This window comes from Eulemur rufifrons, chromosome 14 (genome assembly GCF_041146395.1).
Source record: "Eulemur rufifrons isolate Redbay chromosome 14, OSU_ERuf_1, whole genome shotgun sequence".
Taxonomy (NCBI): domain Eukaryota; kingdom Metazoa; phylum Chordata; class Mammalia; order Primates; family Lemuridae; genus Eulemur; species Eulemur rufifrons.
In genome coordinates, this window is record NC_090996.1 from 7,256,644 (window position 1) to 7,375,027 (window position 118,384).

A 118,384-nucleotide genomic window follows, 5' to 3' on the forward strand; every position below is an offset into this window, starting at 1 on the left:
GACACAGGCGTGAGCAGCTCTGCGCAGGGGCCTGGTAAGACCGGGAGGGGCTGTTGGAATGTGCGTGTTCTGATGCGTGTGCGAGGCACACACACCCCTGACAGCTTGGCTGCGTGTCCCTGGGCGCGTCTGTGCACGTCCAGGTTGCGGGAATGTTTGTAGCGTCTGTGGGCACAGCCCTCCCGGGCCTGGGCCTTAGTCCTGGAACTCGCGTGTAGGGGCGTGGCCTCAGTGTGGTTAACTGCAAATGCCACCACCCACACGGCCACGTGTGCACACGTGGTCCCTCTGAGAGAGTGTGTGTGTATGTGAGAACGGGGTGTGTACTCCAGGGCCTGCGGCGGTGTATCTGCAGGTGGGAGGCCCAATTTGGGAACACCAGCCAGCCCCGAGGACACCATATCACTGACGGTTGTCAAAACATGCTGGAGCCCGCACTCTGGGCCCACTGTGGCTGCCCCCGCCCCTCTGCAAGGTGGGGGTGAGGGAGGGGCTTCCAGACTTCCCGTGACTGTGGCTCCTGGCGTCTGAACACCTCTGCCAGCAGCCTGGAGGTGTGAGTGTGTTGGTGTCGGGGTGGGGGAAGAAACACCCCGTCCCCCTGCCCCCGACAGCTTGAACCTGGGGGCCTGGCTGGGCAGACTGGCTGAGGGGAACTGGTACCACTGTTTGAAAAGGCTCAGTATGTGGGGACAAGAAGCCCTGGGGACTGCCTTGGCCAGGAAGGGGCCGCAGAGAAGGGGCCCCACCTGGCTCCCAAAGACGGGACTTCCCCTCTCGGGGCCTGCAGGGAAGCTGGGCCTCCCCTGGCCCCTCTGGGGTCTGAAGGGAACCTGGGGGAGCGGGGGAGGAAGGGGAGGGCAGAGAAGTGCCCAGGGCACCAAGACGGTCCTCAGGGCAGCTGCTTCTGGGCAGAGGGGCCTGCCTGGATCACCTCCGCCTCCCCATACAGACTCCGGAAGCTACCGAGTGTCCGGGCTGAAGGCCCCGGGCCGGGCCAGGGCTTTGGTGCTTCAGGAAGCTTCCTGGTCCAGCAGAGGGTTTGGGGCGGGGGATTTTCCGAGGTGGCGAGTACGTCATTGTTACAAACACTGTCTTGTCTCCAAAGTGACAGTCCTGGCCCCTGCCTGGACGGGGCATCGCCGGGCAGCTGGCTGGGGCTCTGGTGTGGACTGGGCCGATCCACGATGTCCTGTGGGGTCAGTGCTTGTCCTAGAGAGAGCAAGGGCTTGGTCAGCAAGCGTCCCCAAGAGCCTTGGGAAACAGTCGCAGGGCTGCCAGGGCTCAGGCCGTGGCACCTGCCCCCAGGGTCATGCCAGCCCCTGGGGGTGGGGGCTCAAGGCTGACCCCCCCACAGCTTTCTCCCTCCCCGGGTCAAACATTCCAGCCCCAGAAGATGGGGAACTGCCTCACATCCCCACCTTGGATGGCATCTCCCTGGTTCACGGAGTCTCGGGCCCACCCAGCTAGCACTGGCGAGGGATGGGGCTGGACCGGGAGCCACCGCCCCCGTCAGATAGGGGAGGGCGTGGGTTGGGGACACAGTACAAGGAGTACAGGTGGCTCTGGCTGAGACTGAGGGGGCTTCTGAGGGGGCTTTGGGGCTGTCTCCGATCCGGGCCTCAGTAAGGCCTGACCTCAGGGGGCGGCGCAGACCCCCTTAGGGCTGCGTCTTGGGGCACTTGCTTCGCAGTCCCAGAACAGGGGTGATTCTTCACCTGCCCCTGCACCGTGTGGGAACCATACTCTGTCCTTGAGCTCCGGGATCAGAGTATGTGGTCATACCCCCTTGGCCAGCGTCTGTGGTTCACTTGTGCAGTTTGGGAGTGACATTGTTTTCCTCCTTTACGTCTGAATCATATGGCTTCCTCATCGCCAACTGCATTATGGGTTCTGGATAGGTGACCGTCCACCCCCACCCCCCAGGCCCATTTATATTGTCACGAGTGGTCACCCACTCCCCCACCCCCGGCCGAGTTAATTGGATCTGGTAGGTGTTCATGTCCCCCGGCACTTGAGACAGGTCTGCAAGCGGTGATTTCGGTCCTGGTGACATCCAGAGGTACTTGTTTCTATATGTATGTATTTTAACGCCTCTGTCTTTGTCTCCACCCCATGACACACCTTTTAAATGTGCTGACCTAATAAAACTTGATTATCCTGGACAAAAAAGTCAGTGTCATAAAAATCAAAGAGAAGTGGAGGAAACGTTCCAGACCAAACAAGACTAAAGAGACACAAGGACTCGATGCGACAAGATGACTCAACGTTAGACTGGATCCTGCGCGCGGAAAAAAGGGCCCCGGAGACACGGCTGGGCAAACCGAAGACACTGGCGTTTGGAGAGTCGATTAGATACAAACCCCGTACGGACGTTACACTTACTGAGGGTGCTAACTCCTATGGTTCTGTGGAAGCCTGTCCCTCCCTCAGGAAACAGGGACTGAAGTGTTTAGGGCCATGACACGTGCAGTTATACTCAAACGGTTCAGAAAAATTGTGTTACACACACAGCCACACAGAGAGAGCAAAGGGTAACGACAACATATTAACAATATGGTACGCGGTCAATGGTACACACACTACACACTGTTCTACGCGCTCCTTTCATTCCAGTTTGTACGTTTGAAATGATTTTTAAATAAAAAGTTAATATATATGCCCAGATACGTACATATACACAGCTATACTAATGATTCTTGTCATCTGCAGTGGTTATATTCTAGAAAGTCACCACGAGCACCGCATCACGGAACACTGACCCGTTGCTTCCAGTGACAATACAGGGTCAGGGGCTCGCAAGCCTCTAGTCACACGTTCGCCAACCGATCAACACGCAGCCTTGTGTTACGCGTACTTCTGTTCAAAGCCGCCGCGTCTGGTCTCTCTAGTGGGTTCATCAACACTGGACTCGGGGCCAGCGGCACTGCGGCCCAGGCCCGCGCGGAGCTTAGCTAGCGCCCGCGTTTCCTCTGGGCCACATTCAACAGCGAGATCCCCCACGAAAGGCACAGAAACGTGAAAACGTGGCACCGCACACACTGTGAAGGGGACACTTGTTCACAGCGTGAGAGCCGAAACAGGGCGGCAGAGCGCGCACCGGGCAGCTCAAACTCTGCCGCCCTGTGCCTGGGCGCGAATGACCAAGTGCTGACAGTGCCGCCGTGGGCGCCACGAATACATTTTAGTGAGTGCAGACACCCCCCCACGCCCACACACGCATGCTTGGGGAAGTTCAGGAAGCCGACTGCTTGGGGGACACTTGGAGGACACCAGGGTTCCCAGGCCAGGTCATTTCTGAGCAGAAGGGCCACTGGGGAGCATTTCTTCTTCACACGCTTTTGGATTTTTTCCAGAAGTTTCCACGTTGGCGTTGCTACAGTCTGGCTGGCTGAGTGAGTCCTTGCTCTGATTAGTCACCTCGAGAGCTGGTTGTTAAAAAGAGCCTGGCACCTCCCCCCCTTCCTCTCTCACCACGTGATCTCTGCACGTGGCTGACCCCCTTTGCCTTCTGCCGTGGTGGAAGCTTCTGGAGGCCCTCGCCGGGTGCCCAACCTTGAACCTTACAGCCAGCACAACCAAGAGCTAAATAAACTTCTTTTCTTTTAAATTACCCAGCCCCAGGTATTCCTTTATAGCAGCCCCAAGCGGACTAGAGCACGTCATGCTCTACGATAAGCAGGTTTTCTAAGAAGGGGGGTACCGAGGCCCCCAGAGCGGACGGAAGCTGGATCGGGTCTGACCGCCCAGCCCCCTCCTCCGCAGCCCCACTGTAAAGCTTCTCACGCAATACAGCTTTGCCTGCGGTTTCAGTGACTTTTCAGGGTTTTCCCCAGAGGGGTGCCTGCACGGGAGGGCCTGGGGAGGCCAGGGCGCCCCTTACCGCCGGTTTGTGAGCTTCCTCTTGCTGGTGGATGCCGTTTGCAGAACCGGAATTGCCGACGGTCTGGAAAAGCCGGCAGGAAGACGCTGAGCGAGGTGCACCAGGCAGCAGTTCCTGGTTCGCCCACTAGATGGCGAGGTCTCCCCAGTGGGACCGGCTTGGGCTCCCGGGACCCCCCAGGGCCACGCCTCTCGGTCTGAGCTCCTCAGGGTACAGCCGTGACCCCCTGGCCTGGCCTCCCAGAAGGCAGGGCCTCCTCCCCGCTCCCGTCAGCCCGGGGCTCTCCGGGGTCACGGCCCCATGGCTGCCTCCTGGTCACCCGGCCTGGCCGATGGCTCACCTGGGCCTTGTCGGGGCAGCTCCTCATGGCCTCCATGAGCTTCTCCACCTGCTGGGCCTGGTCCAGCGCGTCCCGCAGCGTGTCCTCCGTGCTCATCAGCTGGTGCTGCAGCCGCAGGAGCTCGGGCGCCGAGGACGGGTCGATGAGGGAGTAGCGCCTCTGATCCGACAGGGACTTCTCTCTGTCCTGCAGGCGGCAGGCGAGGGGAAGATGAGTGTGCACACACGCATGCGCACATGTGTGTCTGAGAACATGCCGTGTGATGTGTATGCTGGGGGGTCTTACCGCTAGGCAGGAAAGCCCGGCCCCACCGCATCTCTGGGGCCAGACACCGGATGTCCCCCGGCCTCTCTCCCTCCCTGCAGGTCCCCTGCCCTGAACTCCCAGGCTCTGCCAGACGCTACGAAATCTCCAGGTCCCAAAACCCGGGCCCCTCCCCTCTTTCCTTCTTACATCGCCCCCCACTGTCCTACAGGGGGTCTTCCCTCCTTCCCTTTGCCCACCAGGGCACCCAGAGCTGCACCTGCCCAGGCGGCCGCCTCCTCCGCGCTCCACACGAACACAGCCCCCCCACCCACCCCAGTGCTGCCGGGTCCTGCCCGCCTGACCCTCTAGCCAAGCCCCTCCTCACACAGCCTTCCTCCCCTTGGGTGGTTCGACACTCCCACCATGCCCTCCCGGTTCCCGTGGCTCTGGGCACAGCGCAGGGAGATGGGAGGCTGCCCTGGGGGTGCGGGATGAGCACATAAACTTGACCAACCTGTGCCCCGTGGGGAGGAGGCTGAGCCCAGAACTGCCCGCCTCCCCTGTGGCTCTGGAAAGCCCCGGGCGGGTTCAGAACTCCCAGTCCCCGCCAGCCCCAAGGCCAAGTCTTCTCCTGAGTCATTCTCAGATCACGGAGCCATGAGGACCACGGAGGGTGCCGGAACCAAACCCCTGTGGCCAGACTTGCCGGGACTTGAAGGCCGGCAGGGCGGCTGGGCCCAGTGACACCACACCTACAGTCTGCGTGAGCAGCCAGTCATGCCCCTTAGCCCCGAACCCTGACGGCTGGGGGCCTGCCCCCAGCTGCACCCCACAGACTGCCACACAGCTGGCCACGACATCTGCAAAAGGGGCTGCCCAGGGGCCTTCCACCTGCCACACTGCTGACCTTGGCTGTCCCTGGGGTCACCCCAGGAGGTCACCAGTCTCCATGGCCTGACAAGAGGACAGCCCCAGCCCTGCCCTGGCACCTCCACCCCAGGCCGCCCCGTCCCCTGCGTACCAGCCCTGTCAGCTTTTCTCGCAGGCCCCGGATGTCGTCCTTGAGCTTCTGCTCCTTGATCCGCCACTCAGCCTTGTGCACCTCACGGCTCAGGTCCCTCTCGGGCCCTGGGGAGTGCCGATTGGCTTCCAGCAGCAAGACTCGCAGCTCGTTCAGGCTCCTGGGGGGTGGGGGGACAGGAGAACAGGACAGCCACCGTCAGCCCTGCCCCAGCTCCCACACCCCAGCAGCGTGCCACGGACCTGGAGACTGACCCCCCTGGGGGGGGGACACTGGCATTAGCACCTGTGCCACGAGGGCCACCGTGCAAACAATCCGACCACAGCCCAAGAGAGGCCAGGATTTGGGAATGGGACAGTCCAGAAGACTTGGCGTTTCCTAAAAGTTTTTCAAGTTTTTTTTTTTTTAAAAGAGAATACATTTAATTAAAAATTTAAAAACCAAACAAATCAAAATATTCACCTAAGAGGTGCCTGCATTCGCTACCATGGAGGAGAAAACTCCCTTACTAAGTGGCCATGGGTAGTTGCCAGCAGGAGAAATCTGCTGGCACCGTCCCCTTCCCTTTCCTCTTCCTTCCTGTTAGGAATGTGATGGCTGGAGCTTCAGCAGCCACCTTGCAACCACGAGGGACTGGTGTTGGCACTGAGACCTTGAGCCACTGAACCAAGTGCCAATCACAGCTTCCTCCAGATTTCTTGTCACCTGAGGAAAGGAAGTCTCTACTAGTTTAATCTGCTATTTGATGGATGTGACGTTACTGTAGCCAAAGCATTCCCAGCTGAGCTCCAACCCCCATCCTAAGCACCTCAGGAAAGTGGAGGAGCCCCCTGTGGCCTACATCAATCAAGAAAGGCTTCAAGGGAGAGGTGGACTATGAGCTAAGCCTGGAAGAATGGACTGAACTTAATGAAATGACCAAAAAGAGGAAGGTATTCCAGAAGGGGGGAATCACACAGTGGCAGAGCTGGAAGAAGGAATGAGCCTGCTGACAGCAGGGAGACGGCCTGAGGCCAGGCGCTAGGAGAGAGGAAATGGAAATGTCGCTGAGGATAAGGAGAAAAATCCAGACAGCCGATGGAAGACCAAAACCTCCAGTGAGTCCTACTGGGACCCAGGGGAAGGGGCATCGCCATGGCCAGGACCGAGCACAGAGATTCCTGGGGAAAGGCGAGACCAGCTTGGGCACTGAGAATAAAATTTCCACTTAGGACGGGAGACTGGAGGGGAGTGAGAAGGCAGAGGAGCCCTGTTGTGCTGGAGAAGGCAGCGTCTGCAGAGGGCGCTGTTGCTCTGGAATGTTCCCAAGTTGCCTCGTCACATCTGTTTAACCCCTTCCTGGACAGGGCGGCATTTTCTAGAGAGGCGCTAGAGTAGAAGCAAATCTGGCAGGGACATTCCCAACCTGGACAGGAGGGCAGGAGAGGAGGCAGCGTTTCCTTCACAGACGCATGTCTGTGCTTCAGATTCCTCTAAGGCAGGGGCTGCAGCAGGAAGCTCACAGGGCTGGGAACACGCCCATAAAGTGCGCATGAGAAAAACAACAACGAAGGGGGTGGGGAACTGGGGAGACCTCGAGGGGGCAGGGGTGGCCCAGCAATGGCTGGTGGCTGCCTCACCAGAAGTCAGCCCAGTGTTGTCAGATCTTCCAATTTTTTATAGGAATCTGGATTTTATGGGACATTTTCTGGTTTTTAAACACTAGTCTCATTTTTTAAGCCTCCTATGGATCACACAAGCCACGTCCATGGGCCATACATAGCCTAGTGGTTCTCAAAGTGTGGTCTGGGGAACCCCCCACAGGTCCCCATGACTCTTTTTTTTTTTTTTGAGACAGAGTCTCGCTCTGTTGCCCAGGCTAGAGTGCTGTGGTGTCAGCCTAGCTCACAGCAATCTCAAACTCCTGGGCTCAAGCAATCCTCCTGCCTCAGCCTCCTGAGTAGCTGTGACTATAGGCATGTGCCACCATGCCCGGCTAATTTTTTTCTATATATTTTTAGTTGTCCAGCTAATTTCTTTCTATTTTTAGTAGAGACGGGGGTCTCGCTCTTGGTCAGGCTGGTCTCGAACTCCTGACCTTGAGCGATCCTCCCACCTCAGCCTCCCAGAGTGCTAGGATTACAGGTGTGAGCCACCGAGCCCAGCCCCCATGACCTTTTCAGGGGTCCATGGGTCAAAACTATTTTCACAATAATAATAAAAAAACTATTTTCACTGTCATTTCTCTTGAGCGTACCATGGGTTTTTCCTGGGGCGTGACATACTAACAATTATCTGAAAAGGATATTAATATACTCCTCCCTTTCCCAACTACATATCCACGTAAGGTCACATTTTCATAACACACTTCAACCAGAACGACAACTCGAAAACGCTGAACGCAGAAGACACAATAACCCAGCTATCTTCTATTAAGCCCAACATTCAAGGAATTTGCAAAAATGTAAAACAATGCCGCTCTTTGGGGTAAATAGTTTTTGTTCTGGAAAATAGTTACTTTTTATTACATTATTATTTACATTACGTGTGACTGGCTTATTATTTTTAAATGGATTAATAAATAGCTTAAAATTTCTCAATTTCTTTCTTTCTTTTTTTTTTTTTTTTTGAGTCATTTGAGTCACTCTGTGGAGCCGGTTAGAGTGCAGCGCAATTCAAACTCCTGGGCCCAAGCGATCCTCCTGCCTCAGCATCCCAAGTAGCTGGGACTGTAGGCATGTTCCACGACACTCGGCTAATTTTTCTATTTTTAGTAGAGACGGGGTCTCGCTCTTGCTCAGGCTGGTCTCGAACTCCTGAGCTCAAGCGATCCTCCTGCCTTGGCCTCCCAGAGTGCTGGTTTTAACTTCTAATATGGCAAATGTAGAATAAACAAATGCAAGCTCTTTGGGGACCCTCAGTAATTTTTAAGAGTTTGAAGGGGACCCTGAGACCAAAAAGTTCGGGGAGCATTAATCTTTCCCGTGGGCTTGGCCGGGAGACCCGTGCCGAGGCTTCAGACGCTTCCTTGGAGGTTGGCAGAGGACAGCATGGCGACCACTGGTGACCAGCCACCTGTGCCACCAGTGCGTCCCTCTGCCCCGGGAGACCGCGGGCTACGGTCAGGCACAGCAGGGCCCCGCAGCGACTCACCGCTCCTTCTGCAGCAGCTCCTGGCTGAGGAGGACCAGCTGGCCCGAGGCGTCGTGGGTCTTCCGGGACACGGCCTCCAGCTCGGCCTCCAGGCGCCGCTTCTCCTTGAGGAGGGCGTCCACCTTCTTCTCCCCCGACTTGCACTTGCTCTCCAGCGCTGGGGTGGGCGGGCAGGGGCGGGAGGAAGAGGGTTGGGAACATTTGGGCATCTGTTTCTCTGATTCTCCCGGGGGATGACAGCGACCTCTTCTGCTGCGTAGTGTTGAAAGCTTGACGGGCCTCTGTCCCTCCCAGAGGCAGCAGCAGGGGCCTGAGAGAACAGCTACAAGAGCAGAGCAAGCCCCCCGCACGGCAGCGAGGCCCTCTGTGTGGGGAGCCGCCCCCTTCCTGGAGGACGCGATGTTTACGCCGTTGTCCCGACAACGGAAAGCTACGTCTTCTCCCTGGCCTCAGAGGAGCGTGAGGTCCACTGACCTCTGTCGGGACCGATTATGCCAAGCGAATGTAGAGGGGCTGGACAGAGGGGGTGGGGGCACGTCCCAGGAGGGGCCGTCTCAGGGACGCCACTGCTGGCCTTCTTGTCACGGTGTCACAAGTCCAGACCCCTGCCTCTCCCCCGGCTCCCTTCCTCGTGTCTTGCCCTCGGCTGGGGCCAGCGTCTTCCCCCCCCCCCATTCTGAAATCAGCCCTGGGGCAGAGGGACTGTACCAAGGTGGCCTACGAGAAACCAGGAGGTCGTCAAGACCAGAAAGAGGGCGCCCGTGATGGAATTTCAGGACACGGGGCACACACAGCTGGCCCTGGGACAGAAGCCGGCTGGGGCCCCGACTATACAATGGGCTGCGTGGGGCGGCTACTCTCCCACTCACGGCCACCAGCCGCATGTCCCGTGCAGGTGACCTGGCCCAGGCGCCGACCCACTCACTCCACGCTGGCCTGGCAGGCTGGACCGGCTCGGCCCCCACGAAAGCCCCCGCATCTGCCCTGCGGGAGGGAGACTTACCACTTACTTGGGCCCTGAGCATCTCGGTCTGGGACGTCAAGGCTGACACCTCTTTGTCCCTCTTGTTCAGCTTGTCCTGCAGGCCTAGGGGAGAAGGGAGAGGTGAGACCGCAGGAACCCTGAGACGGGGCCACACGTGGCCTCCATGGTCCAAGTTCTCCCTCACACCAGCCGTCTCTCGGGGCGACCCACTCTAAGAAGACGATCCGACACTGTGGTCTTGGTACCTTGTCATGGCTTTAGTTTCCTCAAGTGAAAACCGGGGACAATAATGGTGCCAAGGTCACCAGTCACGTGTACACAACCCTGAGCCCTCCCAGTGGCCATGAAGGAGAGAACATATGCAAAGTGCCTGGTAATTTTATTTTATTATTATTATTTTTCATTAAAAATTTTAAAATGTTTCTTTAGAGACAAGGTCTCACTCTGTCACCCAGACTGGAGCACAGTAGTGTCATCACAGTTCACTGCAACCTCTAACTCCTGGGCTCAAGGATCCTCCTGCCTCAGCCTCCCCAGTAGCTGGGACTATAGGCGTGCACCACCATGCCCGGCTAATTTTTTAAATTTTTTGTAAAGACAGTATCTTGCTCTGTTGACCAGGCTGGTCTCAAACTGCAAGTTAACTTGTAAATGTAATACTAATAAATATAGCAACAAGGTTTTAATTTTTGTGGAATTGCATAAGCCGATTCTAAAATCATTCAGAAAAATAAGAATAGCCAAGAGAGCTCGGCAGTTCCTCAAAAAATGAGACACAGAATTACCACATGGCCCAGCGCTCCACTCCTGGGTACGTCCCCAAAGAACTGAGAACAGGTGTGACAGGTCCGTGCACACCCATGCGCACGGCAGCATCGCTCACTACAGCCAAAAAGGCAGGAAACAACCCACACGTCCACCAGCAGATGAGCGATCAGGAAAACGCGGTCCATCCACACAATGGAGCATTATTTGTCCATAAAAAGGAACACAGTGCTGATACCTACGACACTGGATGGGCCGTGAAAACATTACGCTAAGTGAGAGACGCTAGACATAAAAGGTTGCATATTGTGTCATTCCATTTGCATTAAATGTCCAGAACAGGCAAAGCTGGGGAGATGGAAAGTAAATGAGTGGTTGTCCTGGGCTCGGGGGAGGGGAGGACACAGAAGCACTGCTAATGGGCACGGGGTCTCCTGGGGTCATGGGGACCTTTTGGAGCTAGACAGGTGGTGGCCGCACGACTCGGTGCATGTACTAAATGCCACTGAGTTGTTCACTTTAACATGGTGGATTTTGTTGTGTTAATTTCATCTTAATTTTAAAACAGAGTAGCTGAGGCTGGGCGCAGTGGCTCACGCCTGTAATCCTAGCACTTTGGGAGGCCAAGGTGGGAGGATCACTTGAGCCCAGGAGTTCAAGACCAGCCTGAGCAACATAGTGAGACCTCAGCTCTACAAAAAGTAAAAACATTAGCCAGGCATGACGGTGTGTGCCTGTAGTCTCAGCCACTCGGGAGGCTGAGGCAGGAGGATCGCTTGAGCCCAGGAGTTTGAGGTTGCTGTGAGCCAGGCTGACACCATGGCACTCTAGCCCCGGCAACATAGCGAGACCCCATCTCTGGGGGGGAAAAAAAAGTCAAAAGACAAACCAGAAAAGGAAAAAATGTTTGCAGTGTCATATATAAAGAGCTAAAAATCAGCAGAAAGATCAAAAACGGGCAAAGGACACAGCAGAAATGGCAATAGAAATACCTCTCAACTTCATTCACGTAAGAGAAAGGTGAGCCGAAGTTCCATCAGTGACACCTTTTACATCTCACAAAGTCTGACGAGACACTTTGTTAGTGAGGTTTGCGGGACACGTGCTTGCAACCCCAGATGGCCCGAGTCCAGCCGGCGGAGCTGGGCCGCAGCCGTGATTCTACCGTACCAGGGCTGGGGACGACCGTCGGTGGGAAACTGGCCAACCACAGGACAGTCCCTCCACAGGATGGGACGGCCTGCACCACATAAAACACGTGCTGCTGACGGGCGACAGTGTCCAGCATCCCTCGTTCAGTGTTTAAGTGTGGGCGGCAGAGCATCATTTGTGTCACCTCGTTGCTCGCATGTACATAGAATGTTTCTGGAAAGGGGGCTATGAAATGGCTAACACTGCGCCTTCCGGGAGGGATAGGGAGCACTTAGCCACATGCCCTTAGGACCTCCTGAAGTTGACATCTGTCTTTTTTTTTCTTTGAGACAAAATCTCACTCTGTTGCCCGGGCTACAGTGCCGTGGTGTCAGCCTAGCTCACAGCAACCTCAAACTCCTGGGCTCAAGTGATCCTCCTGCCTCAGCCTCCCGAGTAGCTTTCTGCTTTTAGAAATAAAGTTTGAACCATATGAATAATAAAGTACTTAGCACGATGCCCAGCACCTGCCACGCCGAGCTGCCGCCTCCTCACCCGCAGGTGCACGCACACAGGAGGCCACCAAATGGCAGGGGATGCAGAACACAATGTGAGCAGCTGGAAGGTAGAACCGGCCAGCCTCTCCCCAAAGCCCAGGGCCCACCTGGCCCGGTGGCCACTCACCCTCCAGAGTCTCCTTCGTCCTGATCTTCTCCTCGGAGATGTCGTTCGACTCAATCACCTGGAACAAGAGCCCGGTAAGGGGGACGCCTGCCCTGCTCGGCCCCGGCCAGCCCAGCAAGCGCACCTGCAGTTTCCACACCTCCCCCCGACAAAAAGGGGCCTGGGTGACAGACTCAGGGACTCGATGCCGCGGCAGGGAGTGCAACATCCTTGGCCTGACCCCTGAGGACAGAGCAGCCCCGCTCTGCTCCCGGCTCCCCTGAAGGCTGCCTGTGCAGCTTCCGGGTGAATAAATACCTCCCGCCCCTTCCTTTGCTGAAAACACTTACTAGGTTGAGCAGATGTCTCCTTCCCTGGGACACCTACAGAGATTCGTCCTGGGAATCTCTTTCCCTGTCTCCCAGGGACAAGACTCCTGGCCTCGGTTTCCCATCCATAAAAAGAGTATGGGCTGCCGAGGGCCAGTGTGTGCACAGCGTGCCTGGGGCCACCTCCTGGGGGGGACTTCAATACATGCTAGTTTCTTTTTCTCCGACACTTCTTTTTAACAATAAACCCAGAAGCCAAAGAAGAAAGGACTGATTTAAAAAAGGGAAAACTCAGCCTGGCAAGCAGCACCATGAGAAAAGTCAAAAGAACCAACAGGCTCCCCGCCGCTGCTTGGCTAAAGTTTCCAGTCTCCTGTCCCAGCTGGTTGTCCTCCGAGCCTGTGGTCTGCTAGAGTCTAACACTTCGGCTCGAGGCGGCACAGGGCTGAGCAGGCACCTCCTTCATTCTGCCCCTCATACTTCTGTTCATACGTCCCAGGCAGCTCCGTTTTAGTCTCAATTAGTTGTGATTAACTAAGGCCCCTGGATCGTGACTTATACATGTTGCAGTGAGGATGAAGCATGCACTAAAAAAAAAAAAAAAAAAAAAAAATGTATTTTTTTATACCTATATTTACTACATGAGATAAAAAATCCAGTTGTCCCTGGAACTAAACTTCTGAATCTGGGGGGACACAGTGGGTCAGACTGAGGCCCCAGTGTGTGTGGAAAAATCGAGAGATGGGGCTTCCTGAGGCCACCACCACTCCCTGGCTTCAGAGCCCCTGCAAGTGAGGGGCAGGGGGCCATCCAGGCCTCTTGTCCCCCCGGCTCTCTGGAACCACAGCAGCCAAAACCTCCCTTGCTGTGGGGACCCGGCCATTTCCACCTGCCCTGAGCAGGGAGGCCGTACGCACCAGCTCATTTGGGTTTCTTCCTTTTCCTGCAGCCGGGGACCCGGGAAGGCACTTGCTACCAAACGTCCCTTCCTGGGAGAGCGGGGCGGGAAGGCTGCCGCAGGGGACCCAAGGCCCGATGCAGGCAGATCTCCTCTTACACAAAAGGGCCCCCGGACTCAGACTCCCGAAAACGCATTACCCACATGCTAAATTCTGGTTTAAATATACATGGGGGAACTGGAACCTCAAAACCCCCTGGGGGTGCCTTGCACACAGGAAGCCATTGCGCTTCAAGCTGTCCTGCTTGTAAGAGGAGGTTGCTGTCATCCTGAGCAGCCTCCATCGGCCCCGCCGGCAGTGGGGCTGGACGCCTCTGCTGCTGACAGGCTGGGGACCGGGGAAAGTTACTCCATCTCGGTGACTGGGTTTGCTCACCTGTGAAATGGAGCCAATACTGACCTCAGGGGATTGCGGTGAAACTGAGTAGCGCAGGGCCTGGCACGAGACGTGGTGCCCAGAGCCACTCCAAGGCCCGTCTGGCCCCACTGGAGCAGACACAGCCCAGGCTACCCCGGCGCCGGCTACCTTGAAGGGGCTTGAGGGGGAAGTGTGCTCAGATGCAGGGAAACGGGCTAGAAAGACGCCTCAGGGATTTCTAAACTTGAAGCAAAACTGATATTGGTGGCAGGGGCCTCTCTAAGGTCACCCTCCTCCAGCCTTCCTGACCCCACTCCAGGCACCCCTCACTCTGGGAAAGGGCTGTTCCACTGTTGCTAGGCCTCCTTGGGGCTGGCAGAAGGGGGCCACCCACGGCTCAGCGCCCGTGCTGGAGATGGGAGGCCTGAGGGACGGGCAGGGCTCCCCTCCACATCCGGGCCAGCCCCAGGCTGCAGGGCCTGCGGTCCCAGGTACTGGGAGGAAGACGGATGCCACAGGAGGCCCAGGAGCCAGCACGGCAGGACATGTGCAGGCGTGTTGGGCTGGGGGACAGCAAGGAAGCCTGTCCTCTGCCCTGAGGCCACATCTCTCCAGGCCTGCTCTGTGGGGGACCCAGCCAGGTCATCTCAGACCTTCTTGGGTCCGCATAGCCACCTGGGCTCACTGCGTTTCTGACAGAGGTCTGGGAGGCTCCTCCTCTGAGCCAGGGGCCCGCTCCCTGGTCACAAAGGGCACACTCCTGGGGGACAGGAAAGGGGATGTCGGCAAACACCAAGGCCCTCCCCAGCCGGGTCCCCATCCCCGGCAGGAGGGCGGCTGCCTACGTGGGTGTGCTGGGACGAGCACAGGGACTCGACCGCCTGCAGTCTGTTCTCGGCGACCAGCAGCTTCTCCCGCAGCCTCTCCACCTCCTGCTTGCTCTGGGCTTCCGCCCGCTGCAGCAGCTCGTAGTCCAGCATCTTCTTCTCGGCCAGCGAGATCTGCTCCTTGAGGAACTCGATGGCCTGCGCCTGGCCCCGGTACTCCACGTCCAGCTTCTCCAGCTCGTGCACGCGCAGCTCGGCGTCGCGGCGCTGGTCCTGGGCCTCCTGCAGCTCCAGCCGGTGCTGGCTGGCCTGCACCTCCAGCTGGGCCCGCCAGTGCTGCCGCAGCCCGGCCAGCTCCTCCTGGGCCTCCTGCAGCTTCTGCCGCAGGGCCTCCTTCTCCTTCACGTGCACGGCCGTCTCCAGGTCGTGCTTGGCCCGCAGGTTGCCCAGCTCCAGCTGGTGCTCCATCTTGATCCCCTCCATCACCGCCTTCAGCTCGCCGATCTCCTTCTGCTGGGCGCCCGGGCCCGAGCTCAGGGTGGCCTTGAGGTCCTCCAGGGACTTCTGGTGGTCTGAGGCCAGCGAGTCCAGCTTGGACTTCCAGTTGTCCATGAGCCCCATGTTCTCGCTGGTGGCCTGCTGGACCCTGTCCTTGAGGTCCGCCACCTCCTGCGCGTACTTCTCGTTGGCCGCCCGGAGCTTCTCCACCTCCGCCTGGTAGGCCTTCAGGGCCTTCTCGTACTTGTCCCGCAGCAGCCCGCTCTCCCTCTGGTGCTCCTTGCTGGCCGACAGCAGCCGCTCCCGCAGCCGCAGGATCTCGGCGGCGTCGGGGTGGTCCGGGGGCGGCGGGCCCGAGTGCAGCAGGCACTGCTGCAGCTCCTCGATCTCACTGTGGCGCAGGGTCAGCTCCTCTTCCAGCTGGAGCACCCGCGACTTCTCAGCCACTGTGGTCAGCTGCCAGGACAGAGGGAGACAGGGGTCAGCGGGCCAGCTGGAGGGCGAGGAGGACGCCATGGTGTGTGGGGGGGGTCTCACCACTCAAGGGTGCCCGCCCCACCACAGCTTCCAGAAAGACTCCCCTGGCTCGTACCCCAATGATTCAGGGAGCCAGATGTTCCCGCTGCCCTAGGTGGCTTGGGACATACCAGTGGTTAAAAGAAACCACCCATTTGAGGTTACAGCTTTCTTTAAGTTAACGTTACTTTTTAAACAGCAGAGGCTGCAGGGTGAATTCTGCAGTACCTGCCCTAGAAAGGTCTCCAGCCAAGGGGCTGGCCAAAGAAACGTCCAGTTTAATGTCTAAAGAGGGAGAGAATGAATGCTCCCGGATTTTCAAAGGAAAATCCTGAGATCAGAGGCTCCATCCCCCCAACACCCACCTTGATCACGCCGATGGTCATAGACCTGAAACCAATATATTTTCAAGCTTTAAATTTTTTATGAGCTTAAAAATTTTTGTTTCTGAAGGTAACCTTTAGTCCAGTAAACCTGTTTCTGTTTCTTAATGAGGGTGAGCCCTGGGTCAAGACCTGTAACCTCTCTGTCTGGAGGGCTCCAGCCCCATCCACAGGGACGGGGTGGGTTTCTGCACGCAGCCTTCGTGCACACGAGCTGTGTACCGCATGAGCACACATGGACACCGGGCAATGGCCAGTGTGTGCCAACGGAGCCCTGTGTGTCTCCAGGCACCTGCATGCATGCACACGCCCACTCGCATGCCGAAGCCAATATGCAGAAACTGACCGCTGCCCACTCCACACCCACGTGTTGTTTACAGGGTGTTTTTCCCAATCACTGCTCACTGCCCGTTTAGCTCCCGGGACAGGAGAACCGCCACCAGGCTGGTCACTGGGCTGACCAGCTGTTTGCGAGCGAGTGCCGGCACATGCACGGTGGGCCTGGAGGGGCTGGTTGGGCCTGGAGCAAGGGACTCGGAACCACACCCGGGGACTCGGGAAATCGCACCCCAAGCAGAGCTGTCCCTTGGCTCCCTGACCACCTTATTACCACAGCCAGACCCTGGGGCTGACAGAGGCCCATCCCTGGGGACACCCTTGCTCCCTGAAAGCCCCCCAGCCACCTCCTCAGCCTCAGATCATTCAGGCTGGCCCCTCCTGCCCCCACGCTTCAGACGCCCTGGCCTAGAAAAGCCAGGATCTGCAGATCCTCAGCTGGGGAGACGGGAGGCGGGAACAGGCTGTCTCTGCGCCTGCCCACGTAAGGGGCAGAATGTTCCCGAGTGACCCAAAGCCTTGTCGTGGCAATGCATGAGGCGGGGGGCGGGGTCTCACAGGACATCCTCAGCTAAGGGGGCCATGAGCCAGGGAGCAAAGTCCCAGAGAACAAAGACCCCCCCACAAGCATCCCTCAGCAATGGAGCATCAGCACATGTGTATATCTCGACTTCCCTCCTAGAGCGGGTGCAAAAGAAAAACCGTGAGGACAGCAGCCAAAGACAGAGTAAATAATAAAAGCGAGAAGCCGAGGGGCGGCAGTGGGCACGGGCTGGCGGCCGGGCGTTACCCTGTTGTCCGCTAATTCTCTGAGCAGCCGCTCGGCCTGCGCCTTCTCCAGTAGCAGGCTCTGCTCCAGCTCCCCAATGCGCGCGTGCTCCAGCTGCGTCTGGGTCTGCTCCACCCAGGCGGACGCGGTGGGGGAGGTGGGGACACGGGCAGGGGCACAGGGAGAGGAAGCCGGAGAAAGAGAGAGAGAGGGAGAGAGAAAGAGAGAGGAGGCGTCATCTTCGGTGAACAAGGCGAGGACAGCGGGTCGGTGAGCTGGAGTCACTCAGGAGAGAGGAGGCCTGGGGAGGGCGCAGTGGGGCCTGACGCCTACCCTCGCCATGTCCTGGTGGGTGTGTGCAGGGCAGAGGTGAGGCTGCAGCAACCCTCCCTCACTGGCCCCTGCTGGGGATGGCAATGGGCACCCTGGTTCCCTTCTGTCACCCCCGGCAGCCTCTGCCCTTGCAGGTACCGCTGCCTGCTTTTCGGAAGGGGCCCCAGCCTGTTCCTGCCACCCCCAGCACAGGAGCCCGTATACAGGAGGTCCTCAGGGTGATGAATGAGTAGGTGACCCCAGGATTCCTGGCCCCTCAGGCCCGTGCTGAAGGTGGAAGAAGCAAGGGAACAGAAAGTTTTCAAAACTGTACCCACACCGTAATGATTCTCTTGGCCTGGCCTCCTCGGTGGAGGCTGGGCTGTGCCTCCCACCGCCCGGCCCTGTCGGTGCCCACCCCCTGGGCCCCGCAGAGCACGCCTGGTCTCCAGAAAGCACAAGGGCACTTTTGTCCCAGCTTCACAATATCCACTTCATATGCTGTCAAAGCCCAACATTCTCAGGGTGTCAGGACTGGCATTTGGGTTTCCCGTAACAGATCAGAGCGAAGCGGGCAGGGTGAGGACACTCACTCCAGGGCACCCGGGGAAGTTTGGAAACCAGGGTCATCTTAGGGAGAAGCAAGGGGCTCCTCCTCAACCTCCAGGAGAGACAGGGGTCAAGCAGACCCGCACGGCAGTCCGGAAGGGGCAGGACTTAGCAAAGGAGCACATATGTGTAAAAACAATAATAAAAGCCTGGAAGCCGGTGCATTGGTGGTGGTAGAAACTGATACCACCTGCTAGAAATACTCCTCCTGCAGTTCAGAACTACGGAGATGATTATGACTTTTGGCCTATTTTTTAAATTTTCCTAAAAGAGCAACAAAAACAGGTTCCCTCTCTCTCTCCTAGGAGGGTAGCTCCAGTGCGGACAAGAGCAGTCAGACTCTGTCTCTTCCAGAAAATCACAGGCTGACGATGGTGGCTCAGTGCCAGCCTCACAAGGGCCAACCCCACCGTCCCCACCCCCGATGGTGGGCCTTCACAGATGAGGCATGACCCTAAATACCAAACTGGTGGCCCCACGGGCAAGAAAAGCCTCTAGCTTTGAAATTTCAAGGGCAACTTTCTTTGGTACCCGGCCCAGAGAACCCCTCCCCATCACTTCCAGAACTTCCAGCCTCCTGGCCCAGGGTCTCTGTGGGGCACACGGGGGCCCAGTGGAACTGCTTCAGGTGCTTGCTTCATTTACATAAATCCAACCACAGGAGCTGAGAGGCAGAAACAGCCTCTGAAGGCTAGATCCTAGGTGGGACTGGTTTCCATTCTACTCCAGGGGACTGCTGAGGGCTTGGGGAGTGGGGGCCACCATGCTCGCTCCTGGTTTCCATCACTCTGGGGTCCTAGGGAGTCACGGACAAGGTGCTTGGGGGCAGTGTAAGGGCCAACGTTATTCATCTCTTGTACTGACTCTGGAACTCAACCCCCACCTAAGGGGTCTCTCCCGGAGCACAGCAGAGGGGCCACTGGTGTGCGGGGGGGCGGGGGGGGGGGAGCCTGGGGCTTGGAATGAGGCCTGGAACGTGAACCTCCAACTGGCACTTTTCTCCCTGAATCGGTGTGACTCCGTGGAGGGGAGGCACGGGTCTCCCGTAGCAACACAGCGGTGAGGGAGGCCCCTGGAGGTTGGGGGCTCCTATTTCCCTACCCCAATCCCAGTCCTGGAAGTGCAGTCAAGCCTTGCCTAAGCCCTGGGCCTGTGGCTCCTGCCTTCTCACACACACCGTGTCTACCCCACTCCTGAAGCACAGAGCAGCCACCTTGGGACATCTTCCAGGCATCTAAGGGCTTGTTTTATTAATAAATTGGGGGCGGGTTTCCCCAAGGACGCCAGGGGCTCCTGAGGGTGGGAGCATCACACCACTCCTCTTGGTTGACCTCAGAGAGATCTCAACAAATGGTTGGTTCTAGGTTCATAAAACTGGTTCTTCCTGTCAAAATGGGTATTTCTATGCAAATGAAAAATAACATTGAAACACTATTTAGTTAACAAAATAACAACACAAAACCCCTGGATGATTAAACAATAAGAAAACCCCAATCCTGTCAAGTCTAAGGTGGCTATAGATGTCCCCACCCAGGTGGTGGCAGGGAGTGGACAGATGTTTTCAGGATGCTAAACAACAATACCTATTGGAGAACCATGGAACATGTTCCCAGCCTGTGACCCAGGAAGCCCACTCCTGGAAAAGCACTTGGCCACGTCTGGCCTTGGGGGTGTAGAGGTGAACCAAACAGACAGGGCCCCCACCCGCAAGGGGCTCATATGCACTGGCGAGAGAGTAGCCAGGACAGAGATCAGATAGAGAAGAAATACAATTTGTGGTTAGACCTGAAGGATAAGAATGGAGCCCCTGTGCAAGGCAGGGGGTGGGGGAAGAGGCAAGCGTTTCAGGCAGGGCAACCCATATGTGCAAGAGCTCAGAGGCAGGACACAGCCTGGGGTGGTCTGGGAACAGTGAGGACTCCAGTGTGCTTGGATAAACCAGGGCCAGACAGGAGGAGGGACCGGGTCCTGAGGGTCTCCTCTGGGACACTCTGCAAAGCCTGGATGGTATCTGGTGTCCACGGTACGGGCTGTGTGAGCAGGAGAGGGGAAGGACCTGATTTATGTTTTTAAAAGATGTGGTCACAGGATGTCTGGGCTGTGGGGTCAGGGCGTAGCTGAAATGAGATTGGCCATGAGTTGATAACTGTTGGAGCTGAGTGATCGGTAAATGGAAGTTCATTATACCGTCTTCTCTATTTCTGTACAGGTTTAAAAACTGCCAACGTCAAAAATGAAAAAGATATTTTTAAAAAGACTATGCTGGCTTCAGCCTGGAGAAAGGACATTGGAAGAACAAAAGAGGAAGGAGAGAGGCTGTCCTTGGCCAGCTGCTGGGCCTGGCCCAGGGAGGCGGCTGTAGGGACGTGGATTATTTTGGAGACAAGGTCAAGAGGATTTCCGGCAGTGGGATGAGGTGAGAAGGTTCAAGATGAGCTCTAGCTGTGAGGCCAATTCCTGAGCTGGGAACGGTAAGAGGATGATATCAGCAGGGTAGAGGGCAAGTTCTGGGTTGACTAGTGTCCCCCTAAATTTCACGCCCACTCAAAGCCTCAGAACTGGCCTTGTTCTGAATAGGGTCTTGGAACACGTAATCAGTTACGATGAGGTCACACTGGATTAGGGTGGGCCCCAAACCCAATGACTGGTGTCTTTATAAGGAGGCCATGTGAAGAGACACACACGGAAAGCTGCCAAGTGACGACTGGGCAGAGACTGGCCTGGTACAGCTACAAGCTGGGGAACACCAGCGGGGCCAGCAGTCCCACGGGAAGCTGGGAGAAAGGCATGGGACAGATTCTCGGATACCCTGGATCTGCACTTCTGGCCTCCGGAACTGTGAGAGCATAAATGTGTGTAGTCTTAAACCACATGTTTGTGGCAATGTGTTCCTGAAGCCCCAGGAAACGATACAGATGTCTATTCCTGACTCATCTGGGTGGCCACGTCAAGTGGGCACGCCGGTGCGGCTGGGAGAAGGCGTGGGAGTCACGAGGGCTTATCCGGGCTCTGAGGCCACACACTGGCAGCTCTCAGGCGAGCGTGGACCAGAGGCCAGGGGGGAGCCGGCACCAGCAGGGGAGGCTGCGAAGTTGGAACGGGGGCACCTAGCACAGCTGGGGGAGTGCGGACCGCAGGGGACCCCACAAGCCCAAGCCGCTCTTGGGGCGTTTTGCAATAAGAACACAGCAGAGAGGGAACCAGGGAGCCAAGGAATGGTTCTGGTTTTTATTTTTTACTTTTGAAATGGTGGGGCTGGGCAGGGCTTTGGGTCATTTTGCCTTCTGGCTGCCATAAATACCGTCACGATTCGGTGACCGTACAATAAAAAGCAGTCACCATGGCACTCCACTGCCCTTCCGACTCAACTAGCTGTCTGTCCCGCCCCCTGCCTCCCCCAGCCAGGACTGATTGGGTGTGGGGTGGACACCTGACCCAGAGCTACCCAGCCCATTGGCTAAACTGGGGCCAATCAGAGACTGTTGTGGGGACAGTGGGAGGGGCTATGAGAAGGGCGTGGCTGTGCCAGGAGGCGGGAGACACACGGAGAGACAGACCGACAGACACCGCCTGACCTGAGATGCGGAGAGCAGGGAGCCACACAAGCCACACAAGCCACACGAGCCGGCTTCTGATGCCCCACTGTGGCCTCGTGAGCCCTGCAGTCTCTGCATGGTTTGGAAAGGAGGGACTGTCGGGGCCGGGGGGCAGGAGGGGGGGGTGGCGCAGGGCCTTAGGTGCTTTACTAACTGCTCTGAGCACCCCTAATCCCTTGGCTCAAAATGGGGGAATCAGATTGGAGGGCGAAAGTTCCAACCTCTGTCCAGACCAACGTGTCCAGGTGTCACAGTGAGGAGGGACGCACAACCCTCACCACCTTATGGGCAGCTCAGGAGTTGAGTGCTGGTCCCTGGTCCTACGGCTCCTGACTTGGGTGAGTCCTTTTGCCTTTCTGAGCCTGTGTTCCCATCTATGAATTCTGCGACTCAGGGTCCAAGGGACACCATTAGGGCTACTGCCCAGCAAGACAGGGCAGGGGAGTCCAGCCTCTACGTCGTCAGGCCCAGCCCTGCACCTTCCCTGCCCTCAGTCTGTCCTGCCCACCCCAGCCAGCTGCCAAAGCGGACGCATGGTCCCTCTGGGGCTCCTGGAGCTGAGCTGCATGTCCCTGACACGAGAGTCTCTCTTGGCCTGGACCTGCCCCCTTCTCCCAGAGTGTGACCTCTGACCCTTCCCCATGTCTCCCTTGTGATCCCTCCAGTCCCCTCCCAAAGGTGGGGCCAGAGGTGCTGCCTGGACCTCATGGCCATTTGCTATGGCAAGAGCTGGGCCTGGGGAGCTGAGCGAGCCCAGGGGAGGGGCACTTGCCGGTTACCTCGAGGTCTCCCTTGGTGATGGACTCCTCCTCCACGCGGAACTGCAGGTCCTCCACTTTCCTGCAGGGGAAAGGGGGAGTTGACCGGGCTTTGCCCAGAGCAGTGGGCTTCACCAAACCAACAGTGGCAGAGAGAGGCGAGGCCCTCAAAGTGGCCCGGAGTCCACACTCGGGCCATGCAGAGGGGACTGTCCCAGAACAGGGACATGCCCACAATCCTGTGACGGAGAGGGGGCAGAGCCACCTGGAAACCTCCAGACCTCCCACCTTGCCAACCTGCACTCTAAGCAGAACCAGCAATGACTCTAAGATGGGAGTGTTTAATTAACAGCCTTCCTCCCCGGGCAGGGGGGGAACAAGGACGGCGTGGACTGTAGATGGAAGCACAGTGGCGTTAGTGACGATGCTGTGTTCATCGCTGCAGGGAACAGACACTGCCACAGGGAACAATCTGTGAGAAGGCGGAAGAAGGGAAGGGAGGAAAGTGGGCCTCCTTCCCTGCTGACCCTGCTCTCATCCACAGGCCCCAAATCAGGGGTCAAGGTCCCAATCCACATTCCCTGGGCTGCTCCTGGGTGTGGAGGGCCCTCAACGCCTGCTGCTCAGGGTGACATTCTCACCCACACATGCGCCAAGACGGCACAGGGGAGAGACACAGGCCCACCTCATGTTACAGCCACACCTAAGAGTTCCAACAGGGCCTCTTGACAGCTCCCAACATACCAGTGATGAAACTGAGGCCCAGAGAGAGCAAGCAACCTGCTTAAGGTCACACAGCAAGTACAAGGCACTGCTGGAACTGGCACCCAAACTCCTCCTGAACACCACTCCCACGATGCCTTAAAGATGTTTGTTTGTCACCATGGGAACCAGATGTGTGGGCCCCGACGACTGTCTTAGGCAGATATAAATAAACCCTCATCTCCCCGAGTCAGACAGTAACAACAGCCTGTGGAGCACATGGCTTGGCTGGGAGCCCGAGAAGCAGACCCAAGTGGGCTGCCGAGCACGGGGCGGCTACTGTGTGGGGGCGGGGAGGGCGATGCAGAGGGAAAGGGAGCTCCCGAAAGGAGACAAACCCCCGTCCACTGTCGGCTCTGCGTCCCACCAGGTGACCCTGGACCGAGTCAGGCCAGAGTTCCCAGCTGGCAGGTTTCTTAGGTGTCATTAAAGCCCTCCGGCTCCTGCCCTTGGCCAGATCCTTACCTAGGTGAGTAAGCATCTCCCCACATCCCCGGAGCAGCCTCAGAAACACACAGAAGGAACCACAATCCCCACATGCCGCCGTGGCAGGGCACGAGGAATCAGTGTCCCCACTATGTCCCTTCCCTGTGCTGGGCCTCGGTTTCCTCATCTGTGACACAGGGCAGTACCTGCCTCCCGGGCTAATTGTAAGACTGAGAGAAATGACGCCCGTAAAGCACGCAGCACAGGGCTGGCACCCGGATGCCGGCATTTCGGGAGTCCTTTCGCTGCTGCTTCCCTGAGCCTCCCTCTCCTGGCCCGTGAAACGGGAACACAGCCTCAGCACAGGCCCTCCGAGCTCCCCTTGCAAAACTCGGCCCGGGGGCACCGTGTGCATGTGAACTGCCTCACAGTGTGTGGCGGGGCACTGGGCCTTTCCCTGGTGCATGGCTCCCAGGGACACCTGCTGTGACAGGACCCCCACCCTGCCACCCTGGTGTTCTCAGGGTACATCACTGGACGGGGCAGGAACAGGGAACTCCACGCAGTGAGCAAACGTGGTGTCCCCGTGTGCCCAGCACTGTGCTGGGTGCTTCACTAAAGTGATCTTGGGAGTCTGTCTAACGCCCTGCAGAAGAGGGGACTGGCACCTCGTTTTACAGATGCCAATACTGAGGCCCACAGAGCTCCTGTCACTAGTCCAGGGTGACAGAACCAGGAAGTGGCAGGGATGGAACCTCGGTCTGTTATTTCTGAGCCTGTGCTCTTCCTCGTCCTCCCTAGCGGGGCTCCGGGAGAGCACCCCCCGGGTCAGCAGGGCAGTGCGTACCTCCTCTCCTCCTCCAGCTGGTTGGACAGGTCCACCTTCTCTTTCCGCACGCTGTCCACCAGCAGCCGGGCCCGCTGCAGCTTCTCTTCTGCTTCTGCAACATACTGGGCCCCGAGCAAGGGCCAGGACAGGGTCAGCCTCCTCCTGGACAGGGGGTCCAGGTAGGGGGCGGGGTAGGGGTGGGGAGAGGCAGGAAGCCAGGCCTGGACAGTGGGCCTAGGTGTGAGGAGAGAGGGCCCAGCAGAACACCAGGGAGGCAGAGCCAGGCCTCACCCCGTGGGCCCCTCAGGCCCACACACCCTAATACCTGCCTCTCACCCCCAGCCCACAAGGGCCCAAGTCTGAGGTCCTAAGACTGGCTGTCTTGTGCAGGCCCCGTCACAGCACACACATCAATCCGGCCTCCTTAGTCCTGGCACCCGAGAAGGGGCGAGCCGGGCCTCCAATGGGGACAGGAGGCCCAGGAGGAAACTCACATGGGAAACAAACTTCAGAGAAAAGAGCAGACGTGACAGCAACTGCCCCGAGGCTTGGGGCAAGGGGTCACTTCCCTGAAATCCAACCCCCAAATCTGCTCAAAAACATGATCTGAAATGTGGACAGCTGTGTACAAAAATGTCTCCTGCAGCACTATGTAGAAAAAGTGAAAAATCGTAAATCATCTCAACAGCAGCAGGAGACTGGCCACGTCAGGGAGGACAGGGCCCGGATGGACAGCAACAGGGCCTTAGGGTGGAGAAGACTTTTCCAGGGCTAGGAAATGCTAGCACTACAGTAAGTAGGGAACAGAGCAGGATACGAGAGTTTCCAGCCAGGCTCTGAAAGCAAATGGACTTGTCCCTATTCTCAGAGAGAAAAGACTGGAAGGAAATTCACCAGGCCACTGAGGCTCATCTCTGGCAAGGAGGGCACAGGGGCTTCTCACGTGCATCTTGGCATCTCTCTGCACCCCCGGCGCTCCACTCTAGTGTGCGTGACCTCACAGGACTGCGTGGAGAAGGTGCGCCCCCTGCCCCACCTGCCACCCACCTGCTCGTGCTGTGCCTTGAGCAGGGCGATCTCCTTCTCCACCTCGCAGATGTGGCTTGTGGCCTTGGCCACCTCGGCCCGCTCCAGGTCCCGTTCGGCCAGCAGCTGCTCAATGTGCTGCTGCTTCTCCTTCAGCGCCTCCTGCAAGGCCGTCGTGCCCGAGATCTTGCGGGCATAGCGCGAAGAGGTCTCCGTGAGCTGCAGGAAGGCGTGGGTGCAGGTGGGGCTCAGGAATCTGGGGCACCGTGGGCCAGCTGGCTCGATCCGGCCTAACCCTCAGCAACCCAGCAGGGGGGCGGATCAAGTGCCTCAACCCCCAGGGTCCTGCTCTTCCCCCACCGGTACCCTGGACACCCTGGCCCTTGTCAACTCACACAGGAATTCTGATGTTGGAGATTCAGGAAACTCCCCCTCCCAGGACAGTCAGCTCCTGATGGTCAGAGCCCAGAGGGCTCTGCTCACAATGGGCTCACCTCGGCCACCTTCTCCTGGGCCAGGGGAGCCTCCCACCCTAGACTGCGCTTGGACAAAAGGCCCTTGGCCCATACCCACTAAGCAGCCTCCTCTTCTCCCCTCACCCAGGGTCCCTGTGCCAGCCTTTCTGGACCCTCTGCCCTGCATCTATATGACCCTCCTTCACTCCCAGAGGAGGGCTTAAGCCACCAAATCAGTAATATAAAAATAACAATAAATGTAAGTGGACCAATCTTCTATATTAAAAGATATGCACTTTCTTCTTTGTTCAAAACCCCCAAACTGAGAGATGACTGAAACCAGAGCCAGTTGGGGACAGGCTGGGATACCTGGATCCCCCCATCTCCACCCCCGCCATAGAGTACCCCCCTCCCCAGCCCCACCCTCACCAGGCCGCTGCGGCTGGGCCGGCCCCCCACGGAGGAGGCCACGGAGCTGACGGAGCTGATGGAGGAACTGCTGGGACTGTGGGTCAGTGCTGAGACACCCATGGCCATACGCTTGGTCTTCTTGGCCTTGGCTGGGCTGGTGGACGGGAAGCCGATGCGGATCACCTTGTGGATGGGTGCAAAGAGACCAAACTTGGGTGGGCACTGGAAGTACCTGGGGAGGCAGGAGAGATCCACGCTGCTGTCATGGCCCCACAGCCTGGAGCCTCACCTGCCTCCCCACTTCTTCGGAGCCCAGCAGAGAGAGAGGCACCTCCCTGGGGCCCCGACACCCACACCCAAATCCTCCAGGCCGATAGACAGGATTCTTAAAAAGGGAACAGAGGTGAGTGTGGCCTGAGAGTCTTGGCAGTTGGGAATGGGGGGAGGGGGAACAGCAGTTACTGGGACGCCTTTTGTGCCAGTCCCTTTATATGAACGCTCGTCTCAATCCCTCAATGGCACCTACACTCATCGATGAGGAAATCTAGGCTCAGCGGGGTTAAGTAACTTGCTCACAGTCATACAACCAGTTAAGTGGCAAAGGTGGCCCTGGACCCCCCCAAGTCTGCTGGGCTCCAAAGCCCACTATGCTCGGCCCTCCCAGCTCTCAGAGGCCCCCAGCCATAGCCGCAGCCCCACTCTCAGCTGCCCTCAGACCACCCCCACAACCAAGGAATCCCACCAGCTGTCTGCCCATGGAGCCCCAGTGTGGAAAAGTGAATGCCTGACGGAGACATCTTGGGGTGGTGTGGGGGCTGCTGCCCAGCCCACCTTGAATTCTCAAAGCAAGAGGGAGCCGAGAGAACATTTATCCTGAAAACAGGGAGGTGAAATGTTGTCATGGAAACCTCAGATTCTCATGTTCTCTCAAAACCTCTCTGGTCATGGATTCCACATTGGACCACGAGAACTGGGCCTGTCCGGTTTCTGGTTCACCACGGATCTGCGACCCTATTCCAGCTCCTCTCACCTCCAGGTCTTTGCTCAGACGGTCCCCCAGCCCCAGCCTAGCGTACCTTCTCCAAGCCTCTTCCAAAGCGAACCCTACATTCCTGCAAGGCCTGGGCGTCGCCGGGCTCCTCCCACTGGCTCGGCCTATTGCAGCCTCATCTGGGTCACAGAACGCAGCCCAGGGACAGCCAGCGACGACACTCACGCTGCCTCACTTCAGTCCACACCCATGAAAGACACTGCCCACTGCCCACTGCCCACATCGCTCCCCCAGCCCCGGTGGACCCAGACACAGCCTTAGACCCTGCTGGACCAGCAACCCAGCAGTCAATTCCCTTTCACTGGAGATGGCGTGAGACCTGGGCCCATCTGTGAGGCCCGGCCCTGGCCACACGGCGCTGGGCACTGTCTTGTTATTTCACATGTCATTGGGGAACTCCCAGAAGGCAGGGACTGCTGCCTCTCCTTTTCAAGGGCTCCTGCTCCACTTAGCTGTGTGTGGCACGAAGAAGGGAACACAGGGACAACAGATTCTCCTAGTGCTTGCCTGCGACTGTGTGACCTCGAGAAAAACCTCTCTGGCCTCTATTTTCTCATCTGTAAAATGGGACAATAAACCCACCGCCTGCCTTAGTGGGCTGCTGTGAGGGAGGGGAGGAGAAAGCACCTCTGTCATGGTGCCTGGCACAACATCCTCAATGCTGGTGTCCTCAGACACCCCGTCCCCGTACTCTGTGCCCACCCCAGACACAGAGGAGCCCCTCCCACACTCCTCAGGGGAGGCCCACCGTACCTGGTGCCCGCCACCGCCCCATCGTTCTTCCCAAGGGGCTCGTCCAGCTCCACGCCACACCACTCGCCCTTGGCAAAGTCGGTCTCCCCCACATACCGCACCACGCCAGTCTTCGTCCCGCCAACCTGTTGACACAGGGAGAGACTCGGGTCCGGAAATGCAGTGGGCACAGGCAGAGGTGGCTCGGGCACCCAGGGGCACAGGCTTCTCCCATCCCTCCCTTCCAGTATACAGGGGACAAGGGAGGAGCTGAGAGGTGAAGAGGGGGAGATGCCCAAGGACAGGTGGGAGGGACACAGGTCAACCAGCACCTCCAGGGCTGTCCTGTGCAAGAGCATGGGCTTTGCAGGCAGACACACACACCTGTATTCAAACGCTGCCATGTGCAAGCTGTGTGAGCTTAGACAAGTTACCTAACCTCTCTGAGCCTCAGCATCTTTATCTGTAAAAAGGGGTTTTGTAAGAATTAAGTATCATACATACAGTGTCTGGTACAAACCAGAGCCTCAGTGAATGTTATTCTTAAAATGGTTTTAACAGTGGTAGTCAGTGGCTGGCAGAGAGTGGGAAATGGGATTTATTGGTAAATGAGTACAGTTTCAGTTTTGCAAGATGAAAAGTTCTAGAGATCTGTTACACAGCAATGTTAATATACTTGCTGCTATTGAACTGCATACCTAAAAATGGTTAAAATGGTAAATTTTATGTTATTTTAATATGTTTTTTACCACAATTAAAAATAACTCATAAGGAGTCCACTTGCTCAACGCTTCTTGGGTGTGGCTCTAGGCCATGGTCCTCAAATGTGGCTCAGAATAAACTCTTTAAATTGTTTTACAAAGGGAGGAAGGGAGGAAGGGAGGACGGAAGGAAGGAAAGAAAGAAGGAAGGAGAAAAAGTGGTTTTGTGAACAAGTTTAGAAAAATGTACACTAGATCCCCTTCTACGAAATTTATGATGCATATTAACATATTAAAAGCTTTAATTCCTGCAATAAAAAATAAAAAAAAATTCCTCATAGAACAGACAATAAAAAGTGTGGATATTACTGTAAAAACTAGTTTAACCCCATAAATTTATATAAATAACATAAATAGGCAGTTTAAAATGTCTAAAATCCAAGTTATACATATGCATAGATAAAAGAATCAAATACATCCAAAGCTTTAAAACGCCCCAGAAGTTTCTCCCCAGAAACACTTTTAACTTTCTAAGTGGGATCTTCTGGAGTTTACCTTAATATCTCTCATAACATATTTGAATTGCTATTTCTTAATTTTTCAATTTTTGGTGACATCCATCAACTTCCCACCAAGGATGGTGAGGCTCGAGCTCCCGGTCACTGCGGGGGCCACTCCAAACTTCCTGGCTGTCCACCCTCTGTGCGGCCACGTGTCAGCTCTGACTCCACTCGGGGCTGACAGTACCACGACTACGTAAACAGCACTCACAGATGAGGAAGGTGCGTCCCAGCTACTTTTCCTTTCCCGCACAATTGTTTTCCCCTGCAGATAACTGTGTTTTATGATTGTTTGCCTCGTTTTCATGGTCTCAACGCCAATGCAACCCCAAACTCTTTCAATGGTGTATATCTCCTGCCAAGAGGTTCAGGGGCATTGGGAATCTAGCAAGTTCTTTCTGAAGGCGTCTCTCCAGGAGCCAGGGGGCCCACTCCAGACTGGCCTGGTGCTGGCCCCCTGCAGCCCGGCCACCGGTCTGGGACCTCCTGTCACCATTACCCTGAGACACCCTTCTCTTCTCCCCTGGGCTCAATCGCCTGTTTCCTGGATCCCAATTCTTCTTCTTCTTTCTTGGTTTACTCCTTATTTTGGTAGAGCGCATCCACCCACAGCTTTCTAAGAAAACGTAAGGAAGAAATAAAGTATTTGAGCCTTTTCACATCTCAAAATATTTTTTATTCTACCTTGCTTTTTTTAATGGAGGTAAAAATTCACATAACACAGAATTCGCCATTTTAACCATTTTAAAACATACAATTCATCAGCTCTTAGTACATTCACAACCATCACCGCTACCTAATTCCAGAACCCATCATCGAATTCCAGAATTCCATCCCCCAAAAAGAAACCCCAGACCCAGGAGCAGTCACTGCCCACTCTCTCCTCCGCCCAGCCCCCGACAACCACAAATCCACTTTCTGTCTCTACAGATTGGCCCCTTCTGGACATTTTATAGAGATGGAATCACAATATGCGGCCATTGTGTGTGGCTTCTTTCTCTGAGCACAATGTTCCCAAGGTTCATCCATCTCAACGATCAGCACCCGTTCCTTTTCATGGCCAAATGACAGGCCACCGTATGGAAAGGACAGAGGACGTTCTGGTCATCCATCCATCTGCTGAGGGACACGGGGTCGTTTCCACTTTTTGGCTGTTATGAATAATGTTGCCATGAACATGCGCGTGCGAGTTTTTGTGTGAACACCTGTTTTCAATTCTCTTGCTACTCTTGAATAATAAATAGGTTGGTTCCCTCAGAATTTCAAGGGCTCCTCCTGTGAAGCAAGCGTCCAGTGTTGCTGTTGAGAAGTTCAAAGTCATTCGGAGTCCCAATCCCTCATGTGAGACCCGTTCTTTCCTTTCTGGAAACCCACAGCACCTCTCTGCCCAGGGCTCAGTTCCACAGGGAGGCTCCTCAATGCGGGCCTCTGCCCACCTACTGCCCTGGGCTCCCACGGCCCTTCCAACCAAAACCCTGTCACTCCTGGGGACCTCTTTTTTTTTTTTTTTTTGAGACAGAGTCTCGCTCTGTTGCCTGAGCTAGAGTGCCGTGGTGTCAGCCTAGCTCACAGCAACCTCAAACTCCTGGGCTCAAGCAATCCTCCTGCCTCGGCCTCCCGAGTAGCTAGGACTACAGGCATGTGCCACCATGCCTGGCTAATTTTTTGTATATATATTTTTAGTTGTCCAGCTACTTTCCTTCTATTTTTAGTAGAGACGGGGTCTTGCTCTTGCTGAGGCTGGTCTCGAACTCCTGACCTCGAGCGATCCTCCTGCCTCGGCCTCCCAGAGTGCTAGGATTACAGGCGTGAGCCACCGCGTCCGGCCAGGACCTTTCTTGAATGACTTATCTGATTCCCTCTGTTCTCTCTTCCTACAACGACAGTCATTTAGAAGCTGGATCTACTGGACAAGTTCCCTGATGCTCTCTCTTCTCTCCTGTTTTCCCTCTGTCTTTCTGGTCTACTTTTTGAGAGATTTTCTTAACTTTATCTTCTCACACGTCTGTGGAGTTTCTTATTTCTGGGATCGTATTTTTCATTTCCCAGAGCTTTGCTGTTCACTGAATATTTATGTTGGTATGAATATTCATGTTCATGAATATTCATGCCACATATCCAGTGGCGTTTTGTTCATATTTAATGCCTGTATTATCTTCTCTTATTTCTCAGAGGACCGGCCGTCTTCCCCAGAGAAGATTCTCGTAATCTCCACGGTGGAAGGCGGAGGCTTGGCCGCCAGCATTGGGGAGCTGAGTGAGGCAGAGGCAGGCGGTGGGGGGTATCTGGGCTTCGGAACAGAAACGTTCATTTCATCCTCCTTTTCCAGTCCAGCCTGCCCGGGATCCCTCATCCAGAGTCTCTGTGACCCTCTCAGGGGACTCAGCATCCGTCCCAGGCATCGGCTGGAGGGAGCCACCAAGCAAAGGAGCACAGGGGCCTAAAGGGGATTTGGTAGGGGAGGGGCACTAAAGATCTGTTAACCAATTCTCCTGCTTCCGGCCCGACGGCAGCCCCATTTCCAGAGGCCGCCATGTGCTGATTCCTGAGCCTCCAGGGTTTCTGAGATGAACATCGATCACGTCTCTGCTGTCCCCGGTGCTGGAGCATCCCCGGCTTTGCTGTTGCAGTCTCCTCTCCTGTTCTTTCTGTCCTTGAGGGCTTAAAACCTTTTTTTAATTAAAAAAAAAAAATCTCTTCACTGTCATTCTAGTGTGGGTTCAGGGGACACTGAAAATAAATGTGCATGTTTATTTACCACGTTTATCTGAACCTTAAATATGACTTTCTAAATGTTACTTTCCTGACACCACCAAGCATGCCTCAGGTGTGCCTGCAAGGGACCTGCTCCCACCATCTATTAGGGACCAACTATGTGCCAGGCACATTAAAGACACGAATTCCAAACCCACGAGGCAGGCACTCTTACCCCATTCATGGAAGAAGAGACTGAGGTTCAGAGTAGTCAATGAGTGGAAGAGCCAGCTGGGCCTCTCATTACACCCTGCTGCCTGCTCAATCCCAGTGGGGCTCCATTCCAGACAGGGCCTCACCGTCCTGGGTCCCCTCCTGATCAGGGGCCAGGGGTCTCTGCCACAGCAGGCCTGTCTGAGAGCCTGGGTCAGTTCCCTCTGGTCTCTGGCTTCAGGGGGAGCCGCCTTCCCAGCCCGTACCTTCTGCACCAGGTCTCAACCCCCTGTGTCTACACAGTCAGTCTTGGTTTCTGCTGCTCTGTACTAACTCCAACCTAGAATGTGCTTTCTCTTCCACAACCTAAATCCTAAACTGGTGGCTGCCTGGTTGGCTCCGGAGGCTGCCACACCAGGTCACACTGCTTCTGAGGCCAACTTCTCCAAAACACATGCAGATTGACCCAGCTCCTGGGATGGGCTTTCTGGACCACACCTTGGGGTTCCTGCAAGCCCCAGGACGGACACACGTACCCCTCTCCACGGCTCGGGGCAACCAGGCAGCCGAGTGCCCTGACATGCTCCCTGGGCCTCGAAGGTGCCCAGGACCAAAGTGGGTGGTGGTGGGCCTCCCCAGGCAGAAGGACACGGAGAGGGGACCTGGGTGCCAGGGCCCCACCAGGCTGGGGGCCGCTGGGCCTGAGTCCTGTCTCAGCTCTGCCAAGTGTGATCCAAAACAGTGTGTGACCCTGGATGAGTCACTTCACGTGTTTGCTCCAAATACTCAGGTGCTCATCCGGAGCAAGAGCCCAAAGCACCCAGGCCAAGCCTGGGGAGAGCCAGGGTGGGGTGGGGGGTTAGAGAGGACACGGGGCGGAACAGAGCGATCCCTGCAGGAGGAACTGCAGCAGCAGCAGAAAGGTTCTCTGTATGTGCCGGGGCGGGGGTTGTGGCGGGGACAGAAGGGCCAGGAAGGACAGAGGCAGAACAACAGGCCGTGGGCCCAGCTCAGCCCCTTCCACCGCGGGTGCCGTGGGAGGCGCAGGTCTCGGCCCTCAGCCTGTAAAGCGGAACAAGGATGACACCGGCTCTGCAGGCGACTATGAGAATCCGCGGAGAATCCGCACAGCCCAGAGCAGCTAACTCCAAACTGCACTCTGGACGCTGACCCGGAACTCTGCCCATTTGCTCAGACACGTGTGACACAACTCCCGATATTTAGGAAGAACCACTCCAGGAGGGCGAGTCGCGTCTGTAGTCTGTGGTCTCCATCTCCCTCCTGCCCGCCCAGAGCTGCCTCTCGGGGCTGCTGTGAGGAGGACACAGGAATCCGAATGTAAAGTTTCTGGCACAGGACGTGGCAGGCGCTCATCCAAGGGAAGCTGAGGATGCCAAGGCCACCGAGAGTGGCCGTGGGACCCCAGGGAGGCTGCCTGGGCTCTGGGCCCCTCCCTGTGCCTGGGAACCCTGGGGCCGAAGAGAACACCTGTGCTTCACTGACTAGAGCTGACAGCAGCCAGAGCGTGCTCAGAGCCACACACCTTCTGAGCACACTACGCACGAGGCAGGTGCACTAGCACTTTGCAGACGGAAACCCCGCGGCACACGGAAGATCGATAACCTGCCCGCGGTGCCTCAGCAAGCGCGTGGACCTCAGGGGGTGGTCTGGAGGTGTCTCTGCAGACCAGCTAAAGGCGTGCTCACCTAAATGCTATTCGTGCCCCCACCTTTTTTTGAGATAGGGTCTCGTTGTGTCGCCCAGGCTGGAGTGCAGTGATGTGATCGTATCTGACTGCAGCCTCAAACTCCTGGGCTCGAGCGATCCTCCCGCCTCTGCCTCCCAGAGTGCTGGGATTACAGGCGCGAGTATTCATGCCTTGGACCCGGGTCGGAAGCAAGTTAATGGAGCTTAGACATCAGGCCCCCTCCCCATCCCTGCGAGGGGCCCTAGCAATGCATCCAGGGGACTCTGTGCTTCGTAAATCTGCACTGAGTTTTTTGGTATTGTTTTTCCTAAAGAGTCCCCCATCCTCAAATTGTGTAAGTTCAGGCCTGGATCCTGATGTAATTTTTTAAATTTTTTAAACATTCACCTGGATCCAGGATGTAATTTTTTAAAAGGGTGTGGTGGGGACAGGAAGGTGACACATCACCTTCCTGGTGATGGGTGGGCCGAACCAGCTGGAGTGCAGGGCGAGGCCTGCGGGCTCCATCCTCGCAGGATGGACAAATCCCTCGTTCGCATCCCTCTCCACTCCTGCCCCCTGAATCCAAGGGTCGCCCGTGTCCAGGGTAGTCACCGTCCATGAGGAATAAAGGAACGAAGGGCCCATCGCCTCCCTGCCACGTGACGCTGGGCAGGCCGTTTTCCAGGGCTGAGCGCAGCTTCCTCATCGTAAAACGGGGGACACCACCCACTTCATAAAGTGGTGGGGAGGACACAAAGGGACAAGGTACAGAAGTTCTGGGTACAGGCCCAGCCGGGGGGGCACCCCAAGAAAACAGCATTTCAACCATGGGACGGGACCCAGCGGTGGGCCGGGAAGTCAGGGTGGCCCGTTCCCATCGCTGCTGCCACCCTGCTGACGGGCCCGGGCCCGGCGGATGCTCCCAGAGCAGCGGCAGTGCCTGCCTCGTGCCAGCAGGAGTGCGTCCTCCCCTGGACGCCCAGCTTCTGGGCTCTGGTCACCCCGAGAGGGGCAGCAGTTCCCACCCCCTGCAGGAGGAGCAGGTGCAGGGGGAGTTCCAGGCAGGACCAGGCTGCGGTCAAACCTCCTCCTCCCCAACCTGGGCAGCAAGTGGGCCCGTCAGTGACACCCAGAGCCGCCACTTCCCACTCCAACGGGGTCGCAGACCCACGCCCAGGACACCCACACGACACTGGCCAGGCCTTGCACAGCCACAGCCTCGTGGACTACGATGCATTCACACGCCCACCAGCTTTCTCAATGCCCAACTAAAGCATGAAACATACAACGAGGGTGTGTGCCACGGCCCTTCTGCTGGATGGACACATGGTGAATGAAGGAAGGAAGGAGGACGAGGCTCAGTGACATGCCCACTGTCACACAGCTGGGGGTAGCAGAGAAGGGCACAGACCTGGGCCCAATTTCCCTGCAGTGCCCGTGGCCAGCAGGCGCCCTCAGACCCTAGACACCCCAAAGGACAGCGCAGTGAGACTCTAGGCCATTTGCCTGGGTCCTGTTGGCTTCCCTGGGAGCCACAGTAAGAAGAGTGACAGCCTCAAAACAAGGTCCTTGGACAGGAAGTTGGTGCAAGGAACCAGGTGTCCGGCCTCCTTCCTGGCACTGTCCTGCCTCCTGCCCCATTCTTGCCCCTCCGATCCTGTCCCCGGCCACCCACTGGCCTCCCTGCTCTTCTCGCAGGCTCTCTAGTGTCTCTGGCCACAGGTCTGCCTGGCGCAGGGCTTCGGCCCCACGTCCCCAGGTCAACGCCAGGCCATTCCCTAGGCTCAGCCCTAACGCCGTTCCTCGGGGCAGCCCCCAACCAGGCCAGGCCTCCAGGACAGGCTCTCAGAGCCCCGCGGCACCCGGCAGAGTCTGTAGGAGCCACTGACGTCTGCTCCCTGCCGCTGGAGGGCAGGGGCCAAGTCTGGCCACATCCACCACCAGAACACCCAGGGGGCAGCTGTGCCCGGGAAGCCAGGCCCTGGGGTGGGCAGGGCCCCCACCCTCGCCAGGCAGCGAGGACATGGCACGGCGCCAGAGGGGCAGGCTGTGGGGGCCGGCTGGAACCCAGCCCTGCTGTCACCTCAGACAAGCTACTGAACTTCTCTGAGCCTCAGTTTCTCACCCATAAAGTGGGGATGAAAACGACATTAGAGCACGGGTTTGAGGATCCGGCGGGGCAGCGGGGGTACACATTTCCCCTGGCCCCCCACCCTTACCCCAAACGCTCTTCCCAGAAACCTCCAGGAGAAACCCTGGCCCTGCGGGAAGGGGTCCCAGAGTAGGGAGGGAGGACCTCAGGCAGCAGTGCCCACTGGGGCCCCTGCTCTGGGACCCCAGACCTCCCCCGCTCCCCACCTGGCCGTGTGGCTGCAGCATGTGCTCCCCACCTCGGGGAGGACACCCCCGCTGTCCCCAGGAAGCCCGGCTGACAGGACGCAGGGACCCCTGCCTCCCCCGACCGACTGCGTCCCACGCTCCTCACGCCCCAGCCCAGCAGACGCGGTGAGGGACGTCCCCGTGGGCTGTGCCGCCCTCCCCAGTGCTGCAGTCAGCCCAGGGCCACCTCAGCCACAGGTGTGGCACAGCGGGATACAACCCTGCGCCATCCCCCTGGGCACCGCAGCCCAGGTCACTGCCGTGTTCAGACTCTGAGGGACTTGAGAGTGACTGTCCTCCTTCCAACCTGGCCCCAGCAGCTGGGACCACCAGAGAAGGGGGCCCCTGGCAGGAAGCCTTCAGCTCCAGGGACCCGGATCTCTTGGCTCCGACAGCACTGACCGCTCAGGGCACCGCTGAGCAGCGGCTGCGCACCTGACCCTGGGCAGGGGTCTTCTTTGTTGTTAATTTTCTTAACTAGGTATTCATCTATCCATACGGTAAAACAGATTAAAGCAAATTTTTCTTAAAACACGTGAGACGAACTTGGACTGGGTGCTCTGGAAGGCTGTTTCCTGTGGGGCTTGTCCCTCTGTCACGCCCACAGGACTCGGCAGCTGCAGGAACCTGCAGGCGCAGACTCCAGGCCCACTTCACCTCCACGGCGTGGAAAGGGGACGTACACCATGCGGCAGAGCCCTGTGCTCCCCGATGGCACTCGGACAGGGCCCGGGAGAGTGACCACCTGAGTATACCCACATCGGATGGCCCAGAGATCTTGAGAGCTCCAGTCCCCAGCCTTTTCCAGTACATTCCTAGCACATGCATGCTGGCAGGCTGGATCAATGGATAATATCAATAATAACTAATATTTACAGGGCACTTGCTAAGTATCAGGCGCTGTCTAAACACACATGTATTAATGCATTTCAAACTATGAGTGAGGAACTATTAAAATTCCCATTTTATAGATGGGACAACTGAGGCCCAGAAAGGTTAAGACACTTGCCCAGAGTCACACAGCAACAGCCTCTACAGCCCACATTACCTGTGTCCCTTGTCACTTCTGATGAGGAACGTGTGCCCCAGCCTGGACCCTGCCCCACGTGGGGTGAAGCGGTGGAGGGGAGGGAGGCCGGCCCGGAGCCGCCCACACTCACCAGCACGCGGTCTCCCAGGCGCAGGTCCTTGTCGCCTCGCTTCACAGAGCCGCTGTCCGAGAGGTTGGAGCCCGACTCGTTGCCCGTCTTGACCGAGCTGTTGAGGACGCTCTCCCGCAGCGGGATGACGCGGCTGGTCAGCGGGGGCGTGGCCGTGCCCGAATGCAGCGACAGGTTCTGGGCGGTCAGCGACTCCACCGAGTGGGCGTCGCTGCCCGAGCCCTCGGCCGTGGGCTGCCGTGTGAGCTTGGAGGGCCGCGTGAAGATGCCCTGCAGGGCTGGGCACTCGAAGTAGCGCACGCCGCCCACCGCGCCGTCATTCTTGCCCACCGGGTCGTCCAGCACCACGCCTGCCCACTGGCCTGGCGCGAACTGCGTCTCGCCCAGGTACTGCACCACGCCCGGCTTCACGCCGTTCACCCACACCCGCTCGCCCAGCACGAAGTCCCCCAGGAAGTCATCGCCCACCTCGGCCACCTTCGGGCCCGGCTTCTCGGGGGCAGCAGCTGCGGCCGGGGAGGAGGAGGGGCCCGACGCCTGCTTGTGCAGGGGGGAGCCTGCGGACAGGGAGAGGGAGAGGCAGCGGTTAGGCTGGTGTGGGACCTGGATCCCCAGCATGGAGCAGAGTCGGGGCCAGAAGGCGCCTGATGGGGAAACTGAGGCAGACATGGCTGGCACTGTGGCCTTGGGCAGGTCATCCCCAGGTCTCTCCCTCCTCTTCCAGCCCCTCTGGAAGGTTCTCAGGAAAGCACTTCCTCAGAAGTAACAGCTGCTTCCCACTGCACAAGGCCACTCCAAGTCCAGGGCCAGGATGAAGCCACTCCCAAAGAGTACAAGCCACTACTCCCCGCCCTGGTGGGCTCAGGCCCTCCACTGTTAACAACCAAGACCACCTGTGGCTCCTATGTGGGACCCAGATGGTATGCAAGTGGTCTCTGTCCCCTCCTCGTCCCCAGACAGCTCCAGGCCTTGCAAAAGGCTCCCAACCTGTTCCCTGACAGCCCGGAATGGTCACAGCCACAGACATCTTGGACAAGGAAGGAGCCAGGAAACTCTCTCATTCCCTCCCGAGCCTCCCCCGCTCCCCACCCAGAGGCCTCAGGGGGCTGCCCCAGGGCTCCACGGACCCAGGAAAGTGGGAGGGAGGGGCGGGAGGTGGAAGCGGTCATGTAACCCTCACCGCTGCTGGGACTGCACGCTGGGCTCTCTGGCCTCACCTGGGCTTACGGGTCCCCTCACCCAGGCCCTCCTTGTAAGAAGAATGACCCTGAGGCCCAGAGAGGCAAGGGGCTTGCCCAAGGCCACACAGCACAAATGGGACTCAGACCCACGGAGGGGCTGCCTCCCAGGCCTGGGCCCTACTGTGCTACCGATGCAGAAGGAAGGGAGGCAACTTGCTCAAGGTCACTCATGAAACCACAAAGCAGGCCTTGCACCCTTGTGAACGCGAGTGTCGGGCTCCCGGCTTGGGTCCTGGTCCCCACACAGGGCCTGCTGAACCCACCAACTTGGCCTCCCTGTCCCGGGCTGCCCACCCCCCTGCACCTCTAGCTGCCGGAGCTGCCCCCACTTCCTGCCAGACCCAGCGTCAGGCAGAGAATCCTCCACTCCCAGAGGTTGTCAGGCCTGTGACACACCACAGTGACCACAGGCAAGCAGAGGCCACCACGCCTCGCTTCTGCTCCTTTCCCAGGAGGCCAGTGGAGGGGCTGCAGGGCAGCGGCCCCCACCAGCAGTCTCTGAGCCCCAGGCCTGGCGGATGCTCTCGAAGGGGCCCCATCCAGCCACTGCCCCCAGGGCTGGAAGCCCACTCTCGAGCACAGAGCCTCAGGGGTACAAGCACAGAGCCTTCCCCCGGGGGAGCACTGGCAGCAGTGGAGGAAGCATGTGGCCACCCAGGGCCTGGGTGGCCAGTACGCCCCGACTGTGGGTGGGGCTCCCTCCCGCTGGGGAGCTTCGCTGCTGCGCTTTATTAACACAGCAATCACACCCCTTCCCTCTGCGCTAGGAGCGCCACACACAGCAGCTCACCCAATCCCCGGGCGTGTCAGGCGCTTGACCTGGGCTCCCAGACAGCAGGCAGCGAAGCCACGCTCTGGCCAAAGGCCTCTGGCGCTGGGTGCAGGACACTTCATCTGACAGACGCGTACCAAGCACTTGCCGTGACGAGCCCATTCTACGGTCACCCCAAATCTCACACTCCCCTGAAGGCACCAGTTTCCCAGAATCTGACCAAATCCTACAGCCCCCTACGAGCAGGGAACGATCTTGTCTTCACCCCTGCCTGCACGAGGATGCCCGTCTCTCCTGTTTAGAGAGGAGTCCTGGGGGTACCGGGGCTGGGTGGGCTCCAGGGCTCTTCTCTTCCTCTGCGATCTCGGGAGGCGGGGGCCGCAGCAGACCAAGCTCGGACCCATCTCCCCCCGGGCCGTCCCCATTCCGTCCCCGCCACATGCACCTGGGGAGGTTCGTCAAAGCCTCCGTTTCCTTCCGGACTTTTGTCATAGGGTTGCTCTACGACGACAGACAAGTGCTTGGAACAGTGCCTGGCCCATACAAATGAACAAAAAAACCATTATTACTGCTATTTTGATGAGAATGATTTATATTCAAACTAAGGGATTTAAGAAAATTTAAAAACACAACGCCCAGGAGTGGGACAAAGGATTGCCAGCAGGTTCTGCTAAACCTCAGGCAAGCCCCCTGCCCCTCACTAAAAGAGGGGGGTGGATGGGCCCCCGCAGCTGTAAAACCCCAAGTGGGAGCGCTTGGCTCCCGCAGACCTCGTCATGCTGGTTCCCTGCACCCGGGCTGAGCTCCCAGGAGTCCACGGCTCTGATCTAGGACAATCCTGTATTCCAAGCAGCTTCTGCTGGGACCGTGCCAGTAACGGAACTGGGAAGCCACACACAGACACACACAGACACACACACACACATACACGCGCACACGCGTCCCCTGGCCCACGGTGGCTGTCTGCCTCAATTCCTCCCGCCAAGTCAGCTGGCACCTTCCTTAGGAAGCTGCTCTGAAAAGCACCGAAAGGGGAGGAAGCTACAGATGAGTTGGTGCCCGGGCCCAGGCCCTCGTCACACTGCCCAAGGAGCCAGTGGGTCCTGTCACCACCAACACAGGTTAACGTAATTATTAAAACAGGGGCTGCATGTACTAAGTGCCAACTGCATGCCCCCTAATGGTATAGGCACTTTTGATATCCTATATTCTTACCTTGCAGATTAGGACACTCGCCCAGGTCACCCAGGTGAGTGGGGCCCAGCTGGTCTGGCTCTGAGCCCTCCCTCTCGGCCAAGCACAGGAGGTGACCAGACATGGGCTCCCCGCCCATGCCCGTTTCTAGAACACTTGCCCACACAGGGAGGCTCCGGGACCTCTGCCAACGGTAGCCCAGGTCAGAGCCTGTTTCTACCTGTCCTCTGTGCTCAGAGCACAGATGAGGGTTCCCAGGTTGAAGGGGACCCCGCGTGGCTATTCTTGGCAGGAAGCTGCCCGCTCAGCTGTCCTCCTCCCCAGCTGTCCCAGCCCAGGCAGACCCTCAGGTAATCTCTCCCCGACCCCTGCCCCTTCCAGGGGTCACAGGCCCAGGGACCAGTTGTTTCAACAGCTGCTAAAATCCAGGTCGCAAGCCCGTGGCAACTGCACACGGGGCTTTGCCTCATTTTCCGTCTTTGTAGTGGTAACTCCGGCCGCCCCAGCACCCCTGGGATAAAACCCGCAGCAAATTCCACACTCACACTAGGAAGTTTTCAGCTGCCCAAGGCTGGGAGGACACAGAAAACCCCCTCGCTCCAGGGAGTCGACAGCAGCACACTGGTTAGGCCTGGCCAGGCCCCTTCCCATATCTGTGCCTCAGTTTCCCCATGAGACAACAAAGGCCTAGGTCACCAGCCTGAGCAAGAGCGAGACCCTGTCTCTACTAAAACTAGAAAGAAATTATCTGGCCAACTAAAAATATATAGAAAAAATTAGCTGGGCATGGTGATGCATGCCTGTAGTCCCAGCTACTTGGGAGACTGAGGCAGGAGGATCGCTTAAGCCCAGGAGTTTGAGGTTGCTGTGAGCTAGGCTGACGCCATGGCACTCTAGCCAGGGCAACAGAGCAAGACTCTGTCTCAAAAAAAAAAAAAAAAAAAAAAAAGGGCTAGGTCAGAAACAGCTATGTCTTGTCCGGCACTGACATTCTACATGCCCTGACTCTTCTCCCGGGGGGCCGGTGTGCATGCATCAGAGTTTTCCAGACCTGGCTGATGGGCTGCCCCCAGCCCACACCTCACAGGCCAGTCTAAGGTTGGCTGTCTGGGAGCTCCCTGCGGGCAGGGCCCGGGCCCTACCTCCATCCAAGCTCCTCAGCAAACCCCCACAACTCCCAGCCAGACTCAGTGATGCAGACTTCAGCCTCACACAGGCAGTTGATCCCTTCCCTAGACAGTGGCTCCTGCTGAGATGAGAGGCATGGAGGAATCTACTATGGGTTTCAAGTTCAAAGAGGAACCTTTAATGAAAAGGGCCTAAGGCCGGGCATGGTGGCTCACGCCTGTAATCCCAGCACTTCGGAAGGCCAAGGTACGAGGATCACTTGAGCCCAGGAGTCTGAGACCAATCTGGGCAATGTATCAAGACCCCGTCTCTACAGAAAAATTTGAAAATTAGCCAGGCGTGGTGGTACACGCCTGTAGTCCTAGCTACTCTGGAGGCTGAGGCAGGAGGAACGCTTGAGCCCAGGAGTTGGAGGCTGCAGTGAGCTATGATCTGGGCCACTGCACTCCAGCATGGGGGACAGAGCAAGACCTCACCTCTTAAAACAAGAAAAGGAGGCTGGGCGCAGTGGCTCACGCCTGTAATCCTAGCACTCTGGGAAGCCGAGGCAGGAGGCTCGTTTGAGCTCAGGAGTTGGAGACCAGCCTGAGCAAAAGCAAGACCCCGTCTCTACTAAAAATAGAAAAATTAGCCAGGCGGAGTGGCGTGCACCTATGGTCCTAGCTACTCGGGAGGCTGAGGCAGGAGGATGGCTTGAGCCCTGAGTCTGAGGTTGGAGTGAGCTACAATGATGCCACTGCACTCTACCTGGGGCGACAGAGCAAGATTCTGTCACCAAAAAAAAAAAAAAAAAAAAAAAGTTCGGTACATAGATCATTCATGTCCACTACAGAAAAATTAGAAAACACAGATTATCTGTTTTATAAAAGAAAAGCGCTATCATACAAACACAATCATGGCTAGCACCTTAGAGTACGCTTCTCCAGGTTTCATTCTGTGTGTGCACATGCAAATACACGCTGCGTACTTGAAAAACAAAAACACAAGTAGGACTGTGTTTAGGTATCACTGGGTCCCCTCTCTTCTCACAGTGGGGACTGTGTGATTAGGCGGGTCTAGAAGGAAGGGGCTCCACCTGCTAAGAGAATCTGCTTCCCAGACCCTCCCTGCCCCTCCCACTGCAGAAGCTGCTCCTGCTGGAGACACCAGGGCCCCCGCTGCCCCGCAGTGACCCTACCTGGCCCTGTGGTGCCCAACCCCGCTGACTCCCCTCCTCGCAAGGCTCCCTGCTCCACGGTGTCGGGACGGGGCCTCTCTGCCTCCCCCACCCCCACCCCTGCAACAGGGCAGTCTCCGTCTGCTTTTCTCCCTACTGTGTGTTCCAGACGGTGCGCTGATAAAAGTTTAACTAGTTCTCCAGAAGAAAAAAGCAAAACCCTGATTTGTAGCATTTGCAAATTTCTATGGTGTAAATTCTCCCACCACAGCCAACTTGAAAGTGCCAACGTGATGACACTGAGCCTGGAGTCGGGAAGAGATGATACGGTATAGTGTTTCCACCAGAGCAAATAACCTTATAAACACAGATACTACAGAAATCCTACTAGTATAATAGTAAATAGCTGCATTTTACTAGTACTGTACCAGTAGTAAAACAGAAGTATTGGTAGTACTACTACTACTCATAGTCATGAGTCTGAATATTTATTACCTATTTTTTGGGGGGATGGGTCTTGCTCTGTCACCCAGGCTGGAACCTCCAACTCCTGGGCTCAAGAGGTCCTCCCACCTCACTCTCCCAAAGCGCTGGGATTACAGGTGTGAACCACTGTGCCTGGCCTATTACCTATGGTTTTGATATAATTTACTTAATTATAAATTCATATAATCTGATTTTTTAAAATTATGATTATGTGTCACAAGTGGCTTGCAAAATTCCTGACAATTTCACAATTAGTTCTTGTGAGCTGGCCTGGGCCGGCTCCAACTGGCCACCGCAGCCCACACCCTGGAAAGGTGGCCCAGCTACGACCATCTACATTCTCTACAGACCCCGCAAACGAGAGGTGGGAAGAGGAGGCAGAGAAGGACCAAGCCCCCAGCCCGTCTCCAGCACAGGGAGTGGGCGGAGAGTAGGCCACAAGGTAGGAAAAATGTTCTTCTCTGAGCAGTAGCTGGGGAGCCCCGATCTACACTGCACCCCCACAATCTAACACATTCCTGCAGCTTTCGCTACTGCCTACATGCTACTACATTTCTCCTTTAAGACACTCTGGCCAGGTGCAGTGGCTCACACCTGTGATCCTAGCACTCTGGGAGGCCGAGGCAGGAGGATCGCTAGAGCTCAGGAGCTTGAGACCAGCCTGAGCAAGAGCAAGACCCCTGTCTCTACTAAAAAACATACATATATACACATTAGCCAGGCATGGTGGTGTGCGCCTGTAGTCCCTGCTACTCAGGAGGCTGAGGCAGGAGGATCGCTTAAGCCCAGGAGTTTGAGGTTGCTGTGAGCGAGGCTGACACCACGGCACTCTACTCAGGGAAACGAAATAAGACTCTGTCTCAAAAGAAAAAAAGACACTAATAAATTCTCCGTGTAGAAGACCCACATGGTGCAGGAAGAAGAATAATGAAGCTGGTCCCCGCTGCTCCCTCCAGGACAGATCACTGCCTTGGCAGCGAGACCTGCCATCCCGCATCCCGGATGGACCCCAGGACCTCACAGGCAACATCCTGAGCCCAAGGGACCCCCTTCCTCAGCTCCCCCAGAAGCCCCGCCACCGTCCTGCCCACCCACCCCATGCCCCCAAGCCACAGACCCTCGCTGCTCCTCCCTCCCCGCCAACCCCGTTACTCAACAGGGTCTGACAGCCGCAGAGGAAACCCCTCCTGGACCCACGCCTCCCTCTCGGGTCTCAGAGCCCCCACCGGGGATTTCATGCCCTGCTGGCATAGCAGCTTCCAGAAGGGTCTCCCAGCCCCACCGCAGCTTCTCCTGCACAGCCATCAGAACAGCAACCCCAGTCACACCGTGTCCCCCAGTGCATTTTAACTCTCGACACAGAGATCACTTTTTATGTAACCTTTGACCTTTATAATGAGCCCATGTCATAAAAGTAATACAATGAATAAAGTATAATAAAGATGAAATATAATATTTTTTAAAAGGAAAAACTAAAGGGAATGCACTCTTTGGCCCATTTCCCAAGGAAATAATGCAGGAAGAAAAAACTGACTCATTGTCTTGTCCTTCACAGCAATAAAAAACTAAATCTAAGTGCCCCAAATAGGGGAGCAGTTACATAAATTATGGTCAAGTCATTTAGATTATTAAGGAATCTTTAAAATTTCTCTCTCCAGGTTCTGTGGGAAAGCGTCTGTGAGAAATCAGAGCTCAGGCTGTCCCCACGCCCAGCACAGGACACGGATGTCTGGGCGCAGAGGCGTGGGGATGGGAACAGGATAAGAAGGGATCAATCAAGAAAAACCAAGAGGGACCCCGCAGGGACCCACAACGATGACATGCCATACACTGAGGAGTGTGACGAACTCAGTCCTCTGCTTCGATGGCCTCAGAGGGAAAAAAGCATCCCATGCTAGGACCTGGTCCCTCAAGGAGGCAGTCACCTCCCTAAATGTTCCACAGAACATAGTACTGTAGGATGGCACTAGGCATTATGAAAAAAATTTAACTTCCAAGTTCAAATAAGCCTGAGAAACAGCAGCGCAAACAAAGTTAAGGGCACTTTCCTGCAGGACTTTTCAGAGCCTTTACTGTACCAATGAGCACTGTGAGCACTAGGGAGGGGCTATAAATAAGGTGACCACATGATTCAACATCCAAACCCGGACACCTCCAGGAGTAAGAGGTGCTCTTAACATAGCATCATGCCAAGACCACAGGCGTCATCTGGGGCTGTCCCAGGCAAGGCACGGTCCCCCTGCCATAAGCACAGCACTTTCCTCACTTTCCTCTTGGCATCACCTAAGGAAACCCGCCTGCCCGTCTGGACCAGCTCCAGACCAGCTCCAACACGGCTCACCTGCAGCCACCCCAGACGGTCCTCTTGCATCTCTCTCCCCCTCAACCCCATGGGGCTCAGCTGCCCCTTGATCTGCACAGCCACCTCCCATGCTGCTGGGGTGCGTGTCTGTGCCCCTCCCCAGAACATGAGCCCCGGGAGGTGGACCCGTGCCAACTCCCCGCTCCATCCGCCGGAGTGCCTGGGCTGAAATGCAGACTGGCCACCATCCCGACGACCCCTCCTTGGCAACCCCCAAGGAACATGCACAAATGCCCCGCAAACCCCAAGCTCCTCCCCCTCCCCAGAAGGAGCTCAAAGGCAGAGGTCACGCAGGAAGGGATGAGGTCTCCACAGCGTTGCCACCGGGAGCCCCCACCCAGGTCCACCTGCCGTCAGTCGCTCCAACAGTGCCTGCCGACATGGCCTCCAGGGAAGACTGAGTCGACATCTCCCAGCCCACCCCGACCAAGGAGAGGCCCCTCTGGAGCTCACTCACCCCCATGGCCACACCAGGCTGGGCATCCCCCTGCAATGCTGTGGCTGCAACATCTTTCCCTGGAGAAGGGACCCTCCACCAGCCCGCACCGCCCCGAGTCCTGGGGACTGCACGGAACTCAGAAGCCCCCTTCCGTTCCCCCTCCTCCCGAGCAAGGAGAGCAGAGCTCCCGCCCAGCACGCTCGGCAGGGATCCCAGGGCGGGAGCCACGCAGGAGCCTTACCCTGGAAAGAGCAGAGCCAGCTCCCCATGGAGAAGCCCCGCAGCCAGGCCACCGGGCGGGCAGGCGCTGGCAGCCGGGCCCCCACCCTGGCCAGAGCGGCCAGATCGATCCCGGACGACGTCAGGAGCATTAGGAGGCAGCCCTGCCCCCACCGCCCAGCCATAGCACCGGGCTTGGCTTCCCCGTCCTGACGCCATTAAAAAGTTTAGGATGTGGTTAGTGGAGGACGGCCGAGACGCTGACCTTGAAGGGATGAGTGCTGCCTGGGGCCGCGAGAGTCCTGGCTCTGCCCAGGTTGGCCCAGCATCTCGGACAAGTCACTTAAAATGGGTCAATCCCCCCTGCCCTCCCAGGGCCAGGGAGGCTCGGAAGGCGCATGGGTACGAAGAAGAAAGACGTCACCCTCTGGGGGATAAGGGCGGATACCCGTCTGTGGGCCCCCGCGGACACTCAGGCTGGCTCCCAGGTCTGGAGCACCGGTGGGGTACCAGGGTGTCCGACCTCAGGGACCCAGACTGGACCCCTCAAGGCCCAGCCCTGTGTGAGCCCTGGGGGCCAGGGACCACATACGGGAGGTGGACCCTGCTCCAAGGTGGGCAGCGGGTGCCAGTGGCCCGAGCCAGCTAGACCAGCCCTGCCACTCCCTCCCTGGCCCTGTAACTCATCCTTAACACGAACAGGAGAGCAGCTACCTCCCTGGGCCGCTAACAAGGAAGAAACCTGCTTGCGACACCGTGGGTGTCAAATCCGGCCGTCTCAGATGCGACAGCTCTGGGCTTCGGCCACAGTGCGAGGGGCAGGACAGAGGGGCTCGGCAGAGGCGCGTGGTGCTCCCTGCACGCAGCGCCCCGCGGGTCCTCACCCAAGTCGCTGCAGTACAGGCCTTCTCGTGGGGGCCAAGGGGAGCACATCCCCGGCACCTGCCCCAGGCTGCAGCTCAGAACCAGACCCAGGAAGGGCTGAGCCTGCCGCCCACAGCCTGCGAGGTCCCTTCCTTCCCACGATTCAAGGCACTGTGGGACCCTGCCCGAGCCAGAGGGCAGGCGCAGCCCAGCAGCACCTGAGGCCGCCTGCCTGGACGCCGGACGCCCTGCTCCTGCTCAGGCCACGATGAGCTATAAGCTATAAGCGTCCAGCCTGCCAGAGTCGCAGCTCCCTGCAGGGGCCCAGCATCACCCTGGCCCATGGCGTCCCTCCCCGTACCCCCTCGAGTCCTTTGCGGCCACTCTCCCCTCTGCCGGGATGGTCTTCCCCTAACTGCAGCTCGAGGCTCCCACCTGTCACTCAGATCTTTGCCCCAACGTCACCACCTGAACGAGGCCTTCCCTGACCACCCCACCTGCAGCAGCCTCCAGGTGCGCTCTATCACACGCGGCCGGGCTGTCCCCAGCCGGCTGCATCGTCCGGGCCCTTGCACCCAGGTGGGTCCCGGACCACCCTCCTGCTCACCTGCTCTGACCACCTCTCCCTTCCAGCCCTGGACCACCTCCTGGTGAGAACCCCCCTCAAAAGTCCCCTCAACTGCTGCTGCCTGTGTCATAGCTCTGGGGACACATCCCTCCCATCTCCACCAGGCGGGCAGTGGGGGCACCAGTCCAGGCCCTGTCCCTCGGCCAGACCCTCCGCCGGAGGCTGAGCTCATGCTTGGGAGGCAGCCACGGCCCCGTTCCCAGGGCAGAGGCACCTACCCCCCCACCCCAAACCACGGCCAGGCTGTGGCCTCCGCCAGACCCATCCCGAGGTACCCTGTGCCCCACACGTGGTCCGGCCCCTCAGAGAGCAGACGGCCAGGTGCATGGGTAGATGAGGGAGCCTGGGGGGCCCACAGCACTGAGGGGACTGTCCTCCCCTGGTGCTTGCTCCTGCCCCTCCTCCCCAGAGGCTCTTGTTGCTTAAGAGCCTGGAACAGGAACAAAAGCAGCCCCTTTCCCTCCCATAGGGTTTTGCTGCCTTGGCCAACTGCTCCTGGCTGGCCCCCCCTCGCCCGGCCTGGGTGTCTGGCTCTGCCCTGCAAAGGCAGCATGGGGGCCAGAGTGGGGAGGGACGGCACCGCCAGGCCCAGCGGGAGCCTCTGCTGCCATCGTCCCCAAGGTCAGGCGTGGGGCGTGGCTGTCCAATCAATCGCCTCCGTGGAGAGACACCTCCACCCTCCGAGCAGCCCCGCAGGCTGGGGCCCCAGACAGGCAGGCCAGCCCTCCCCGCCCTCAGGGGCTCCCAGACCACCGGGCAGTGCAGCCAGCTAGCAGCCTGCTCGCCACATGGCCACACTGCCCTCCCTTCCCTGGAGGGACTGTCATGCGGCCACTCAAAAGGACACCAGGTGACACTGTGGCAGCGCAGGGAGTTGCCGTCCACACAATGCAATAAAACATGAAAAAGCAGAATGCAAAATTGGGTACAACCCATGATTTAACTGTTTAAAACAACAAATTACATAAGAGGAAAAAAGACCGGAAGGAAATACAGTCACACACCACTGAACAACAGTGATGCGTGCTGAGAAACGCGTCATCGGCTGATTTCGTCACTGTGCGAACACCACGGAGCGTCCCAGATGCTACAGCCTCCCGCCCACGAGGCCGGGTGCCTCGCAGCCCCCGTTCCTGGGCTGGGGACCCGTACAGAACGCGACCGTATGAATCCTGGAGGCGGCCGTGACACAGTGGTAAGCATTCGTGTATCTGAACATAGAGAAGCGACGGTAAAAACGCAGCACAGAAGACAAAAATCGGTGCGCCTGATTAGGGCACTTACCGCGAATGGAGCCTGCAGGCCTGGCAGCGTCCCTGGGTGAGTCCGTGAGTGCTGCGTGAACCTGAAGGCCGAGGACGTTACTGTTCGCGACAAACACTGTACTCTGAGGCTCCACTAAGTTTACTTTAAAAATAAAGTAATTGCACCGTGACGTCACTGGGTGACAGGAATTTTTCAGCTCCATGATAATCTTATGGGCCCACAGCATACCAAAATGTGTTGATCCGGTGCATGACTGCGTATCACGGGGCAGTCTGCACTTAGGTTACGTGGGTAAGGGGCAGGGGATAGGTCAAGGTGCAGCGGACATTGCTGCTTTTATCACTTTCAAATTTTTTCTGTAATGAGATTATGGATGGTGAAAGGAAAAGAAATTAATCCTTAATGAGTTTTGCACCTGCAGGCACTTCACATTCATTAACTCACTTGATCCCATCAGGGAGATGCTATCATCCCATTTGTGGCTCAGAGAGGTTAAGGAACTCTCCCAGGATCACAGCAGAGGCAGAGCTAGGAGGGGCAGGATCACATCAGAATTTGGGCCTCTCTTCATCAGGGAAGAGCACTGTGGGAAGAGCCCAGAAGGTGCAGCACGGCTCACTCACTGAACGTCATGCCCCAGCCACAGTTGGGCGAGGCTCGTGCCCTTCTCCGGCCATTGGGCTGTACAACCCCATCCCCCACTGGACCAAGCTCAGCCTACTTGGTGCCTTTACTCATGTCCTTCCCCTAGTGCCTGCAGGTCCCTCTTCCCCTCCTTCACAATCCCCACCCCCAACCCCACCCTCAAGGCTGAGCTTATTCGGGCTTCTTCCAGGAAGCCCTCCCTGATTACTCATTCATGTCAGTGAGCCCCTTGGCCTCCCGTAGCCCGGAAGTGAGTGCAGACGTCCTTGCCTGTATGGCCACAGGCCTTCTCACCCCGTCTCCCCACTCCTGCTCTTAACCCCACACCCCATTCTCACATGCTGGCACAAGGGACGGAAACAAGGTCCGGTCACTCGTCTGCTAACATCTTCAGCAGCTCCCACCACATCTCGCCCTTCACGACCTGCCTCTGAGCCCTCTCCAACTTCTTTCCACCTCCCCTCCACCCCAGACTTGTCTTCTTTCTCTTTCTTAACAAATCAAATTCATCCCTGCCACAGGGCCTTTATATCACCCATTATCCTCTGCCCCCACCGTTTTCACTTGCCTGGCTTCTCCTCATTGCTCAGGAATGCCTCCCACAGGTACAGGAGGATTTGCCACCTTGGAGGGACAGCCAGGCCTTCCAACGAGACTGTACTGAGCAGGGCCTGCCTGAGTGGGCCTGCCCATAGCTTCCTCACCCTTTCATGCTGCCTGTCTGGCCCTGCCAGGGACCTGGTCCTGCCAATTGCCCCTGCCTTTGGCTCAAACTTTCCTTGACCCCCACCCCAGGACCCGGAGAGTCCAGTCTGGCCTCTGGTTGTTTTTGTCTATCTAAACTTCTGTGCCAAGCAGATGAGATGGGCAGCAGCATTCACACCCCCCGCTGGCTGGGTGTAATCAAAGCAAGGACCATGCCCAAAGATGTTGATCACAGCAGTATTTATCAAAGTGAGAAATAAGAAACAGTACAATTTTCAACTGCAGAGAATGGGTAAGAAAATGTTTCCAATTCCTTCAATCACACTCTTCTTGGTTTAAACCTCCCGTGGCTTCCCAGTTATGAGAATGAAAGTGAAACTCCCTGCACACCCCACGCTGTCCCGCCCTGGTCCCCGCGCATCACACCAGGCTGCCCCCTCCACTCCGGCCACACTCGCTGTCTCTCCCTCCCTTGTACCCACGAGGCTCCCTTCTGCCATGGAGCCCTGGCACGTGCTGTTCCCTCTGCCTGGAATGGCCTCTCCTCTTAACTAGAGAATGGTCGCCCTGCAGACCTTGGCTCCCACGTTCCCCCCAGGGAAGCCTCTGCTGACCTCCCGGACCTGGTCAGACCCCCGTCACAGGGTCTGGTGACGCTCAGCCTCCCCCACCAGACTGGGAGCCCCATAAGAGCTGGGAGTGCAGCCAGTTTTGCTCAGAGCGAGAGCGCCAGTGGCTAGGACTGTGCAGACAAAGCCGGCCCTTGAGTTCTATTCATTGAATGAAGAGGGTGTTTTACAGCCAGTCAAAATGATGTACATGTGAGGTTTTTAATGACATAAAAAAATGCACTTGAGGGTATTCAATAAAAAGCAAAAAGCAGGTTTTCAAGTTGTATATGCAACAGGATTGCAAATGGGTAAGAAAAAGGTGGAATGAGGTATAGCACCATAATAATAGTTGCCTTTAGGGGATAGGATTTGTCTGATTCTGTCCCTGAGTCAAACTTTGCAGATATTCCACAGTGGGCTAGCTTAGATTTACCATCAGAAACAGCAAATAAATAACGGCTGCCTCTGCCCATTGCCCTTGGGGCTGGAGCTTCCCGCCAGGACACCTGGACCCGTGCCAGGGAGACCAGGGGTCAGACGAAGAAAGGCTAAAGGGCGCAGGTCTGTGTGGGCAGAAGGCTGGTGGGAAGATGGGGCAGGCCCCCGGAGGACAGTCTCGGACCCTGGAAGGGGATGCACTGGGAGGAGGGGCTGGAGTGTGAGCCCTGGCTGTATTCCACTGGCCGAGTGACGTTGGGCAAGGTGCCAGAGCTCCCCGAACCCCCATTTCTTCCTAAGAGGGTCCAGCAGTGGTGCCACCTCCCCAGGTCAAAGGAGCCCAAAGAGGGACGATTCGTATAAAGCCTGCGTCAGAGCCTACCCCACGGCTCATGTTTACAGGGTGCACAGCCAGACACACAGTTCCAGTGAACCCCTGACCTCCAGGCTGGGCACAGCGGCCTGTGTTCCCGGGGCTGTCCCAGGAGATCCCTCTCCCCCAGGAAGCCCCCTAAAACCACCACCCTCAGCCCCACGCACCTTCCTTGGAGCCAGTGGCCGCCGCTGCTGCCGAGGCCGAGGCCGACCCAGTGGACGTGCGGCCCACGGGGCTGGAGTGCTTCCCCCCGCGCCCGGGGGGCTTCAGGCCGCTGGGCTTCTGCATGGCGGCGCCACTCGGTGGGCGGAGGAGGGCTAGTGCAGGTCACGTCCTCTCCGCCATCTTCACTCGCCTGTGGGCAGAGACAGGAGAGATCACGTCACAAGGTCACCAGACGCCGCCGGGGCACTGGGGGGCCCCCAGCGCACCCCGACACTGACGCAGTGCCTCCACAGGATTCCTGCACCCCTCTCCTGTAAGGCAGAAACCATCATCCCCCCCCAATTTCTAGATAGGGAAACCGAGGCACAGAGCAACAGCAAGCGTGGGCCCAGGTCACAGAGCGTGGCAGTGGGCGTCCCAGGACACGGGTCCCGTCTGCTGGTCTCTGAGGTCGGGCGCGCTGTCCCTGGAATCCAGATCCAACAGGCCTGAGGGGCTGCAGCGAGCGCTGCATGAACCCCAAGAGCCCGGCACCAGGACCACGCAGGTCAGCCCGGCCACCAACGCGCTGAGCGTGGCTGTCCCCACAAAGCACGGGCCACCACAGGTGCTGACACACACGGGCAACCCTGTGGGTCACTTTCCAATGGACCTCGAGGACCAGCTGGCAACACACATCCGGCCTGACGTGGGCTGGACGCAGCCAACCCTATTTCACCGGCCGGCTCCCTGCTTCCCTGTGCCACACGGCCACGTGCCGGCTCTCGGGCTCACCAGCCCAGCTCCTGCCCGCTCCACCCGACGCGTGGGGACGAATACTGAGAGCAGCTTAACCTCACTCCCCTCCCTTGACCCGTGGGCCACCTGCCTTTCCACCTTAAAGCAGAGAAGGGGTGGTGCACACAGCTCCGAGAGGCACCAGCGCCCTACAAAGGGGATTCTTGAGGGGGACAAAGTCTCCAGGTTCCATGGCAATTGGTTTAGGGGACAGCCCACCCTCCCCTGCCCTCTGCTCCCACTGGCTGTGCTCACACCCCCCTCCCCTGCACCAAATATTTGCAGAGGGCTCACCATGGGCCAGGCCTGTCCTGCCCCAGAGCGGCAGGCAGGGCTCAGCCTCTGCCCCAGGGAGCACCTGTCCAGGGGGGAGAGGGAGCACCACAGTCAGATGGAGGATTCTGGGCCTCGGGCCCTTGGGAACACAGCAAACAGTGTCCCGGGCACTCGGCTTTGAAGCAGCAGAGGACGCCACACACCTCGCCTGTGCAGCCATACCCTTGGTCACAGAATTTTACTCCGTTTCAGAGAAGCCTTGTCTTCATTCTCGACCCGTCCGACTTCTGCGGGCTGAGCTTACTCCCACTCCTGGAGGGGACACACAACCCAGGCCTGGTCGTCAGGACTCCCCGTGGTTGGCTGAGGGAAGATCACCTCTCCCAAGGACCACCAGGCCAGGGCTGTGGCTGGAACCTTTAGGAAGAGCTGCCCTCCTTGCTCTGGGGCTGCCTGGGTGTGGGATGGAAGCCAGACGCTGCAGGGCCACCCTGGTTACCGCAAGGTAGAGCCTACCAGGGAACAGGGCCAGCACCGAGGCAGCAGAGGGGGCCTGGATCCAGCTGAGCCTGAAGCTGGCACCTTGGGCTCTTCACTTCCATCAGCCAACAAATCCCCACAGTTTTCTTTTTTTTTGCCTAAACCTATGCGAAGAACGCTGTCACTTGTACCCAAAAAAGTTCTGACTAACGCAGAAGCCAACCCATAATGCTCATGGCAGGAATGTGCAAAGTGCTCTCGGGCCAGCAGGATGAGTCAGCGATGCTATTACCTGTCCCGGCACAGCCCCGGGAAGGACCAGCTCCTCCTGCGGACTGTCAGCTACCAGAGCAGAGAAAAATGAGCTCCCCAAGGCACACTGCAGGTGGCCACACGCCCGGGGAGCTGGCGGGAGCACCGGACATGCCTGCCCGCCTGGCCTGGCCCCAGAGCCTGCCAAATCCAGCATTCCAGCTCCCTGGTACCCCAGGATTCTGGGCACCAGGAGTCACTTAGGGTGGGGTATGAGGTTGCTCCCTTGCTCCCCGGGATCCTGGCCCTCACGAAGGAACTGGCCTGTGGCTTTGGACGGGGCTCTGTGGACGCCCAGTTAAGCTGAGTCAGCAGCTCCGAGCCTGGGGAACTCACTGAGCCAGCAAGTGGGGGTGGTCTCTGGTGACAGCAAATGTCCCACCCTGAGGGTGACCAAAGGGACCTCCCGCTCCAGGGGCTCAGCCAGGGGACCACTGACCTAGGAAATCCTGACGCAGCGCTCACGCACGCACGCGAGGCAGAGGAGGTGTGTAGCTGGCATCGAGGCAGGTGCAAGGAACTCCCTCCCCGCCCCTCCCCACCCCGGGGCCTCTTCTCTGCCCAAAACCCTCCCACAGAGAGAACAGCTGCACATCACACAAAGGACTTGTATTCAGAATGCACAGTAAACCTTACAACTCACTAGTAAGACAACCCAATAAAAAAATGAGCAAAATATCTGAATACACATTTCACCAAAGAAGAGACACAGTCAATAAGCACGTGAGAAGATGACTGATGTCATTAGCCATCAGGGCGATGCAGACCAAAACCACAGTGAGACACCACCTCACACCACCGGGATGGCTAAAACTTTACCAACGGACGACACCAAGTGCTGATGAGGACGCAGAACCGCACACTCTCGGTGCTGGTGGAAACGAAAAACGGTACAGCCACTTTGGAAAACAGTTGGACCGTTGTTAAAAAGTTAAATATATACCTACCAGATGACCCAGCCTCCCAAGAGACATAAACACACATGTCCACACACAGTTCTATAAGCAGATGTTCATAGCAGGTTTATCTGTGAGAGCCCAAAAGTGGAGGGTCCGTCAACTGGCAGACGCACAAACAAAAGTGTTGTCTCCGTCCGATAACAGGCTCCTCAGCCGCAATAAGGAACTACTGATACGTGCAACAACGTGGATGAACCTTAAAAACATTATGCTACGGGGAAGAAACCAGACACAGAGGACCACACACCGTATCATTCCATTCACGTGGAATTTCCAAACTACAGACCCAGGACACAGATCAGCAGTTGCCTGGGCCTGGGAACAGGAACTGAGTGCAAACAGCACACAGGACTTTCTGGGTGGTAGAAATGCTCTAAAACTGGACTGTGGTGTTGGCTGCACAACTGTGTGTTTATTACTCTAAGTCACCAAACTGCACACTTAAGATGGGTGAATTTTATGGTTTGTAAATTAAAACCCAATTTTTAAAAAAAATTATATTAAAAAAGATCCTTAAAGGCTCCAACGAAAGCGCAATGGTCTGCAATGTCCTCCTCAGCTCTCTTCCCTTCCTCCACCACGGCAACCCTCCCTGACCCACTCCACTCCAGCCACACTGGCCTTCGGCCGCTCCTGAATTACATTAAGAATCCTCCAAGGCCGGGCACGGTGGCTCACGCCTGTAATCCTAGCACTCTGGGAGGCCGAGGCGGGTAGATCATTTGAGCTCAGGAGTTTGAGACCAGCCTGAGCAAGAGCGAGACCCCGTCTCTACTAAAAAATAGAAATAAATTATATGGACAACTAAAAATATATAAAGAATTAGCCAGGCATGGTGGCACACGCCTGTAGTCCCAGCTACCCGGGAGGCTGAGGCAGAAGGATCGCTTGAGCCCAGGAGTTTGAGGTTGCTGTGAGCTAGGCTGATGCCACTGCACTCTAGCCGGGGCAACAGAGTGAGACTCTGTCTCAAAAAAAAAAAAAAAAAAGAACCCTCCAACCTTAGGGCCTTTGCACATGCTGTTCCTCTGCCTGGAATGCTTTTCCCTCCAACAGTCCAGGATTGTTGTTCACCTCCCTCAAGTATCTGCTCAAATGTGCCCTTCTAAGATTGAAAGCCCTACCTCCTCCCCCCCCTTTGTTTTTCTCTATTGCATGAAGATGGGGACTTGGGTCTGTTTTGTTTACTGGGGTATCCTTAGTCCTGAACAAGGATGCCTGGTGTGTACGGGTGCTCAACAGATCACTGTCGAATAAATGAATGAATAAATGACACTGGCCCATGGGGCGAGAGGCCCAGGATACCCTTCCCACCTCCTTAGGCCCCAGCACGCAGGACTGAATGGCTTGCGGTGATCAGCCCAGCTGCCGGCATGCCCTTTGAGGCAGGGACCGGGTGCAACAATTACGGTCGGCATTGCAGGTGCCCCAACCAGCCTTGCTGTGGTGACCCTGCATGTCCTCACCACCTCCCTGACACTGTCCCACCTGCTGGATGCTGCCTGTGCCTTTTCTCCCACCTGCTTCGCTTCACCTATTTGAACCACCTGTGGACATCTAGCCTGATGCCACCTCCTCCAGGAAGCCTCCCAGGACCTTTGGCCCACAGGCACCTCAGGATCACATGCTGAGCCGAGGAGAGGGCACACTGCTCTCGTCCACCTTAACTGTGCCCCTGGGTGCCCACAGGCTCTGCTCTGAGAACCAGGAAACATCGCAGGAGAACGCATCTGCAGTGGCCCAGACCACAAAGACCTTCAAGGCCACAAATCCCCAGGGAAGGCCCCACTGCTGCCCTCCTGCCCACCTGGCCCCTGACAGGGGGTGGCCCTCTCACATGGAGCATCAGAGTTCAGAGAAGTTCGGGGACTCACCCAAGTCGCACACTGCTTGGCGGCTGTGCTGGAACCAGACCTCCCTGTCCTGCCCAGCCCAGCCCTGGAATAACATTTGTGAGACCCTGGCCTCCGGGGACAGCACGCACTCGCCACGACTGACAAGGGACCAGGGAGCTGGCGGGAGAGGAGAACCAAGGCGGCATTCAGTCAGGCCCAGCCAGCCTGCGGGGGGAGCAGCCCCCTGTCCCCGAGGAGCACCCGGAAGGGGAGAGCGGAGGAGAGAAGAATGGTGAACAGGAAGAGGGGGGAGGCCAACCGCCCTTTTGTGACTCAGCCGTGCTCGTGGGATAGAGGAAGAGAGAAGGTTTCTTGGAAAAAGCTGGGACATGGTGATAAATTGGCCGCTGGCCACACTGGCTGATGTGGGAGGTGGGGAAGGGGCAGAGTTAAGCTTCGTGCAGCCCGCGGTCCAAACCCCAGACCTACTCCGACCGAGCCCTGGGCCTGGCGGGAGCCTCGGTTTCACTACCTGTAAATGGGGCCTAAGCATCGTGCCTCACAGAGCACCCATGACCCAGGCAGAGAAGGTGCCCAGGAGCGTCGCGGGGTGCCTGGCGCAGGGCCCTGCTCAGGAGGGCAGTGATGGCTGGCGGTCCCGTGCCCAGACGCGGCGGGCGAGGGCGGGCCGCATTCAGGCCAACAGGCCCCCTTTGTGCCGCCTCAACTGCCATTTACCGAAGACAAACCCAGGCCGCATTTCAGGGTTTCCATTTCAGCTGCCCAGGGTGGCGGGCCACCGTCTCAGAACTCTCTGCCAATCAGGCCCCAATGGGAGGGGGGAAGGTGCCAAATAGGGCAGCGGAAAGCCCGGCTCCGCGGCCAGCATCGTGGTCCCCAGGGCGAGGGAGACGGGCACCAGGAAGCGGGCGAGCCTGCCGGGACCCTGCCACGGCTGCCCCCAGGGAACTCCCAGGGAGGGGCAGGCACTTGGCGGGGACACTCTGCTGGCTGAGGCCGCACCCTCCCCAGGACCCTCAGGGGTCCTGGCGGTCAGGGTGCCCGTGCCCCTGCCTCCTGAGCTGTGACCCGTGTGCAGGGCCCACACGGCACCCAGAGGTGCCCACTCACCACAAGCCCCGAGGCACAGGGAACCCTGGCAGGGCACAGGGCAGGGAGGGGATGGGCAGAGGGCCGGGAGCCCGGCAGGGGAAGCTGCAGAGGCGCAGACTACGCTCCGCTGGGTGGACCACACAGCCAGGATTTCGTGAGGCTGAAGCGGAGGGGAGACGGGGACAGGCCGGGGGGGTGAGAAGCCCCGGAAGGACTTCAAGCGAGGGGTCCCACAGGACCAGACGTGCATGTCAGCAAGACGAGCTGGGAGGCACTGGGGACGAGGAGGACAGAACTGGGACAGAGAGGGAGGAGGATGCCGGGAGGGGACGGGAGAAGGCAGGGGGCTAGGAGAGAACACAAAGGGACCACATGGTGCCAACTCGAGGGTAACCCGATGACAGATGGGCAGGAACAGGACCAGCCTTCGTAGAGAGGATGCCAGGCTGGACGACCCATCGGCAGAGGGACCGAGGCGGGCACCAGGAGGCAGGCGCGCCTCCCCAGCAGCAGGGAACGGCAAACCCAAGGCCACTATCAGACGGGGGGCACAGGTGGGCACAGCGCCTGGGCCAGGTGCCGGACGTAAGGGCGCACTGGCAGCGGGCCGTGCCCAGTGGGTCCTCACCAGGAAATGCGGCCGCACGGCCCAAGAGACAAACGCAGGACGCTCACAGCGGCCCTCCGGGTAAGAGCAGGGCGGCGGGCTTCGGGGGGCAGGGACACTGGGGACTCTGTTCACATTTCCGAGGTTTGCTTCTCAGCCCCGCTGCATGAACATGGGTCCTCAATGCATCCTGTCTATTCCTTTCAATGCCTAAAATATTTCATAGCCAATTTTTAAAAGAAAAATGAACACAGACACACTGTGGGGTAAGGGGAGGAAACAATCTACCCCACCGCGCACACCACACACCCACTGAAAGGAGTGAGGGGCAGACACAGAGCAATTGGGCCCCCTCAGGTGCTGACCGCCAGGCCATGGCCCCCGAACCAACGGCAAGGCCTTATCTGGGCCCAAGGGATCCGGCCCCGGCACCCGTCCCAGTCAGTTTGCAAGGACGTTCGCTTTGCCTGCAACTGACCGAGGCTCAGGGGATGTGAGCAGCTTTGACTTAGGTCACCCGTTGGTGAAGCTGGAGTCCCCACGTCCTCCCTGCCCAGGGCAAGCAGAGGGCAGGGCTGGATGGGGCCCTTCCTACGAGTCTTGCCAGCTCTCGGGTGGAAGCCAAGGTTCCAGGCCTCACACCAGCTGCCCCTTGAGCCTGGGGGAGCCAGAGAGATGGTGCCGCCCTGCCCCGCCCCACATCCACCCTCCGCTCTGCCGCGGGCAGCCAGGTCCACCGGAAGCTGCAGCCAGCCCAGGCTGGATGGGCCCTGGTGGGGGCGGGTCCCGAGTCACGCTGAGCACTGAGGGCCCAGCAGCCCTCTGGTGAGTGGAGCTCAGAGCCAGCGGGGGCAGGAGGGGAGAGCCGTGGGCCGATGTGGCTTCAAGGAGGGGAGAGGGCGACGAAGCTGGGAGGACGGCAGGGCAGGGCATGTTGTGCCGCTGTGTGGACAGAGTGTGGGGCACTCACGGGCTGAGCAGGGAAGGACAGACCAATGCCAAGTGCCCCTGTCAACCCCCAACGTCTCCGGCACCTGCAGCTGGGAGGGAGGCAGGGGCCGGGCCCAGCAGCCTGGGTTCTGGTCCTGCACACTCGCCACCGCGCTACCTCCAAGCTCAGGGCCCCCATTTCCCCTTTGTAAAGCAGGCATCCTCCCAGCCCTGCCAACAGCCTGCAGTGACTGCGGAGCCCCGGGAAGGGCCAGCCTGTCAGTCCTGCCTGAGCTGGACAGACACACACAGCTGGCGTGCTCAGAACCGGGGCACGGCCATAGCCCAGAGCCCGGTCTGGCTGTGTGGCCACCCACAGCCTCGGCGACTAGACAGCCGGGGCCCTCCCACCGCTGGCCCACAGTACTGGCTCTGTGGGCTGGGGTCCCCCGCAGGCCCAGGGAGAAGGGCCTGGGAACACCCACGACCCACCTTTATTCCCATTTTACAGAATGAAAAACTGAGGCTCAGAGCAAGAAGACATTTACCCAAGGTCATACAGTAAGTGAACAGGACAGTGATATTCAAGCACCCAAACGTAGAAAACCTGTGCTGGGCAAGAGAGTCCCCAAAACCAAACAGAGTCAGAGGTCCAGGGAGGGGAGGGGCCCGCTAAGGTTGGCCAGGATTTGGGGCAGAGCAGGAAGAAGGCAGGCTCAGGCGTCCTGCCCTCAAGGCCAGGGTGCTTCCTCCCTGGAGTCAGAACTGCACTAAAGTCACCCCTGAGCGAAGGATGGTCTTTACAATGAGTGAGGCTGGGTCAGCTGGTTGGCCACATGGGGGAAAAGTCACGGTCCCTCCTGTGTTCAGCAGAACAGTGGTCCTAACAATGGCCATGTCTGCATCCCTGGAACTTGGAATATGTTACGTTGCATGGCAAGGGGGAATTAACGCGGCAGATGGGATTAAAGTCGCTAACCAGTTGACCTTGAGATGGGCAGGTTATCCAGGATGATCAGGGTGGGCCCAATGTAATCACGAGGGTCTTCATCCATGAAGAGGGAAGCAGGAGGGAAGAGATCAGAGAGACAACAGCTTGCAAAGGACACGATCCGACATCACGGCTTTGAAGGCGGAAGAAGGGGCTGTGAGCCAAGGAATGCGGGTGGCCTCTGGAAGAGGAAAAGGCTAAGAAACAGTTTCTCCCCTCGAGTGTCCAGCAGGAACCCAGACCCACCAACACTTTGATTCCAGCCTGGTGAGATGCATTTCAGACTTCCGATCTCCAGAGCTGTGAGATGATACAGGTGCTGTTTTCAGCCCCTCCTTTGTGGCAGTGTGTTACGGCAGCAACAGGAAACCAATACACTTACTTTACCATACGCAAAAAACCAATTCCACATGGACATCAGATCTGTTCATAAATGTGAAAGGTAAAACTGCAAGTTTTTAGAAGACAGCACAGATGATCTTCACAACCTCAGACAAAGATTTCCTAAACAGGACACGGAAAGTGCGGCCAATAAGGGACCAGACGGACAAACTGGACAGTATTAACACTAAAGCTTCTGTGCATCAAGTGACACCACTGAGAGAGACGGAGGCTGAAAGGCCCAGCCGCAGCCGGGGAGAAGACACGTGCCATTCCTAAATTCTGCGAAGGGCTCACGTTCAGGATACACAAGGAACACGAACACATCGTTAAGAGTTAGAAAAGCCAGCGGAAGGCCTGAACCAGCCCTTCCCAGGAGGACGTTCAACAGACCGACGGACGTCTGGAAAGGTGCTCAGCTTCACCAGTCATCACAACATCCACCCGAACAGATGAAATGAAAAAACACTGACCACACCACGTGTGGGTGAGGGTGCAAGACACCCAGAACGCGCATGCACTGCTAGTGGGAGTGTTCACGGGTCTTAGCAGTTTGGAAAACAGTCTGGCATTTCATACCATACTAAAGCTGAACACACAAAACCCTACGACCCAGCAGTTCCACTCCCAGGTACATGCCCAGCAGAAAGGTGCACAGACACGCACCCAGGGAGATGTACTATTCCTGACAGTGCCCAGCTGAAAATAACCCAAACATCCATCACCATCAGAATGAGGAAAGAAAGTGTGGCTTGTTCACACAATGGAATAACACACAGCAACGAGAATGAAGGAACTACAACCACGTGCAATGATGGGTACGAACCTTGCAATTATAATGTTGAGTGAAAGAAGTCAGATATAAAAAGGTATGTATGAGCGTACACTTCCGTTTAAAATGAAGTTCAAAGACAGGCAAAGCACTCTGGGAGGCAGAGGTGGGTGGATCGCTCAAGGTCAGGAGTTTGAGATCAGCCTGAGCAAGAGCGAGACCCCGTCTCTACTAAAAATAGAAAGAAATTAGCTGGACAACTAAAAATATATATAGAAAAAATTAGCCGGGCATGGTGGTGCCTGCCTGTAGTCCCAGCTACTTGGGAGGCTGAGGCAGGAGGATCGCTTGAGCTCAGGAGTTTGAGGTTGCTGTGAGCTAGGCTGACGCCACGGCACTCACTCTAGCCTGGGCAACAGAGTGAGACTCTGTCTCAAAAAAAAAAAAAAACAAAAAAAAGACAGGCAAAATTCACTGATGGTGGAGAGTCAGGGAAGGGTCATTATTACCCTTGGGTTGGGGTACCGACTGGAAGCAAAAGAGAGTGGGGCTTTGGAGGCTAGCGGGTCTGATTCTTGATCTGGGTACGTGTTCCAGAGATATTTCAGTTTAACAAAATTCAATGGGCTGTTCACTTACGATATTGGCACTTTTCTGTACAGATGCTGTACTTCAATAAAAAAGTTTTAAAAAATTCCCTGGGCCGGGGTAGGGTGGAAGCAGGGAAGGCCCAGATTGCTAAGCCAGGCTGGACCCTGCTGCTCTGGGGACCTCCCACCCATCAGACTGCCACCAGCCAGTGACACCTGACCCTGTGGATCTCCCGGAGCATGTGTCCCCCCCACAGTTCTGAGAGCGCCCTGCGGCCAGGTCCAAGCCTGGTGAAGCCCAAGCACCCAGAGCCTGGTACCAAGTGGTACCGTGTTGAACGACCTCCTTCCAGTGCACTGACTGGCCCCGGAAGGCGGCCTCCCATCTACACCCCTGCGAGCTCTCTCCCTGCTGTTCCTTCCCCTGCAGGCAGGGCTGTGGGAGGCTGAGCCCACTGAGGCTCAGGCCTGGCCCCTGAGCAGCACGGGAGGCCCCAGCCAGGGTGTGGGTGCCTGGAAAAGGGATGAAGCTGCCAGCGGGCCGTGGGCACCAGCTCTGAAGAGTGGCCCAGCGCTGGGGTGGGTGGGATAGGCAGGAACAGAACTTGGTGGCCCCAGGAGTGAGGTCAGTCACTAACAAGCGCTTAAGGTCGGTTTTTTATTTTGTTGCTTCCAGAAAGGCAACCCCAGCTTCGTCATCAAATTCTGGCCAAATGCCAGAGACACCCACCACGCCCGCAGCACTGTCACACCTCGGCCTGTGCACGGGCCGTACTCCCTTCCTAGGATGCCCTTCCTCTCCCTGAGCGCGGCTTCTGAGGGCAGCAGCTTGCGTACGTGCTCACTGCTGGGCTCTCGGTACCGAGGACAGCGCCGGCACGCACAGCAGGTCAAGAGTACACGCTTAATGAATACACGAATGAATTAAAACGCCCTCCTCGGCCACCCTCGTCCCCCCCACGTTGAGTAGGACACCCACAGCAGCTCGTTCACACCCCACCGCCACATTCGCCAGCCTGTCTGGAGCGATCCCTGGGCAGGACGGAGAGAAGCAACTCAATGTGCCAAATGACACCCTTCCCGCTGGAAACTCGGCCCCTGAGCACACGAGACAGAGCGGTGTCCACCAGGGGCGGGGCTGACAAACCGAGAAGCAGGCAGTGGGTCTCCCGTCATTGCAGGGGTTCGAGCAGAGGCTGAGGCCTCTTCTCAGAGGGGGTTCCCGCTCCCGTGGGCACAGCCACCCCGAGAGGCCCTCCCGAGCTCAGGATTCTGCGGCTGTGAGAAGCATGTCTGCCGGAGCCCTGGCACACACCGATGGCACAGACTCCAAGGAGAGGGGACACAGCACCAAGCCGGGAGCCCCCATGCCCAGGTCTGAGAGGCAACCCACCTCCTACCAGCAAGTAACTGGGGATGGCGGTGCCTCCAAGGGGACAACACTGGTCCGAGGGACTGCTTGCCAGGGCAGCCGCAACAAAGTATCACAGGCCAGACGACTTCAACAACAGAAATCCGTGGCTCCCGGTTCTGGAGCCTGGAAGTCAGGAACCAACACTCCTGAGGCCTCTCCTTGGCTTGTCGATGGCCGTCTTCTCCGTGTCCTCAGGTGGTTGTCCCTCTGCACAAGTCTGTGTCCCAACCTCCTCTTCTTACAAGGACACCAGTCACGGTGCATTAGGGCCCACCCTAACAACCTCATTTGAACTCAATTACCTCTATAAAGACCCTATCTTCAAATAAGGTCACATTCTAAGGCACTAAGGGTTAGAGATTGAACATAAGAATTTTAGGAGGAAAAATTCAACCCATAACAAGGTACCAAAGAAATTTTTAGGTATGACAATGGTTTGTGGCCCTCCAAAAGGCCACAGCACACAAACTGGTACACAGCGTATCTGGCGTGTAAATGTCACGGGGGGCTGGCAATTAGGGGAAAAATGTCTAAAAAGGCTGGGGGGTGGTGATAATGAAAAAAACAGTTGGGAAACACTGCTCGGGATGAGCACTGTGCTCTCTGGGCCTCCCTGTTCTTAGCCACAACATGAAGGTGACAATGGAACTCAGGTCACTCCGGTACAGTGAGGTTTAAATAAGATTCTACCTGAAACGCTCCTGACACAGGGCCCGGCACAGAACAATATCCCCCCCCACCCTGGTCTCCCCTTCAAGCAACTATCATTCCTGTCAATAACAACATTAGCTAGAAGCTGCTGAGCACCCCCAGTGTCCCCCCGGGGCCAGCCCACCTCGGGGGACAGACAGTCCAACGTCCACACCACCCCCCGCTTTGGACAGAAGACCCAGCTGGGAGAGGTGGCAGGGCAGCGTCTGCCGCTTCCCCGTGCTTGACTCAGAATCCGCGTGGGTGCGCCGTGGGGGCCACCGGCCTGTAGCACTTGCTCAGCTCCAGGCACCATCCTAGGCACTTTATAAATACTAACTCCTTTAATCTTCACCGGAGCCCTATGAAGAAGATACTATTCCGAGCTCCACTTTCCAAATAGGGAAACCGAGGCACAAAGAGATCAAGTCACTTGCCCAGGGTTACACAACAAATCGGCAGAGCTGGGATCTGAACTCGGGCCCTCTGGCTGTGGGACTGTGACTTCCTCAAAACCAAGACCAAGCCTCCTCCAGGCACCCGGGTCGTGGGACAAGGGCAGAGACATAGACAGGAGGCCAGGAGGGCAGTGCTGAGGCCAGTCTGCAGCACCTTTCCCAGCTGAGCCCAGCCCTCCCCTGCCTCTGGCTTCCTTTCCTGGGCACCCTCCCACCGGCACCCAGCGCCCTAGAACATCTCGTTGCTCCTAAAGGCATCCTACCCATCCCTTGTTCCGCCCGGAACACCTTCTCCTCTCCTGTTCTCAGCAAACTCCCTCGCCAAGCTCCGTGAGGCTCCCGGATGAGGCGTGCCTGCTGCCTCTGGCTGCGACCTCGCTCCTGATTCACATGTCACCACCCACCCTGGGGCCCGACAGACCCCCCCCCCCATGGAGGGGGCTGGCTGTGGAGCCACAGCCCCAGCTCTCAGCTCCCTGCAGCTGCCAGTGGGGACCCTCCTGGGGCAGGATTAGAAGGATCAGAAGGCGGCTACTGTCATCTCTCCCTCTAGATGTTTGGGGGCCACACCCCAGGACCACAGCCCACCCCTCCCTGGATTACTGTCCCTCACTTAGGCATTAATGTTATACATAGCACGGGCTTACCCAACATGTGACAACACAAAGCCCCTCCAAACTCCTGTTTCCCCCTCGGATACGGCTATTGGAAGCCCGGAGTCAAATTACCTCCTGGCTTCATTTGAGTTTTGCTACCCTGGCTTTCCTCTTGCCCCAATTTTCTCATTTATTTTTAATCTTGTTACATTGTGTTTATCTTTGTAAATCACCTCAAGTGCTTTCTGGACTCAGATGTAGAACACACAAGACCTTTTCGGAAGTCGTCCCTCCCCTGCTCCGTGGCCCCTGGTCTGAAGGAAGCTGAACGTGAGCCCAGTGAAGGAACGAAAGAATGGATTTATGCAGGGAACAGTCCACGTCGGAAAAGGGAACGGCCTCAGCGGGAGCCCCTCCCTCACAGCACGAGTCCTCCCGGCTCACGCTCAGCTTGGGAGAACAGTGGGCGCCACACGGAGCCCTCGGCAGACACACTACTCCCTGCTGCCCAAACTTCTCAGCCCTCTCCCTTTGTGCCATCAGGAATGCCCCCCTCAGATGCTCCAGGCCCACAGATCCTTCCAGACTCAGCCCCAATGCCCTCACCCAGGAAGCCCCCAGACCACCCCACGCCCCAGCACCTGGCCTCCCCACAAAACCGTTGCCCAGGCAACAGCCCCTCTAGGCATCAAAGTATCTGGCCTTAAAATGTTTCTAAAAGGTGCTGATATTCTTTACATTTTCAGGAAGAGGGTGGATGTCTTGGAGGGGAGGGGAACCTTCGGCCTCAAGGCCACATGCGGCCCTCCAGGCCCTCCAGATCGCAGTTCCTCAATCGAATCCAAAACAAACCCCTTTTTGTTCTGTAAAATTTGGATTCAGCCTAAAGGTCACACTCAAGGATCCAGAAGGCCACATGCGGCCCCAAGGCTGCATGTCCCCCAACCCTGCGTGGGGCAGAACAGACAGGCGGCAGCGGGGAGCAGACCAGCCCAGGGCCCTGTGGGGGTGCCTCCGCAGAGGGCAAGGCTGGAAGGCCAGACACCCCACAAGAGCCGGAAAATCCATCCTCTTGCCCCAGGAGGCCAAGAGGGCAAAGGAGGGAGGAGAACCAAGAGTGGGTGTCTCTCCGGGCACCAGCTGGAGTGCAAGGTATGATCCCAGCCACGGAGCAAGAAATCCTGGTCAAGACGGAAGCCGTTAAGTGGACAAGGTCCTAAATTCATGCCTTGTTAATGAAAACCACCTGGCCTGTCCTGCCTTCTATTCAGAAGGGAAACATTTCATTAACATTTTGAAGCATTTCCTCTGCAAACACGAGTTTTGTATTACTGTTTCTGCTGCGGCGGCCCTGGCCGTGCAGCCCACAGGGAAGGGAGCACGGGGCAGGGCTGGGCGGCAGGGAGGCCCAAGTCCCACGCTGGTGACCAGACCCCAGCCTCCGGGTCCTGAAGGGAGAGAGCCTCCTCTCGTCCCATGCCAGCGGCCAGAGGTGGGCAGCCCCGGCCATCCCTCCTGTCCTCCCTCCCCATGCCACGCCTGATCAGGGCACTCAGGTTTCTCCCAACAAATCATGCTGCTGAGCGGTGGAGCCCCACGGGCTGTATCCTGGGGCACGATGCTTAATCCACCGTGCATCTGCCTCCCCCATCAGACTGTGAGCTCCGGTGGCCGCCCCACCCGCAGGTCCTCACCCAGCACACACCACGCACCGTAAGTGCAGCCGACCGCTCACTCCAGCTGTGCACTGCACTGTCTCCTGCCCACAGCCCAGAGATCACATGGCCTGCCCCCAACCAGATGAGCAGATGGGGGGGGCTCCCTCACCCAGGCTGAACCAATCAGTCTCTCTGCACCCCAAGACTGAGAGGACCCCCACTAGGAAGTCCCATGGACTCAAGCTGAGTAGCCATGCGGGGCCAGGCCACACTCAGCCGGGGGAGAGTGAGCATGTAGGGACAGGAGATGGGACAGATGCACTGGGAGAGGCCGAGAAAATGAAACCACAGTCCGGAGAGAGGAAAGCCGGAGGAGGGGCTGCCTGCCAGCTTCCCGGGTCCCGGGGGGCCGGGCTGCCTGCAATTGTTTGCTGCACAAGTTCCCAGCTCCCTACTCTTAAATCCCTTTTCACTTAACCTAATTGGAGGAGATTCTTGTTCCCTGCAACAAAATAATCCCAAAGTCATGGGATCAGGGGGCACTTTTGCACCTCCCAAGCCAACCCTGCGCATCAGACCAAGCCCACTACTGACAGGCCCTGGGGTGGACTTCAGCTAGACAAGTCTGCGTACACACAGCATGGCCGTGTGGGGAGAGCCCCGGTGGGCAGGCAGGGCACAGCCAACTGGCGGTGGCTCTAGAAGCCAAATAATATGTTTGAACTTTGCACCTGAGCGGATGGGCTGGCTGTCTGAAAAGGCCGGGCTATAATTATGCTATAGGGAAATGAACCTGGGGGGTGGGAAGAATGGCATGACAGAAGGGGCATGCCTCCCAGGCACACAGTAGGTGCTCAACAAATGCACAAAGAGCAAACAGAACAACCTCTCTGCGCCACAAGACAGCGTTATTAAAATATTCACAAACAAATGCATTTAAAGAGCCCAGAACCATTCCTGGAATAGAGTAAGTACACAAAGTGTGCTAATTTTTAAAGCTTAACCTACACAAAGGCTGAAGTTCTCCCAAGAACCACTGTGCAGGGAACCAAAGGGTCACAAATATAGCTTCTCTCCTCTGGGCATAGAAGCAGAGGTGGAGCAGGTGGCGTCAAAGGGGACAGAGGCCAGACGCTGTGGCTCACACCTGTAATCCTGGCACTTTGGGAGGCTGACGCAGGAGGATGACTTGAGGCCAGGAGTTGGAGACCAGCCCGGGCAATAGTGAGACCTCATCTCTACAATAACCTTAGCTGGGCATGGTGGCACACACCCGTATGTAGTCCCAGCTACTTGGGAGGCTGAGGCAGGAGGATCGCTTGAGCCCAGGAGTTTGAGGTTGCTGTGAGCTATGACGACACCACTGCACTCTAGCCCCAGCAACAGAGCTAGGCCCTGCCTCAAAAAGGAGGGGGGGGGGGCGGGGCACAGAACCAACCATCAGTGTGCCAGGGACGGGAGGCCAAGAGGGAACTGGGAGGCCACACTATGGGCAAGCCTGCTGGGGGCGGAGCAAGGAAGGCTGGGTTGGGGGCGGTGGCCTTGCCATGGCCAAGGGAGGCAGGACCAGGAAGAAGGCCACAGTGAGGCAGGGCCTGGGGCAGGGATGACAGGCAGGGCTGCTCAAAGGAGGACAGACAGCCTAGCACGGGGATGAGCCCTGCCCCACCCCCCACTCCCCCGTGTGAATGGAGGCCGGAGGGCCTTCCTGCCACAGCAACAACATTACAGGACATCCACTCTGTCACAGGCCACACAGTTCTCTCGACAACCCTAAAAGGCACATACCATAAGTATTCCAACCTTACAGATGGGGACATCAAGCCAGAGAGAAGTGCAGTGACTTGTCCAAGGTCACAGAACTAGTAGGGAGCAGAGGTGGGATTTGAACCCCGGCTGCCAAGTTCCAGCATTCAGACTCTTGACTGCCAAAGCGGACAGCAGATGTTGGAAAGGGATTAGTGCCCCTCTGGGCAGATCTCCCTTCAGGGGTTTTGGGCTCTAGATACAGAATTCCAAGGCACCACCTTCCCAGCCAGCTGGATGCCAAGCACCTGGGCTGCCAGGTGCACGCAGCTGTGTGTGGAGGCTCTTCCCAGGCCCCTCCACCTGGCTCTTCTGCCTTAGGAGCTCCTCTCCATCTCCACCCTGCCCCGTCCTGAAGCCTGAACCCCTACATCACCTCCCGCCCAGGCAGTACAAACACCAACGCATCCTGTGCTTGCTGTATGCAGGAGGGCACCTGAGGGGCTCTACCTGGGAAAGTAGGAGGGACAGAACTACCCCTCCCCTCAATGGGACTTACCCTCCTTAAACCCCATGTACCAGCCCCTAAATCCTTTGCCATGCCTCTAACCCAGCAGGCCTCTTGCCCCCTTTTTCGACTCCAAGCCCCTGGCCATTTCCCTGCATGAAGCCCCCTTCCACATCCTGGCAGCAAACTTCTGCACAGTGCTTTATCCAGCTTCCCGGCCCACCCCATCCTCCAGGGGTCCCTCCCTATGCCCCCAGCTTCCCCACCGATGCACTCATCGAGCCCTGCTGAGCTGTGCTCCTTGGGGACAGCAAGGCTCAGTCCTGTGTACCAGCCAGCCCCCCAGAAGTGCTGAGCCAGGTAGCTGCAGCTGCATGAATGAAGGGCTCATTGTTTACATTTACAACTGCTGGGGAAGAGGCTTCTGGCGCACACGTGGTGCTCCCTGCGCCCGCCTCTGCCTCCTCTTTCTCGCCCACAGCCCTAGGCCAGCCCCACCCACACCAGGCTCCCTCAGGCATCTTATCACAGACCCCTTCTCATCCAAAAAAGAGGGGAGGCTTCTCAGAGAGCGGGGGACACACTGCTGGGTGTGACTCCCCCTAGGGTGCTCCCTCTGTCCGTCCTTCCCAGGGTGGTGCTGGAGCCTGCGTGGCAGTACCCACTGGGCACCCGCCCTGGCCCAAGCCCCGCCTGAAAGGTCCAAACGGGCGGGCCCTGGAGGCTCGGCCAAGCATCCTCCGCGGCCGCCGCCCCTCCCTGGGGGGAGGGCAGAAAATCTGCTGCCTCACCAGCCACCAGCACCAGCTTGGGGGGGGCACCCCCTGCGGGAAGCCACCCGCCCCCATCTCTCCCTACCCGTCCTCAGCCGTGCACTTCAACCAAGTTTTGCAAAGGGCATCGGCCACGCGACCCAAGCCGGCGGGACGGGGGCTCCGCGTTCTCCCAGACCCCAGGTCTGGAGACCGGGGCTGTGCGGCCGCGCCCACCAGGCTGTGCCCACCCCGGGGCCTGTGAGCCCAGAGAGCCCCTGCGCGTCCAGCTGCCTGGCGCTGCCCTTGGGAGGGGGACGGGCAGCCCCAGCAGATGGGCCGAACCGCCTCCGTGGGTGGGGACGCCGAGGGTGCTGGCGACGCCTTCACCACGGGGACCTGCAGCCGGGCAGCGCCCGCAACCCCAGCAGCGCCCCCTCGCCCGCGGCGACGGGGAAGTTGGGGGCGCACGGCAGCCAGCGCCGCCCACGCCCCCCGGCCGGCCGCGGACCTCCCGCCGCTGCCCACGCCCGACACGCCCGGCGCCCGCCGCCCCGCCGCCGGCCAGGCCGGGGCTGCAGCCACCCGCACCCTCCGTCCTTTGTTGCCGCGCGAGCCCGCTCCCCGGCCCTGCGCTGCGCCTACCTCCGCGCTCCGGCCGCAGGCTCGGCGGCGGCCCGCGCCCGCTCCTCCCGCCGGCCCCGGGCGCGGATGCTGCGGCCCCTCCCGCGCCGCGCTGCCCACCGGCTCGGCCCCCGGCGCCCGGGGCTCCGCGCTCCGGCCCGGCCTCGCGCCCCGTCTGCGCGCCGGCGGCCGCGGGAAGGCGAGAGGCGCGCACCGAGGCAGCCCGGCCGCTGCCTGCGCGCCCCGCGGCGGAGCCGAGCCGAGCCGAGCCGAGCGCCGGCGGAGAAGCGACCGGGCTCCGGGAGGGAACAAAAGGGGCCGGCGCTGGGGCGGGCGCGGGAAGGCGGGGCCTGGCGCGCGGGGGTCAGGAGCGCGCGCGCGCGGCCTCGCGGTTCTCAGGCCGCGGCGCCGCGCGGGAAGCGAGCGGGCGGGCGGAAAACGCGGCGGAGCCTGGGTGGGGGCCGCCCCCACCCCGCCGCAGCCGTCATTTTGGGGGGCATCCGGGGTTCGCTCACACCCACCTTCCCGCTAGGCACGTATTGGCGCTTAAATCGTGTTGGGTGAAAGAGCATCCTTCAGCCAGGCTCTGCTGACCAGGATGCCCGGACCTCTGGGAGAGACGGAAGCTGGGAAGATGAGATGATGGTTGGACTGGACAGAAAGGGATGCAGCAGAGGTGAGAACCTCAGGTGTGTCTGGAGTCCAAAGCGGGTGGGGAGCCTTGGCACGGGTCTCGCGGCGATGGGCTCCCAACTTGTCTTTGGAAAAAGTGGTACCCAAGATACAAACTGTATCCTGCATCCTCCTCGCCAGGAAAGGATGTGTCTCCTGTGGTATCAGAATAGTTTACGCAGCTGCCCCCGTCCTCTCTTGGGCGGGGAGGCAGAAGCTAAGTGACAGGTCAGGAACCCAGAAGTAACCGAATCCCGACAGTGCCCAGGCTGTGGGTTGGTTTCTGAGCTTGGTTCCCCTCTTTCCCCACTTGACAAGCTCACCTCTCCGCCTCTGCCCTTGCTGGTTGTTCTACCACTGCTTTCTCTGTTTGACACATCCTACTTCCCCCGCAAAGCCCAGCTCAAAGTCACCTGCGTTTCCCCTGAGTGAGGAGTTGCTGGTGTGTTAGGGGAGGCTGTGGTCTGCACGGTGAGGCTGTTGCTCTATGGCAGGGGCTGCCGTGGGAGGTCTTGTTTCTGTTCCCTAAGGCACCCAGCACAATGCGTGGCAGAGGGGAGACGGTTAATAATATTTACTGAATTAATGAATTAACTTGCCAAGTCGGCCCTATCCCCCCTCAGCTGTCCTGGTATCTATAATCTTTGAGAAATGAGTTAACCTTTGACCTCAGTGTCCTCATCTGTAACTTGGGGAGAGTGTTTCAATTCAGTCCCGCAAACATGTGGTGGCATAATGATGGAGGCTGGGCACTGGGCCAGCCCCCTGAGGAGGTCCCCAGCTGGTGGGGGGAGCCAGACCTGGAGACCAAGAGGGGAGGAAGTGCAGGGTGAGTGCAGGGGAGATGGGGCTTCCGGAAGAGATGTCAACCCCTGGGAAGGAGAGGATTCAGGGCAGAGAGGGCGGTGTTCCAGGAACAGGGAGCAAATTGTTCTGTGTAGCTGGGACGGATGGTCTGACTATTAAGAGATAGGAGCAAGTCGTAGTACAGAGGTATCAGTCCAGCAAGTCACCAATCCTTTCTGGGCCTCAGTTTCCTCATCTATAAAATGGAGCTAATGTTAGACTACTTCCTACGGTGTTATCAAGGTTGAATGAATGCGTTAATCTATGCAAAGTGCTTAAAACAAACAGTGTCTAGTACATAGTTGACCTTCAAGAATTGTGAACGTTGACAACAACGATAAAAAGTCAAAGCAGGAAAAATAGAATTAAAAGATTCTAAGTCTACATTGAATGTTGACAATGGGAAAAAAAAGATTCTAAGTCGTCTACATGGAGGTGGTAAAAATAATTGTTTATAGTAGACTCGAACAAGTCAAAAGTGCATAATTTCATCATGAGTGTAACTACAATCATTTGTTTTTACATGATTGTAAAACCAACAAGTTAAGAGGAGGAACAATGGATTAATAAAAAATAATTAGGGCCAGTCGCGGTGGCTCACGCCTGTAATCCTAGCACTCTGGGAGGCAGAGGCAGGAAGATTGCTTGAGCTCAGGAGTGCGAGACCAGCCTGAGCAAGAGCGAGACCCCGTCTCTACAAAAAAATAGAAAAAGTAGCTGAGCATCGAGGCAAGGACCTGTAGTCCCAGCTACTCGGGAGGCTGAGGCAGGGGGATCAATTGAGCTCAGGAGTCTGAGGCTGCAGTGAGCTATGATCACACCACTCCACTCCAGTGAGACTCTGACTCAAAAAAAAAAAAAAAAGTCCAAGCTGGGGAGAACGAAGCCTGTACAGAGGGGCCCCCAGATACAGTGTGTAAAAGTTATTTCTTCTGCCAACAGTATCTGACAGTGTTGATAAACCCACATTTGTGTGTTTCCTTTTTTTAAAAAAAGAAATGTGAACTTGTTTCAGAGTAGGGTCATAGAAGGTCTTGAGCGCTTACTGAGAATTTGGATTTTCTCCTGCGAGCTGGTGATTCCCAACAGAATCTTCTCCGGCCGTGGAGAGGAGGAAGCACAAAAGAGTGGCAGGCGGAGGGGCTTTTTCTGGTTGTGTCCTGAGATGGTGCGGAATCCCTCCGTCCCTGAGAATGGCGTGTGGTGAGGAGAAGCGTGCCCGGGATGGCTGCTGGGGCCACGGGAGGTCCCGACATGGGGCCCAGTTGGAAGCATTTAGAAAGTCCTAGCAGCTCATGTGGGGGCAGCCTGAGAAGCAGGCTAGGACCCTGAGAGACCACCTGGAAGGCCGTGGGAGGGGGTCCGGTCAAGGGCATAGGCTCTTGCGCTTTCAGGGGCTCACGCCCCTTTGAGAATCTGAAATCCATGGAGACTGGCCCCAGAAACATACAGCACACACAGATGCGTGTGCACGCACGCGGGCAAGCACACCTGCAGACAGGTCTGGGCAATTCACAGACCCCTTGCAGCCCCTCCTGGTTTGTACACCCAGGTTCTAGGACAGGGAAGAGAACCCAGAAAAAATAACAGGTGCAGGTAACAGAGGGTGTGATTTGCCCAAATTAGGGAGAGGAGTGGTTCTGACCCGAAATCAAATGACACTTCAGCCCTGGGGCATCTCTGCCTTCCTGTGACAGCTGAGGCTTCTAGAACCAGGAAATGGCCAAAGTTCCAGGGACATCAGCCCATGAGGATGGACGAGGAAGGTTCCTTGTTGCAAACTAAACTGTCAATGAGTCCCGGCACAGGTGGGAAACTGAGGTCTAAAAGGGGGCAGGGATTTACCCAGGTTTTTCTACTTCTTCCTGCAGCCAAACCAGATTTGGCTGTGTGGGGTGAAGCTGGGCTTGGCCCCTGCCCTGGAGAGGTGAGGGGGTCTGGAGGGGGTGCTCTCCCGGCAGACCTGTCATCAGGCCTTTTGTCTGCACAGAATCTGTGGGTTTGGCGGTTTTCTAGCTGACACTAGCTGTGACCAGCAACCTCACAAAAGGGGGGTGGTTTATGGGCCGAGCACGCTGGGAACGGCCGGGGGGCCAGGGCAGGAATCTCTGCAGGCTGCTGCCTCTATGGTATGCTTTTTATTTTATTTATTTTTTATTTTCAAACCCATAGGACAGCCATAGGCTGGGATATTTTGCAGCCTCTGAATTGCTGTTTGCAAGAAATTTGTAATAACATGGGGAAACTTCATGTATTTCATTTAGTGAAAAACTCACATCATAGAATCATGGGGACAGTACAATGTTAACCCTGGAAACTGTAGAGAGAAAAAACTGGGAAGTACGGTGAGCTTTGAGCGAGGGGCACCTGGGATTTTCCTCTCCTCTTTTGCATATTTTCCTACAACAGGCGTGTGTTACTTTGGGGACTAATGAAAGAAACTTACACCCAAACCCATTTCTGTTGAAATGGCTGTTTGCCTGTGGCCCTGGCCTTTCTTGCCTGGCAGAGTGGAGGCTGCCCAGCAGGCATGGGGCTGGGAGCTGCGTGGTGTCACCGTGGAGATATCAGCTGAGGCCATCAGGCTGGTGGCCACACCCCCACTTTCAAACACATGGACTTTGCCTGAGCCCAGCTGTCCCTGCCCTTGGTCGAGATGCCTGGCACCATGTCCCTGCTGGTACAGCCGTGGTGGGGCGAGCCCAGCGTAAAGGAACAGATCTCTGCTACTGGGTGACATGGGGGCTTCCCCCTAAGTGGGGGGTTCCCAAGATCCTGGGGGCTTTTTCCATGCAGCTCCCGGGATTTCCCAAGGGCAGGTGATAAGGCAAAGCCTTTCCCAGTGAGCGGATCAACAAATGCTGGCACTGCTGAGTACATATCCCAGGATGGGTTTCAGGCTAGAACTTTGTATGGATTATGGAGAAAAACGAAGACCACCCCCGTGACAGCAAGCAAAGCCTGTCTATTCGGAGCTTGCTGTTGCGAGGCAGAGACTCCAAGGCAAGCAGGGAAAGCTTTAGATTGGAAAAAGGGAAGACTCCAGTAAGCCCTGATCGGAGACTGCGGGCCGGGGGAGGCTGGTGCCTGGGGGCAGGACATCCTACGTGATGGATGAGGGGGGGATATTTGGCTTTTTCTGGTTGGTTCTAAATTGGGAGTGGAGGCAAAACTTAGGGAAGCTGGCAGCTATTGGTCAAGTCCTGGCCATCTGGGGCCGACTGCTACAGGGGCTGTGGTTGCTGCAGAGAGTAGGTCAGAGTTCCGATTTGACGTGTGGCCCAGTCACTGTGCATTTGAGCACAGAAAGTCCCCGACTTACGATGGTTCAACTTAAGATTCAATTTTTTAAATTTAGGATGGTGCAAAAGTGATGCATTCCGTAGAAACCATACCTCAAGTACCCACACAACCATCCTGGTTTTTCACTTTCAGTGCCGTATTCAATGACTTACATAAGATATTCAACACTTTTTTATTACGCAGGCTTTGTGTTTAGATGATTTTGCCCACGTGTGGGCTAATGTAAGTGTTCTGAGCACGTTTAAGGTAGGCGAGGCTACCTATGAGGCTCGGTAGGTTAGGTGTATCAGATACATTTTCAACGTACGATGGGTTTATCAGGACGTAATCCCACCATACGTCAAGGAGCGACTATATTCAGTCTCTCAGTATTAATTCACCTGACCCCCACCAACTATTCTAAGAGGTGGGTGTGATTATTACGCCCATGTTAGAGGGGAGGAAACCAAGACACAGCGAGGTTAAGGGACATGCCCCAGGTCACACAGATCGTGAGTGGAAGGTTTGCCAGGCCACCGGGCTTCAGAGGTGCCCGCCCAGGAAGAAGGAGCAGAAAGCAGGACGACACTGGCTGCCTGGAATTGAGGTGAGGGTCTGACGCCCAGCTGTGCTCGCTCGGCAGGCGGCAGTGGGGGCCGTGTGCAGCCCTGGCCAGTCGGGTCCGGAGTTGGTGTCTCAGTCACCCCGCTCCCAGCCCCTCAGATGAAGTGGCGCCTGCGACACGCCGGGTGGCCCAGGTCCCCAAGTCCGCAGCAGGGGCCGCAGGGCTGAGGTCAGATCAGGTGGGTGGCTCCTCCTCAGGCAATTCCTGAGTGGGCTTCTTCAACTGGGGGCCTTGGACGAGGCGGGGGGATGTGGAGGGAAGAGGCCACCCCCTCTGAGGCAGACAGACCCGCACTCACCAAGTGTCAGGGGGACACGTGTTTAGGGAATTCGCCTGCTGCTGGCGTGGGTCCTGCTGGGATGGACAGCGCCACTAAACAAAGGATCTTAGGTGCCCGTGGCCCTCCACCCCCCACGAGGGTGGCTTCCTCCTTGGGTCCTGGGCTGGGCCACACACCGCCAGCTTCCTCTTGCCAGAAGAAGTCTCTAGAAGGTGCAGGCTGCAGGGCCCCTCTGCAGTCCTTCAGTCTGCAGCCTCAAGGCCCCAGCTGCTGTTCCTCATGTGTCCCTCCTCTCCGAGTCCCGCGTGTGCACATCTGTGTGTTAGGTCACTCTCCAAGGCAGTGACACACCCTGGAAGCTTGTTTATCCTGCTGTTCCTGTGAGCCTTTTGCCTGGGGATGCTGCCCACTGGCCCCTGCTCTGTCCAGGGCTGCCCCCAACCCCCACAAAGCTGCACGTACTCTCCTGGCCCAGATCTAGGGGGACATCTCTTCTGAGTCTTTTGGGTCCTTCTGAGAAGTCACACCAATAAGATCCCCTCATTCCCACCCAAAACGCAAAAATGAGAAACTGATGGAATGTTCTCAGTTTGTTACTTTACCAAGAAAAGACGCTGGAAAAAATCACTGTGCTGTTGACATCATTTCCTAAAAGAAAGGACATTTAGCACCAGAAGAAGGTAAGCACATCATCTTGGAATACAGGATAGTTTTTTAAATGAAGTCAACTTGGCTTTCCGGCAAACTCTTGTTTTGTTCATTTTGCGGCTGGTGGAAGAAAGATTGGTCAAGGTTGGCAGTTGTTCTGGAACCTTGGGAACTGTCCTAGGGAAGTTCACTCTGGCCTGAAGCCTCAGGGTGGGGACTTCCCTCACCCCGTCCTTCTGCAGCCTCCCCGGCCACCTTGGTTTCCGACGGAATGGCACTGCCCAGTCTGCTTTTCTGGGGCCAGCTCATGTCCCCTTCCACCCTCCCCACATTCTGGGGCCCCTGAGCCTTGGATAGTATTATAGCGCCAGTGCCTGTGGGCCAGATGTTTGTAGAGAAGCTAGGAGGTCATTTTTCTGACTCCTGGCTTTTCAGCAGGAAGGATAAAGTACCAGGGGGTAAAACACCATTAGGAGAGCCACCAGCCCTCTTAAAAAGAACAGCCTGCTTTCTCTGCAGCTTACCCTTGTGGCTGCCTCATTCATAATTGCTCCTTCATCCCAAAGCTGCGGTCCATGTGTGTATGAAATACGAGAGTTAGAGCTAGCCTGGACAACATAGCAAGACCCCATCTCTAAAAATTATTTTTAAAAAAATTAGCCAGGCATGGTGGTGTGCGCCTATAGTCCCAGCAACTTGGGAGGCGGAGGCAGGAGGATCGCTTGAGCCTAGGAATTCCAGGCTGCAGTGACCTAAGATGGTGCCGCTGCACTCCAGCCTGGGTGACAGAGTGAGACCCTGTCTCTAAAAAAAAAAAAAAAGTTAGAGCTCAAATTCAAACTGCTGTTGCCCTAGCAACGAGACCTCCTTTATTGCTTTTAGATCCTTTAGCTCCTTTCTGCCTACTGTGTGGCTACAAAATTGCTTTGAAAAGACACATACTCAGATCAGAGCCCTGATGGAGATACAGGCAAGGTGCCTCCGGCCACGCACGTCTAATTCTTGATGTGTGGAGGAGGTGACAGCCCACATGTGTCTTGAAGGATAAGTGTGTGGCAGGCAGAGGGTGACGGTGGGAAGAACCTCGAAGAGCTTGGGTGGCCAGGGAGCTGGGACTGGAATGAGGGCAGGGGAGGGCTTTATATGGCTGGCCTGTGGAATTGGGCTTTTTCCTAAGGGTAATGGGGAGCCCTGAAGGGTTCTAGGCAGGGGAGGGACATAAATTTCAGACCTGAAGCCTGGCTCCCCGGGGGTTGGAGGCTGCAGGGACCTTGTGGTGACAGATAGGAGGATGGTCACGGAGGGGTCCAGCCTGCACCCACCGGGCAGTGGCCCCAACGCCTGGCAGGGTGTGGGCTGACGAAGCACAAATCATTGAGGACAGGATTCCTACACTCTCGGCACCCATTTCTCCCAGCGTGAGGAGGGACCCCAGCCCACTGATCTGATGCAGAGATGAGGGTTTCGCTGCCTACAGTTGGGGTGAAAGGTGGACCTCAGCTGTCTGCCTAAGAAAGCTCCCAGTGGCCTGGGGGAATTATCCCAGCCGGGCAGGGCCAGAGACAAGGACACACTTGTTTTCCCCAGCCTGCCGCCCGCTGTGAAAATCCGCATTCTCTATGTGCCCTTGAAAGGATGTTGTGTTAGAATCTTGTGCTCTGCGGACAGGAACAGAGCCTGGATCCAAAGAAAAATAATGCCGCAGGCTGGGCATCCCCCTGGAGTTGTGGTGACAATGACACCAATATACGCTTCACTTGGGAGGAGCAGCGCTGGGCAGGGGCATGTGGCGGGAGGACAGGGACAGGCACAGGCACAGGCTCAGGAAATCACAGACTCGAGCTGAGAGGCACCAGCTGCGTGATCCTGGATCACAGCGTCAGTTTCCTTGTCTGCAAGATGGGAGTGACCCGCTCCACCTGCCACATGCACGGACGGCTAGACTCAATCCGAGGCCGTAAACCCCCCGATGGAGGCACGGCCAGCGTGCTTGGGGCCACGTCTAACCCTCGATTGTGGGTCTAAGAAGAGAGATGTGTCAGGCAGTGTAGGGCAGTGGGGCTGTTTCTGTACCAACCATTTCACTGTCGTCTTTTCACATTGATTGGGAGAGGAGGATGTTAGTCCAAAGTGACCAGCTCTGATCAAAGGTTTAGCGAGGAAGAGAGGCGGAAGGGGCCCAGATGAAACTTTTGTGTCTTTGGCAGGAGGGAGGGTGTCTGTGAATGTCATCGGTGAGCTGGCTCTTGTTCCCCTCCAGCCTGGAGAGCTGACGGCAGCTCCTGCACAAACCTTCACGGGGCTCTGTGCAAGACACATGGCTGCTCTGTGCCTCAGTTTCCCCATCATGCCCTGCTGCTCCTTTTTCTCTTTTGTTAAAGCTCTCCTTCCCCCAACCCTCCCCGAAAGGGTCGCTGGGCTGGTGCTCTGTGGCAGCTGAGGGTGCTCCAGCCGCGTGCAGGGAGGAACACCAGCGTGTGGCCCCGGGCCGCCCAGCTCCTCCTGTGTGCGCGTTGTCTCTCTGAAACTCGGGCCTCACGGCCAACGTTGCAAACTGAAGTTCCCAGAGTCATTCTGACCCCTTGGGACTAACCCCACCAGCAGACCATGAGCATGCCAAGGGCAGGGTCACGTCTGTCCTGTCACGTGCTGCCTGGTGCATGACCGAATGTCAACACAAACCTCAGGTCCTGCGGCTGCCCCTGGCTGAGGAGAGAACGTGGGACCCGAGCCCCTGGGCCCTCACAGAGTATGCTGACCCGGGGGTCTTGGGCTCCAACAGCGGTTCTGGGACTCAGTTTCCTCATCTCTAAAATAGGAGTAATGATTCCTGTCTCGGCCGGGCGTTGTGGCTCACGCCTGTAATCCTAGTACTCTGGGAGGCCAAGGCAGGAGGATCGCTTGAGTTCAGGAGTTTGAGACCAGCCTCGGCAAGAGCGGGGACTCGTCTCTACTAAAAATAGAAAAAATCATGGTGGCGCATGCCTGTAGTCCCAGCTACTCGGGAGGCTGAGGCAGGAGGATCACTTGAGCCCAGGAGTCTGAGGTTGCTGTGAGCTAGGCTGACGCCACGGCACTCTAGCCTGGGCAACAGAGTGAGACTGTGTCTCAAAAAAAAAAAAAAAAATTCCTGTCTCGTGGTTTAACCTGATCAAATCAGCCACCCAAGATGTAGCAAGCCATGGGGGCTGGCAGAGAGGACGCTGAATCTGGATCTGAAGATTAAGGGACACCTGGACAGAGAGAGCACTGGAAACCGAGTCCACAGATGCAGAAACCTGGGTGTGCGGCCTCTGCGCAGCGCAGTTCTCAGGTTGAGGTAGAGCCGGGGTCTCCAGCTCAGCCCCACTATCGTGCTGGGGGGACAGTTACCCTCCCACTGCCCCCCGAGTCGCTCTCTGGAGTAAAAGAGAACAAGAGTGGCCCCTCGGACCCCAAGCTCTGCAGTGCACACAGCCTGCCTAGTGTGCATTCAGGGCCAGAGTGAGCGGCCATCTCGGAGGCCCCCAGGGGAACCAGCAGCGAAGGTGAATCCCTGCGGGGCTGTGCTTCCCCAAGGAGTCCTGGGGCTTTGAATTGTGTGCCCCACCCCCAACTGCAGGTGGTGAAGCCTTGACCCCCCCCCCACGTGGCTGTGTTTGGAAATAGGGCCTTTAAGGAGGTAATTAGGGTTAAATGAGGCCGTTAGAGTAGGGCTCTCATCCAGTAGGACTGATGTCCTTATAAGAGGAAGAGACACCAGGGACGCACAGAGGAAAGGCCATGTGAGGACACAGCAAGAAGGTGGCCGCCTGCAAGCCAAGGACGGAGGCCTTAGGAGCACCCGACCCTGCCAACACCTTGGTCTTGGACTTGCAGCCTCCAGAACTGTGAGAAAACAGCTGTCGTTGTTTAAGCCGCCCGTCTGTGGTATTTCTATGGCAGCCCGAGCTGACTAGCACACCAGGTATTTCCATGGGATGGTGTCACACTGGGGAATGTCATGTGTGACTAGCATGGTGGGAGGACAGCACGTGTGGGCCAGGCTCTGCAGCCTCCCCAAGGCTGGTCTGTGATCCCACCCTTCCACCTTGGGAGAAAGATTTGCAAACACGGAGGGAAGATCTGGAGAGGAGGAGAGGCAGCCGGTGAAGGGCAAAGGGCACTCGGCCCCGCCCCTGGAGCCCGGGTCAGCCTCCCCGCCTAGCCGGCCCCAGGCACCATGTGGAATCCATTGGAGCTCCAGGATGGAAAGAGAATTCAGCCACAGACATTTACTTCTTTTAGGTGGCTTGGTTTGGGCTACAGTTTGGGCCAGGGATTGCACCATGCTGATTTGGAGGAAAGCTGGTGCCAATGTCTTCTTTCATGACTCGGCTTCCTGTATCTCATGTCTACATTTCCATAAATACATTGAATGTAGACTCTCATTTTAACTCCTTCGGGGACAGCACTGGGTGAAAGCACCACCCATGCAGCCAGGGAACTCCTACCACCCGAGCTCACGAGGTGATGCTGTGCCTTTGCAGGGTGTAGACACACAGTCACAGGTGAAACACATGGATGGGCCGGGCGCGGTGGCTCACGCCTGTAATCCTAGCACTCTGGGAGGCCGAGGCGGGAGGATCGTTTGAGCTCAGCAGTTTGAGACCAGCCTGAGCAAGAGCAAGACCCCTGTCTCTACTAAAAATAGAAAGAAATTATATGGACAGCTAAAAATATATATAGAAAAATTAGCCGGGCATGGTGGGCGCATGCCTGTAGTCCCAGCTACTCGGGAGGCTGAGGCAGGAGGATCGCTTGAGCCCAGGAGTCTGAGGTTGCTGTGAGCTAGGCTGATGCCACTGCACTCTAGCCTGGGCAACAGAGTGAGACTCCGTCTCAAAAAAAGAAAAAAGAAAAGAAAAAAAATAAATAAATAAAACACAAGGATGCTCCCAGGCCTGGGCTCAGAGGCCCTGGAGGCAGTCAGAGGGGCTGCCACAAACCAAGAAGTCTTAGCTACCGAAGCACATTCATCTACCGCACCGCGGGGTGCCCGCCTGCCCACACCCGGCCTGCGGCTGTAGTCTCCCGAGCTTCGTGTCCGAAAGGATCCCTGCCTGGGACTCGGAGAAGAAAGTCAGTGTGCTGTTCTAGTCCGCTTCTCCCACTGTCCTGCCTGACAACTCCCCGTAAGTAAAGGTGTATCGGGGGACAAATCACTAGCTGGAAACTGATTGGTCCTCTGGTCCCTCCGCTTGAGCTTGGGAACAGCACACCGGTTCCTGTCTCCTCAGGGAGCCTTCTAGAAACACTGAGACCCAAGTCACAGCGGGGTCTCTAGGTCAGCCTCAGGGTGGGGTGGGGGTCTATAGTTAAGGGCGCGGGTAGGGGTGGGAGTCTTTAGTTCAGGTAGGAGGGGGGTGAAGGTCTCTAGTGAGTACATAACCAGGGTGGGTTGGGGGTCCTTAGTTCAGGGTGGGGGTGGGGTGGGGATCTCTAGGTTAGGTGGGGGATGGGGGTGCAATCCTGGGCTCTGCCCGCAAATCCTTTGTGTGACTTTGGACAGGTTTCTTCCCCCACCATCCTGGTCCTTGGTTCATAAGAGGAGGTGCGGGTGTGCACGTGCGTGGTAAATTGCGTTCCATTTTGATTACAAAATATGCATATAAAGCAGCAGGTACAATGTACAGGCAGGAGCTAAGGACACCTGGCTTAAGAAATAGAACTTCCCCAGTACTTCTGAATCCGTCTGTGTACCCTCCATCTCTCGCCCTCCCCACACGTACCTGCTTTCTTAAATTTTCACTTCCCTTTGCTTTGCTTCTATGCATATACACCTAAACAACACGGTGTTAAGTTCTGCATGCTTTCAACCCATCTGTAGATGAAATCCCGCGGCAGCATTCTTCTGTGATGTCCTTTTTGCTGCTCCACGTCACGTTTGGGCCTCGCCCACGACAGTGAGGGTGGCCGCAGAGGATTCCACCGTGTGGACCTGCTCTCCCGCTGATGAACATGTAGGTTGTTTCCAGTGTGGGGTTTTGTTTGGTTTTGTTCTGTTTTTGCTGTTTTCACTGTGTCTCGTGGGCTCATTGTGCAGCTTTCTCTGGTGTGCAGCTCGCAGGGAAACCGCAGGGTCTGGGGGAACGTGCACCTTCACCCTGTAAGATACTGCCAGATGGTTTTCCAAAGTGGTGGACCAGTTAACATTCTCATAGACGAGTGTAAGTTCCTTTGTTCTGTATCCATAACTACATTTTATATTGTCAGACCTTGTCATTTTTTCTGGTCTGATAGTTGTAAAAAATAAAAACAAAACTAGAAAAAAAAATAAAAATAAAAACAACTTCCTGAAACCTGATTACAAATGAGGTCAAACATTTTTTACAAGTTTGTGGGCCGTGGGAGTTTCCTCTTTTGTGAAATACTTGTGCCTTTGCCCATTTTCTGTTGGGTTGTCTTTTTTTCTTAATGATTTCTAGGATTATTCACCTACTCTAGACATTATTCCTTCATTAGTTAGAAGAGTTACCAATAATGTCTCTGGTTTGTGGCTTGTCATTGAACTTTGTTTATGCTGCCTGTGAACAGACACACCTTGATTTGAAGCATAGTCAAGGTTTTTCTTCATGGTTTAAGTCTCTGCGACTTTGTTTAAATCGGAGGTGTTTTTTTTCTTCATAGTTTAAGTCTCTGGGGACTTGTTTAAATCAGAGGTTTTCAATTGACTTTTAGCAACATGTCTCTTTGTTCAAAAGAAGCTACAAAAAATGGATCCCAACAGAGAACGCCCACTTCCTTACGGGGGCAATTCTTTCCGTAAGAAAAATTTCTTGGACAAACTACCATAAATCAAAGACCCAATGTTTAAGTAATTAAGTCTTTATTGCAACAACAGCAAAACCCAGAAAGGTAAAGACAAAAGAAAGCAATGGTGGTACAACCAAGGTCGCCCAGCGCGAACCCCTCATCTGGCCAGCCACGCACCTTGAGGCCATGCTCTGGGGTGGCTCGGCTCCTTTACTGCTTTTATTTTTTCCAGATAAAATTAAGTTTGTTCATTTTACAGAATGATCCTTTGCTTTGCAAAGTAATTTCAGAATGGTGGTAAATAAGCTCTGGTTATGCATTTAAAATACAGATTTATTTTTAATCCAAGTCTTCAGGGAAAGTAATTTAGAATGAGACATACTTGCTTTAAATAACAGATCTATAAATGACACAAATCAGTATTTTGAAGTGCTGGAGGACCCTGGAACACTTCAATGCAATGTCCTCGCTTTAGGAGATGGGGAACTGAGGGTTGTCCCAAGACCCCAAGGCAGCCCCCTGGAGATGCGAGCCGCCTGGAAGCAGAGGGGTGGTAATGCAGCCCCGGAGGTTGGCTTCTTGGAGCTGAATGGCTGGATGTCCGGGTGTGGCGGGCTGTGAAATGCACCCCTGCCTTGTTGGAGGGCGGTGGCCAGCTCAGCCTGGGACCTATATCCAGGGACCGTCCCCGTGGGGTGCCTGACCTCCTGCCTCCAGCCCTGCCAGCCGCCTGCGCGGGGCGCTCTTTGGGCCTGGGCGCCCTCGCCTCCGCGGCCCTGCCAGCCGCCACAGCGCCCCCTGCAGGCAAGTGAGCGTCCCTGCACGCACAGCCCAGGTTTCCCTTCCGCCTGAGTCACGTTGGGCTGTCTGCTAAGATTTGGGTTTGTCCCCCAGCGGGATGGTACCGCGCACAGTGCTGGCGCTGCTGAAGGTGGGGTGGGGTCAAGGGCACTGGGTCAAGCACCCAGCTTTTCGGCCAGGCTGGGAAAGAATCCATGAACCCCGTTTCCCCAGGAAGCCCCTTCCCATGGCTGCAGCCGGTTCTCCAGAACACTCCTTCCTGCTCCTTCCGCCCATCCAACCAGACTGAGGCCACAGACATTTGGGACTCCTCATCCCTGTCCCCGTCTTTTCGTCCTCGTGTAGGAAATGAGGTGACACTTCAGACCCAGGTCCCGGGGTGCTTCCCGGGGGAAGGAGACACACGGGCGGTCCAAGGGCATCTTCAAAGATGGGCTATGGGGTGGGCTGGTGCAGCCTCCCTTAGAATCCTGGTCCTGCCACTTCCTCTGTGTGAGCTTAGACAACACTAGCTGCTCTGTGCCTCAGTTTCCCTCTCTATAAAATGCAGCTATGCTAGTACCTACCTTACAGGGCTACTGGGGGAGCAGAATGAGATTAACAGCTTCTCCAGGACTCTTCACAGAGCGCCTGGCACGCTGTGAGTGCTATGTGGGGCAGGAACATCTCTCCCAGGGCGAGCCCGCCAGGCGTTGGTTTGTACCAGGGGCTGGAACCCAGGTTAGGGAACCAGAGGGCAGGGCTCCCTGGGAGAGAATGACTCCAGAGCATTCCTGCTGCCTACCCAGCCAGAACCAGGCAGGCTGTCTGCCCTTCCCCTCAGTGCAAACACCCACGCAGTTGATTCACCCCCCAACCCCGAGGTCTGCCCCCCAGCCCCAGCCTCTGGTCTCTGCCCTTCTTGCTTCCTGTTCATGCCTTGTGCTGTGGCCCAGATGTGGCGCACAGCCCACCCTCCCCGGAAAGACAGAGCCCACCCAGGGCAGTCTGCACTCTCCAGCCCCTCTCCTCTCTCCTCTGAGCCCAGGGTGAAGCACACACAGCCTGGCTCACAGCAGGACTGATTCTAGTACTTTCCCAGATGGTCCCTTTAAACTGGGAATGCTTCACTTCCTGTTTTGTTTTCCGTCAGCAATTCTAAACCAGAACTTTCTTCCCCACAAAAACAACTTCTTCAGGTTACTGACACCGTGATGCCAATTTGAAAACGAGGGAAATTGTGAACACGTTTTATTTGGATCAAAGTTAAAATTAAGGCCTCCCCAGGAAGCAGTGGAGGCTTGAACCCCGGTCCAGCCCAGTAGACCTCAGTTCAAATCCCCCCTGTGGCACTTGCTGGCTGCCTGGCTTTGGGCAAATCTCTCTGGGCCTCACTCTGTTTTCTCATCTATAAAAATAGGAGTAAGTTGGTGTGATGGCTCAAGCCTGTAGTCCTAGCTACTGGGAAGACTGAGATGGGGGACTGCCTGAGCCCAGGGGTTCAAGGCCAGCCTGGGCAACATAGCAAGACCCTGTCTCAAAAAGAAAAAAAATACGAGTACAAATTTCTGTGCTATAGTCTTGTAGATATTGAACAAAATATTGTATCAAATGGCTTCAAGTACAGGGCCTGGCATAGAAAAAACACTTGATGTCCAAAGAAATAAAATTTCTCCTTAACCCACTGCCCATCAAGGTTTTACAGAGTGGTCAGCACAGAGAACAAGACCAAGTAAGAGGTGAAAATTCTTAAGAACAGTTGCTGAAGACATTTTTTATAGAGAAGCCCATCAGAAAGTCAAGGGAGCAAAACTCTGAGGCTCAAAGGAGCAAGTCCAGGCACCCACCTAAATCTTTCTTGAATTATAATTAAGGAGGAATTTTCTATTGTTTTCCAGGGCTTTTCACATCTTTGGAAGGAGCACAGCTTAGACAAAGAATATGAAATATTCAGCAAACTCATAAAATCTCCACTATGCATAAGTAAATTTCTACGGGTACTTAAAAAAATATGTAATGCATATTACGAAGTGAAAGAAGCCAGTCTGAAAAGCTACATACTGGTCATGTATGATTCCAACTATATAATGCTCCAGAAAAGGTAAAATGACAGAGACAGCAGAAAGATCAGTGGTTGTCAAGGAGGGATGAACACGCAGAGCACGGAGGATGTTTAGGGCAGAGAAACTGTTCTGTATGACACTATAATGGCAGGTACATGACAACATGCATTTGTCAAAACCCACAGAACTGTTCAACACAAAGAGCCTTATAGGCCGGGCGCGGTGGCTCACGCCTGTAATCCTAGCACTCTGGGAGGCCGAGGCGGGTGGATCACTCGAGGTCAGGAGTTCGAGACCAGCCTGAGCAAGAGTGAGACCCCGTCTCTACTAAAAATAGAAAGAAATTATCTGGCCAACTAAAATATATATATAGAAAAAAAAATTAGCCGGGCATGGTGGCGCATGCCTGTAGTCCCAGCTACTCGGGAGGCTGAGGCAGGAGGATCGCTTGAGCCCAGGAGTTTGAGGTTGCTGTGAGCTAGGCTGAAGCCACGGCACTCACTCTAGCCCGGGCAACAGAGTGAGACTCTGTCTCAAAAAAAAAAAAAAAAAAAAAAAGCCTTATAGACAAACTAACACTTAGGAAAGAAAAAAAAAAAAAAAACCTTAATGTAAACAGTGGACTTTAGTTTATAATGTAGCAATATCAGTTCATCAATTGTAATACATGTACCACACTCATGCAAGATGCTAATAACAGGGAAAATTGTGTGCCGGGGAGAGGGGTATGTGGGAACTGCCTGTGCTCTCTGCTTAATCTTCTGTCAATCTCAAACTGTTCTGAAAAAAATATAGTCTGGTCTCCTTCACTCTCGGGGGTTGACACAGTCCTTCTCTGGAATGTGCTACTATGCTTTAATAACCTTTGGCACTTTGCTTGCTTGCAAAAGTATATATATAGTCTACTAATTTTTAAAAATTATTTTAAAAATGTGTACTTGCAGGAAATGGGATGCTGAGGAAAGAACCCTGGGCTGGCGACAAGAATCCCTGACAGATTATCACTGATTAGCTGGGTGGCCCTGGGCAAGCCCCTTACCCCTGTGACCTCGGTTTCTTCATTTTTATTAATAAAATGAGGGCATTGGACAAGATTATCTCCAAACAGCCCACTCTGGCTATGAAATTCTCCGACCTTATTATAAAAACATTTCAGAAGGCTAAATGAGCAAAAGTCTTTGAGTTTCCCAGGAAACAGGCCTATAAACAAAGCTCGGTAGTTTTGTTCCAGGAACCCCCTGAAAGTATTAATAGTACAGAAAATGCAAAATCTCCCACCTGGTCACCTTGACGGGCCAATTAATATTTCCTCCAAATACCACGCGGGCGGCGACAGCAACCGAAACACTAAAACTGCCTCTGGTCCCTAGCAGCTGGCAGGGTTTCTTCCCTTCTTGGCTGGGCCTAGAAACTCATATTTTATTCATGAAATTTGAGGCCCTGGGAGGCCTCGGCATAAACAGGATGTAAATATTTGCGGGTGGTGGGGAAGAGGTGCTTTCGAGCAGGGCCTGCCCAAAGTGGGGACATCCAGGACAATGCTTACTTGGGGACCCGCCCACCTCCACCTCCACCTCCTCCGTAGGCTCGTGGCTCTGGGTGGGGGCACATACGGACACCTCTGATTGGAGATGGGGCTAGAATTCCAGTGCCCTTGAAGTGAGTTGAGGGGTACTGCTTAACCTTCTAGTGCATTCCATTCTCCTAATCACTGGGGTCCCTTCCGGCTCCAGACTGAGGACTGGCTTTCTGGCACTTGCAGAAGTGCCTTTTCTCCTCTCCAGCCCCTCACCTGCCTTCAGGCACCTGGGCACAGTTTGTTTCAGCTACACGGAGTTCCCTACTGTTCCCCAAACTGCACCTTCTCATGGGGCTTGTCCCTTTGCTTATGCCAGTTGCTCTGCCCCTGGGGACCCTACCCCTGTGGGCTTTGACTGGTCTCTGAGGCTCCCTCCACATCTTTGCATGGGCTTCACTCTTTCTTGGAACCCAGGGCCACCCCATCTCTTGGGCTCCACCAGGAGAATAACTCTTGCTCAGATCCCAGGGCGTGGTCTGGGTGTCCCTTCCTCCAAGAAGCTGTCCCCTCCAAATCTGGATTCAGAGTCTGCCCTCCTCGCCCATGGCCTGGGATTTCCCCTGCTTTAGCACCTGCAATGCTGAGCTGAAACCCTTCCCCCTCCAGATCCCACACTGCTAGGGCCCGGAGGCTTCCTTCACTAGATAGATACTGGCTGAATAAACAAATGGATGGATGAATGGATACATGGGTGAAGATGCAGCTACCACCTCACGTGTGTGGTCTTCTCTCGTTTGCGATCACCCCAGCTGGACGTGCTGTGCAGGAGTCATTTGTTTCTCCATCAGTTGTGCCTCCTCATACCCCTCCCCCCACAGCCTGGGCAGTGCATCCCTGTAGCCGAGATGGCTCCTGGGACACAGTACGTCCTAGGGTTGGTTGGAATCTTGAAGGGTATCCAGGATTTTTAATGTTATAACCTGCACCGAACAGCCTCAGGTATGAGGAAAACACTGCTATCTGTGAGATGCCACTTGCTTGGAATTGACACCCTCGGGGCTTCCCAAAGAATGTGGTGAGCATGTGTGTGCGCCAGCAGGCGTGCCAGGACTGAGCCTTGCTTAAAATGCCCATGACAGAGCCAGATGCAGTGGCTCCCGCCTGCAATCCCGGCTAGGTGGGAGGCTGAGGCAAGAGGATAGCTTGAGGTCAGGAGTTTGAGGCCAGCTGGGCAATACAGTGAGACCCCAACAGCCCCTCCCACCCACGTCTCAAAGTAAAAAAGTCAAAAGGCAAATAAAATACCCACAACATCTTCTTCAGGTAATGAGACCCACATTTGGAGATTTGTGAGATAAGAGAAAACTTAAAATACACCCTCAAAACTGGAGCACCAGCTGGCCAGATTAGGCCTGGGTGCGCCACCCCATTCGTGGAGGATGTGGTGCTAGAGTGGTGGGCGCACCCTCGTGTTGAGGGATAATGAGATTGCCGTGAAGAGGGCTGTCACACTACTTAGGTGACGTGTCCTCTTTTTTTAAACGCAGTGAATCACCCCCTAATTGATCCTGTGTGGACACGTACAGTTTCTTCCGTATAGAACTTCTTAGCCTAATGTGGCTCCCTTTGCAACCTCATGAGATAACCCAAAAAAAATAAAAAAATAAAAAATAAAGTGGGCTCCCTGATCTAGCCGTCCAAATATCCCAAGTCACAGAGAACCAAACAGGAAGAAAAAAAAAAAAAAAAAACCCCCACCAAACCCGCCCACAGAGTGGACTAAAAATGACACCCTGGCACTCACATTCCTGCTGGGAGAGTGCCCGGACCCCCACTCACAGCCTGCTGCCCCTGCATTTATTGACACTTTAGGGCAGAGGTTCTCAGCCCTGAAACACATCCGAATGCCCCATGCTCAGGCCTCAAGACCTCAGAAATCAGAACCTCTGGGAGGGGACTGGGCCTCAGCACGTATGCAAAGCTCCCCAGGGGAGTGTGGGGCAGCCAGGCTCGAGAAGCAGTAGAAATACATAGAGTGAACCATGAGAGAAAGTTTCCCTCCTCTGTGTCATATGTCCCCTCCATACCATTGTCCTCCCCAGACGGAAACGCAGCTAGCGCTGGGTGCTCCAGGCAGCGTTAGAGTTGTTTCTGTTTTTAGACAGGGTCTCTCGCTGTGTCGCCTGGGCTGGAGTGCAGTAGCATCATCATAGCTCACTGCAGCCTCTAACTGCTGGGCTCAAGTGATCCTCCTGCCTCAGCCTCCCAAGTAGCTGGGACTACAGGAACAGGTACGTGCCACGATGTCCGGCTGATTTTTCTAGCTTTTGTAGAGATGGGGTCTTGTTCTTGCTCAGGCTGGACTCCAACTCCTGTCCTAAAGCAATCCTCTCAGCCTGACCTCCGAGAGTGCTAGGATTATAGGCGTGAGCCACTGTGCCCCACCAGAGTTTTGTTTTTGTTTGTTTGCTTGTTTGAGTCAGAGTCCTGTTCTTGTGCCTGGGCTAGAGTGCAGTGGTGTCAGCCTAGCTCGCAGCAACCTCCAACTCCTAGGCTCAAGCGATCCTCCTGCCTTGGCCTCCCAGAGGGCTAGGATTACAGGCGTGAGCCATTGCGCCCTGCCTTATTATTTTTTTTTTAATAAATAAGATTATGTATTTTTTCAGTGACTTTATTTTTTTTAAGGGGGACACAGAGACCCTTCCCTGTCAGTGCAGGCAGATGGCCTTCATTTTTTAGTGACTGTATAGTACAAATGTGCCATTTCACTGCTGATAGACATTTATATTGTTTCCTCTTCCCCACTGTTCCAAACTGCTGCAATGAATATCCTAGTACATTTATCTTTGGCACATGTGTAATTCTGTAAAACAAGTTTCTAGAAGTGGAATTCTGGGTCAAAGAGTGTGTACTTCTGAAGCATTACTAGAAACTGACAAATTGCTCTCCGAAAGGACTTCAGGATTTGCACCAAAAAAATAGACAAATAGACAAGTCACAGAAGAGGAACTACAACTACACACATAGCAAAATGCTTATCAAGACAATGAAAATTAAAATAGCACTTGTATATATGCATGTGATACATATTGCATGTAACGTATGACTATGTATGTGCATTTGCACACCAGATTGGCAAACAAAAATATGCACCCTCGTCTCTCCAGCACTGGTGGAGGGAGAAATGGAATAGAACCGGACTGAACTTGGTGCTCCGGTCCCCACCCCACAGCAGATCCAGAAGTGGTCACAGGAAGGCCAGGACAGGAAGGAGGAAGAGCTTAGATGAGAAAACAGACCCAAATTAGAAGTAAAGAAGCCACACAGCTAGGATCTGGGCTGTGCAGTGTGGGGGCCACAGTCCATGACACACCCCGAGTCTCTGGGGTCATCCCCATATCATGGCACATAAAACACGGGACCTTTGTACCAACGACGCTAAGGCATCGGGGAAAACGCTGGATCCTTCTTGTTTTTAAAGAAAGCAGGGATGTATGTAAAGCAATTTTCCAAGTTTCCAGATTGTTAATGTTTAATAGAATAGTTAAAATGAAAAACTGCGTACAGAGGGCGCTTAGCAGGAAGGCGTGTCTATGTAGAATAGTTCTTCCTCTGGGAGAGTCATTAACGTGTTACGCTTCAGGATTTGCTTAAAAAAAGTAGGGCAGGCGCTTTTTGAAATCATCAGCCTTAGTACTTTAAACGCCACCTTGTGAGGAAAGTGTCTCCTAAAAGATGCACGGAAGAGTCATGGGTAGACACCTTTCCCCACCCCTCAAAATGCGGCGTCCGGGGGTACAGGGGTGCTGAGGGTCTAACGACGTAGAAGACAAGCGTCCTCTTTGGACACGTGCTCTCGGCAGTACCAGATTTCAACTCCAGCTGAAGGCTGAGCTCGAAGGTCATGCCCCCGGAGCCAGGGCCCTGCAGCCACAGGTGACCCTTCCCTGCCTGTGCCCTCCAGTTCCTAGCAGTGGTGAGGCGGGGACACCTGCGTACCCGCGGGGCCGCTGGGCCGTGCACATCTCGTTGCTCTCATCTCTGCATCTCCGGTCAGCCCAGAACTGCGCCGGGCAGCCCTCTAGGCTGTGTCACATCCTGGCGCTGAGCCAGGAGCATCCATGTCCGATAGCTGCCCTTCTGGCCGACGCCTGTGCAGAGAATCCTGCCAGACGTCACCCTGTGACCTAGTTAATCGTAGTGACAGGAAAAAGTCACGCACTCAGAGACGCACACCAGATTCAGGGGGAGACTCAGGGAGAAATAGCGACAGGCACAGAGGGAGGGCCTTTGAGGTGGCAGGTGCACCTCCTCTGTGGACAGAGTGACCTGAACCTCAGCCCACCGAGGCCCCCGGGAAGCTCGTGGCCAGGCCAGGGTGACCTCCGGGAGGCGGACTGGCTGGACGCGGTGAGGAGCTCGGATCTGGGTCAGACCATCCCAGACTCCACCTCCTGCTCACCGTGAGACCTTGGGGACCACATGCCTCGGTTTCCACATCTGTAATGGGATAATAACAACCTCAAAGGGGGGTCGCGAGGAGTCAATGTAAAGCTCTTTTACACGGGACAATTGCCTCAGCGGGGCCTGAAGACTGTCACCAGCTGCAGACTCAATTAAGGGGACACCAGGGGCAGTGGGCAGAGAGGCAGCTGTCCAAGGCGGGAGGAGCAGGCCCGAGGTGGGGGCTGGGGCTGGGCGTGCAGTCGCTGCGCGGCCTCGCTGAATCTCGGCAGCCCTGTTTCCTCATTTGTAGTAATAGGATTTGAGCATTCGAATAGCACTTTAAAAAATTACCTCCTATGTACAGCTGGTAGGGGTGTCACTGCTACAACCCTTCAGAATACGATGTGACAACACCCATGGGAATGTGGGTTTTCTGGTGTACTCGGGGACAACTCTTGCGCACTGAAAACTTTATTCAGAAAACTACTTGAAAAAAATTTTTATTTGAGATAGGGTCTTACTCTGTTGCCCCGGCTAGAGTGCCGTGGCATCATCGTAGCTCACAGCAACCTCAAACTCCTGGGCTCAAGTGGTCCTCCTGCCTCAGCCTCCCGAGTAGCTGGGACTACAGGCTCACACCACTGCGCCCAGCTAATTTTTCTATTTTTTGTAGAGATGGGGTCTTGCTCTTGCTCAGGGTCTTGCTCTGTTGCCTGGGCTAGAGTGCAATGTCATCATCATAGCTCACTGCAACCTCGAACTCCTGGCCTCAAGCGATCCTCCCACTTTGGCCTCCCAAAAGTGCTAGGATTACAAGTGTGAGCCACTGCGCCTGTCCCTACCCCACCCCCCAATTTTTTTTTAACTTATGAAAGTTACAAATTTAAAAAACCTTGTTCTTCCTCAAGTTTTTAGGTATACTGTACATATCTTATTTTTCTTTTTACAACTCTAGCAAATTTTGACTATAACTTTTGAAGTCTTTTTGTGTATAAGTTTTCTTAAACATCTTAAACTACTTTTACAAAATTTAGTATGTTCGATTTCCTTTTTAAGTACCTTAGTTATCTGACAAGCCTTCCAAGTACTCAAATATATCTTATAAATCTAATAAACTAAACTTGTAATATATTGAATCTCAAGTTCTCTTAAATGTCCTAATACTATTATAAATTTAGTAAGATTTCAACCTAAAATCACAAGTTTAACATAATGGATTCAATTTTACATTTTAAATTAGAATCATAAATTTCCCCTGTTAGACACTAATACGACAAAGTCATTGTAAGGATTTCAAATCCTTAATATATCAAATATATAAAGATTATGAGGCCAGGCATGGTGGCCCATGCCTGTAATCTCAGCAGTTTGGAAGTCTGAGGTGGGAGGATCACTTAAGGCAAGGAATTTGAGACCAGCCTGGGCAATACAGTGAGACCCTGTATCTTGAAAAAAAAAAATACCAATACAAAATTTTTATTTACTTGTCATGTCTGTACTTCTGAAGCTCCCTGGGATTATTCATTTATTCAGCAAACATTTATCGATGCCTGCCACGTGCCAAGCACTGTTCAAGGCACTCACAACGGCAGAGACTAAGAGGGAGAAAATCTTTGCCGTCACGAACATATATTCCAATGAGGAGACAGAGTACACGCACACTTACTGGTTAGAGTTGTATGTGACAGAAAAAGGAAAGCAGGGTAGGGAGGAAACCAGTTGCTAAGATGAGGGGAGCAGGGAAGAGTAGATGATGCTAATCAAGACCCGAATGAGGCAACGGAGCAAGTAACGTGGCCATCCAAGGGAAGAGCAACAGCATGTGCAAAGGCCCTGAGGTAGGGGAATGGCCTCGGAACTCTTCGTTTCAAGCAAGGAGACCCATGTGGTTGGAATTGAATATAAGAGGGTGAGGGTGGTGCACAGGGGGTCAGGGAGATGCCAAATCAAGGAAAGAAATATGAGGCCTTGCAGGACTTGGGCTTTCACTCTACCTTGACCCTGAATATTTTTTTTAGGATTTGTCTGGAGACCTCCAGAAAGTCATCTGAATGACCCTTATTTAGTTGAAAATACCTTTAGCTGGGACTCAGCACTTCCATGTCGAGGTATGGAGCCTACAGAAACTGTCTCAGAAACACAGTGGAATTCTACCCAGTAGCAAACAAAGTCATTCGCTCAGCAAGTTTTCACTGAACACCTACTCCATGCCAGGCAGTGAACAAGAGACACTAATTCTTACTCTCATGGAATCTACATTCTAGAAGATGAAATAAACCTATGTAGATAAACCTCAAAAACATAATGCTAAGTGAAAAAAATTGCAAAGTTATATACAGAATGATTCAACTTATAGAAAATTTAAAAACCCACCATAATACATGATGTTAACAGATAAACTGTGTGTCATAAAAGTAGGAAAACACACAAAACACATAGGTCCTGGGTTCAGATCACCTAGTCTAGATCCAGACTCTACCTCCTACTCCCCAAGAGACCTTGGGTACCACAGCATGGGCACCTCTCTGTGCCTCAGTTTCCTCTTCTGTAGAGTAGGGGTGAAAAATGGAAGAGGAGAGATGGGGTGGAGAGTGTTAGCAAGTTCCACAATGCTTATTTCTTTTTTGAAAAAGGAGAGAAGGCCGGGCGCGGTGGCTCACACCTGTAATCCTAGCACTCTGGGAGGCCGAGGAGGGCGGATCGTTTGAGCTCAAGGAGCTCGAGGAGTTTGAGACCAGCCTGAGCAAGAACGAGACCCCGTCTCTACCAAAATAATAGAAAGAAATTAGCTGGACAACTAAAAATATGTAGAAAAAATTAGCCGGGAATGGTGGCACATGCCTGTAGTCTCAGCGACTTGGGAGGCTGAGGCAGGAGGATCGCTTGAGCCCAGGAGTTCGAGGCTGCAGTGACTATGATTGCACCACTGTACTCCAGCCAGGGTGAAGAAATGAAAAAAAGAAGAAAGAAAGGAATAGGGTGATAGGGTGGGGAACAATGGGAGATAGGGCAGGAGTTAGGTAGTCCTTCCCAGCAAAGCCAACAGGTGTTCAAATCTCAGAGCCAGGGTCAAATGCCCCTCCCTGGCAAACCATTCCCGGACCTCCCAGGCAGAGTGCTACCTTGCTGCTGATAGCCTAACAACCAATCAGTTCCTTTTCTGACACTCATCATAATTAAATAAACATAAGATTGGCTGCTTTAGTGGCTGTTTCTTCCCTATCATGTAAGCTCCTACGCCTACCCTAGTAGCTGTAGGCACTCAATCAATATTTGTTAAAGGCAGAAAACGAGAGTCACGTTAAGTGATTTCCAGCCAGCTTCCAAATTCCATATTTCTAATCACAGCAATACCCAGGGACAAATTTTACCCAGATGAGAAATCCTTATACTGTAGATATATCCAGGAAATGTGTTATTTTCCCCCACTACATGATGACCCTCTTGATATTGAAAATGCTGACAAGAATGTTAGAAAAGCTCTAAAGGGGATGGAACAGCATCGTATCTGAAAGGAAACGATTATTTCAGTGATAGCATCAACATTTTAAAGCCAAAACAGAGCTAAAAATCATAAAGAAATCCACTTGAAAACAAATAATGAATTTTAAAAATTCAATGTAAACAAGGCAAACATAATCAAGTATGTTCGATACTCTGGGCCAATGGAGGCCTGAGTGGGCAGAGAGCAGGGGGAAAACAGGCTTGGGTGACAGTCCGGGGCTTGCGGTGCCACCAGATTTTCAGCCTCATATCCCTTAACACTACACAGGAAGTGGGCAAATAGTAAAAAGTCCAGGTGTCATTTTAACCAAGATTTGTTGCCTGTCCTATTTGATAATTTCATTGGAAGCCTCTGGATTTCGGTAAAGGATTTTGTTTTCAATTTTATTTCCTTTCCACATGCTTCCTCTTTTTGTACAAATGCCTTTCCTCTTGTGATAAAGAGTCTGGGAGCTTAGCCTCAGTGTGAGTTCAATTTCCTGGGATTTCACGGATTTGTCAGGAGGACTTCCCTGTGGCTACTCCGTACCCTTTCACAAGAACCTGTGGTTGGTTTCCCCAACGCTCCCTGGTCCCCCAGCGTTGCTGCTATTTGGCCCTAGGGAGTGGCTGGAGATTTTAAGCTTTGAGCTCTGTCTGGGCCCGAGTCCAACAGGGTCACAGAAGGCTCACTTTAGAAAAAAGAAAAATGTCCTGACAGTGCAGTTCTGCCCCAAAAGTCACCTTCTTCTCTGGTTCTCCTGGCATTCCAAGCACATCGGCGAGAGCAGAATCCTGGCAGCACCAAAAGGCCTTTTGTAGAGTCAGGTTTTTGGAGAAGAACCATGAAAGGAGAAAGAATTACACACCATTTTCTGCATGTATTGAAATTGTTTAGTTTCTAAACTTTTTAATGGTGGAAGGGATGTGTGTGATAGTTGATTATAAGGAAAACATGAATATTACCATATAGGAACAATCCCAAGGAAAAACCACAGAGACATTTCAGGAAAAGTTTATTTTCAAGACAAGTTTGTGTTTTCTCCTCCAGAAATATAAAGGATCTGTGAATACTGATTTAAAAAATATACAAAATGGGCTGGGCGTGGTGCCTCACGCCTATAATCCTAGCACTCTGGGAGGCCGAGGCGGGAGGATTATTTGAGTTCAGGAGTTCGAGACCAGCCTGAGCAAGAGCTAAAAATAGAAAGAAGTTAGCTGGACAACTAAAAATATATAGAAAAAATTAGCCGGGCATGATGGCAAGCGCCTACTACAAGTCCCAGCTACTCGGGAGGCTAAGGCAGAAGGATTGCTTGAGCCCAGGAATTTGAGGTTGCTGTGAGCTAGGCTGATGCCACTGCACTCTAGCCTGGGGCAACAGAGTGAGAATCTGTCTCAAAAAAAAAAAAAAAAAAAAAAAAAAAGAGGGGGGGGAATGGAAGAGAGATACCCAAATCATACAGAAGGGGAAAAGAAAAACACTGAATAATTCTGAATCTGGAGACTTTAATAATTACTAACAGTAAACAAACCATTTCAGAATTTGAGGTTCCTGCCCAACTGGCGATAACTTAAAAAGAATGAGGAAGCACATGTTTTTGTCTCATCTTACAGAACACAATGATAAATTTTGCCCACTGCTTGGATCTTGCCAGTCTGGCTGCATAATCAGAGTGAGCAGTCGGCAGACATCAGCTCAGCACCTATTATGTACAAGGGAAGAAACTAGGAAGCAGGGGGCAGGAATCTTGTCCTCGAGGAGCTAAACACTCAGGCTGGAAAAGATGGAGCACCAATTTACACGTGCATAATTAACATAACAGCAATATTGTCTCCCCCAATAAATTTCCATAACAGGCAGGGTTTCTTGGAGGAAGAAAACTAAACGATAAGGATAAAAATAGAAAACAATGTCCTGCAATATAGATTCTGGAGCAGATATTTATTTGAATGAGTAACCAATTGCCTACAAAACAAGGTCTTCTACCTATAATATATGCAGATTTTCGCTGACGATGGAAAGAAAATCACCATGGGGCTTTGGTCAGTCCTCTGGTGAAAGCAACCCACCTCCTCACAGCTGACCCAAGCTGTTCTGGAAACATGACTTCTCATTATTCATTAAAGACATTCACACACTGGCAGTGCACCAGGCCCTGTGCTAAGCATTGGGGATAGGGATAAACAGTTACCAATCCTTGCCTTCAATTCAGACGTTAAAGCCAGTCTTTACCCTGAAATTATTATTATTAATTAATTTTTTTTTTTGAGACAGAGTCTCGTTAGATCCCCCAGGGTAGAGTGCAGCAATGTCATCATAGCTCACTGCAACCTCCAACTCTTAGGCTTAAGCAATCCTCCTGCCTTAGCCTCTGGAGTAGCTGGGACTACTGGTACGACCACACCCGGCTAATTTTTCCTTTAGTGTAGACCCGGTCTCACTTTTGCTCAGGTTCATCTCAAACTGCTGGCCTCAAGCAATCCTGCCACCTTGGCCTCCCAGAGTGCTAGGATTACAGGCGTGAGCCACCGCGCCCGGCCTATCCTGAAATTATAATGCAATATGGCACCTGCAGTAAAACTGAATTTTATACGGCAACGCGGTGGGGGAATGAATCCCGGCGCCATCACTGACAACCTAAATGACACTGGACAAGTTATTTCATCATTCCCCAGCCTGTGTCTCCATTTGCAAAACGAGAATGTGAATATCCGCTTCGGAGCTAACGCATAGTAAGGGCGTAGTAAATGACAGTCATTATTTATCATAATTACGACATCTGGGCTATGGGAGGAAAAATTAGTTCAATAGGTAGAAAAACCGCCCACAAGAATGCTCAAAGCACTTGTGCATGTGAAGTACCTATGTTTCTGGAATGAAAACTACATCTGACAGAGGGACAGTTTCTGTTTCCCCTTCTGCAAAATGGGGCGGGGGTTGGGGTGGCAATTCCCGTTCTGCAGCGGAGAATTCCCTGACAATAAACGTCCAGTACCGCACGCGGCTCGGGCGCGGAGGCCCAGCCAACGGGAGCTGCCCACTGGGACATTCGGAGCAATCCGGAGAACTGGGCACCGGCAGATCCCAGGTCAGCGCCAAGGGTGTCCCCGCGCCCGGGGCCGCGTAGGGGCCACAACGCCACAGGCCCCGCTCCTCCCCGCGCACACGAGGCAGGATGCTCCCACTCCGCCGCGGAGACTGTCCCAGACAAACCACACAAACGTCCATTTCTGGATCTCCCAAGGCAACGCGGCGGTGTCTCGTCTCAGTCCAGCTCGCAGGCCGGACGCCAGACCTGTCGTAGCAACCGCGGCCTCCAGCAACTGGAGCCCCGCCAGGCCGGAGTCCTCCGCGCAGGCGCGGAAAGGGGCAGGCGCGCGACTTCCGCTCGTGCCCGGTGGGGCCCAGGGGCGGGGCTTTGCGTGATGGCGTCACGGGGCGGAGTCACGGGGGGCGCGAAGAGAGACGCCGAAATGGAGGTGCAGGCGAGCTGCAGCAGCGCGGGCGAGGGCAGGTCCCAGGACCCTGCTGCTGCCCCCAGCAAGGCCCCCGGCAGCGCCGGCCACTACGAGCTGCCGTGGTGAGGGCCCAGGCCGCAAAGAGTGGGCGCATGCGGACATGAGGGTGGGCGAGTGGCGGGCCGTGCCCCGGAGGCTCCCGGGGGCGGGGACTCGATGGGGGCGATCCTGAGGGAGCGGCGGGCCCAGGGTGGCGTCGAGGAGGGATTATTGCTTGGAGAGGGCGAGGGGCGTGGGTCACCGAGCCCATCTGGGGTCGAGAGTGGCCCGTCTGAACTGCGAGCGGGGTCTCGCTCAGAACAGTGCTAACGAGGGTGAGGGCTACCCGGTGGGACCACCTACTCTTGACTTAGTATTTTTAAAATATCACCATCATTCTTTTATATTTATTACATGTTGAACATGATAATATTTTGACTATATTAGGTTCAAAAAATATTAAAATTAACTTCACCCGTTTTGTTTTTACCTTTTAATATGGCTACCAGAAAATTTTAAATTACGTATGTAGCTTGCATATTTTTCTTGCACAGCGCTATTCTAGATGTCCCTGCTAGCGGGAAAGCCCTTTAGAGCAAGAATCATGTCTTGCTCATCTCCATACCTTCTACTTTCCTCTCCTTGAGATCTCTAACCCCTTATATAGTGCTTGGCACCTGGAAGCCGCTGAGTACGAACAATGAGTAAGAACAAGCATACTCCCCTTGCTAGTCTTGGAGGAGAGCTGTCTCTATTTTCTGTAGTTTGTGGCAAATAAGCCTCTTTGCATACAGCTACTTCTGGAGCAGAACCAGTACCTGCACAGGGTGCAAGCTGAGGGTAAATCAGGATTTAATGAAGGGCAGAGGAAGTTCTGATGGTCACATCATTGCAAATTTACCACCACTTCTATTCTCAGCTGGAGAAAGTCCTTTTGTCTTATAACATAGCTTGCTTTTTAATTTAAAAGAGAAAACTATTGGTCTAAATAAGCCACTGGCCTGTCTACTCCATGCAGCCCGATAGGATGGCAGGATAGGCCTGTGGTTTCCGTCTAGCCAGCCCTGCTGTGCACTTGGCACCTGTCTGCAGAAACCGGCAGGTAAGGGATGAGAAAGGGGCTTGGTTGCACCCATGTCTGTCAGACCAAATGATGTCAGTGCTGCATGTGCTGGGCCTCGGTTGTGACAGGCGCACTGTGTTGCAGCCTAGTGTCACATTGCTCCAGATGGCCTGCCTCTGGCCCTTTTCCAGCAGCCACAGGTGTTTTCTTTGCTGTCGCAGGTTTGAAGCCTTTGGTGTACAATTCTCATGCACTTGTCAAATGGCGCTTAGGCACCTCCTTAAATTTAAAACTTGCAGCCATTTGGCACATTTTTATTAAATGTATATTATCTTTTGACAAAACTCTCCAGGATTGCCCTGTAATGCTTTCTTTTGGGCAACGTGAAAATCACCATGTCAACATTTTTATGCATTTTCTTTAAAACAGGGTTGAAAAATATAGACCAGTGAAGCTGAATGAAGTTGTCGGGAATGAAGACACTGTGAGCAGGCTGGAGGTGAGTGACTTTTTAAAACATGGTCTGTTGTCCTTACTGTGGCTTTGATAAGCTCCAGGCATTTGAAGGAAGATACCCAAGATAGTGAGGGGGAGGTGAACCACAAATCCAGAAGAATTGAGGGCCTGGAGGGCTTTCAGTTTGGGGAGGAATGGAAGCTATGGGGGATAATTGCTTGAGGGGCTGGCTTATTGGGGAGGGGTTCTCAGACCTGTTCTGTATTCCCCTAGGACAGGAGCGGCAAACTATTTCTGTCAAGGCCAGATAATAAATATCTTAGGCTTTGCAAACCATGAAAGGTCTTTGTCTGATATTCTTTATTTTTTGAAAAAACAATCCTTTAAAAATGTAAAAACCATTCTTAGTTAGGAGACTTACAAAAACTGGCTTCAAGATGGATTCTCTCCACCCCCGTCCTCACCCCAGGCTATAGTTTGCCAACCCCTGCCTAGAGGAGTTAAATGGCTAAGTGACAACGCAGCTGACTTCAGGGTGACACAAAGAGGAGCAAGCAGAAATGTTCAGCAGTAGAGCAAGCTTTGAATTCCTAGCCCTGGAAGTCTTTAGAGGCAGCATCTAGAAGCCACTATGTGAGACTTGACAGGCCGTCTCTGTAGTAAGTAGGGGCTTAGATTTTAATAGCTACCAAGGTTCTTTCGATTTAGTCATGTTACAAGTATTTGTGTATCTTCTCTGGGCCAGATGCAGTATCAGGAACTATTGCCATGTGAACAAAATACACGATTGCTGCCCCTGTGAGATTTACAGTCTAATAGGGCCTACATTAAAGCCAGCAGGTACTGTGATGAGCACTCTATGAGAGGAAGTCAGCATGTCATGGGAGAGCATGGCAGGAGGAGTGAACCTGCTCACGGTGACTCAGTCCACAAGTGGGTGAAGTGACACCGAAGCTAAATGAGTGGGAGGTGGCCACATTTGGAGGGTAGGGGGCAGGCAGAGGGGAGGCAGTAGGAACAGCATGTGCAAAGGCCCAGGGGTAAAAGAGCTTGGGTGTATGAATTGCTGGGGATCTTGGTTAAATGCAGAGTCAGATCCAGTAGTTCAGGAGCGGGGCCAGAGAGTCAACGTGTCTCACAGGCTCACAGGGGATGTGACATTGCGATTCCGTGGGGCCCCCTGTGAGTAACAAGGCTGAAGAGTGTGTGTTTTAGGATGGGGTGAGAAATGAGCTGGGGAGGTGGGCAGGATTCAGTCATGCTAGGCCTTGTGAGCCACGTTTTAGAATTTGGGCTTCACAGTGAGGACAGGAAGAAGCCATCCAAGGGTTTCAGTTGGGTAAAAATTTTTAATAGACACTTTAGAAAAGCGGTTGTGCCTACAGTGTGGAAATAGATTGCAGTGGGGCAAGATTAGAGGCAAGGAGACCAGTTAATGGCCTGTGGATTGCAATCAGGCGAGAGACTATGGGCTGAGAAGGTGGTCGTGGGGCTGGAGAGAAGGGAAGGACTCGAGTTGAAGGAGAAGAGTGGCAAAGCCATAGTACTTATAATGGAGGTGCTGTGCAGGGTGAGCAAGAGGTCAACCAAGGATGGCAGTGACCTTACCTTTGTGGTGTGGACAGTCCATGGAAGAGGAAACATGGGCGGGGCCTCAGATTTGTAAAGGAGAATGATGAGTTCAGTTTCAAATATGTTGAGGGGTGGTGTCCTGTAGTCCCAGCTCCTTGGGAGGCTGGGGTGGGAGGATCCATTGAGCCCAGGAGTTGGAGGCTGCAGTGAGCTATGATCACCCCTGTGAATAGCCCTTGCACTCCAGCTCCAGCCTGGGTAACATAGCGAAACTCTCTGTGAAAAAAAAAGAAATGAGGATGCGGAGGTGAGAATTCCATGGAGCATCCAGGTGGAGAAATTTGTGGCCATGCTTCCTACACAGGCCTGCGTGGCTGGGGAGATCAGTGCATGAAGCTTAAGGACTGACCATTTTGAATGAACATTTTTCCCTCAGGTGTTTGCAAGAGAAGGGAATGTGCCCAATATCATCATTGCTGTAAGTACTCAGTCCTGGTCCTGTTGGGCTTCTCGGCATCACATTTGCCTGCCTGCATACGTGCTTCCTCCGCAGAGGGGTCGCACCATTCCTCTCGGCAGAGGGAACACAGTCGGGAAGCCTGTGGGGTGGTGGTTATGTTGATCTGGTGTGTGTTGTGGTGGGGGTGGGGGGTCAGAGGGAAGGTGAGTGCAAACAGTGGTGAGCCGCAGAGCAGGGGCTACACGAAGGTAATTCTGATGTCCCGAAGTACTCACTGGAGATCTTGTCCCTAGGGCCCCCCGGGAACTGGCAAAACCACGAGCATCCTGTGTTTGGCACGAGCCCTGCTGGGCCCAGCACTCAAGGATGCTGTCTTGGAACTCAACGCTTCAAATGACAGGTCGGTCATTGACAAATGACAGATGACAGGCTGGAAGGGTGGCGAGCGTGTTACGTTTTGAATTGTTACAGAAACAGCATTTTTTCAGCTCCATGTTGTGGTTGGAGCTCGCCGTGCCAGCTGTGTTTTCCTTCCCAGTGAAAGAGCATGAGAATTGCCTACTTGTTGATTGGCTGTTTACTTTTTTTTTTAATGAAAATTTTCAGAAATTATTTTTAATTGTGGTGAAATATACGTAACATGAAATTTGCCATCTTAACCATTTTTAAGTGTACACTTCAGTAGTATTAAATGTATTCACGTTTTTGTGCAACCGAATGGCAGAACATTTTCATTTTGCAAATCTGAAACGCTCTACCCATTAAACAACACCCAGCCCCTGGGAATCACCCTTCTGCTTTCTGTCGCTATGAACTTGACTACTCTGGGTACCTCATAGAAGTGGAATCGTACAGTATTTGTCATTTCGTGACTGGCTTATTTCACTCAACATAGCTTCCTTGACGTTCATCCATGTTGTGGCACGTGTCAGAATTTCCTTCCTTTTCATGGCTGAGTAATATTCCATTGTGGGTATAATACCACATTTTGTTTATCCATCTGTCAGTGAACGCTTGGGTTGCTTCCATTTTATAGCTATGGTGAATGACACTGCTGTGAACCTGGGTGTACAAGTACTTCTTTGAGACCCTACTTTCAGTTCTTTTGGGTGCATACCCAGAGTGGAATTGCTGGATGCTATGGTAATTCCGCTTAATTTTTAAAGAAACTGCCATCCTGTTTTCCGTATTGGCTGCACCATTTTACATTCCCACCATCAGCGCACAGTGATTCTTGTTTCATCACATCCTTGCCAACACTTGTTATTTTCTGTGCTTTTTTTTTTGATAGTAGCCAACCTAATGGGTATGAGGTGCTGCTTTACCCTTCAGATATGAAATGAAGGATTATGGAATGAGAACCCGGGGGATGAAATGTCTGCGGAGTCTGCCTTTGATTGTTCCTTTGAGGGCGTGGTTCTCAGCTCTTTAATATTTTCCTGGTTTTGAAGATCTGTATGTACCTGAAATGGGCAGTGTCCTCTGAATGTGACTAAAGTTGTTCCTCATTTGTCGTGCGTGAGCCTTTAAACTATCCATTTTGTAAATGCTGATTCCAGTCATCAAATACAAATAGGTTCTAGCTTACCATCATCTCTTGTTCTCCTCACACTTATATCATCAAAACACAAAACTTACTCGGGAGGCTGAGGTGGAAGGATCGCTTGAGCCCAGGAGTTCGAGGCTGTAGTGAGCTATGATTATACCGCTGCACCCTAGTCACCTGTGCAACAGAGTGAAGACCCTATCTCTTAAAATAAAAAGCACTACTTTTGAAGACTTAGGTGGCTCATAATTTTCTAGAAGAGAGGATGGATGGCCCATAATTGGAAAATATTTTTATTTTAGATTCACAAACACCCGTTAGAATGATTAATATAGTGAATTCTTTTCCTATTTTGATATTATCTTATTTCCTTCCAGTCACTTTTGTGTACACACCTGCCTTTAGCTTTCGTTAACTTACAAACTATACCAGGTAACTGTTGGTGTGCAAACCTCGAAAAGAAAGAATATTGTCACATGTCCTAGCAAAATGAGATGTCCAAGTTTTTGTTGCAAGGTAATTGTGGAATGAAGTTCTTCCTGCTGAGTGACTAACTAGATGAAAATATACTTATTTTTCTCCTTAGAAATGCAGTTGACCCTCCGTATCCACGGGTTCCACATCCTGGGATTCAACCAACCACAGATTGAAAATATTTGGAAAAAAATTAAAAATTAAAAAAAATACAACAATAAAAATAATACAAATAAAATAGAAGACAATATAGTTTAATAACTATTTACATAGCATTTACATTGTATTAGATATTACAGGTTGAATATCCCAAATCCAAAACTGAAATCCAGAAAGTCTCCAAAATATGAAATCTTTGAGCACCTACATGACACTCAGAGCGCTCAGAGCATTTCAGATTTTGAATTTTCAGATTTGGGATGCTCAACTGGTAAGTGTAATGTAAGTATTCAAAAATCTGAACAAGTCGAAAATCCAACATGCTCTGGTCCCAAGCATTTTGGATAGGGGATACTCACTTTACCCGTGTTAGGAATTTAGAGATGATATAAAGTATACAGGAAGACGTGCATAGGTTATATGCCAACACTATGCCATTTCATATAAGTGACTTGAGCATCCGTGGATTTGGCTATCTGACGAGGTCCTGGAACCAATCCCCCGTGGATACCAAGAGACGACTGTATATCGTTCACTCCTTGATACTTCAGTTCGAGAAAATTCTTCTAGGATATGGGCATCTGAAGACTCACAGTCTGAGATTTTGCTTCTATGGCCAGTTTCACTATCAGCAGAGTCTAGAATGCTGTTGTTGGTCTTTCTGCTGTCATTTTCTGATTCATCTAATGATTATGAAAAGTCTTCCTCTGACATTGTTTTTCTCTTTGCCATTGTGGGTAGAAAATGAAAATTTTTGAATTCTCAACTGTGGTCAATGGAAGCTCAGGTACAACAAAGATGGTGTACCTGAACTTCTCTCACGTCTTCTTGAAAAACAACACAGCACCTCAAGCAGTGCAGTTAAAAACCTGAAGGTTGAGGCAGTATTGATGGTCTTTTTTTCTTTTCCCGCTGTTGAATCATCCTTTTAGGCAATTCCACCATTCTTTCGTTTTCTTATTACTTTAATCTCTTTTAGCATAGTTGAGAATAATTGATGAATTACGATGCAGTAATTACCAGAACAATGAAGTAGCAAGCTGTTTTAAGATATAGGAAGAATGAGACCACTAAGACCAGATGTGTCTTGGGTTGTAAAAGGGTCCAGTGGACCCATATGGTAATTGCAAGATAAAAACGAATTTTGTAAGTATTTTCTTTGTTCTTTGGAAGACCTCCAAGAAAGAATAAAAGGAGTGAAATATCCATCCTTATAGTTAGAATTGCCCAAAAAAGAAACTCAAAAACTAAAATTGGGTCCTATAGTCCCTGATTACATACTGAGGGTTTAAAAGTTCCCATGAAGGTAACTGAATTTGTTTCAGAAGGTGACGATAAAATTTTGACTTATTGTTTCAGAGGCATTGACGTTGTGAGGAATAAAATAAAAATGTTTGCTCAACAAAAAGTCACCCTTCCCAAAGGTCGCCACAAGATCATCATCCTGGATGAAGCAGACAGGTGGGATGCTCTGCCAAATGTCTTTTGACCTTGATCTCTCTTTGGGCTTTATTAAATCAGGAGGAAAAGCAGTACCTACAGCATCCAGAAACAGCTCTGCCCCCACCCGTGTGCAGCCTGCCAGTGCCAGACCCCCGCGGGCTCCTGCAGGGGCTGCCCACACTCAGGGCTCGGTTAGGAAAGTTGGCAGCTGACGTCACAACTCTTCTCTTGAATTTTATATCATGGGGGAGCTGCAGGGAGGCCTAGTTCCTGCAAACATGGTGGGGGTTTTGTGAATTTCACTCAGAGGTTGTTTCTGGGCGCTGTAGGTACTAACTGCTGTCTGGGCAGTCCTTGAGAAAGTGGCTTATGGGGGTTTTAGCTTTTGTGGGGTGGCCTGCTTTACTTCTGAGAAGCTGTCTAGGACACTGGCCATGTCCTACGTCCTGGGTTTTTATATAGGGAAGGATTTGTGCCCAGTGGGCCCCGGGTCCCAGTTGCAAACCGCCTCCTTGTGTCTTTCTTCCCAGCATGACTGATGGGGCCCAGCAAGCCTTGAGGAGAACCATGGAAATCTACTCTAAAACGACTCGCTTTGCCCTTGCTTGTAACGCTTCTGATAAAATCATAGGTGAGTGTGAGCTGTGGAAGGCCGGGGTCCACTTGGTGCTCACCTTGGCTCTTCAGCAGTAGAACAGGACTTTTTGATTACCTGCCATGGGCCAACCACTGTATAACCAATTTTTGAAATTTAATTTTTTAATTGACAAATAAAAATTGTATTTATCATATATAACATGACATTTTGCAACGTAATCAACTGAGGAGGTATTATTAGCTTCACTTTTGAGATGAGAAAATTGGAGCTCAGAGAGGTTGAGTAGTTTGCTCAGAGTCACACAGCAAGTGCAGGAGTTGGGATTGGAACCCCAGGTGTGTCCAGCTGCTGTTCTTCACGTATTCCCTTGTACTCTCTGTGTGCTCTGAGCACTTGGCATAGATGGTGTCTGCACATCGGGCTTCGTTATCACCAGGAATTGCCTCACTTTTGAAATCTTACAGTCTCAGAAAAAAGAATTCCTCATCAGGTTAGGACAAAACGAAAGAAAGAACGAAATCTTACGGTCTCCCCCAACCTCGGTGCTTGTCCTTCCAGCTCGCTCCCTACCTCGGTCTGCCTGCTTCCTCACTGCTTTGAGCCCAGGTCTGGTCTGCAGCTTCCTGCTGGTTTCACAGCCCAGATGTTCTGCTCTTGTCCCGTCGCCTCACTTCTGCCCTGCTGATCCCCAGCTGTGTGAGCTCATCCGAGCGACTTCCCCCCACCCCCCAGGCCGCCGGGTGCTGTTGCAGACGAGCACGTTACCAGGCGTGATGCCCCCACAAGGTCACGGTTTCCAGCCTTGGTTGGGGCTCCCGGTGTGGCCGGGAATCCTTTATGTTCTTTTACCTTCCGCAGATGGCCATTTGTTTGTTCATTAATTTATTCATCCACCACCAAACACTTACCTGTCCTCAGTAGGTGTCGGGTACCGCCCTGGTGCTGAACATGAGTTCGATGAGAACTGTTCTCTGCCTTTAAGACGCCAGTGGTGTACTGGGGAAAAATGCATTAAAGGTTCTTGATTTATGGATGTGTACGTAGCTCGCCTCCTTAAGCAGCGGAAAGACCAATCTCGGAGGCCGGGAGCGTGACGCAGGCCTCCCTCACCCCAGAATGCAGTGGGCAGAGGCCGGTGTGTGCATGTCTTTGTTCAGAGATTTGAAACTGCACTTGTCGATGGAGAAGGCCCTTAACTTTCCGTTTTTATGAAATGTTTTTCAGATACATTCAGCATTCTGAATTATTTTTATTTTCTAAAGGGATATAGCAAACATATAAGCAAAATCCTTAAAGAAGTTTCTTTCTTCACGTTAGGGGAAACGGTTCATGATCTGGTTGCTGCAGAGCTGATTTTGAAACTGCGTCCTAGAGTCACACAGTTAGCAGGGAGTCAGCCTTCCTGGAGCGAGGCCGTGTGCCCGGTTCTGACTCTTATTTACATTCTGCAGAGTAAGCTTGGGTGCTTCTCAAAAGACAAAAATCTACTGCAGGAAACCTCTAATGTAGTTTGAATGTTAATTGCTTTTAGATACAACTCCAGCTTCTAAGCTTAATGTAAATACGTAAATAAGCTTCAGTCGCGAAGCTTCCTGATTTCAGGTTAGTTGAAAGGAACTAATTCCGTGGCCGGGCGCGGTGGCTCACGCCTGTAATCCTAGCACTCTGGGAGGCCGAGGCGGGTGGATCGCTCGAGGTCAGGAGTTCGAGACTAGCCTGAGCAAGAGTGAGACCCCGTCTCTACTAAAAATAGAAAGAAATTATATGGACAACTAAAATATATATATACAAAAAATTAGCCGGGCATGGTGGCGCATGCCTGTAGTCCCAGCTACTCGGGAGGCTGAGGCAGGAGGATCGCTTGAGCCCAGGAGTTTGAGGTTGCTGTGAGCTAGGCTGAAGCCACGGCACTCACTCTAGCCCGGGCAACAGAGTGAGACTCTGTCTCAAAAAAAAAAAAAAAAAAAAAAAAAAGAAAGGAACTAATTCCGAGGCAAGCTGCTCTTTTAAAAGTCTTATCCCTGCAGCAAATACAGAGCACGTTTGATACACAAAGCACCCGCCATGCGCAGGTCTCATGTCCCTGTGCCTCCTGTGTGTGGTGGAGGCTGCGGGTCTGTCTGAGGCTCAGTCCCAGCCTTGCTGGAGCTCACGCACGAATAGCAGAGGTGGAGCCCTGAACCAGCCAGCCCTGAGTCACCCAAAGTCCCCCTTTTCTGCCCACCACCACAGCCAGCCCCTCGCCAAAGTCAAATCCAAGGTTGGTATCAGTGGTATCTGGAAACCGCCCCCCACCCTTCCTTCCGCTGTCCCAGGTCTGTGGCTTCACCCTGTCTCCCCTTGACGGGTGCATTGTTCTGGGCTTTTCTCCTGCTTGAGTCACCAAACAGCTGCCAAGGTCGTCTAGGACCAGCCTGAGCCTGCCAGTCCCCCCCTTAACCCTTCAGGGGCCTCCGTTGCCTGCACAGCTGTGCCACCCCCCTGCCTGGCCCACGGGATGCCATCTGCCTGCTGTCCCCTCTCGTTCCAAACACTGTGGCCTTATGGCGCCTACCAGCCCCTGAACCCCCTCTGCCCTTTCCTCACTCTTGCCTTTGTGCTGTTCCTCCTGCCCTTCCAGCCTGGAAAACCTCATCCTTAAAGGCCCAGCTCAGAACTTGGCTCTGCCGTGACGTCCGTCTCCCCGGGCTGAGTTGTTCTCTGGTCTAGGTGCCAGAGCTGGCCCGGACCCTCTCCGTGCACAGTTTCTGTGTGCTGTGCCCCTTCCTGTCCTGGTGAACCTGTGCCCTGGGGCCAGAGCCCTGTCAAGATGTTCATCCACCACATCCCCAGCTCCTAGGGAGGGGGCTGGCTCGCTTTCTGCAAATAGATTAACAGGAGTACATGTTCTTCCCAATGGTGCGTGAGAGTAAAGGAGAGAGGGGTCGCTTCAGCCTGGGGTGATCGGGGCTGGCCCCATTAGGGGGTGGTTGTGATTTGAATGGGAAGAAACGGCATCCTCAGTGGGAAGAGCCCGCCAGGAGAGGGCGGACACTGGCGAAGGAGGGAGATTGTGCAGAACGGGAGTCCGGGCTGTTGGGGAGTTAGTGTGAGGGGACTGTTGAAGGGTTTGCCTTGCGGGAACAGGTGACAGATGAGAACATTGTATGAAGGCCAGCGTGGCAGTGGTGGCAGAGGAAGAGAAGAGAGAGGCCACATTTGGGGTTGGACGTCATGAAGCTATTATAGTAGCCTAAAGCAAAGGCAGAGGAGAGTTCCAGAACTCTGCATTTGTTCGTCTGGTGGTTCTCAGTCCCTGTTGTGAGTCCGAACCTTCTGTGGAGTTTTAGGGGAACTGCAGGTGTCTGTTCCCACCCGGCCTGGTGCCTTGTGACCTGCCCAGGAGGACCCAGTGTCCAGCGTGTGGCGTGATCCCAGAGCCCACCTGGGCCAGGGCTGACTCAGCTGAGGGCTCGTGGCACCTGGGCATGTGTGTCCCAGAGGATCATTTCCCCTTCTGGAATCCGTGGCCAGCCAAGGTCGTCCTGGGCTGTGCCAGCTGCGGCCTCGGTGGTAGCTTGTCAGTTGATACTTCGACATTTAGCCATTTGTACCAAGTCTCTTGAGCACATGCTGGCTGGGAAGAGCAGTACCGCCAGCGCGGCTGTTCCACGTGTATTGTGCAGCTGCGCTCTAGTGACCAGAGTGCCGACAGGGTGACGCTGGCCCCTGCCAGGGGAGCCTCACTGGCTTCTGTCTCGTCCAGAGCCCATCCAGTCCCGGTGCGCCGTCCTGCGCTACACAAAGCTGACCGACGCCCAGATCCTGGCGCGGCTGCTGAGCGTCATCGAGAAGGAGAATGTGCCATACACGGACGACGGCCTGGAAGCCATCATCTTCACAGCCCAGGGAGACATGAGGCAGGTAGGCGGGTCGCTGCCATCTAGGCGCCGGCCTCCTGGGCCTGCCCGCCCCTTACGTGGGGGCAGAGTGGCCAGGATGGGGGCACAGACCCAGCGCCCTCCTAGGCCACGGGCTGCCTGCCTGGACTCCAAGAAGAGAGGCGGGGGAGGCAAAAATTTAAAAACCACCTTGACATGTTTTGTGCTCATCAGGCGCTGAACAACTTGCAGTCCACCTTCTCGGGATTTGGCTTCATTAACAGCGAGAATGTGTTCAAGGTACGGAAGCCGCACTGGGTGTCACCGTCAGCAAAAGCAGGGTCTCCCTACTGTGGCCGGCGGGGTGACCTGGGCTGTGCTGGCAGGCAGGATGGACACTAGGGGCTGGGCCTGCCTGCAGGGGGAGGGTGCTGGGGAGCTTGTCCTGCCCCCATTTTCCTTTGCCTGTTGCTTTTGCTTCTCATGCTGGGGAGTTGGGAGGGACTTTGGGACCTGTGTGTGGGCGGTGGGGGCCGCTGGTGCATGAGGTGGGGAGCTGGGCGCTTTCGGACACGTCTGTCTTGTTCCTGTACTTCCCTGCAGAGAGATTCCTTCCTTCTCTCTGTGGGTGCGGAGATGGGCTCTGGTGGCTACGGCAGGCCATGCGGCCACTGAGGGGCAGGGAGCGGCGCCGTGCGTTCCCCTCAGCAGCCTTCTGAGCCCACGCCCTGGGCTGCCCCTGCAGGCCGTGCCTGCTCACCCCCTTCTGCCCTGCGGGTGGGGAACGGCCCTCCGCAGAGCCAGGCCGAGGAACTAACGCTCTTCCCCGCCTGCATTGGGGAAGCATTTTACTTTTGGGAATTCTCTTGAAAACTGCTTGCATGTCCTGACTACTCGGTGTCTAAAGCCATCCTGGAAACTGGTTCCCCCTTTATTTGGGGGTAGAAGTTGGGCAGGGCTGTCCAAGCTTTCAGTTGGGAGCTCTTTCTCACCAGGTTTGTACAGACCTCGGCAGTGAACGTATTTTCAAGGGCACTTAGGAAAGGGAAACCTGCTCAGTAAGCGACAGTGGTAGTTCGAGTCCTGTGTGGTCATGGAGCAGGCACTGGGGGCCTCTGCAGAGAGGGGAAGACCAGGGCGACGTGGCTGCCGTCTGGCGACAGAAGGCTGAGGCCGATGTGCACGGAGGGCAGATCCTGCGGCCAATGGAGGGCGCTGCGGGGAGGCAGCCCTGGGCTCAGGGTGGGCTGAGCCCCCAGCACCACCCACCTGCCGGTTGGATAGCGGGGACCCCCTCTTCAGGAGGTCACACTGTCACACTGTGGCCGGCAGGGGCGGGGGGGGGGGCCGCTTTGCGGGGAAAGGAAAAACCAGTTCCTGCTCCAGGGTGGGGGTGGCGTGGGAATTGGCCCAAATGACCTCCTGATTCTAAAGTGGGTTCCAGGTGGTTCTGGGCAGATGACACCCCCGTACCCCACCCCACCCTGCCAAGTGATCTAAGACAGGTGACTGGTGGCTTTAAAGCTGCTCCGGAGTTAAGATTCTTTATTGGCCCTTGTTTGCTTTATTGTTACTTCTGACGTTTGAGAAATTTGCAATCATGGTGTCAGAAGTGTTTCAAATATTTGGTGACTTCTTTGGTGGTGAAGACGTTCCCAAGCCTTGTTCTGGTTGCTGAGACTTCTATGATAACAGCCAGCGGAGAAGCCGGTGGGGGCCTCCCCAGCTGGTCCCTCCACCCCCGGCACTGACCCCCTCTCTCTCTGGTTTGCCCAGGTCTGCGACGAGCCCCACCCCCTGCTGGTGAAGGAGATGATCCAGCACTGTGTGGACGCCGACATCGACGAGGCCTACAAGGTCGGCCTCCCGCTTCCTCACTCGGGAGGGGGCTCCGCCTCTTGGCCTGTGGAGCGGGGCAGAGGGAGCCCCCGGAGCCAGGGACTTTATACACGTTGTTCCACTTAATGCCTAAAATCGTGTTAGGAGTTGGGTGCACTTTATAGATGGGAAAACTGCGATTCAGAGAGGCTGAAATCCTTGCCCTAAATCACAGTTTGAAAGCAGTAGACCTGGAATTCCAGTTTTGTCTTCCTGCCATAATTACATCTTCTACAGGAGAAATTTGTCAGCCTAAGTCATGAGGAAAGACTGTCCCAACTCCTTTCCCAACGAAGCCATCTTCCCTCTGGTGGGGGCAGGTGTCCCCGTCCATCCTCCCCAAGAACGTGGGAACGGCCATCCAGGGACCCAGCAGTTGCTGCTCAGCCAGGAGAGGAGGGCAGGGGGGTTCTGGCCCGATTATGGGGCCTGGGCCTGTGAGCAGATGCCAGCAGGCACGACTGGGGTTCAGGTGACCTCAACTCACATGGGTGGTAGTGGTGTGATTCAAGGCCATTTGGTCTGACAGGTTCCTCTCCCTTGGCCCCCAACCGACTAGGCTGGAAGTTGACCGGATTTAGGGCAGGGTTCGACCTATTGTGCCATGGGAGTGCAAGGCAGGGAGACTGAGGCAGAGAGGTGGGGCTGGGTCCCCGAGTGGGCCTGAAAGAAGTCTTCGGACTTACGGGCACGGAGCTTCCCCAGCCCCTGAGCTCGCCCAGGATGCCAGGGCAAAGGCCAGGAGGACTGCCTCCAGACCCCGCGCTCTGGCCAGGGCGGGGCGGGTGGGTGGCGGTGACCACTGCTGTCATTGCTGCCCTGGTCAGGACGTGTTCGGGGCCAGTCCTGCAGGGGTCCCCTGGGACCTGGCCGCTGGAGAAAGGTGGCAGGTGAATGGCTGTGTTTCTCTGCTCTGCTGTCCCCAGTCATGGGATTAGTAAAGCGTTGTTAGAACTCTGGATAAAGATACCCCATGGACATGGCAGTAGCCCACCTTGCGGTACTGTTTGAAACATTCGCAGAGTTGTCTCTGCCTGCTGGGCAAGTCAGTTAAATTACTCCACACATCTGAAGAGTGTGGCCCTCCAGCTATGGGGATTCTCAAAGTCACATGAGTCACCTGGGATGAGCCGTCTGCTCCCAGCAGTGTGACAGGCCAAGGCCACGTGGGTGGGACTTCATTTGCCCGCGGTCCTTGTAGTTTAAAGAGTTCAACAGCCTCATTGTGTTTTTTTCTAGATTCTCGCTCACCTGTGGCACCTGGGCTATTCACCAGAAGATGTCATTGGCAACATTTTTCGGGTGTGTAAAACTTTCCAAATGGCAGAATACTTGAAACTGGAGTTTATTAAGGTCAGTGAGAGTGCGGAAATGTTCTCTCCGTGGTGTGGTTTTGCTGTGCTCCTGGGCCTGGCGCCTAGAGGGTGCTCAGAGGGTGCTCAGTGGGTGCTCCCCGGAGGCGGCGGGAGGAGGGGTGGTCAATTGCCTGCGGGTGAGAGTCTGTTCACCAAGTTCTGCCAGTCCGCAACCTGAGTAGCCATTTATTTTTAAGGTCAGATTAATTGGGGTATAATTTACATAGAGTAAAATGTAGCCTTTTAGGTACATTCTGTTGACAAAAGCACTTAGTGGTGTAAACACCACTGCAACCAAGACACGGTCATTGTTCCAGAAAAATTCATGTGCCCCTTTGAAGTCAACTCCCTGATACCAGCTGGAAATCCCTGGTCTGTTTTCTCTTTGGGGGACAGAATTTTTCAGAACTTCGTCTTTTTTTTTTTTTTTTTGAGATAGAGTCTCACTCTGTTGCCCTGGCTAGAGTGCTGTGGCTTCAGCCTAGCTCACAGCAGCCTCCAACTCCTGGGCTCAAGCGATTCTCCTGCCTTAGCCTCCCGGGTAACTGGGACTATAGGTGCACACCACAATGCCTGGCTAATTTTTTGTTTCTATTTTTAGTTGCCTGGCTAATTTTTTCTATTTTAGTAGAGATGGGGGTCTCGCTTTTGCTCAGGCTGATCTGGAACTCCTGAGCTCAAGCGAATCCTCCTGCCTCAGCCTCCCAGAGTGCTAGGATTACAGGCGTGAGCCACTGAACCGGCCTGAACTTAGCCTTTTGAGTCTGGCTTCTTTAATGCCTTTCAGGTGTGTTCGTGTTGCAGGTGTCAGTGGTTCAGTCCTTTGATCACTGAGTGTATTCCATGTGTGAGTGCACTGTGGTTGGCTCCCCTGTTTACCAGCTGAGGGACAGTGGCGTTTCCAGATTTGGGTGATTATGAATAAAGCTACTGTAAGCATTTGCATACATGAGGTAGTGTGAATGTGAACGTAAGTTTTCATTTTTCTTGGGTGACTTCCTTTTCAGGGGTGAGATTGCTTGGTCAAGTGATACGTTTGTGCTTAACTTTGTAAGAAACTGTCCAAACCATTTCCAAAGTGGCTGTAGTGTTTTGCCATTCCTTCCAGCATTTCAGCTGAGCCACATGCTAGCCACATGTGGCATGCTCAGCTGGGTTTTTTAAACCATTCTAGCAGGTGAGTAATGGTCTCTCGTGGCTTTAATTTGCATCTCCCTAATAACCAGTGATGTCCAGCATTTTTTCTTATCATCCATAATCTTTGATGAGTCATCTGTTCAAATCTACCCATTTTTTAGTTGGGTTGTTTCTTATTACTGAGTTTTGAGAATTCTTTATATATTCTAGATGTAAATCCTTTATCAGATATTCAGATATGTTTTATAAATATTTTCCTCCATGCTGGCTTTTTTTTTTTTTTTTTTTTTTTTTGAGACAGTTTCGCTCTGTCACCCTGGGCTAGAGTGCAGTGGCATCATCATAGCTCACAGCAACCTCAAACTCCTGGGCTCAAGTGATCCTCCTGCCTCAGCCTCCCAAGTAGCTGGGACTAATTTTTGTATATTTTTTTAATAAAGATGGGGTCTCAGTCTTGCTCAGGGTGGTCTCGAACTCCTGGCCTCAAGCAGTCCTCCTGCCTCAGGCTCCCAGAGTGCTAGGGTAACAGGCATGGGCCACCTCACCCACCCCTCTTAATGCTATCTTTCAAAGAAGTGTCAGCATCCTTTTAGGAAATAAATTGAACTTTAGTTAATCATGATCCATTCCATTTTGGTGTTCATTTTCCAGTGGAGTTTAAGTTCATTGTATCACTTTTAAGCATGATTAATTCAGATTTGACAAATAAACCCCCTTACTCACTAACCACATTTAAACTTGGTTTGTTTTTCAGGAAATTGGATACACTCACATGAAAGTCGCGGAAGGAGTGAACTCGCTCCTGCAGATGGCAGGGCTCCTGGCCAGGCTGTGTCAGAAGACAATGGCGCCAGTGGCCAGTTAGAGCAGAGACTTCACTTTACAAGAGTCCTTGAAATACAGGAGTCACGGCCTTCTGACTGGGGTGGGAGGAAGTGCCACCTCAGACGGGGCCAGTGCGTGCCGGGCTCCAGACGCTAGCTCACCTCCGCTCCGCGCATGGCTTTTGTTGCCTTCGACCTCAGGCTCGCAACGGGGGAAGGGCCCAGAGAAGCTCGAGGGCGGGGCCCCTGATCTGTGTGTGGGTTGACATTTTAGCTAATAAAGTCTTGCAGCATTTGTGGGCAATAACGTGACCACGTGAGGCCTCGAGGAAAACTAACTTCCTGTCTCTGCCTGTCCCCAGCGTCCTTCAAGTGGAAACAGCTATTAGATGACGGACCAGACAAGATAATCTGTTTTTCCAGGAGCTAATCTCAATTCTTCTAGAAGCCTAAAGGGACGGGCTCCGTGGGATGAGGGCAGGGTTAGCTGTCACTTCCTGACAGTTTAGACAGACTTCTCAGAACGCCGGGCGCTGCGCCCTTCAGGAGGGCTTGCCGAGGGCCACCTCGTGGAGTGCGCGACCCACGGCCTCAGGGAAACTGCTGTGTCCTCTTTCCCATGTAGTCGTGTGTGCTTGTTGCTTTGGAATTTCCCGGTGAACTTTTTATTAATTTGTAGAATTGCCTTTTTTTTTCCCATTTTCTTTTAATAACGAAAAATTTCAGAGTAGAGAGAATGACATGGTGAACCTTCATGAATTCATTGTCCACCCACCCGGTGTTACCCACACGGGGCCACCACCTGCCACCCGCCCCACCCCAGATTCTTGTGACGCAGACCCCAGGCAGTTTTAGGGTGGCGTCTTTCTGGGGTGGGGGCGACTGCTGCTGTGCGTGGGGTCTCCTATGGCGGCTTTGATTGAAACTCTGTGTCCATGGGCTCCTGGATGAAGGGCCGCGGGGTGTGGCTGCCTGTGCCTGTCTCGTCCTCGTGGGTCAGTCCCAGACAGCTGTCCTGCCCTGTCTGAACAGGGAGCAGCCGGGGCAGGCCCTCGCAAGCAACATCAATCCCCCACCCAGGCCACATTTGAGTGGGGACACTAAACAGACATGGGACAGGCTCCAAGGTTACTGGCTTTTTGGGCTAAGGTTTCTGTTAAGGGTGGAGGGATTTAAAAATAATTAAAGCCCTTGAAAACGAAGGCGTAGTGCGTACCTTCCCAATGTTACTGATTACCTGGGACCTCATAATCCCTGGGAGGTGAAGGATTGATTATATCCCCAATTTGCAGGTAGGGACACGGGGCCCAGAGAGCCACCTGGTTCCCCCAGCTGGGGACAGCAGAGGCAGGACTCCCCCGGGTGTCTTCTCCCCAGTGCCGGGGTCTCCGCAGCCCTGCACCTCTGCTCAGCCCTGAGTTCATGATAGCAGCGCTTGTCTCTGAGCTTGTGAGGTCAGGACTTCAGGGTGCGAAGTGACGGCCAAGAGCTGGGTTCCAGACGTTTCCTCTAATTTCCTAACTTGTGGTATTGATCTCTTCTCATGGGAGCGGTCAGTGTGGGCGTCCTGGGAGGTGGGCTGCACTTGGGACCTCCCTCTCTCAGCCTCGGGGTCCCCTTCTCTGCAATAAGAGGCTTCGCTTCATTCCCTCAAAAGGTTTTTTTTACCTGAAGCAGACCCAGGAGAATCGCGGCTCTTAAACTAAAGTGGTTTATTGAGACATTCGGGTTGGAGGGAACATGGTTCCCTGGTGAGGAGGATGCCGGGCAGTGAGGGGCTGCCCTGCTGGCCGAGAGGCCTCTGGCCGCTGTCCTGCTCCAGACTGATGCACTGTTGTCCACGGCAGATGCCATTTCCACGGAAGAGTCCCAGGGTGGCTGTAGCCTCATTTCTTCCTCCCAAAGGAAGGGGAGGTCCCCACTAAAGGACAGAGGGAGAGCCGGGGCCCCGCCTGGCCAGGATGCAGAGGGC

At 54.8% G+C, this 118,384-nt stretch overlaps 2 protein-coding genes and 1 non-coding gene across 4 annotated transcripts; 1 reads left to right on the top strand and 2 right to left on the bottom strand.

Moving 5' to 3' along the window:
- Window positions 1-844: 844 nt before the first annotated feature.
- On the bottom strand, window positions 845-70,715 carry CLIP2 (CAP-Gly domain containing linker protein 2). The gene is made up of 17 exons (XM_069485654.1): window positions 70,690-70,715; window positions 52,199-52,389; window positions 37,505-38,061; window positions 28,129-28,253; window positions 26,343-26,556; window positions 25,480-25,677; window positions 24,451-24,554; window positions 22,437-22,497; window positions 17,162-17,266; window positions 14,657-15,592; window positions 12,188-12,245; window positions 9,626-9,709; window positions 8,623-8,779; window positions 5,491-5,650; window positions 4,224-4,409; window positions 3,884-3,946; window positions 845-1,212 (listed from the first exon to the last, which is right to left on the bottom strand). Exons 2-17 carry the CDS (start codon window positions 52,320-52,322, stop codon window positions 1,201-1,203), a joined length of 3,144 nt encoding a protein of 1,047 aa, XP_069341755.1. The 5' UTR covers window positions 52,323-52,389; window positions 70,690-70,715; the 3' UTR covers window positions 845-1,200.
- Window positions 36,911-37,108, bottom strand: LOC138394932 (small nucleolar RNA SNORA73 family). The gene has a single exon (XR_011235443.1). It is a non-coding gene; the product is annotated as a small nucleolar RNA SNORA73 family (small nucleolar RNA).
- Window positions 70,716-99,563: 28,848 nt separating the features above from the next.
- RFC2 (replication factor C subunit 2) lies at window positions 99,564-116,819 on the top strand. 2 transcript variants are annotated; one of them, XM_069485800.1, is made up of 11 exons: window positions 99,564-99,670; window positions 101,080-101,149; window positions 103,115-103,156; window positions 103,432-103,538; window positions 106,677-106,778; window positions 107,291-107,391; window positions 111,104-111,261; window positions 111,453-111,518; window positions 112,995-113,075; window positions 114,336-114,449; window positions 116,343-116,819. In XM_069485800.1, exons 1-11 carry the CDS (start codon window positions 99,564-99,566, stop codon window positions 116,451-116,453), a joined length of 1,059 nt encoding a protein of 352 aa, XP_069341901.1. In that variant the 3' UTR covers window positions 116,454-116,819. The 2 variants fall into 2 exon arrangements, with proteins under 2 accessions (XP_069341901.1, XP_069341902.1); XM_069485801.1 differs by lacking the exon at window positions 106,677-106,778.
- The last annotated feature ends 1,565 nt before the right edge of the window (window positions 116,820-118,384 follow it).

Coding starts and splice junctions, on each gene's coding strand:
- CLIP2 (XM_069485654.1), bottom strand. CDS start 52,322: ATGCAGAAGCCCAGCGGCCTGAAGCCCCCCGGGCGCGGGGGGAAGCAC. Junction 8,780..9,625: donor GCTCAGGGCCCAAGTAAGTG/GTAAGTCTCCCT, acceptor CGCCCACCCCAG/CGCTGGAGAGCAAGTGCAAG. Junction 5,651..8,622: donor GAGCTGCTGCAGAAGGAGCG/GTGAGTCGCTGC, acceptor CCCACCCCCCAG/GAGCCTGAACGAGCTGCGAG.
- RFC2 (XM_069485800.1), top strand. CDS start 99,564: ATGGAGGTGCAGGCGAGCTGCAGCAGCGCGGGCGAGGGCAGGTCCCAG. Junction 99,671..101,079: donor GGCCACTACGAGCTGCCGTG/GTGAGGGCCCAG, acceptor TCTTTAAAACAG/GGTTGAAAAATATAGACCAG. Junction 111,262..111,452: donor CCCAGGGAGACATGAGGCAG/GTAGGCGGGTCG, acceptor TGTGCTCATCAG/GCGCTGAACAACTTGCAGTC.